The sequence below is a fragment of the Dermacentor variabilis genome, chromosome 2, assembly GCF_050947875.1.
Source record: "Dermacentor variabilis isolate Ectoservices chromosome 2, ASM5094787v1, whole genome shotgun sequence".
NCBI classification, from domain to species: domain Eukaryota; kingdom Metazoa; phylum Arthropoda; class Arachnida; order Ixodida; family Ixodidae; genus Dermacentor; species Dermacentor variabilis.
The window spans coordinates 220419195-220563373 of record NC_134569.1 but is presented as its reverse complement, the minus strand read 5'-3'; the positions used below and the strand labels follow the sequence as shown (position 1 = coordinate 220563373).

Genomic DNA, 144179 nt, shown 5'->3' with positions numbered 1-144179 from the left:
TGTTGCGCTTGTCGCATGGGGGTTCGTGGTCCGGACACCTAGGAGTTAAGAAAACTAAGGACCGTCTCTTGCAAGAGTACTATTGGCCAGGGTGTTTTCGGGACGCAGACCACTTTGTGAAGACATGCGACACCTGTCAGCGGGTGGGCAAACCAGGGGACAAATCGAGGGCACCGTTGAAATTGGTACCTATCATTACGGAGCCTTTTAGACGGCTCGTTACTGATACAGTGGGACCTCTGCCGGTAACAGCCACGGGGTACAGACACATTTTGACTGTGATCTGCCCAGCGACAAAGTTCCCTGAAGCAGTGCCGCTTAAAGAACTCAGCTCAGCTGAGATAGTCAATGCACTACTGTCCATATTTGCGCGAGTTGGTTTTCCTGCGGAAATCCAATCAGATCAGGGCACAGTGTTTACTAGCGCATTGACGACAACTTTTCTCGAAAGGTGTAGGGTAAAGCTGTTACACAGCTCAGTGTACCACCCACAGTCGAATTTCTTTGAGAAGCTCCACTCGGTCATGAAGCGCGTGTTGAGAGCATTGTGGTTTGAACAACCAACTGACTGGGAGCTGTGTCTGCCTGGAGTGATGTTTGCATTAAAGACCGCGCCGCATGCGGCTACGGGGTTTTCGCCGGTTGAGCTAGTGTACGGTCGCTCGCTGCGATCTCCGCCTCGCATGCTTCGAGACGGATCACTGCCCTCTCCAATGGCTGCAGACCATCTCTTTCACAAATGGCCGCCTCCTGCGCTGGAGCCTCGCTTTGCAACAATATGCCTTTAAGGTGCGTTACAAAAAGGGGAGTCTCAACGGTAACGCCGATGGCTTAAGTCGAAGCCCCTAACGTAGGAATCAGCCTCAGAGTTGTTTGTAACTGATGTTTTTCTTCCTGAGGCAGGATCTTTAACATATTGCTTTTGTTTAGTGTTTCAAAGTGATGATGTGCTTTCTAGTGCAATTTTCCAATTTGTGGACGCGTTCTGAGTGCTGCTAGACTACTGTAAGGAACTAGGCAGTGGTATAAAAGGGGAAAGAGCCTGGCAGGGCTTAGTGAGGGTTGTGCCGTGCTTGCTGACTGAGCGGTTGAGTTTCGGCGTAGTTCTAACGCTTGCCGGGAACGAGAACAAAAATGTCAACTCTCCCGAAGTCACTTTGCAGTGTCCTGTGTGAACTTGAACGAGAGAACGAGGCCTTCTCTGTGCGCTGCGCTCAAGAAACGCCGAAGGACGCCCGACTTCGGTTATGAGCATCATCGAGCGACATCCCTCCGGACAGCGGATGCAGTCCCCTGACCATCGGGATCTCCTTCCGCCGGCGGGGCGGTCTGTTACGTTTCGCCTACGACGCGCGGTATAGCCGGCGCGGATGCAGCGGACGCCGGGGCTTCGTTCAAAGCGGCGGACATTTTGGCCCGTTCAGCGCCGCCGATACGCCTCCCCGCCAAGCGCGTCCAGGCATGTTCCAATGCCACGTGTCTTCGTGTGCGCGCGTGTGTGTGTGTGCATGTTGGTGCCCACGCTTGTCAAAGCGCGGCAGCCGGGGAGAGGAGCTCCCCCAACTGTAAAGCGAGAAGGTCAGATCGGCGCCGACCCGGCGGATGCGTCACCTACTCGTCTCAACGTTTCCGAGCGGCGCAGTCACGTGCGCGTCTATAGAGGCGTTCCTTCTTGCCCTCAACTGCGAGAGTATAAAAGCAGCTGCCCCCGGACGCCGAGAGAGGCTCCGATTTCTTCTGTTGAGTAACGTGCTCTCCCGTCTCTCCACTTCGGTCGACCTGACCGCCCGCTCTTATGCGATGATAGAATAAACAAGTTGTTCTGTTAGCAGTCGACTCATGCTTTGCCAGGACCTTCGGATGCTTCCAGTTGTGCCCCAGGCCGCCAGGCCAACGCTACCCTTGGGGCTTGCGACCCAGCTGCAACAACGGGCGTCAGCGCTGAGATTCCAACACAGCTTAGGTTCCACTGAGCTGAAAAGCAAACATTTATTTGCTCCTCATTGATAACACTAAAAGGAACAGTCGCATGTGAAATCATGTTAAAGAAGGGTACCCTTCTGTCTTCCCTAGATATCTCAAGGGTTAGTGACAAGTGTTCCAGACACTGCTCTTACAGGTTTAGTACAATAAAAACAAGGTGCTCAGTGGCAACCTTATAATTCGTAATAATGATTAGCCATTCAACGTATCAAACAAATCTCAAAAATATCTGCGGCAGTAGCGCAGCAGGACCGCTTTCTAGGCCATACCAATAGGGCCAACCGTCCACACTTCCAAAGGCGCGCAAGGCTGTAAGGATATCTGGACCACGATCCTAGAAGAGCAAAGATAAAACGGTCATCACTAATTGTCGACGAAGTTATCTGCGTCAATCCGGAATGATGTTTTACTAACATAGTTTCTTGTAGCCGAGAGAAACACCTCAACGCAATTTTCTTGGTGCTTCAATGTAGGTGCGGAATGCAGAACACAGAGCGCCCTGTTTAATGAATAAACTTTGATATACGAAAATGAAAGAGAGGTATTACCAAAGTTGCTATGCGTACGCAGGTTGACAATTCGAATTGAACTATGATATCAGCACCTTCCTTTTCATAGAGTTGGTCCGGTTTCACAGAAGGTCCTTTTTTTACTTCCAATAAAGCAAGAGAAAAAAAACTTTCACAGCAGTTACACTAGATGAAGCGTCGGTGCAAAAGTTTTGGCTGAACACTAAGCCGGAGAGAAATATGCCTCTCATCATGCATACAGCATCTTCAGCGAAGTTCTCACTGCATAAAATATTGTAGCACTCTTCAATGAAGCACTCTAAACACACTGGTTTATTGTGGGCGAACTTGTGCCCGGAAACCCAATATTAAGCATTCACACACCTTTAAAAGAAGAGTTAACAGCAGCCTATTCCACAGTCAACCGCGCCTCTCCGCCGAACGCACTTTTCACGCGCCCCGAAGGCCAAGAGCCACGCCGTGGCTTCTCACTGGACGGCAGACTCGGGCGCTGCCGTGAGCGCGTGCACGGGAGACACGCGCTGTATCGCCATGCGCGAGGCGTTGCTGGCGCTCTTCTAACGGCGATGTGACGAGTAATAGGCTTTAGCGATGAGACGCTTGCAAAGGTGTCTCACGAGAGTGCTCGTACCTGGCATGTGGAGAGCTCTCTGCGGCAATATAAAAGCTCGTGTGGCAACCACGCTACGTGGCTTCCGCGTGTATAAGAGCGGCTGCTAGGAGGGTAACCTCCGAGGAAGTCTTAGTAGGAACAAGAAAAATAAGAAATTCACTCGGTAAGTAGCGAGAATGCCGTATACCTAATCTGCATGATAGCTGTGACTTCAATGTGAACGTCATAAGTAACACGAGCAAGGCACGTACGCATAGCCACATAGTTTGTTAGAATTACAAAAATAGCAGCCAACACAAATTAATACCTGCGGAAGAGTGTGAAATATGAACATGCTACACGTGATAGCTACTGATAATGGTCTACTAGGCTCGCAACATTGTTAATCATGTGGTTCAGACCTTGCCCCAATATTCGAATAACAATTTTACTTTATGCAACAGTGTTCAGAAAACCCTGCGCAAAAGTAATTTATACTAGTGAAATTTCTGCCCAATGTATTGTTCAGGTCTGCTTCTCCGGCCGAGGCTCAAACACCGCCGAGGCCCGCAGTTGCGTGGTGTCGGAACAGCGACAAGATTGGCGCAACCGCATAGAACAATTTAATTTGAAGAAACCACTGGGTCGAAATCGGTAACCCAACGACCATCGCCATCTGGCTCGATGGGAGGCGATATCGCGACTACGAAGCGATTCCTGGTCTCCGCGAGTGTGAGTGTGAGTGTTTACAGCGGTGGGTAAGCTGCAACGGAATTTGTCAGCGAGGGATTCCGCCTGGTATTTTCTATCTTTTGAGAAGACGCATAGCCGGCGCAGTAGAGTAGCCACTATTGGTCGTAGTTGTAGAAACTTGAGGTGCAGCGTTGGCGTAGAGGTAGAACACCCGCCTCGCGTGCGAGAGGTTCGTGGTTCGAATCCCGGTGCGCACTCAGCAATTGTGGTAGCAAAGTACCGGTCATCCGCACTACGCATATAACTGGCCAACACTACTTTTCTTTAGCTGTACAAGAATATGAGCTGAGTGCCTTCACGCCGTAAATTCATGCGGTTCCTTTTTTATCCTGCAAGTTCCGGTCGCCTATATTGGCAAAAGCAGGATAAGCGTAATATCTGCTTTTCTCTTGGGCGATATTGCTGAAATGTCGTTTTCATATGAACCATGACTCTATCCTTGAGGCGTTGAGTGATTGCCATTTTCAACAGCTTCTGCGGCACCAGTATCATCTTTTGATTGTCGCTAACTGTTCCTTGTAGTTTTCTGTTGTCATGTTATTAGGAAACAAAGTTTTTTTTATATTCTGTAATTGATGAACTCAGGACGCTTTCAGAGTGTTAGTCGGACTTCTTCGCTCAAGGAAATCACAAAGTTGGAAAGTGACAACGAAGGGTTTTCGACTTGGTGCTGTTGTTTCTAAGTGCGATTTATTTGTGGCGAAATGTTTTTCTTGAAAAATGTTTTTTCGAACGTGAAAGAAGCCCGCGAATTCATGCGAACTTGGCGCGCGACTAGCCGCTCGAGGCACTTTGCATCTATTCGCGGGCTCCTTTTATGCACGGAAAAACACTTTTATGTAGCACGTATTGGGCAACAGAAAGGTGTATCGGGAGTTTCTAACGTTGTTCTACCATTGTCTCATTGACACTTTTCAGGTAATTATAATAAAAAGAAGTTGAATATTAAATTACATACTTATAATTATCTTGCTTATAATAACCTTTATTTCTCTCTTTTAGCAGAATACAGAATGAGAGTGGACATAAGGGTGAAAGCCGCATGCAGCGGCTTGAAAACACCCCATTACGCCCCACATGACAGCATGACGAGGAAACAGCTTAGTCATGACAAACGCAGAGAAATACTGGAAAGATTGGAATACATTGCGAAATTTGAGAAAGTACAAGGGCAAAAATACAGTAGGGATCAGTAAGAAAATATAGGTACAAAATTGAGAAAAGCGTTAGTGCATTTGTTAACATTATGTGATGTAAGAAACAATAGCGCGACATAGAAAAAAATGAACGAGACACCATACATTAATGCAGGAGAGGCAGAACACTAATTAACTTATTTTTCGATATTTCTTCCAGTGACATGTTATTCCGTTCACGTGTGTTAAGGTAACAGGGAAGTTTATAGGCGCTTGATTGAAATCGGTACACAGTCTGACAAAACGATGTAGACCAAGCGGTGCAACGGCGTACATTGTACATGGGCACATGGTTTTGAAGGCTGAATAGTGTCAACACATCTGCCTTCTTCGTTCTAATAGCACTCCTGTACATAAGAAATAATCTGAAGGTATAAAGATTAAAAACATGAATGATGTTAAACTCGGAATAATAGCTTTCAGTGTGGGCATACCATGGTATGTTAACAAATAATCTTATCGCACGTTTCTGAGTAACAATAATCTTGGATAAATTATGCTTCGTACGTGTGCCCCAGACAGTGTGGCAATAGTTTGGTATTGGAACTAAGAAAGCGTTGTAGATTAATAGTTTAATTCTTGTTGATAGCACATACCGTTGACGACATAGCACCCCATTCTCTTTGTTCATTTTTAAATGTATGTTATTAATTTGGGCATCCCAATTAAGCGATTCCGAGTAGGTTACTCCCAGACATATGATAGTACGCACGGTTTCAATACAATTGTCCCCAAACCTAAGCATAATATCTTTTACAACTTTAATTTTCGCTCAAAATACCAAGGCGTTAGTTTTGTTTGTGTTCACCTTTATGTAATTTTCCTGCGACCACTGACACATGTATTGGAAAAACCCATTACCTATAGAGGATAAGTCATTTTCTCTACTACCCGTAATGAGCACCTTAAGGTCATTAGTGTAGGCAGTAAGGTTCACCGGTAGCTTAGTGTATAATATATAATTTAAGTAAACTAAAGACAACAAAAGGCCTAAGATGCTGCCTTGCGGCATGGCCGATTTTATGTATTGGCCATCAGACAGAGCATCCTTCTGTGCTACAATTTGTTTACGATGTTGAAGGTATGACCGTATCAAAGAATTAGGAATCCCTCTTATACCAGAGTTGTTTAGTTTATTTACTAACAAGTGATGATTGATTAAATCAAAGGCTTTGGAAAAGTCAATATAACTTTCGAAGACAAGGAGCTTGTCTTCAAATGCCTTTATGACGAGTTCCTTTTGCTTGGGCAGAGCCAACTCAGTGGATCTTATTGGTCTGAACCCGAACTGATCATTCGACAAAACGGAATGCTTATCTAAAGAATTAATTATTCTCATGTGAATAATTTCCTCTATGCCTTTAGAAATTACCGGTAGAATAGAAATTGGCCTATAATTTGACAATTCAGAGGTATCGCCTCCTTTGTATATCACGATAACTTTTGTAATCTGCATCTCCTTAAGATATACTCCACTGCTGAGACAAAGGTTGAATATGTAGGTTAAGATTGGGGTTAACATATTTAGAGGTTTTATTTGAAAACCGTTAATATCTAAAGCCTTACCGTTTTTAAGATTTCTGTATAAAGAAATTATTTCATTTTCGGTTGTAGGGGACACAAACATCGACATCGACACTCCTGGTGCTTGGTGAATTGACGTGCTTGTTGAATTAATAGGAGAGCATACTGTATTTGCGATATTTACAAAGAAATCGTTAAAGCATTTGAGAAATCCTGCCCTGTCAGCACAACAACATCGCACATAATGCAGTTTGGACCAAATTAGAACTAATTATCTATTTAGGCGGTATGCAAAAGACAATCTAAGCATCTCCATGCGACGGCCAATAATATTACCTTGAATCGGTTCAGGTACTTGACATTTGCATATGTCTCATCCTTGACTCAATTTACGTGGAACCCCCTGTATAAATATATATGAATTAACTTTTTCCCTTCTGGTGTCTTGAAGGAACCTGACTGGACTATGTTTAAGTTACGTATGAGAGAGGCTTGCCAGGGAGGCCTCACCTGCAGCCTGGACAATACCATAACATATGAAATGAAAGCTGGCAAGCGTAATTTATTATTGTAGTCCAGTAAAACCGTCTTTCATACTGAACTCGAAAGACTGCGTGTCATTCGGAGTCGCGATTAAAGACAGTACCGGTGCAGTAAGGCAATATTCGACCTGAGAGAAGCAGGACTCCTGCAGAATAACACTCAACGATGCAATAAACTGGAGCCTGAGTGGTAGAAGTTCCTGTCACTCACGGCTGTCACCTATCAAGAAGATAACCACTTTTTGAAGCTTTGGCCCTCCATCACGACCCGACAACACTTGATCAGGAGGAAAAAATTGTGCGAGAATAGCTAGCAAGCCTGTCGCAACTAGGAGTGACAATGCTCTTAACGCGGCGACATAGGTACCAGAAATGGACATATCCTTAACCATGGAAGACCTGGAACGTTTCTTACCTGGGTCTAAACGATAACCCTCTCCAGGCTCTGTTGGTATCACCTATGCTGCCTTTGGACATATAGGACAAAAGACGAGAAGAAAGCTGCTAACATGCTTGAATAACTCATGGTGTAGTGGCAATGTGTCCTGGCAGTGGAAGACAAGTCCGTTGATGCTACTCCCCGAGAATCCTTTATTGGACGTGACAGCATGCTGCCCTGTATAAAAGTTACGGAATATATACAGTATAGAAGTGATGAAAAGATGCTTCTCGCATGTCTGGAATGGTACCTCCAACTCCCCAACGCCTACACCGCCTTAATGGCAGGCTTCGGAGCCGTCCCTCTAACGACGGTGTTACTGACATCGAAATATTTGTTCAAGGGCAAGGTCGCTTGCTAATAGAATAATTACAAAGGAACAGAGAGCACCAGTGGCGCGCCCACTGCGACCGTTTGTAGACGGTCAGAGTGTGTCCGCCACTGGTGCTCTTCCTTCCCTTTTTCTCAATTTTCAGCCCGTTACCCCATACGCCAGTGCAAGATATGGGGTGTTTGCCTGTGCTTGCATGCTTCTCTCACTCTGGAATTTCATTTGCTAAAACCAATGCCACCTCATGAAAGTACAAAGAAAGGAATTACTAACTGTTCAAGGTGCCTCAACACAGGTTACATTAGCCATTTCAAGTAAAACCCGCCGCCATGACTTTGTATCTGTGGCGTTGTGCACTTAAACGCGTGAGTCGCGTTCAATTACCGACTTCGGCGGCTGCATTTCGATGAGAGGCGCAATGCTAAAAAAGAGAAACGTTCGTGTATCGTGCATTGGGTGCACGTTTCATAGCGCCAGGTGGTAAAAGTTATTCCGAAGTACCCACTGCAGCGAACTGCATAATAACATCGCTGTTTCTGCCCGTTAAACTACTATTTAAATAATCCATCACAACTATAGAAACAGATTTTGCGGCGAGGAAGGCATTTCTGCCGCAATCAATTATTTGAGGAGAAAGCGTGGAAAGATCCTTAGATCGCCTTCCCTGTGGGTGAATGCTGCTGCCAGAGTAAATGAGTTACCAGCAAAAGGAGTCGCTGAAGTCTCCTGCCTTTTTTTGGGTAGGAACCATTCCTTGCCTTTAACTGAAACCTTTGTGGAAGGATAGACAGTAAGCACTTATGCAGATTCCGGTTTTGCCTTGCTTAGAGCCTCCTCAATACAGAAATATACGTATCCCATTTTGGTATAAAAAACAGGCCATGCTCCACCCATTAGCACACAGACGTATGGACATTGTAAATTAACTAGAACACAAAAACTAATTGCATGTCCGGCACTGTATTCAATATACCAAAGGTCTCATTCATCTATCAAGGGTACCACTTTAAAGTTCGGTGCAGGCTATTTCACACACCTAGTATAGGGGCTGTACCTTTAACTCTGCACCCTTCACAGCGGGTGGTAAATCAGCAAAAATAAACGCAGGTTTGGGTGACACGATTCGGTTGGGGTGTTTTCGCAACAAGCTAGATTTCCTTTACCTAGGCAGCCTTTTGCAGGGTGCGCTAGAAACTCACCTTACAAAATGGGTGCTAATTTACAACTTTAGGGTGGCATATACGTTGTGATGTCGTATACACGTTAGGGTGACATATATGTAGAGTACATCACGGTGATGTGCAATATATATGTACATTCATACACATACAACCACCATATTTTTGTTCCTAAGGACGCAACCATGTCTTTTTGAGGATATAGCTGTTATTGTATTCGGCTTCACTCAAAGCATGGAAAAGAAACCCCTACTGCGCTTGCACAAAAATGCAAACTAACTAATTTGTTACGTATGTAAGGAAACATATTATTACTTGAAATCAAAATGTGAATAAACATTATTGTACTTCATACAAGGACAGTCATACAATGCAAACTTCATTTGCAATGTCTCACAGTGCTTAACAGTATGCAAATTGATCACAGTAACTCAAGGGACCACTGTATTTATTACTGTGGTTGATATACGCGGTGTTTGAGCGATCGCGCTCATGAAGGCTTAAGAATTGCCTGTTGCAAATAGCACAATTATACTCCATGAGGTGGGCTACTCAAAGAGGCAGATATTAACTGCATAAAAAATTTAAATGCGTAATCGTTCAATTACCCAAGCTTATTTAGCTTTTTAACTAATCATCTTACGGTACATACTGCAATTAACACATTTTAGCAGACGAGACTTCAAGGTAAATCCCCTTGAAATGAATTGTGTGGTTGTAACCATTTCGGGATCTGTGCCGGCACACTTACTGTGGTTCCACTTACTTTCTTAAGAGAAAGTAAGTGGAACGTTCTTTTATGCATTGAAGCACAATTTCAACTGGAATGTTCACTGCATGTCTTCACAAAGTTCGGTAAATAATATCCTAAATTGTGTCATGCCGAGAATTCACTCGAAGTGGACTGTACTGAACCAGATGCAGTGTTAGGCCCAGATGCAGTGTTCAACATTAGAAAAATGCACTCATGATTGCGACAATCCCTTTATCTGCCTTTTTCTTCATGAACAGCCTCTTTTACGATGCAGAGTTGAGGGAACTCTGCCTCTTCCAGGTTGTAGCCAGAATACACTGCACGTCGTGAGCGGAATCCTTGTATCCTGGAATTACATCAAACAAAGCTTACTCCTAATGGCGCGTATCCATGCGTTTCCGGCAATGCAATACAAAGGGGTCGCTATGCTTAAGCAAGCAAATATAATGTAGTCATGCAGGCTTAACTGCAAACATTTTGGACGGTAGACAAGCTCATCAGAACGCAGCATTATTCCACCAACACCTATAATTCAAGCATGGTCGCTTTCCCAGTATAGAAAAAAAATTCTCCCCACATTTAGTGTAAGAGCATTCAGTGTAGGAGAAATAACTGCTGAAACTCAGTAGGACCAAAGTTCACCCCCCCCCCCCCCCAAATATTTTTATTGAGTTTCAGACTTGTTTCTAAGACTGGCCATTTGAGGAATTCCAGCTTTGTTTGGAACAGATGCCGTTCAGAAAAATCTTAATAAACTTATGTCCTCATGCACTAATAGCGACGACACAGCTGTTTGGTGCTTCAAATGTACACAAATAATTTTAATAGTTGCAGCAGCAGGGACATCTGGCAAATTAGCAAATTTGTGCTAGATTGAATAGCGAGAGACAGGGAAAATAATTTCCACTAAATTTTGATATTCTTTCTGCCTGGCAAAAAGCCTCAGATACAGCCCCAACCAAAGAGTCATATCTTTACCATTTATTCAATTATGTTTTTACGATTGTTTTCCACCCCCTCCCCCCCTTCCCCAGAGCCAGCCCTACACACCTTTTGTGATACACTCAGTCTGACGCATTCAATTATTTAAGCACGCGAAAGCTATCGTAAAGCAAGCTGTAGAATTTTTTATTTGCTGGAGCAACTGTTTAGTTGTACATAGTTAAAGCTATTACAAAACATGTACACTATATCAAGTGTTCAGAAATGTTTTTTTTTTGTATATATCGACTGTCTATGACTTGAAATGAATGTTCCAAATTGCGTTCATGTGGAATGGAGTTTCGGGTTTGTAGGAATAAGCATTGTAAACCACATTCTGTAGCACCAGAAAGTGAAATGCCATGAAAAAATCGCGATAAGGATGCCAATCACAGCTTAGTAAAATACATTGTTAAGTTGGTAGTAGCATCTCGCAGGAGGAAATAAAACACTATTTCTAAGGAGCACCAAGAATTTCAAAGTAAAACTGGGACAAAGGCAGTTCAATTTGGACATCTTGCAATTTGTTAAAGAGACACTATAAAGGGAAACAATGAATACATTTAAAATGATAAAGCATCGTTGGGAAACTATTCTCGGTGATGTCCCTATGATAGATTGATTATTAGAAGAGAAAGTGAAAGTAAAAGTAGCCTTTTTTTAATTTTCATGGCGAGACCCGCACGTCGGTACGTGAGGGTGACGTTACAGATTTCCATGTAATCTGTCGAATTCTGACAGCGTTGGCGCAGTGACAATCCCGAAACTTTCTACATTCTGCCTTCGGCTACTTTAGAACACAACGCCGTCAATCTTTACTGATGAATAATTTCCTGAGTTCCAGCAGACGAAGTCAAAATCCTCTACGTCCTAGCGGGCTGGTGTGGAAACTTCAAGACGGTGGCGTCACCTGTCTTTCGTTTTTACCCCTTTTGTTGCCGACCAAGCGTTTTCTTGTGGAAAGGGATGTTTTTGACATTGTGGAAGGGTGATTTATCAGTATAGAAAAAATAATTTTTTTCTTTTGTGTCCCTTTAAGGGCATCTTCCTCCGTAGTCTCTTAGTTATATGACCTAAGTTACAGCACACCAAGTTCATTATAATGGCTTCATTAAGTCTTCTATTAGAGCAAGCTAAAAAAATATACCAAGCGCTACGAGCCACCTACTAATTATATAACCAATATCAACGTACTTCACCGGAAAAATTATATTGATGGTCCCCATATTGCAGCCTTTTGGTGAGCTCATGCCGTAATCGAAGCCCGAGTCCTTCCTCTTTCAACTGAATGCATCCAAAATAATCTGTAGCATTTCCCCTTCAAATTTCACATGCTGTCTCTATGCCGACGAAATAAGCCAGGCAATTGCAAGCCTAAGCTTCTCTAACTTCCACTGCTGTAAGCTCTCCCATAACACGACGGAGAAGCTTTTTGACCTGTAAAAGTGTCAAGGTACTCTGATAGTACTCATGAAAGGCTCATGCCCTTCAGTGTTGTACCAGAACGCCCGTGGGCGAGATGTAAAAGTGAGCACAATTTCGCACATCTCTAAATTCAGGGGTACTCAGCTCAGCTTAATCTGCGCAACACTTGTCAGCAAAATAAGGCGCACTTCTATGCAACGTTTTTCCAACTTTTTCAAATGCAACAACCTAATGATATTTATGTCCTCTTAACGATCATTCAATGTGCAGCACTTCAAATTTCTATATGTGAAAACCGACATGCAATCTCTCCGTGCAACTTCTCCTAGCACTACAACTGCTGCAAATGGAATAAAAGCCAAGAACAGGTAGGGTCAAAGTTCACAGAAACTACAGCCTCCAGCAAAACCACTTATGTTGAACATGCAATGCATCTTATCACCTTTGCAGATGACTCAGCTTCCAGTAGCTGTCTGTCTGCTCACAGCGCAGTTACTCTCGCTAAATTCGGTATATCGTCAGCAGGCGCGAGGTCAACGTGTTCGACGAAGTGGGGTTCTAGGATCTGCAACTGTTATATGAAATCATGATCCACTAAGCAGTTTCATTTGTACGTTTTTGTCTATACGCCCAGCTACTTATCTCCGATGAACATATTGGCATTAAGGTTATCCTGACCTATACAAGTGAAGAGCAGTTAGTGCAGAACACATTCAAGGCACTAGCCAGCGAATTACAACTGATGCTTCGTGTGCTGACCTGTAGAGCACAAGATGTTAAGGTCGCGTAATTTTGTCTAAAATGAATTGTTCATCGTGGATATGAAATATCTTCACACTTAACAGAAAACATTGTTTCTATCCTTCAAACAAGGATACTATGTTAAAAGGTGGACAATCTAGTGACATATTGTTACGGGGTTAAAAACGGTCACACGTATATTTACAGGATATTTACAATAATCGTAGCGTCTGACAAGATGGTAGAAAGCGCGCGAAGTCCAGAACGTCGTCTTCTTCCGACCAAGCTGACAACATCTTCTTCGTCAGCGTGTCACATGACCCCCGGCGGCGGCAGCACCGGCTCGGTGCTGGTTAGGAGGCGGGCGAGTGATACAACTTAAGACGCGCGACATTGGCCACGTTGGAGCGATGCTAAGCCACGGTTAACTCAAGAGGGGCGATTTCGTATGTGAGGTCAGTTACTTTACGCAAGACACGGTAAGTGCCAGAGTAGCGTGAAAGTAACTTCTCCGAGAGGCCAACGCGTCGTGACGTCGACCAAAGGAGAACCAGGGTGCCCGGTGCGTAATGGACGTTACGATGGCGGGCGTCATATAAGCGCCGCTGATTGTCCTGCGACTCCACAAGTCGACGTCGGGCAATATGGCGTGCTTTTTGAGCTTTGAGTATGGCTTCACGGGCGTACTAGGACGTGGAATTTAGGCTAGCAGGCAGAATGGTGTCGAAAGGTAGCGTAGGGCGGCGGCCAAACAAGAGGAAGAATGGAGAGAAGCCGGCGGTATCATGGCGAGAGGAATTATAGGCGACAGTAACGAACGGCAGCGCAACGTCCCAGTCGCGATGGTCAGCCGAGACATAAATGGACAGCATGTCAGTAAGAATGCGGTTAAGGCGCTCGGTTAGACCGTTCGTTTGTGGATGGTAACCTGTAGCAAGTTTGTGTTTAGTCGCGCACGAGTGCAGAATGTCGTTGACTTTAGAAAGAAAGTAGCGGCCGCGGTCGGTCAGGAGCTGTCGAGGGGCGCCATGATCAAGGATGACGTTTTCTAGGAGGGAGTCAGCGACATCGGTTGCACAGCTTGTCGGAAGAACACGTGTGATTGCATATCGGGTGGCGTAGTCTGGTGCTACAGCAATCCACTTGTTTCCCGAATGAGACGTAGGAAAAGGGCCTACAAGATCAACACCTGCACGGAAGAACTGTTCTGATGGTACGTCAAGTGGTTGAAGGCGACCAGCAGAGAGTGCGGTCGGCTTTTTGCGTCGTTGACAAAGGTCACACGCAGCGACATAACGGCGGACGTCATGGTATAGACTAGGCCAATAGAAGCGCCGATGAACGTGGTAATAGGTCCATGACACGCCAAGGTGACCGGCAGTCGGGACATCATGAAGCTCGGCGAGAGCAGTCTGACGCAGATGCTCAGGCACAACAAAGATTCGGGCCGGGCCGTCCGGACGCATGTTAGAGCGGTACAATATACCATCTTGGAGTTCAAACATGCGAAGAGAAGGATCGGGCGTCGTAGAAGTGAGACGTTGAATAAGGTCTTGTAAGGAGGCGTCCCGCCGTTGTTCGGCTCCAATATCGCGAAAAGCAGCCAGAGAGAGAACGATGACAGGCATGCCGGCCGCAGAAACGTCAGGAAGGTCGACAGGATGGCACGACAAGCAGACCGCATCTTGATGTAACCGGCCTGTCTTGTATACAACTGAATAGTTGTATTCTTGAAGGCGCAGAGCCCAGCGGCCAAGGCGCCCTGAAGGATCTTTGAGGGACGAAAGCCAACACGGAGCCTGGTGATCAGTGCTGACTGAATTGGCGGCCGTACAAATAGGGGCGGAATTTACCCACTGCCCAAACAAGAGCCAGACACTCGCGTTCGTTGATGGAATAATTGCGCTCAGCAGGGGAAAGAAGGCGGCTGGCGTAGGCAATGACACTTTCTCGCCCTTGTTGTTTCTGCGCCAAGATAGCACCAATACCCTGGCCACTGGCATCGGTACGGACTTCTCTTGGAGCTGACGCATCAAAGTGAGCGAGAATAGGTGGGGACGTAAGCAGCCCAATCAGCTCGGTGAAAGCACCAGTTTGCTCAGGGCCCCAAATGAATGCGGCGTCTTTCTTGAGGAGCTTAGTGAGAGGGCGCGCAACGTTCGCAAAATTTCGGACAAAGCGACGGAAGTAAGAGGAAACGCCCAAGAAGCTGCGAACTTCCTTGGCACATGTTGGCACGGGAAAGTTTTTCACTGCCCGTATTTTACCGGGATCAGGGCGTACACCAGAAGAATCGACGAGATGCCCGAGGACAGAGATTTCCCGACGACCGAAGTGGCACTTGGACGAATTTAATTGTAGCCCCGCCTGACGGAAAACAGATAGGATCGTCGATAGGCGTTCGAGGTGTGGCGCAAAAGTCGGAGAAAAAGCGATCACGTCGTCCAGGTAACAGAGGCAGATGGACCATTTGAAACCACGTAGGAGGGCGTCCATCATTCGTTAAAATGTGGCCGGGGCATTACATAAAACTAAAGGCATCACTTTGAACTGATACAGGCCATCGGGAATAATAAATGCTGTCTTCTCGCGGACCATGTCGTCGACGACAATTTGCCAGTAGCCGGAGCGAAGGTCGATGGACGAAAAATATTGTCCTCCATGCAGGCAATCCAGGGCATCGTGAATGCGTGGTAGCGGATAGACGTCCCTCTTGGTTACCTTGTTGTGGTGTCGATAATCCACGCAAAATCCCCACTGTTGTCCTTCTTTTTAACTAGTACAACAGGGGATGCCCATGGGCTGCAACGTTCGATGATGTCTCGAGAAAGAATCTTGTCAACTTCATGTTGGATGATTTGTCGCTAAGTAGGTGAGACGCGGTGGGGTCGCTGATGGATCGGGCTCGCATCACCGTTGTTTATTCGATGTTTTACGACAGACGTGTGTTCTAGAGGGCGCTTTCCAAGGCCGAATATACCCCAGTATGAGACAAGGAGGCAACGTAGTTCATTAGCACGCTGGGGCGGAATGTTGGGTGCAATAATTTTTGCTAGGGCATTCAAGTCTGAAGGGACAGGCGGGAAGCAAGAGCGGAACACGAGGAGTTGTTACAAGTTAAAGCCGAAATGTTGTAGTCTCTGGCCGGCGTTATTTGCGCCAGGAATATTCCGCGCGGGAATACTTGTGTACAAAGTCCAAAGTTCACAAGCGGAAGGCAGGACGCGTTGTCCGAAGTGGTAATGACGGTGTGAGCAAAAGCGACGTTATGCAAGAGCAGGACATCCGGATTAGTGGATTAGTCACAGTCTGGTATAGGTGGAACGGCAGAGACACCTATCTAGGTAATGGCACGGTTCGGGAGGCGAATATGCTCTGCGGAACGTAGCCGTATCGAAGCACTATCTGGAGGGTCAATAGCAGCAGGAAGAGTGAGTCGCACAACACCAGCAGAACAGTCTATCAAAGCGGAATGTGTAGACAGAAAGTCAAGGCCCAGAATGACGTCGTGAGGGCACTGCTCTAGAACATAAAAGAAAACAGAAGTATGATGTCCAGTGACACTCGCGCGAGCCGGACACATGCCAATAACGGCTGGTGTTCCGCCGTCGGCGACTTGGACTGCAGGCGACGGGGCAGGAGTAAGGACTTTCTTGAGACGTTTCCGAAGCTGAGCATTCATCCCAGATATGTGCGCGCCAGTGTCAACCAGAGCCGTAACAGGTACATGATTCACGTTCACTTTAATGAGGTTCCGATGTGTGGGCAAGGTCAGAAGAGGATTCTTGCGTCGGGTCGGTTTGGCAGCATCACCTCCAGGTGCTGCACCCGTTAGTTTCCTGGAAGGGTACACCGGGAGGATCTAGGGACCGGTGATCGGCGAGATGGGGGCGGCCGGGAGAAACGACGACGTGGCGAAGGAGAGCGGCTAGAGCGGGTAGGCAGAGAAGTGTCGGCAGAATGTACTGGCTGCGTTTGCGGAGAGAAGCGAGCTGCAGCATGAGGGCTGTGGGATGGTATTTAGGGCCAGGGGGTTGAAATCCACGAAGACCGGCAGTGACGTGAAATCTGGCCGATACGGCCACAAGTGAAGCACAAGTGGGCAAGGTGACAGCAACGCCGCAACCATGCTTAGGCGAATTCTGCTCTTTGGGCAGTTTCTCTTCGGGTTCCTTGCTACTGCGGGCCCCCCTCCGGCGGTCCAGGATGCGTCGTCGATTCCGGAACAATGGATACAGGATTCATCTCGCCCGTGCCTGGCCTGCCCTGTCTTCTTTGGTGATGATAGCCTTGGCCCGACCACCGCCGATTTCAACTTATCTCCGTTCGACTACGTAATCACGGACTGCCCAATCCTACTGGTAGGCAACGCTGTGACGTCAGCGCCTGCGACTATACGAGCAGCACCGCTGGTCACTTTCTTCAGTGGGCAAGGTGACAGCAACGCCGCAACCATGCTTAGACGAATTCTGCTCTTTGTGCAGGTATGTCACTTTAATAATGCTTACTGCATTCGATCTGACGACCCCTTTTTGTTGCTGCTGCCTTGCTCACGATGCTGCAATTCCTGTTTTGCGTACATTTCGAAAGAGCTTGTGCATCGTGTTAGTCGCCTTTTGTTAAGTGGTGATGTTGAGATGAACCCAGTGCCTCCTAGAGGGAACCCTCAAGCCAACACAGAGCTAAACTTGCAGTCTGGATGCGCCCCTGCCCTCGATAGGTTGACAGCAGCGGTTGCTGATACTCACAACGTTGGTGATATGTTTGCTCAGCTCCTCGCTGGCCAGAACCGAATTGCGCAAGATACTGGTAATCTTAAAACTTCCGTTGACTCCCGTTTCAAGGCCTTTGAAAGCCGTCTAGCTTCACTTGAATCTTCATTTTCGGTCTCTGGCTCTGTGTCTGATGACGTGCAAAATCAAATTCTGGCATTAACAGCCGCAGTGAACAGGCTTGTCACGCAGAATGATGAATTGGAAGCATGTCTCAGTCAAAACAACTTCAAGGCTCTTTCTTCACTTCTCGAAGACTTAGACAATCGCATGACCGAAGTGGAAAACGCCCCTGCGGTGAACGACCTGTGTACCAAACTACAAGCAGAGGTGACTTCGCTTTCGACAACTGTGACACGGCTACTTTCCAAGAATGATGAACTAGAAAACAGGTCCCGTCGCAACAATATAATTCTACACGGTCTTGGCGAATCGACTGGCGAAACTCACGAAACATTATTAGCTAATGTTTCACGGCTATTTTCTGAGACATTGATGATGCAATGTCCGTCCATTGAACGGTGTCACAGGATTGGTCGGCCTCGGGAAGGCCGCCAGCGCCCCGTAATAATGAAGATCTTGAATTTCCAGGAAAAGCTTCAGATCTTCAAAAATGCCACTAAACTCGTAAATTCCGGTCTGCGCTTCACCGATGACCTGTCTTCAAATGCGAGATCTGTTCGCAAAAAGCTCTGGGAGGCCTCCGGTTCATTTGGCGAAGCAGGTATTGTTGTAAAAATGCGCTATGATCATGTCTTCATTAACAAGATTCGCTATCACGGGGATCACTTGTCTAACTCAGTGGTAAAATCTTCCAGTAATTCCTTTCGCTCCTCACCTGTGGCTTTAGTTAACAACTGTGCCGATGCCAGCAGCCATACTGTGTCACCGTCATCGCATCTTTTACCAGCTCCCACATCGCTTGATTGCCTTCGTTTACTCAATCTTAATGCACGAAGTATCACCAATAAATTTTCTGCCTTGTTATCTCTAATTCACTCGTACTATCCTCACGTTGTTGCTCTCACGGAAACGTGGCTACACAATGGTATTTTTGACTCGGAATTCGCTCCACCGGACTATATCGCAATTCGCACGGACAGACAGAACAGCCGGGGTGGCGGCGTCGCCCTTTTGCTTCGGTCTGATCTTAGGTTTTCCGTTCTTCCAGCTCCTCTAGATACGGAGTCAACCTGGTGCAAACTTCACTTGGAAAAAACGTGTTTTGTAATCGGCACTTTCTATCGCCCCCCGGGAACAACGGTGACTCGCTTCAATCAATTGAAACGTTCATGCACATGCACAACCTAGGTCCTTCCAACTTTATTTGTCTGGGCGATTTCAATGCACCTGGCATTCATTGGCCCTCTCTATCGACATGCGGTCATGATGGCTCTTTCGAAAAAGAACTCTTGAGTTTTAGCCCGAATTTGGGGCTTACTCAGATCGTTTGCGAGCCTACCAGGCAGAATGCTCTTTTGGACTTGCTCTTTCTTAGCTCGAACCTCACCGCGAATGACTATACTTGCGAAGTGGTAGAAGACATTTCTGATCACAAGGCTGTTCTCGTTTCCCTTCCATGCATTGTTCCTAAGCCATCCTTCGTTCTTACTACATTTCGCGATTTCAATCACTCTGACGACACCTCTATTTTAGATACGTTGGCCGATGCCTCCGACACCTTTGAAACACTCAGCATATCAAGTGACGTGAATGTTCTCGTGACATATTTTGAAAATATTGTCATGTCATGTATCGAACACTTCATTCCCGTCAAAATAAAGAAGAAAAATACTAAAATCCCTTGGATGAACAGAGATATACTACATCTTTCACGTCGTGTTCGCAGGCTTAGACACTTGAAGGACTCCCATAACCCCGTACACACTGCTAGGTTAGCTAAGGCGAAGGAGGATCTTTGTACAAAACCCAAATCAGCCAAAAAAATTTTTTATAGCGGGCAGCTACCGCTTCTATTGAAAAGTAACCCGCATAAATTCTGGGGATCCATTTTTTCTCGTGACAGCTCTTGTACATCCTTGTGTGTGAAGAAAGAAATGACTAATGCTTCACTATTAATCTCCAACGCCTTCAACGCATACTTTAGGTCCGTTTTTACTTGGGATAATCATGTTGTTCCTCCTTTTCCAAACATTCATCCGACTTGCCCCATTAATGATATCTTAGTTAGCACAGAAGGTGTCTTAAACCTTATACTAAACCTTGACACAAAGAAAAGTGAAGGGCCTGATGGAATCCCGAATTTGTTTCTCGTTCGGTATGCCTTATGGAGTTCACGATACCTTACTCTTATCTTCAATAAATCACTAACTTCCGGCATAGTACCTTCATCATGGAAGGTGGCTAAGGTGTTTCCGTTACATAAGTCAGGTAGTAAGCAGCATCTTTCTTACTACCGGCCAATATTTTAAACACCATATTCATGCAAAATAGTAGAGCATATAATATACAACCACATTATGGAATTCCTTGAATCAAATAACATTCTCTATAATGCACAACATGGATTCAGGCGCGGTTTTAGCACCATAACACTTCTCGAGTTCACGCATGACATAGCTTCTAACCTGAATAAGGGATTTCAAATTGACGCTATATTCATAGATTTTTCCAAAGCTTTCGATACCGTACTTCACTCAAGACTACTCTCCGAACTAAATGCCATTTTTAACAACCCTCAATTAGTGAACTGGATAGAAAGTTTTTTGTCTCACCGCACTCAATTCGTAAGTTTTAACTCTATCAATTCTTCGGCGGTGGATGTGTCATCAGGTGTCCCACAAGGCTCGGTCCTCGGACCTCTACTTTTCTTAATATATATTAATGATTTTCCATGCGAGATATCTTCCCAAATTCGAATGTACGCAGATGACTGCGTATTGTATGACATCATTTCATCTCCCTCTGAGCATGTCTGCCTTAGTGAATCATTGGTCAGATTTTCTAAATGGTGTGAAACATGGCAAATGAATATTAACTTCCGTAAGACTGTCGTGATGTCCTTCTCTAATTAAGCTAACCCGTTCCTTTTCAGCTACGGATTTAATGATAATTTAATTCAACGCGTTTCTGAATATAGATATCTTGGTCTCACGTTTACCACTAACCTGACCTGGTCAAAGCACATTGATTCCATTACGACTAAAGCTCTACAAAAACTCGGTTATTTACGTCGTACTCTAATTCTCCGCGCGACACTAAATTACTGTTATATAAAACTATTGTTCGCCCTATAATTGAGTATGGTAGCATCGTTCGGAATCCCTACAAGCAGTACCAAATAGACAGAGTTGAGGCCATACAAAGGAAAGCCATTAGATTTGTCTACCGACGTTATGACCACCAGTTCTCACCATCGTCAGTCATGTCCTCACTCAACCTGACAGCTCTCGCCGAACAGCGACACGTTAATTCGTTAAAATTTTTTCACGGCCTTATTCACTCGTCTTGTCTCCTCTCCAGTAATGAATATATCAGGTTTGCAAAAATCTCTTCTAGTAGAAGACATCACGCGCTTAATATTACACCATTTCTTGCACGCACTAATACTTTTAAGTATAGCTTCTTCCCTAAAACAATTGAAACATGGAATTCGCTACCAGGAACCAACCGTTCTCTCCCGTTAAATGAATTCTTGTCTGTACTCCCTCAACACTGTGCCTAAACGTTCTTTGTTGCCTATTGTATTTCTTTTTTGTATCGTATTATCCACTCCTGCAATAGCTCCATCAGGGGCTGCAGTATGTGTAAATAAATAAATAAATAAATAAATATAGGCTTGTCGTCTGGAGTGCACTATTAGGCCGGATTGCGATACCGCGTTGGGACATTCAGACTGCGGGTGCGTATGACAGTACTGGACGGAGTGTAGTCAGGTCGATTAACTGAGCAGACGTTGGTCAAGACAATGTTGGCCAATTCCTGGCGCACGAAGAGTGTATCAGTTAGGAGGTCGCCTGACAAGTGTCGGGGCCATGGGTTGGGGTTGTGACAGGAGATGCGGCTTCTATTCCACGTCGGATGATATGTAGGACGTCATCAGAGCGATCGGGTGTGGGCGGACTGCGGAGATCTTCGCAGGTGGACGTAGCAACCGTGTTGGGAAGGCGGGAAATGACTGGGCAATGCGGCAACTCTTGGCTTTTTCAAACTGCCGGCATTCGGTAATTATGGCTTTCACAGTGGAAGAATTCTTGAAAACAAGGAGGTGGACGGCATCATCTGATATGCCCTTAATGACGTGTGCAGCTTTATCAGGTTCGGACATCTTCGGATCCACTTTGCGGCACAGAGTGAGCACGTCCTGTATGTACGTGAGGTAGTGCACGTCTCGTACACGCGAAGCGAGGTCTTTTTGAGCGGCGCGCTGACGTCCAACAGGCTTGCCAAACAAATCTTTGAGCTTCTGTTTACAAACGTCCCAGCTGGGAAGTTCCTCCTCGTGGGACTGAAACCAGACGCGTGCCGTGCCCGCGAGGTAAAATATCAAATTAGCGAGCATGATGGTCTGATCCCAGAGGTTGCTGGAGCTCACCCGCTCATATAGTTGAAGCCAGTCTCCAACATCAGTTTCGTCGGTGCGAGAAAAGTTTCCTGGCTTGCGGGGTTGTGCTAGAATGACGATGGGCGTGGGTGCCGACAGGCCCGAAGCCTCCTCGCCTGGTGCTGGCATTGTAGATGCAGCCATGGAGCACCCGCTGCGTAATTCCGTCTTGATAATGATCCCGCAACCTCCACCAAAAATATTACGGGGTTAAAAACAGTCACACGTATATTTACAGGATATTTACAGTAATCGTAGCGGCTGACAAAATGGTAGACAGCGCGCGAAGTCCAGAGCGTCGTCCTCTTCCGACCAAGCTGACATCTTCTTCGTCAGCCGTGTCACAATATCAATACTCAAGCTATTATAACGCTGGGACTAATTTCTTCTGACTAAAATACTGAAAATCCAACTCAAGTACTGTTGACACAACAGTGAACTGTTACATGAATTTACATGGCGAAGTCATAAGGCAGCAGCAAGTTGCACCACTGCTGACTCCCGCCAAAAGCTACACCTTACCGCCGCAAGGGAAAAAAGCATGATTTTGGGAGCTCAGCGCAGTGCAATGTATTGTCACGCCATGCGCAGTGGTGAGCGATTAAAATGCGATATCCGGAGCATGACGAATTGTTAAGAATTGAGGCTCAACATGGTCCCCAGGCAATCATCTAGCGATCTCCCATGGCTCAAAAAAGGGGGACGGCCGTTCGGTCCGGGTATCGCGTTTCAATTGTTGAGCACTGTACACAGCACGAACGATGTAACACTGTTAGAAATAAGCTGAAAACGCATCGAGCTTTAGTTCTGGCGTAACTACGACGCCACAAATTAGAATACACATGAAATGCAGAAAAGCTTATCTGCGATAACCACTGACCCATTTTAGTAAAATTGGTTGCATTTGAGAGAAAAAGTGGAATTCTGGTGATGGTTGGAACTGGAATGCACCTAGAACAGATATCGCCGCTCTGTAAACTGAATCCGGTAGATCATCCAAAGCGTACAAATATGGTACGTTAACGTTTACCTTACTTAAATTTGTTGGACTGCTTAAAAGGCGTTTGCAAAAGTCCCACTCACGTATTGATGGCACATTTCAAAGCCACGTATAATACATACATTTTGTCCACTTTAGATGTTCTGTTAGAAGCTATTGACAGAATTGTTAAATCCCTTTCCATTTCTCAATTACAGTTGTAAACTTCATAGTTTCCTTTCCTGATCATTTGCGATGTTCAATAAATTTTGCGAAAAAGATTGACGCATAAATCGAAAATTTGCTAGCAACAGTGACCAGATTTTCTTTTTTCTTTTGAATTCAACAAACGTTATGAATTTTAATGCAGTGGTTGCCGAGAAAAATGATTTCTCCTGTCCCGTGTATTTCCCTGATTCACCGCTATCGAAGCGGACAACCCGCGACGAATTCCCCATTTAAAGTTACGTTTTATTGCGGCATGTGACCAATATTTTAAGCAGAAATAAAACATAGCTTGAATTCGCATGGCGTAAGTTCACCTTGTCACCGATGGCGGGGTATGTAGAAATTGCTGATTTCAGTCTGTCAAGCTTACCCGCTTGTATAGTGTGCGGCCGTTTAAGCGTTACGACGATCACAGGCACTAAACGAAGCACCGAAGACATTACTAAGCTTGCGGAGGCGCAGTCCGGAGACAGAGACAGCATACAAAGCTCAACAAAGCGGTACGGTCTTTTAACCAAACGAACGTGGTACATTCGTTCCACCAATGTTCCACAGCCTTGTGACTACGGTTTGGCGCATTACGGACATAAATAAGACACCGGTACTGGTTTCTCAGTGCGTACACAGAATAAGCAGACTACGCCGACGCACTCGCAAACCACGTTTTAGTCCCTCCAGTCCTGAAGGGGCACTTCTGTCGTGCCCTCTGAAACTACAAATACGACAGTAACAAGTGACAATACTGCTTCGAACTGCAGATTTGAGTACACTCGTCATTCGTCTCTTAGCAGAAGGAACAAAGTGAACGTATCAGCAGTGTGGCCACAGTGGGCCACGGTGGTGCGGGGAGCGTCCTGTGGCCGACCGCCATGAGCGTGGTGGGTGATGCAGTACTTGCTGTTCTGCTTTGAAATTCACTTTACGCTGCGGCGGTTGCCGTTACAAAACTCACAGTTCCTCGTACTACTCTTCAGCGCGAGTACCGTTAGCCTATTTATACTTGTTTAAATAGGGACCTGTGTTTTTATCCTATAATAGTGAATAAACTTTTATTTGGTCCAGCAAAGCGCGATAAAACGCGCAAACGGCTAATCCCACGACGGGACTGACAGATCTAGTCTGCCGGCCCGATCGCGGGCGCGCTGGACGGCCAGGATTTGATCCTCAAAGACAGGACTTCGCAGGAGCGCGTCCCACTCTTCCTTGGTGAACTTCGGGCCCAGCGACCCGCACTCCCAGAGCATATGAGGCAACGTAGCTACCTCACCACAGGCCACGCAAGAACAATTTGGATAAATCTCTGGATATATGCTATTAAGGGACGCCGGATTTGGGTACGAGTTCGTTTGCAGAAGTCAGTGTGACCGCCTGCGGCCTGCTTAGCTTGGAGTGAGGCGGGGGGAAAACCCTTCTAAGTAAAAGAATTTCGTGATTTCGTTGTGTGTGAGAGGAGCGTCTCTGTGTCCGGGGAGAGAGTCGCCCGATCCGAGGGCAGCGCGGTCGGTAAAGCCACGCCTCGTGGGCAGCCTCGTGGGCAGACTCGTTGAGGTTCAGAGGAACCCCCTCAATCGCCCCGACGTGTGCAGGGAACCAAAGGATCGAGTGCATGGAGGTGTTACCCTGTTTGGCGCCTTTAGGAATTTGAACTACCTGCCGGGCTACCCGGCCTTTCTCGAATGCCCTGATGGCGGCTTTAGAATCGCTATACACCCTGTCTCTCCGACCGTCTCGCATGGCGAGTGCAATGGCCACTTGCTCGGCCACCTCTGGGTTCGTCGTCCGGACGGAAGCACAGTTGATGACTTTGCCCAGCGTGTCAATGACGGAAACCGCAAAAGACTTGCCGTCTCGGTATGCAGCTGCGTCCACGAAGCTTGCTGCGATTTTGTCTTTATTTGCTTTAGTATATTAAATGCTCTTGCCTTGCGACGACCTGCGTAGTGAACGGGTTGGACGTTGCGGGGCAAAGGGGCGACCACGATCTTCTCCCCTATTTCTCTGGGGATTTGGGTGTCTTCAGCCACTTTCTTGGTTGGTGCGAGTCCGATCTCCTCGAGGATACGCCTGCCGGCTGGCGTGGTGGACAGCCGAGTTAGCTGGGCCCGTTCCTGAGCCTCGGCTATCTCCTCCATGGTGTTGTGTATGCCGAGCCGAAGGAGGTCCTCTGTATGCGTTCTGACGGGCAGCCCGAGGGCTCTCTTGAAGAATTTTCTAATGAGGGCATTAAGCTTTTACCGCTCGGCTCTGAGCCAGTTGTGCATAATAAGTTGTGCCTATAATAGAGAGCCTTAGATTTCCAACTTATAGTCTAAACCTTAGAGAGCTTTAGAAAGATCGAATTTGATGTTCCGGATTGTTTAATGTAAAAGCAGGAACCGTTATTGCCTAGTTTTCAGGCAACAAAATTGCAGATAAAGCTGATACCAAGCCAGTGCTAGCATAAATCTGTTTCGCCTACCTGCTGCTGCGAAAGCAGCCCTTCCAGGAGGGTTGCCGCCCGTTTTCTACTTCTCTGCAGCGCAGCACAACACTCCCTGAACGACTGTTTTCTACAGAGGCCAACAGACGGCGAAAGATGTTTGTGCTAGCTTTGTTTCGGTAGGGGTTTGCTTTCCCCATAAAAAAGGCAAGTTTCGGGCTTTTTTCTTAGAAACAAAGTATTTAGCTGTGTAAATTGTGACATTAAATACGATGTAAAAGACCTTGTTGCTGAGGTAGTTGGTTGACCACTTAAAAACAAAAGCTGCGGCTCTAAACAGACGACGACGTAGTGAGAGACATGTCATTTGTGTCTCATTTCGTCTTCGTCTGCTTAGCAGCGTAACTTTTGTTTTTAAGACAATAAATGGTCCGGAATATGAAGCGTGATCTTGCTGCAGAATTTCAATAACAGGCGAAGAGCAGGAACGAAATCATTTTGATTCAATTTTGAGAGAATAAGTACCCAGAAACTCTTGATGAAGTTGTTACGCATGTCCCCAAACTTAAGTTGGGCCGCCAAGAAATTTCTAATTGGAACAACCTCTAAATTTTCAGTTGGACCACCACCAAATTTCAAGTTGTCCCACACCCGTATGCTGGTTGGCCGACCGCCAAATCTCAAATTGGTGCGCCCCCAAATCTGGACTACCTCTCATCTTTCAGCTGGCCCACTTCAAACTTAAAGTTGGCCCATTCCGAAATTTAAGTTGGCCCGCCCCCAAATATCAAGTTGGCCCACCCCCAAATGTTATGTTGGCCCACACCACAATTTCATTCGGCCCGCCACCACATTTATGTTGGCGCACCCGAAAATTTCATGTTGGCCGACTCCCAAATTTAAGCTTGGAATGGGTTAATCTAAGTTCGCCTACCACCAAATTTCAGTTGGCCCACCCTGAAATTGGAAGTTTGATTATTCAAGCTTGATTATTCAAACAGACGGACAATGCTAGCACGAGAAATCAAACGCATAATCGAATACTTAAACATATAATAAATATTTTGTCGATTACGGCACGTATTGCAATTTACGAATTGTAGACGGTGTCTTGCAAGGCGTTTCCACTTGAAATTAATTTCAAACATGACACCAGTTTTGAGATATTTCCAAATATGTATAACGAAATACGTGGCTGATCTAGTAACTTTTTTGTTGAATGCACAAAGGATCGAATTGTTAAAAAGGTAAGGGGAGCATTTTGTACTTAAAAGCGTTTCATTGCGCATATCTCCCTACTGCCATCGTTCATTACAAGTGGATACGCCCTGCAAACTCACCGGCTACAATTCGCGAATTGTAATATATCCATTAAAGTAATTAAAAGATAATTTTTCTTAACTAATTGAACATGTGCTTCTATTCGCCATGTAAGTAACGTCCGCCTCTCAGAATGATTCAGCTGAATGACTAGAATTACCTCAACTGCAACAGGCTATTTTTAAATGTTCCATGAAGCTTAAAAATGATCACCCTGTACTTGTGTGTACACTCTTAAAGAAATGTAAACCCTTTTTGTCGTATGTTACCACACAACGATAATCGTCATCTGTCTTGATTGGGTTTCCTTTATTGAAAGTGCTGCGCTCGTTACTTTCCTGTTGAGAATGCTCTGTCATGCTGATAAGGCGCATGCCGTTCGCGATTTGGAAGTACCAGCTTCGCAGCGTTAACGAAATGAAATGCGAGCAAGACAGACGACAATTATTTTTCTGTGGCAAGATACGACCCAAAGGCTGTATTTTTGCTTAAGAGCGTATGACACTTACACCCCTTTTAAGCATAAAGAAACACCCTTGCTCCCGATCGGAGGGTGGTAATAATGTAAGCAGCCTACTGAAAGGGTGTATAGTACTACAATATATTGGTAAAAGGGTGTAAGAAAGGCTTTAAAACGTGAATGCATCCTTTTTACACCCTTATCCTATAAAACATTTTACTGTGTAATGACAGCAAGAGCGCTGACTTACAAGGGAAGTTTATCATACCCAAAACTTCAAAAGGAGAGACTATTCTAACAAAACGCATGCGCGGACACATGCGCGGACGGAATGTTTAGAGGGCTGACTGTAGTGGATGTTCTCAAGAAGCTTACTGGGCTCAGGGGCTTGGCTTGGACTTCTCGCAAAGACAACTTGATCTAATATCTATATCTTCAGATTGTGTACGTGACACTCACGTATTGTTGATGTATTTGCTGTTGTAACCTGAAAGCTCTCATATTTCAGCTCTGGACAGTCCAAACTAGTAGAAACACAACAATGCTTTTTGGTGCGTCCAGTCGGCTTTGTAATAATGCTGTGATCCCACAATGCTGCGCAGACGTTCATCCTCAGGATGGAAAACTGCGGAGCATAGGCTGACCAAGGAGAAGACGGTAAAAAATATGCCGTTAGAGGTAATTCCCTATGTTAATGTGGCATTGCTACGTTGGAAAGATGTAGCTGGCCCACAAAGTGCGGATCTTTTTTTTTCTCAGCTCAGAATAAGGTTAGTGCTATCTGCATGGCCTTGCAAAATGTCTGAGCAGTAAACGGAAACGCCGACTCACTCAGTGCACTACTAAACATGCCTCGGCACTTTGTTCTCTGCAGATATCAGGCGGTCTCTGACATCCCTTTATCCTACGAACGGCATAATATCGGGCACACAGGTTGGTACATTACAATTCTGCTCAGAGCTCCACTGCTCGCTCAAAGGGATAGCGTTGTCACCTTGCGTTACACCGATGTTAATTCGGGTGTGAACCAGTTTTATTAGAGGCTATGGTAATTTTCAGGTGCAGTGATCAAGCAACACGAGAGACAATCAAAGCCTTCGTAATCCATAGAAATAGTGACACGTTAGTAAGCTGACCGTTGCCGACTCTAGCCAAGAGTGCAGCAAATCTGCTGACAACATGCAGTGTGTTACGCCCTGAAGCCTTCATCCACGCACGTGCACTCGCACTCTTTTTCGTGCTGTAGTTTTCAGTTTCCACTCCCGTGTGTAATATTCTTCGATGTGAAGTCGGTGCTCATCGTGTCCTGTTTTCACCTCGACTTCACGTTTTGCGCGCTGTGCAACGATATCTTCTAAGTTCGCCCAGGCTTCCAAAATTCGTATTCTTTGTATGGTAGCACGCATGTCGGCGATCCAAGCGACGTACTCAACGCGACGACAGGCAGTGGTATATAGTGTGGGAACCGCGCGGTCCCTCAGTCCCCGCCAGCAGGCCCCAGTCGTGGCCGGCCGCGCCCGAGAGCGCCCAGTCAAGCCTCGAACTACCGCTCGCGCTCACGAGTCACTTTGCCCTCCACTTCTTCGACTGATGGCTCCAATGTTGGAGTTCCCATAATATGTAAGTCAAGACTGCACTGATGTAACCCTCAAGCGTCATATGGTTTTTGTATATTGTTTTTTGTTCTATAACGTTATAGGCCTTCACACGCTTTAGTGGTATCTTGAAGCAAATATGCGCCCATCCCAAATGCAGTGTGGTCTAATAAAGCGTCTGAAAGCCCGAGATGTCAAGAAGGGACTGGCACGTGACGCACGCGCCAGACGTTTCAAGACGGACACGAGGGAACGATGCGTGTGATAGTGGCCTAATAGTTCAGAGTGGGGGTGAAATTGTTCTTTAGAGACACGAGTTGTAAAAATGTGAGTCTGATAAATGAAAGTGTGCGAACTCGCCCATGATGCGCACGCCGCTGTTCAGACACTAAAGAATTCCATTCTAAGTATGCCTGATAACACTTAAGAGCTACTGGTGCTAAGTTTAGTTTTATTTCTTGACTTGTCTAAATGATTTATCTGGCACTTCTCTGCTACGTCTTGCTAAGCAGCCTACTAGTAGTGTTTCTCTTTCGATGAGCAACGTCATATTACTGCTGATAAGTGCGTTGGTGTAGGGCTGAGGTCAAAAAGTGCGTTGCCTTTACGGACGTGCAAATTGTTTAAATTATGGGGTTTTACGTGCCAAAACCACTTTCTGATTATGAGGCACGCTGTAGGGGAGGACTCCGAAAATTTCGACCACCTGGGGTGCTTTAACGTGCGCCTAAATGTAAGTACACGGGTGTTTTCGCATTTCGCCTCCATCGATATGCGGCCGCCGTGGCCGGGATTCGATCCCACGGCATCGTGCTCACCAGCCTAACACCATAGCCACTGAGCAACCAGGGCGGGTCATGTAGGGTGTTTACAACAGATCAAAAATCAATTCAGCAATAGGCATGGCTTTATTCACGGAGAACGCATATCTGTCTGTTATAAACGGCTTAAACAACAGTACGGCTCGCACCAATTATCTAGGGCCCATTTTTTTATTCGCAACTGCGTTTTTTGTGCGCGTGCATTAAGATCTTACGTTTTGATCCCTCGGCCAAGAGCCGTGATTTCCTACTTTTGAAATGTTCGTTTGCATAAATCGACGAACGTTCACAATGATATATAGAAAATACTCCGGCGCCGGCAATTATCTTGGTAGTCTTCATTACCCAATATAAAATTTTTGGCTAGGCAAGCAGAATATCTAAGATTGATTTTTACTATTTATCACAACAGCAGAATAAGTAATACTAATTGTACCATAACTGTAATCTTGCATTCCTTAGGCCTCTAGTTCTTTGGATCCTAGTAGAACACGCACATAGAAGATAGAACGCGCGAACATGTAGACATTTATTACAGCATCCGAATCAAAACAGAAGAAAAGCGTTTTTCTTCATGCTAACTGGTGTATTAACGTAGAGAAAATAAGTCCCCGAAGGTACCAGAGAACACGAAGAGCTTACATATAGATTACGACATTACTTTTTGAGACAGTCCAAAGCCTTTTGAAAAATAGCGTCATTCTAGCAGAAATACGTAGCTCAAGGCTTCATTTATGTCTTGTACTCATAAAGTGAATATGATGTACATAGAAAGCAACAAATAGTGTCAACGACAGTCACAGGATGAATAAGTTTTGTAAACACTTTTGATTTCAATCCCCATTCTGACTACAATTCTACACCATGCCCAAATGGCCACACACATTACTTTCAAGGAAAAGCTATCTTCTGCTGCACAACTTGAATCTGCAAGAGGTTCGGATGTTTAAAGTAATTGCGTTGATAACTTACCTGAGAAAATAATGATTAAAAATTGCGATAATAAATTTCTGTAAGAAGGAGCTACAACGTCCTTGCCATTGCTGCTGTATTTGAGCAATTCCTATGGCAACGCGCATTATGAATAAGCATACAATAACCTTAAACAAATGACACAAAGATGACGGTAAAAACTGACCCATAAGAATAAACAAAACAAGCACAATAGTTCTCAATCCCCCCACGGAAAATGTATCAAGACAATCGTTCTTGCAGAGGAAATGAAGAGAGCCGAATTAAAGAAGGGACAAGGTGCTCTCCTGAAACCGCAGATGCCTCTTCACCATATGTTGCACTTGTAACGTGGATTCATTGGCGCACCGAGCGGGCACTTGAAGACGAACGAGAAGTCGACCAGGTTGCGCAGAGGAACGTTGCACCGATCCCTGGCAGCCTGCGAGGGAACACTTCATCACTTATGCGTTCACGCAGCAGGAGCTGTAGGTTAGTCGGCCTGCTGATGCTATTTTTTACTGCGAGGACGACCGAGATAGTACATACCGTGGTCGCTTAGTGGCTATGGTGCTGCGTTGCTGAGCACGGAGTCGCGGGATCGAATCCCGCCTACGGCGGCGGCATTTTATTGGGGTGGGGAGAATTCGAAAATACCCGTGTAATTAGATCTAGGTACACGCTCAAGAACCCCAGGTGGTCCGAACTATTCCGGAGATGCCTACTACGTCGTGCCTCAGAAGCAGATCGTTGTTTCAGGACGTCAAACCCCGTCAATATTTTTTTAACTTAACCGACATAGTAGGAGCGGAGTAGTATAGAAATCTGTACCGGAGGATGACGAAATGTGACACTATGCGAGCTATTACAATATAGAGCTGCGTTGCCATTCATGAGGGCAGCAAAACACTGGCAAAACCGGCAGCATACGTTCTCAGATGTTGTCGTCAATGAGTGAAAAAAAAAATAATTTACAACTCACCGATAAGAGACACACTGACAGCTTCACTTTTTAATATGAAACGCCAAAGATAGTCTGCTTATGAATTGGACGTTTCGCCTTTTCGCCGTTTTATTGCGAAAGCGTTATGTGCCCCATTACGCGAATGTCTGGCGTCGGCGGCGTCGCCACCGAGCAATCTTACCAAAAATGACCAACGGCGGAAAGTAAAAAAAAAGTACACACCGAAAACGCTATGACTAATGTCAAATCTATCGATGAATTTTCTCTACACAAGTTGAATCAGTAGCCTTGAATATAATATTTCGTAAATTTCGGTGTGGGTGAAGACGAGCCCGCTTCCCCAACGCCACGAAGGCTCCACGCTACTGGCTGATTGAAGATGTGCCTAATGCGTGCGTCATAGCGCAAGTCAGGTCGCGTTGAGACTCTTGGCGCGTTTTGACTCGGCCTTACCGTGGCACACGTAGGACGTAAGCGATGGCTTGTGTGGTCTAGGCACGCGTGGAAAAAAAAAACATTTCTCTAAAGGGACTCGAATGCTTTCGCATCCCTTGTAACATTTTATGTAACCGAAGATTTGACCGGCATAATCGGCTTCAACAAGAGATACGAGTCTCAAATAAACGAACATAAGCGGTGCACATATGCAGGACACCCTACGCTTGCCGATCCTCATCATTAGCCTCAGTGCTGCAGCATTTAAATATGATTTGTTACACTGAGGCAGCCTTTGGTGAACACGTTGACTTCAAGGGTTGGCTCATTTATTTTTTGAATTGGAAAAGGTGCAACATCCTTTGACGGATACGCACGCATAGAAAAAAAAGCTCACATTTTTTCATAAACGAGTGAATAACTCTAATCCTCCGATTGGAAAGACACATACAAGAAAGTGCGAAATTGTTTTCTAACGCTCGATACAGTTCATCCCCTGAAATCAGTACGGTGGATGCCTCGCATTGGTATCCTCTGGACGGTTGTGTTCTGGTACTCTATACCATCGTAGTAAAAGGCGGTGTGCCTAATGGTTGGAAATCGCTGGCGGATTTAATAACAATGTTGCCGTAGAAGCTGAAAAAAAAAACGTCCCATAACACGCATCTCTTCCGTATTATTTTTAGACGAAGACGTCTTTCTCGATGACTTTAGTCGTGTGTGTTCGCGTATTTGTGCACAATCTCTGGGGAATTTCTTACACGTAAAACCAAGTGTCATCATAATTTCCTTACTGCTTTTCTTTTACTGAAGAGGATATGAGCCTCACGGTTTCACGAATATTAAGATGACACTAAAGTAAAATACTTGATTCGTTTAGAATGACATGGCTTTAGCGCACAATTTCCATCTTCTTCGGGGAAAGGGTGAAGTCATCACCAGAATAGCTTGGTTTTCACCACCACAATAGTTTCTCTTCGATTCTAATATATCTACGACTACATAAACTCTTTCTTTCCCAAGATCGAATACACTTTGTCCCTTTGGGACACTAATCACGACAGCCTTGCACTACCATTCTGATGACTAAAAACCTCTCCGCGCGCTGCATGATTTTTATTTGCTACCGCCCAAGGCATTGCCATTCTTTTGAAAAAGAAATAACGTTAAACCTGTTAGATGGTTTCTATCCACGTCGCATCGATCTCACGTGCCCCTTTCCTAGTCTCCGTTACAGCGACGTCAATTTCCAACCAACCTAGGCCCATAGGTGTCCGAGCGCAAAGGTAACCATTTCATTGTTTATAGCACAGACTGCGTCTTACTCGCTCGAGCTTACGGCCGCAACTTCTCCACATTAGCTCTCAACGGGGGCACCAGCTGACGCGCGAGACTGAACGCGAAGGAAGTCGCGGCATGCAGTATTTAGTCGCAAGCACCGGCCAGAAAACCGGGGGCAGGAGAGTTGGTCCAGCTGATTGCAGAAGAAGTGGAGGTCGTGTTCGGCGGATTGCTTGCATATTTCCTAGAGACGAGTGCACGTGACCACAGCAGTAATGGGAAAAGCAGCCACACTTCGAAAAAATAGCGTCGGCCTTGCCACCATCATCGTTTGAGCGAGCTTTACCATTTTCTTGGCCGTCCTGCCAAGGCTCGTATACTGGCATGCAGTCAGCGCTGCACCAGACATGCTTGAATCTGTCTAAAGTTCACATTGTGGGCGGTAGGGGCCATATCTGCTGTTCACACAGGTCATCTTCTCCTACGCAATACTTAAGTCATAGAACTGAGGTCGCCGCTCTCAACTGCTAATTCATATTTATCAATGGTTCTTCAACAAGGAGCGAGAAATTGCACCTAATACTTAATTACAAGAACCAGAGCCCAATTTTTTTAATGGGAAAGAAAATATGAAATTGTGGTTAAGGAAAACGCATCTGAGAACGCGTGTTGCACATAACCAAACAGACTGGCACACGCCGTTGCAGGAATATGCACGGGCGTCATGCGCACGATCAGCGCGTAGCCCCATCTAAAGTGATCTATGCATGCATAGGAGCCGATATTACCAAATAACTGTGCAGCAAGCTTGAGTCGCTGCCCAACGAGTCCCTGAGAGTCATTACAAGACTACCGACGCAGGCAGAAGCAGAGCTTCTCGAACGCTACGCCAAGCTATTGGCCATGTAGAGGAGCGTATCGAGTCTAGCGGAGCCAATAAAGCGATTCGCGTACTACCTCACAAACTAGACCGACACACCGTTCTTGCTATGCTGAACGTCACCCGCAACTACATTATACTCTCTCTCTCTCGGTCATCATCATTATCATCAGCCTGGTTACACCCACTGCAGGAAAAAGGCCTCTCCCATACTTCTCCAACTCTCCCGGTCATGTAATAATTGTGGCCACGTCGTCCCTGCAAACTTCTTAATCTCATCCGCCCACCTAACTTTCTGCCGCCCCTGCTACGCTTCCATTCCCTTGGAATCCTGTCCGTAACCCTTAATGACCATCGGTTATCTTCCCTCCTCATTACTTGTCCTGCCCATGCCAATTTCTTTTTCTTGCTTTCAACTAAGATGTCATTAACTCGCGTTTGTTCCCTCACCCAATCTGCTCTTTTCTTATCCCTTAATGTTACACCTATCATTCTTCTTTCCACAGCGCGTTGCGTCGTCCTCAATTTAGGTAGAACCCTTTTCATAAGCCTCCAGGTTTCTGCCCTGTACGTGAGTACTGGTAAGACACAGCTATTCTACACTCTTCTCTCTATGTGTATATATATATATATATATATATATATATATATATATATATATATATATATATATATATATATATATATATATATATATATATATATATATTTCGCGTGCGATGCTCTACAAATTGAAATACCGCGGCGCTGTTATTATTACTATGTACCATTATTAAAAAATTGGTAGAGCATCGCATGCGAAATGCGAAGGTTGTGGGTTCGGTTCCCACCTGCGGCTAGTTGTTTCTTCATCCACTTTATTTTCCATTAATTTATCGTTTCTTCATTGCATTTATCAAGAACAAAGTAATTTCCCTGATGTTGTCCTTGGTGTAGGTGTTTGTTGGCTTCTCATGATATGACTAATAAAAATCGGGCCCCTCGGTTAAGCCCCTTTCTCCTCGTTTATATATATATATATATATATATATATATATATATATATATATATATATATATATATATATATATATATTGCAAGTAATGGTGGTCTGCTCCGCATCATACTCAGTTGTGTGTTGCTCATCTAAGAGGCAGGACATGTGCCGACTGAGTTCCCGAGCAACACCTTGCAATGTGTTGAATGCGGTTAAAATCATGAATACGGGACCTCAAAGGCCTGCAACATAATGCTGACGTATGTCTCCTGCATATACAGCTAAATCGTCAATGAATTTTTATTCGAATGTCTTCCTCCATTCAGGATCTCGAACTATAAAACAAGTTACAGTGTCTCCCTATGGGCACATCCATTCTACGATCATAATCTTTACAGTGTTCCCCATCTGCTTCGTTAACTGTAGAGGTGAAACTAATTCCATGATGTATTACATTGCTCTAGAGGACACAGACACTAAAATTGGTCTCCGTGCTGTCCGCTCCATAGTTCAAAATGCGTACATATATAAGAAAGTAATGATACTTCATAGCATGCATTTCATTATGCATCATAGACCGTCCAATCAAGAAAAAGTATAAGGGATTCCTGGACACGAAGGCTGCATCGGCAACGACTCATGGTGGCAGTTCAGCTTGCTCCAATAACTGTCCATCTTCTTTCTAGGCATATTGCACCCATATGGCAGCACCTTGAGTATTTCAAGCTCGAGCTAAGAGAACAAAAGGCTAAAAGTAGAGAAATAGGCACACACCCGTAAACGAGCCTCTTCCCCCTCCCCTTTTCTTTTTTCCAAACGGCCTCAGAAGAGGAGTGCTGATTTGCAAGCGAGCCGGAGCCGCACTCACCTAAGACATGGCAATCGAACGGGCGTTTATAAAACTAAGAAAGAGCCGACCAATACGGATGACGCTCCGTCACAGAGTCGTCTGCTCGAGATGAGGAGGTGGCACAGAAGACATCGGACACATTTTCTGGCTTTGCGCAGCCGCATACCCGATCAAGTGAAAGCCCAAAGGCACATATTTGGGCCACATGAAAATTTGGACCTGAAATTTTGACCACATAGCGTTCTTCAACGTGCAGCTAAATCTAAGTACACGGGTGTTCTCATTTCGCCCCATAGAAATGCGGCCGCCGTGGCCGGAATTTAATCCCGCGACCTCGTGCTTAGAAGACCATCATATCCGCTAAATAACCATGGCAGGTGCTGAAAAAAAGTGGAGGAGCGCCGACGGACAGCATACACTGTGGTGCAGAAAGAGTTGAAGGGGTGCAAGGACGGAATAGTCAGCCCATTAACGCCCCTCACTGACTGCCGTAAGTATCTCGCTGAAGTGCTTGTTTCGATGCGCGGTATAGCAAATAGCAAAGTACCGGTGTCCAGTTAATAAGATTGCGATAGAACAGGGCTGCGTTTTCTTGGTTGTACAGTACAGTACGGAACGGTCACGGCTACAGCCAGAAGACGGTGTTCACCGTATTTGTAGCAGATGGCGCTGCCTATCCGTCGCAGTGGAACCGACATATCTTTATAGAACGGACCGCACATGAAACCCAGTTCGCGTTCTTATATTGGACGGAACTTGCAAGTAATGCATAAAAGTGTGCCAAGCAGCTAAACTTCATGCAAAATAATTCCTTTATACGAAATTTAAATGGAAATCAGCACGCCGCTCTGCAGAAGAATCATATTGGACTCGTTATTTACACATCTGTGGAGAATAAGTTTGTTGTCAGACCTAATATGTGGTAATTCGTATGATGGAGGAAGCTTCGTGAAAGGGATATAATTCCCGTCCACATAAGGCGCTGCCGAAAGCTACCATAAAAAAAATAAAATCCATCAGGTCTCGCACTGTTCAGCTAATTTTGTACTTTATTTTTTTCATTATATGTAGTAGGTATGCCACTAGAGCATGTTCAGACGGGAACATAACTGCAGGCGACCAAAATTAGGAAATCGCTGTGGCGCTTTAGCGGTTATGGCACTGCGCTGCCGGGCGGCGCAAGGTTGCGGGATCGAATCCCGGATTTCTGTGAGGGAGAAATCCAAGAACGCCCATCTACCGTGCAGTTGGTGTGTCTTAAAGGATCCAGGGAGGTAAAAATTATACCGGAGCACCCTACTACAGCGGGCCTCTCAACCAGATCGCGGTCTTAGAACACAAAACACCAATATCTTTTTTTACTTACGATTGGTTTCGAACAACTGCTCACAATAGTTCATTGCCTGTAATCAAGTTACAGCGAATCTTCTAACGAATTTCTCCTTCGCGTTTCCTCTTCTCCTCCAACTCTTATCATTTCGCTCTCGCGTGGGACGGCATTGCCAAAATTCAAGTTTTGCGTCCGGGACATTTTTGATAATTTTACCTGGATAAGCTGGCTTTCTCTCAACATAAGTAGGTCGACTACAAATGAAGAACACTGTCGTCCGGCACTATCGAACATTACCTTTGTCTTCTGCCTATTCCTAAACCTGCACCTTGCAAGTTCACGTTCATTATAATTGTTGCCGCTTAGCTGCGACTTGGTAAAGCGTGCAATCTAATCTGCTAAGCAGATTGCTAATGCATCCTTGCATCTACTGCCACACACTGGATTCATATTTATTGTTTACGGGTGACGAAATCTACACTCTCCGCGTAAGTTCCTCCAATCCCGGCGCAATTAATTAGGCTGGCGACTTCCATTGTAGTAGTGGATAAGAGCGCTTCTTGCAGTCGCTATTTGATGGTCTAATCGTACCGAAGCCCCACAAAAATGAATTGCACAAAGGAACAGTTCCTTTAATTGTGCATTTTCTTGACTTATTCTGCTTGCCTTGCGCCATCCTGTATTGACTGCCCATAGACTTTGATGTTGCGGAGCTGCCGGTATAATGTATCGCAGTTGAGGTACTAGGAATATTTAGCCAATAGATACTTTTAGTGTGTACGCTGTTCCGGTAAACGGGGTTGGTATGGGCGGATTACCGGATGGCCGTGGCGTAAAGGTGAGCGGTGCAGCCGCCTGGTGGCGTAGAGCTTAACCACACAAACACAGAGCTAAAATTGCCGTAACCTACCGTATTCTACTTTGCTGCTGCTGCAAATTTTCGCAGCGGCGTAAATGTGAATACCATTACCTGCTGTCGAAAATTTACACCAGCAGCAAAGCAGAGTATAGTAATTGGCTCTGTGTTTGTGTGGCTGAGCTTTGCACCACCAGCTGGCGCCACGAATCTTGCCGCTCACGTTTACGCCCCCGCTAATCCTCCAAACTGTCCGCGCTTGTCGTAATACCGGACGCACTAAAATTCTCTATTATCAGAGTTTACCGCTAGGCCTGTCCATAGCGGGATATAGTTGGTGCCCTTGTTTTATTTTGGGAGCCCCACGTAATCGAGTTTTGCTTAGAGAGAAGCTACTTTTCTAGTAAAGAGAAAACATAAATTGCTCTGGATATCTACTTTATATTTTATCACGCTTTATTGAATCTAACTTAACCAATTTCGTTACAGAAGATGAAATAGTGAGGCCGTCTTGGCTTTTGTGGATCACTTGACCCTCATTTGGAGTGCAGGCGAAAGAATATTGGGTCGTTTTCCGACGGGCTATTTCCCCTAGGAATTCCTGTTGAAGTCGCGATTATACAAAGCTATTTCTGCATCTGTCCATAAGGCCATCAATAAAGAAATCATGTGGCTCTTATTATTGGCATTTCCGTAAATAAAGCGCCTTATTTAACATTCGTCAGTGCAATGTTTGCTTGACAACCGTGGTACATGAATATGTGTATGGAAAAAAGGTAATGCCGCACCTGGTCCTTGGGATCATTGACGCAGTGGGCGTGACAGAATGCGATGAAAAACGTTTGCTGCGGGTCGAATTCCCGCAGACTGTTCAGCTGCCGCCCCTTCGTTTGCGAGGGCCGGAACGCTCGGTACAGCGAGCGTATAGGCGCCGTGTCGCCGAACTGGCGTCTCCGCATATGCGCCAACCAGCTCCTGCCGTACGTCGAGTTCAGGCAGCTGTGCACGTGCGCGTACGCCTTCCGAGACTGATCGGACCACTTGTCCAGTGCCCCTTCCGGCCCGTATGGGTCGAAGATCTGCGGTTTGCAGTGATAACCATGATGAGATTACCTTTAATTAGCAAAGTGAAAACAAAAAAAAACGGACGACACCTAAGCACTTCTCATGACTTCTCAATGTGAAACCGTTACTGTCCAACGCCGCTGAGCGGTCTTTCGAGTTCTGCGCTGCGAGTAATGTTTGCGTTAATGCTCCTTCCGCCCGCCGTGTATTGGGGGAGTTGACGATAGTAAGATTTCGTTGCCTGTCTCTTCGCTCGTTAAGCTGCGTTCCTCGGCTCCCTACTTCGCCTGCGGTGCACTGACATGGACGGCCACGCTTCGCTACTGCCCGGGTTGCGGCCGTCGACGATGCGTCACACCCCATCGCGGCACGAGCGCTACGGTACGAGGGCTCGTACGAGAGCTCCGTAGCGGTACGAACGGTACATAGCAGCACGAGCGCACTTCGCGAGCTCGTGGCGCTGGCGTCGCAGCCAATGGGAAGTTAGCGATCGTTCGTTCGCTGTTACAGACACCGCTGGCTTCTTCGTTCGATGGGCTATTTGATGCTTTTCCATCCTCAACAACAACAAAAACACCGGCGGACAACTGTGGATTCAAGGAATCGGGACATGAACAGCTGCAGTATCCACGTATAGTAATGTATTTTTCACTAGAACTTCTGGCGATCCATCAACGACTATGTTGTCATGCATGAACCTTGACAATTCATAGCAATTATGCACCTACAAATTAGCATTAGGTGACTGGGTTTGAATGCGGACAGTGCTTGCTGCGCATAGCTAAGATTTGTGATGACACGCTAAGGGATCAAAACAAAAAAGTGCACTACATGAGGAACAGTTTGTAAGCCCTACACTGACACTCACCTAATACAAAGTCAAATGAAATATTTTTTCGACTCTTCTGGAAGAAATATTTGTTTTACGGCTCGTTAACAGAGGTTTGAAAATTACGGTGTGCGATCGTTGCTAAACTATAGGAATCAGTGATTGCTTCTCCAAAATGAATTCAGTAATGATTCAAATAGTACAAATGAAAAGCCTGCTCTGTCTGAATTTAGAGCGAAACTCTCGATGACGATCTTCCGGAAAATTCGTGGCGGCGAACAGAAAACGTCTTGCGGAAGCCAACGTTCTCGCCAATGCTCTGTAGCTCTCAATGTACTGTAGCTATCTCGGAAAAAATGATGCTGAAATTTGCCGCTAAGGCGAATCTATTATTATGCGGTTTAATTTGCTTTTCGCAATTATCTGACAGCGAAGTAGTAAATGTTACAAAATTGCAGTCTGCTGCCAAATACATTGCCATCTACAGAGGGAGTATTGTCACAGAAAACGGCTGTAACTCTTCTTTTATCCAGACTATCCCGAAACAAATTCTCTCAATTAGCCGCTAAGACTACTCTAACACTACGCTGAGTTTGATTTACTTTTCCTAATTACGTAGCTCAAAGTGAAGTTGTAAATATTTCGGAATTCTCGCCTGCCGTCAATACATTGGCTTCTGCGGGAGGGAAACTGACAGCCGCATGTTTGTCTGCTAGAATAATACTCTAGCGCTTCCATGGTTTATTCAGGTAATTAACTAGGAAGTATGCTCAATCGCTAATTGCAAACAAGCGTGTTTTCTTTCGTGCACGCCTTTGGAGTGCGCCCCCGTTCAGCAGTAATAATAATATTTGGGGTTTTACGTGCCAAAACCACTTTCTGATTATGAGGCACGCCGTAGTGGAGGACTCCGGAAATTTTGACCACCTGGGGTTCTTCAACGTGCACCTAAATCTAAGCACACGGGTGTTTTCGCATTTCGCCCCCATCGAAATGCGGCCGCCGTGGCCGGGATTCGATCCCGCGACCTCGTGCTCAGCAGCCCAACACCATAGCCACTGAGCAACCACGGCGGGTCCGTTCAGCAGTAAAACACGTTGTGGGGCTAGTTGGTGCATAGCTTTCAATAGATGAAGCGCAAAAGTGACGGCACACAGGAAGATTCTCCGGTCTTATTGTCTTGTCCTGTCTGTATTTCTTCCTGTGTGCAGTCACTTTTGGCGCTTCATCTATAGAAACCCCCGTTCAGCGCATATCGTCCCTAGCGTCGAGGGTTGGTTCAACGGCCACCTGCGTATAAACGGCGCTCCGTCGCAGTGGCGTCGACAACACCTGCGTCTTTAGGGCGTCGTCATAAATGTCGTTCGGCAGTAGCCCTGTGTAAGTATGACGAAGTGTGTGAAGTAGTGCGCGCCTGATATTTTTTATGTATTCGCTTAAATGACATATACATAACTGCATGTATAATTACACAGCAAGAAAACTCTATACGAACAAAATTTATAATACCACCATACCAGCTTCGCTGGTCCCCCCCCCCCTCCACAGGGTGGAACAGCTCCTGAATTTTTCGGGATGTCTCAATGTATCTGCGGCTTGGTTAGATACTGTCGTTAAACTTTCAGTCAGATCATCCAAGCTCCACTGTGTGAAGCTCGTGGCCGAGCTAGTTTTGCGTATGGTTTTGTAGAGCTGTAGCTACACTTAATGTTACATATATAATAATAATAATAATATAATATAATAATAATAAAATGTATGATAATTACTACATCGACTTACAATAATCTACTTTCTTGCACCTGTATCCGCAGTTTAACAAATATTTCCTGGCTGAAGAAATTACTTCCTTTCATAATACTGCGGGCTGCAGTATTGTATAGTGCTTAAAGAGGTACTCAAACGTGATGAACTGAGTCGAAGCCCATCTGTTAGAAAGGACAAGCGACCAATAAACCTTTTATAAGAGCGCCGATCCAGTGCGCTTTGTAAACGACATCGATTCTTTTTTCAAGGTGTGTTTCAGTACTGGCATAAATACTGACATATCAGGGTACGTTCAGTCCCTCCACGGGATGAGAATCGACGCTATTGGAATGGGAGATGTGAGAGCCAATGCTATTCTTACTCAGGTCAGATGCGGAATCGTGGCCAAGATAATGTAACGACGCCGTTCTAATGCGGTGCCTTTTCGCGCTTGAGTATTTGTACGAGTGGCCTCCACCCGCGTTATCACCAAGACCGGTAGGCCCGCAATGGTTGATTAGCAAAAAAAAAAAATTGAAGGAAGCGAAAGGAATCGTTACATTGTTTCAGCGAGCACGGGAAGAACGAAGAGGGGCTTCGCGGGATAAAATTTACGGCAGAACAAGCAGGCGCAACACGTGACAATAGCCGCGTTGGGCGCACGTTCTTGCGAAAACACAAGGGGTGCGACAGCGTCGTGCGCCTGCAGCATGACGCACGTTCTTGCGCAGGCGATAAATGTATCGAAAAGTTGCAATGAACGTCCGAATTTAAGCGATCGTATCGGGTGAAAATGTGCACACGGCGTTTGGAAAACCACTCGAACAAGTGCCTGTCTAGCAATACCTGCCAGAAAAGAAGCACCGTCATGTGAGTCTACGGAGCTCAAGGCCGCATGTTGGGCTCACTAGGCAGCCCAGAGATTTATGAAAACCGTAGGGATGCCATCGCGTAGAGCTGGCTAGCGAAGGCTGGTTACGTGGCTTTGAAGTCCCCCCTGATTAATTTGACTCCTCCGCACATTAATATATGACCAAGTGCAATGCCTCACGCAGACTATGAGAGTTCCAAACATTCTAACCAGTACACTTGAGAACACACCGAATATTGGAGGACGTTTAAGTTTCGCCTTTGAGGGCGTAACGCCATAGCATTCAATTGTTCCCGACTGGTTATCACGTATCACGGCAACTACAGCTTATGTAACCGTAATGTTTACCAGGGAACGCTGGCGGCGAAAGCTATGCACGAAGGTGAGCTCCCTGGTAGAAACGCGGCCTCTTGCGTGGGCCGCGATTCGGCGGAGTCGAGCGGCAGGTGTTGCAACAAACCGGATCTGCTGCTGTATGGCCTTCGAGATTTGCGCGCGCCGGTATGTGCACATCTCGGAGGCCATAGCCGCTTTATGAAAGCTAGAAACGCTAGAAAAGGCATTTGTGTTTTGATTTTCCGCGTAACAGAATTATGTTTTCTCGTATATTCAAATTAAAATCGAACGCTATCATGTCTGACTGTTGTGCCCAAGTTCTACTTTATAATTTTTCGGCGTATTTTACCTTGAGAAATTCAATTATTTTATGAACTTGCTTGCGCTACATGGAGGGCCTGCGTGGTTTGGTATGCGTGGTTTGAAATGATCTTTGCCGAGACGACAGCCGACGCTGGACGCAGGATGCCGAAGCCATATACGCTGCGACACGGGGCCCTTAAGGCTGTCGTGTTAACATTAGGCCGTTGATCTAGCGTTGCGACAGTGGCTAGTGCAAACGCAATCTCGACTGACCATCTTTCGTCGAACTTACGAGAGATTGCAGAGGAAACATTGCTTCGGTGTCTGTAAATTTTCCATGGCCGCGTGACTTTATATGCGCATGTGTTAAAGAAAGAAAAGCTCCAACCCTATCCCCGTCGCTACTATCGGTTAACTTAACAGACGCCGATTGCCTTCTGCTGTACGATCCGAACTCGGATACCTGCAGCGGCCCTCAAACGGTGGAATACGTTTGCGCTCCGCTTCCTTTTCTCAACAACCGCCGACACGTTACGCGGTGCCATTAAGATCGAAACTTCTATCCAGTCCCTTCTGACTTGAGTCATTACGTCGAACGGCCGCGTGGGTCTGGACCTGTTCCTGTGTACTGCAGCTGCGGTATTACGGGCCACATCGCACAATTTCGCAACCGCCACCCTTCGTTTCGGTATAAATCACTGGCCACGTCCTTCCCGCTTTTTAACCGACCGCTCTATATATTCATCTTGGGTACTAGGCGCGAAAACACACACGCCACAAGGAAGGAGACGGGACAGAGCGCCACTTACAACTGCTTTTATTCGGAGGCACCCCACACACTTATATACCCGTCTTAGACGCAAGGACCACAATCACATCAAGATTGATATGGAAGCGAACTGGTTAAATATTTCTTTTCAGCCATATATAAAGATATTGACGGGTCGCTGACGCACATGCTTCCTTTCTTTTCGATAAAGAAAGCTTCAATCACTTCCCGAGCTATTTGATCTTTACTTTCTGCCAGAATACGCGCCCCTGCAAAACATGGCTCACAAGAGCGTGACTGGCAGGACTTAATGTAATAATAATAATAATATTTGGGGTTTTACGTGCCAAAACCACTTTCTGATTATGAGGCACGCCGTAGTGGAGGACTCCGGAAATTTTGACCACCTGGGGTTCTTTAACGTGCACCTAAATCTAAGCACACGGGTGTTTTCGCATTTCGCCCCCATCGAAATGCGGCCGCCGTGGCCGGGATTGGATCCCGCGACCTCGTGCACAGCAGCCCACCACCATAGCCACTGAGCAACCACGGCGGGTTAGGACTTAATGTGCTTGGGAATGTTTGGCGCTTCTTTATCTTGCTCTACATTTCTTTCATGTTCCCTAATTCGGTCGTTAACGCAGCGCCCAGTTTGCCCTACGTAGGAGCGGCCGCATGAGAGGGAGATTTCGTACACGACGTTTTCGGTGCACTTCATAAACGGTCGCGCATGCTTGGTGCGCATCCATTTTTATCGTCTCGTAGTTTTTCGATACAAGAACAAAGGCTTCCTAGCTTTTGGGGGGCTGAAAACACAAGCGGCACCCCATGCCTGCTAGCAACCTTCTTTAAATTGTGGGCCATCTTGTGTACATAGGGCACCACCACAGGCCTCACCACCTCATCTCGACGGGGATCTTCCCCAGCTCTCACAGCCGCACTCTTCATTTTTTGTAGCAGGCTTTTAGCGACTGCCATCACAATCAAGTCAGGAAATCCAGCTGAAGACAGCCTGGTCAATTGTGTCTGGAAGCTAAGGTGCACCTTGTGAGTGCACGGTTTTCCGAGGGCGGATTTCAGGCAGAGTGAAGCTATCCCCCGTTTTATTAATTTCGAATGGGCGGAGTCGTATGGCAGAAGCCCTTTCTTTGCACGAGGTGCATATGCCCAACAAACGCGATCCGCACAAAACTCAATATTTATATCTAGAAACTGTAAGTCGTTCTCCTCAGGCACTTCAATGGCGAAATGCAAGCCATTTCCATGTTGTCGGAATATGGATAAAATATCATGCACATTCCCTTCGAAGTTCAAAATTACGTCCTTAGTAAAACATATCGAAAAATCATCCACGCATCTAAAAACTTTAAAAACGTGCCTAGCCGGTAAAACCTGATGTAAAACTTGATCCATTTGTGGCTGAAAAATATTACACAATACTGGCGCCACACAGGATCCTATACAAATGCCGGCTTTCTGCAGAAAAAACTGCTGGTCAAATGTTATAAAAGTCGATTGCAAGTAAAACTCTATAAGGGTTAAAAAATCGTAAATGGAGATTCCCGCATTGTTCTGAAAGGAAATGCGTTCGTTTTTTCTATACACTCTCGGACGGCAGTAAACAGGGCCTTGTGAGGGATAGAGTAGAATAAATCCACCACATCGACGGAAATGTTTTCCTGAAACAGTGCTATCACGTTCCGTAGGAGTGGTGACACGCTGTGTCCTCTTAGCGTTTGCACCTTTTTTGTTTCGTAGAGTGTTTGCCACATAATTTGCGGTTATTGCGAAACTTAAAAACGATGTTATTTTGGGGATTCACCTGTTCCGGCAGTGTGGTGAAACAGTTGAATGCGGAAGTGGGAAGCTTTCGATCCACGGCAGTTTTCTGACTGAGCTCTTTCAGAATTCTTGCAGCAAATACGTCTTTGTTGTCTCCGAGGACAAAGTTATCCCCGCATTTTCTGCAGTATGCGCTCAGCTTATTCTCCCAGCAACGGCTTTGCCTTGTTTGACGCCAGGATTAAGCCGATTAATTTGAGGCGTACGAAAAAGAAGCGTTTGCTTCCTCGTTGCGTCGTGTCGGTAGATGAAGGACGCAGTGCGTATGCATGGTCGACGAAGTCTGCTACTTTTGAGGTTGTCTGCAGTCCTAGTGGGAAACCTCCGCGATGATGTGTGTACGTGTTGTGGCTGCACGCGAGAAAGCCGAGCTCCACTTTGACGACTGTCAACTTATTGAAAAGATCAGCAAGTTGCCTAGCACAAACGGACGTCACACATTTCTGGATATCCTCTCGAAGCACTAGGAAGTGTACGAAAAAATAGGCATAGGCTTAGCTTGGCTAAGCCTAGTGGATTGCGAAAGCAATCTTCTGTTCAGGTTGTAGAGTTCCAGACTGCTCATCTAACGTGTTGATGCAGTCTCGTCGCCATTTAAAGCATCCATAAGGCTTGCTGTCGAACGATCAGGTGTTGCCATAGTCGCGCCAGCATTGAGAGCATGCATGATACTTGTAGATGCACCCAGATCAAGAGATGCTGAACGCATTCGCCTGGCTGCATAATATGCACGCCGTTTAGCTAAACGTTGTTCCCACTCTTCATCCGTTTCTTCCGCACGCCGACGCTTTTTAGCTGCAGCACATCGTTGCAGCTTCACCCTATACACACCATCCGTCATACCGTGGAGGATTCGCTGGGACGATCGCGACGAGCCGAGTTGGGGGGCCGCTTTTCCACAGCTGGCATGACGTCACGTACAGCGAGCGCCCATCGCGGCAGCGGCGCGCAGCTGCAGCATGGAGGATTCGCTGGGGCGAACGCGACGAGCCGAGTTGGGGGGCCGCTTTTCCAGAGCTGGTATGACGCCACACATAGGTCACGCTATAGGTCAATGGTGGATTCTCCGGGAAGACGGCCAAGAGCGGAAACCTCGAGCAGTATTGCTTTCCAAATTAAGCAGCAGAACGTTTTCGATTCGGGCATCTCGAATGCGTCATAGAATCAACACTACGTAAGCGCATAAAATGCGGCAGGAACCTTACAGAGTTTCACAGTGCGAGCAGAAACTTATCGACGAGCAATTGCGGCATATACTGGCAAACGGATTACTTGAAGATTCCGAGAGTCCCTGGATCACTCCGGTCATCCTTCTGAAGAACAACGATGGCACGTGGAGATTCTGCGTTGCTAATCACTGATTAAATTCTGTTATCAAAAATACTGCTATACAATGCCGCAATTTGATGATGCCTAGACTGTATTCATTCAGCTTCCTATTCTGTTTACTTGAGATCCGGCTATTGACCAGTATCTGCGCATGCATTCTTTACACCTGATGACTACGAATTGAACGTGATGCCATTGTGATTATACACTGCGCGCTGGATATTCTAAACATTGATTCGCACTGTTTTGCGAGGTGTGAAATCGGAGATTTATATGGGCTCCTTCATGACGTCGTAATCCATGGACGTATATTTCATGAACATGGCACACGTCTGGATTTGTGCTCAATTGAAAAAAGAACGCTGGTCTAGTCATAAATTCCATAAAGTGTCCTTTTGGCGAGCACGGTACGTTGTTGGAATCTTATCCGTAAGCCTAGCATTAGACCTTATCCACAAAAGACGGTGGCCGTTGACTCATTCGAACGGCGTCAGTCTGTAAAAGAGCTTCGCAGCTTCTCGGGCTCTGCTCATAATTTCGGCGGTTCGTTCGCGGGCTTGCGGATGCTTACGTGCATATTACAGAAACGTATATATATATATATATATATATATATATATATATATATATATATATATATATATATATATATATATATATATATATATATATATATATATATATATATAGCAGCTTTCTAAGGACCATCTTGCGTTAGCCATGACGTGTTCATTGGTCGGAAAGTGTTGAAGACAGGCATCGACGCCGACGTTCCATACGCCTGAGTGAATCTCTGTCGGAGAAGAGGTATCGATGTGCCCAAATATTAGCTGCGTAATTACGAGAAAATTCACCTCTCGAATGGCGGGTACAAACCCTGTAATGTACTGTAACGAGATACGTTTGTGTAATATGCACGTAAGCATCCGCAAGCCCGCGAACGAACCGCCGAAATGCTCAGACCGAACAGGAATGCCTAGCAGTAGTCTTCGCCGTGGTTTCGCCAGTGGTCACCCGTTGACCATCGTCACAAATAACCGTTCTCTGGGCTGGTTGGTCGCCTTCGTGACCCATATGGTGACCTTCCACGATGGGTCGTTCCTCTACTAGACTATACATTTACAGTTTCCTGCAAGAGTGGCTGCCGACACTTGCTGACGTACGTAGATTGCCTTCCTAGAACGCCGGCCACTACGCAAGACGGGTTGTGGAGCTGCCAACTATGACCTCATACCTTCCCTGCCACCTGACTTTACTGGTGGCTTGAGTTTTGCCACGGAGCACCGCAAATACCCAAGTTTGAAAGCTCTTTTAAAGATAACGCAGGAGCCTACAGCTGAAGGCAATTTTTGCGTCCGAAATGGTTTCCTTTAAAAAAGGAACCTTCCCAAAACGGGCACCCAGTTTCTTCTCTTGGTTCTCAAGCCTATATTCAAACATCTATTTGGCGTAATACCATATTTATTGAAATACAGATTAATATTTTTTTTCAAGAAGGTTACGAAGAATGTAGTATTGATCTATATTCGTAATCAAGGAATGTCGACCTACCTTCGCGAAAAAAAACTAGCAAGAGTAATAAACAAATAGGATTCCCACGTCGCGTCCACCATAAAGCCAGTCCGTAGAATACCCAGACTGGCTTTAAAAAGTTATGCTTATCCAATGGCACGACGGCACCGAGGACGTCATAATTGGGGTGCAAAGGACACCTGCGAAGTATCTTACGAGAACCACTTCTCCGGCCCGCGCGACAGAGACGCAGCTTGTGGCAGTGGCGACCCAGATTTAAGCCGAATTTACGGTAAGTAAAGTGTAGCATGCTGAAAGTTTTTCGTTTCTTTAAACAGATATGGCTCGAGCTGTACTCGATATATATATATATATATATATATATATATATATATATATATATATATATATATATATATATATATATATATATATATATATATATATATATATATATATATATAACTTGTTCCACTATATATAGACTTGTTCCACTTGAGTACAGGTGGCACGCACAACAACGCTGCCTCGTTTTGCCTGATAACCACGCAAACACTTCATCACACCAAAGAACGATATTACTGGCTTCGCATACGCAAAGCGACTGATTTATGTGACCAATTGTATTCAGCGCCAGAGGCACGAGCGAGCCACCTGAGCTCCAGTCGGTCACCCACAGCGAGTGAAGCCTTCCATTAACCCTGTTAAAGAAGTTGGCGTAGACATCGTTGAGCAATTCTCACGTCCTTCAGAAGACAACCGATAGATAATCGTGCGCGCTGACTACCTGACCCATTCGTGCGAGATGGCAGCACTCACGCCCACCACCACCCACAAGCTTTCTCACTTTATGCCCTAGACCGTGCTCGCCATTTCATAGCCAATGCTGCAAAAGAACTACTCAGTTTGTATGCCACAAACTTGACGCGCTGAGCAGCTTATCACGCTGAAACCAAAGGTTTGACAAAAACTGATCAACATGCTGTTCATGTACGTCGCTTCGCATCACACAAGCTTCGCCGAGGTATTGCTGTTCTTAACCTATGATTCCAACAACGCGAAACAAAGAACCACTGGCTACAGCTCTATCCGCCTCTCGTGCTCACCGGCGCCGTTATAAGCTGGACAATCGGATTTCTTTTACAATTCATGATGACTGTACTCTATCGCGGAAACTGCGTCGAGCAGAAGAGGCCCGCCGGCTTGTTTGTGTACGCTAGTCTCACGAGACGACTCAAAGCAAGCTATCACATTCAACACAGACACGTTAGTTATTTACCCGGCGACGCATGCTATTGTGGGCTCCAGCACGCAAACATGGTTTGTTGCAAAAGCTGCTAAAAACTATACCGGACCGTTTCTTGTCCTTGATGGTCCCAGTGAGGTGAACTACAGAATAGTGTCACTTCAAGTGGCCGATGCTCATCGAAGACGAAGTGTCCCATGTTGCCCGGTTGAAGCCCTTTGCCAGAAGGCAACCGGAATGACACGCTCGAGGTGCTTTGTCTGAGAGAGCAGAAATGTTAAAGCTCGTCGAACTCGATGAAAATAGAGGAAGCGCTTGGAAAGAAGGAAAATCAGGTAGTTTTTGTGCTGGCCGTGGTATTGTACTTCAATTTTAGCTGCCTCACCAAAATGCCTGCAGAGCTCTCTAAAGCAAGCAGCAATATCATTACACTACATACTATTCTTTCCTACAATAGAAATCTGGTTTTACCTTTACCTGGTACTGGGAATGGGTTTTCCTGTGTTGTTGTTTACCGCAGCTTCTTCAGAATGCAGTACCATGTCGTGAATACACAGTTATACATTTTCCATACCTAGAATATAGAGCACCAAACGATTACAAGACCAAGACAAATGTTACCTGTTCTTGAAGTTTATTACAAATTACAGAAGTTACTGACTAATACTGATTGCTAATGCCCCCTTATGCTCACATTTATGGTACGCTGCATCTGGTTCCGAAAATCTCAGTGTGAAAGAAGGGAAGATCAATTATGGTGTACAAACCGCAGAGAAACTAGGGTGCTCTGCATACCACGAGAAAGATATGTAATGTGTTCTACACACATGCGTATTTGTTTCTTATTTGAAGGAACAAAGTTGCCAAAGCTTCCACGCAGCTGAAGGTATGTATACGCTAATGGTAGGTTGGGCATGTGCCTATGGTGCTCCCACTCGGATTGTGGACTACACTCTAGATTGGAGCATCACTCAGCGTGCCCGAGGTTAACTGCCAGCCGCGCTCATGACCAGTCGCACTCCAGAAGCGAAGTCCGTCAGCTCTTCTTCTGTTGTATAGAAATGTGGCTCATAAACATAGTGTGCACCTGCCGCCTCTCCAAGCGCAGCTGCCTCGTGGCCCATACTTGGCCTTGTCAGGGTAGTGCTCCAACGCTGACGATGATTGCGCATCAGAGCGCTTCCAGCTGGAGCGCGGCGCTCTAAAAAAACGACAGACTCCTTTCGGAGCGCTGGATTTCTATGAAGCGATTATAAAGCAGGCTGTCAGAATACTCTAGAGTGCTTGAAAACTACTGTATGAACGTACCAGAAATGCATGAGCGCGTTAGGAAACTGCACCTGTAGGCATGAATTTTACTTGCCCCTTTTCGCACCTGCATTAAACCTCGGGCGATGAGTGCTCCCAGGCCGGCGTAGTTGATGGCCCTAGGCGCCGAGTGGTGGAAGTACGGCATAAACATGTCGTGCACGGATATGAGCAGCGTGTCCGTGTCGGCGCTGAAGCGTACACCGTGCCAGAGCGGGTTGAGGCAATATACGTCCGCGTAGCCATCGGGGAGAATCAGGTGCGGCCGCATAGCTTCCAGAGTTTTCCTCCACGAGGTGAGGAAGTCCTGCGCGCACATAAAGTTGCATTTCGAAGTCGTGTCAGCTAACACCATTATAGTGATATAGAAAGTGCGTAGCCAAAAAGACGAACGTCAACGATAGCCAGACGCAAAAGAACAGCCCAATCAGTATCACGCGTTGGACGCCCGTGATACATTAAACATTTTTGCTCATTAGTCAGTTATAAAAAATGTTTTGTCATTTCTTATCAAATGTAACATTTTGAAACTTCTATGGCGCATTTGTTGTCTCGCGATATATAAAATATTTAAGTTATGGGGTTTTACATGCCCAAGACAACGATGTCGTTATAAGTCACGCCGAAGTGGAGGACTCCTGAAATTTTGTCTACCTGGGATTCTTTAAAGGGGCCCTGAACCGCTTTTTCTCGAAGTGGAGAAATGCATCTGAAGTGAAGATAGGCTATTTCCGAACCACGTTGCCGCAAAAAGTACTTCAATGCGTTCAGCAGAAGCTGAGTTATCGGCAACCAAAGACGGTCTCAGCTGTACTCCCCTTCCTCCTCCAATGCCTTCCACTGCGAAGGCTACGGCGGAAACGTCACCGTGGCGTGCAGTTCAAATTTCCGATTTGGTGCCTATGCCGCGCTAAACGTAAGCCAAATGCGGCTGTCCTCAGAGAGCCACAGTGCGCATAGCCACTGGACTCGTGGCGGCACCTCATGGCGGCCGCAGTGTAGCCGAGCGCGGCGACCAAAGTGTGCTTTATGAGGAAATAAAGCACGCAGAAAAGAGCGAGGAGCATGGGGTTTCTGAACCGAGAGCGCTGGAGAAAAAGGTGACTTTGCGTTCCGCTTGCGAGCTCCACGGACCGCGTACGACAGCAGAATTTGGCTGAGATGTTCACAACAGCGTGTGCTATCCGCGGACTATGTTATTTCACCAAGCCCGATGGGTGGTTTAGGGCCCCTTTAAGGTGCACCTAAATTTAAGCACACGGGTGTTCTCGCCCCCATCGAAATGCGACCGCCATGGCCGGCATTCCATCCCGCGACCTCTTGCTTACCAGCCTAACAGCATAGCCACTAAGCTACCACAGCGGGTCGCGATATATAAATGGTTGGTTAGACCTCTGCTTTCCTAATTTATTTCAGTTTCTCTGTATTCTGAACGTGCTGCTGTTGTATTTGTTTTATTTTGCTTTTTTATATCTACTCGAAAGGCCAGGCCATGCCCGCACAAGGTTGTTCTTTTCTATGCAATTTTCCTACCAGTGAAATAAACATAAATTAATTACAGAACAGAGACATCACTGATTTTATTGGAGAAATTTTCTAGTTACTGTTTACAACGGCAGGAGATGCGGTTGAAAACGTGCCTTCGAAAATTTGCCTGCCTCCGAGGCTCACAGCTAAAGCTTCCGTTGTTGTGTGTGTGTACGCGCGTCTATATATATATATATATATATATATATATATATATATATATATATATATATATATATATCTCAAGGGAAAGTTCTGTAGGTCCGGTATATATATATATTATATATATATATATATATATATATATATATATATATATATATATATATATATATATATATATATATATATATATATGCGTGTGTGTGTGTGTGTGTGTGTGTGTGTGTGTGTGTCAGCGGAACCAAAGCGAAGCAGAAGCAAGCATATTGTCGCAAACGTAAGTCACAAAGCCAAGATGTACATCCGCATTGTAATTGTTCTTTCGCAATTTCTTTATAGTCGTCACGCACATTTTTAGAAGCGAGGACGCTTGTTTCGCAATCCTGCCCCCCTTTGGTCAATCTATGTGGCGCAGATACAATGACCACGTTAACGTATTAGCGAAATGAACCCCCCGCGCCTACTGCATCGTAAGCGAGTACCTATCCTCAGCCTCGCGCCAATAGTTGTGAAGGGACGCGGAATGAGTGCTAAATGACGAAGTTTCTCCCGAATGCGGAGCATCGATCGCGATGGCAGATTAGTGGACAGCTATATAAACTAAGAATAGGAATTTTACCGGCCATATAAACATGACAGACATAGGCGCACAAACTAAATTAGCAAGCATAGTGTCATGGGCGCACACGCAAACATGAACACATCTCCTTCGATGTCCGCGGCAACTTGCTGTTAAAACGCTGGGGTGAGGAAGCGGCACAGCACCAGAGAGCCAGTTGACTTTCAGTCTGCCTCTCGTATCAATGCTAACTAAGCCGCTGAAACACAGCACACGGCGGACTGCGTTACCGTCGCGGGTGGCTTTCAAAATACGGAGGCCCGGGCGAGCGCGCGCGGCCAACCTGACCTCTCGAACTAGAACGCGAACCCCCTCTCTAAACCGCCCCCCCCTGCCTCCCCTCTCCCCGGGGGAGAAGGGGCTGGCGCGGCGGAAGACGGCGCTGTTCCTCGCCACTTTCCTCCCTCGCGCACGCGAGTTTGAGCCTCGATCGCCGCCTCACCCTTGCAGGCTTTCACTCACGCATACAGCATACGGTGCACGGGGACGATTTTACGGCGTTTGGACTCTACATAGAAACTCACGGCGACGCCCACGGCAGAAATGAGCCCGGAATGTCTTTATGATTGCTATCGTAATAACAGAACTCGACAGCACTTCCGCTGTCGTGGTCTCACTCTATCGAAGCGCGTGAGCCCCTTGCACTTGGAAGGCTATATGTTCTCCAACGACGCAGAATTCGTTTGGCTGCAAAAGCGAAGAAGCAAAACGGTGGCACCATCATGCTCCGCTCAATTGACTGCAACGTCAGTTGAATAAAATATCTCGAATTTAAAATTATGTTCCGTGGTCTAAGTACTGAGACTGTAAGGCATGCCGTAGCGGAGCATTACGGAAAAACTTCTATCACTTCGGATTCTTACCATGCACCCACAGCATTGTACACACGTGTTGTCGCATCGAATTCCGGCCGCCGCGTCATAGATTTGATCCCGCGCCCTCGAGCTGAGCAGCGCAAGCTTAAAGCGCGTGTATGAATGTTCGCCAATAACAGACATTTATTGCAGTTGAGGGATTCTGTCGGAGTCTTATAGTCATCAGAAGGCAATGGTCGCCTGCGGGTAGCCGAGCGGGATAGCACCGGACATTTTGTAAAAGGGATCAGCGATGCTTTAGTGTGGCTTAACAATCCAGCAGATCTAAATTGTGGCTCATCTATGGCAGTGCAGCAAGACCGTAGTGGAAATTGAGGAGAGAGTTGTGCCATTCATTGATACGGGGAAATGGGAAGAGAGGTGCAGCTAATCTTTCAACTCATCCACGCGCATATTGGAATGCTCATGTGCTTTTTAAAAGTGAATAGCTTTCATTCGTTCTTCCGGCCATTTTTATAGTTGGGTTATCTGTGGTGGTCGATGATCGCACTCGGTAAAGAAAACGCTCGTTCCTTCGTTCGTCCGCTCTGTCGCTAGCTCGATCCCTATGTTGCTGGGTTTCTCTTTCTATCGTCCTTTGGTTTGTTCATTCGTTCGTTCGTGAGATCTATTCGCTCACATTAAGCATCATCGCTGATGGCTTGGATGCATATTTTTTTTCTGGGAACGGCGTCAGTTCAATTCAATCGTCCGAAAACGTGACGAGACAAGCAGTCCACTTTAGCGCTTGGTATTAGTAAATTTTATTACACATATCTTAAGCCAGATTTCAACAAAACTACTGGCATATCTGTACCTGTAGAGCAAAGGACATAAGAAGGGAGCAGGCAACACCACAACTCATAGCCATAATGAAATTATTTTGCAGGGGAGTTAGCTCTCTTATAACTAAAAGTGTCAACCAAGAAACATTAGGCAGTAAATGTGGAATATTGTGCATATGGATACAATAATGCTGCATAGATGATAGGCAAATGGAAGTAAAACAGTAGCTAAGAACAAGTATGGAAAAGAGAGCGTAACTGAAAAAGAATGATGACTAAAGGACTGAGCAAAGTGGTGTTTTGCGCGAGCTGTGACACCGCTGTATATTGTGCATTGAAGCTGAGTGGTGAAGGTTGTCGATACTCGGCCAGTATATTTTATACCTAGGACGCATAACTGGTGCAGCACGCATGCATGAACACTCGAACTCGAAGGATTGTCGCAATACTTTGCGAGGGATGTGTTACAATGAAATGGTTATTCAACACTAGCGGGAGCGATGCCTTACTGCGCACACGTACAGACGTAACGGCGGGGACGTCGGCGTAGAGCATGGTAAGAATCCTCTCGGTTTCCGCCTCCCGGGCCATTCCCAGCACCACCTTGATCTTGGTTAGCTGGTTGAGGGCCACTTCTTTGCTCCATGCGTCCATCCACTCGCTGTCACTGATGCTATGCTGGATCGCCGTGGAAACGCTATACAACAGCGAGTCAGCCATGTCGCGTGTCTGCTGTACGATCCGATTGTGGATCTCCGGCCAGAAGGGCACGACGCCCATCACATCTATAAGCACCTCCATGCAGCGCCCCGTTTGCACAGTCACCAGCGTGCCTGTGATAAATAAACACGAAACTGATTTTTTGAGTATCCAGAGGACAGGTTGTATACGGTCCCAACGGACCAGCATAGAAAGGATAGTCATTGTAGAAGTAGCTTATTCCTTTAAGACAAAGTAAAGTACGCAGTAAGGTGCGCCCTTAGAGCAAGGGTCATTACAAATCCAGAGAACGTATGTGTTAAAATTCCGTGCGCGAAAATTGAATGGCCGCTTCGTAGCTTGTTGTCTGGGACACAGAGGGGGTGGGGAGCACGCATCCGCATCAGACAGACGCACGCGTGCTCCAGTCCGGCAGTGCCTGCGGTAAGGGCCAACATATGTTCAGAAATTGCGAATAATGGTCATGCCTCTAAGTTATCGCACTTGGATATTCAAAAGAAAAAGTATGCTTAGTTGAATTCAGAGATATAGCTATCCGCAGTCAGAAAACTGATTTTCAACTGATACAGCAAGTATTCCTATATTCACAGGTTCTGCTACGTGCCAACACACCTTATTATTAGCATATATTTTGGGAAAAACATTCGAGCACTAACATGTTAGTGATAACACTCTTAGATTTAATATTACACAAACTTATACACATAACGCAACCCATCCGAGAACATGGGTAGGATGGCTGGTGTAGTAGAGCCTAATTGATGTAAGCGCAAGATGCGGGTTCCGTTCCATCGTGCAGCGTTAAGTTCTCGCTCACTTTCATTTCCATTTGCCCAATATTTCCTTGTTTCCAATCAATATAGCACGTAACTTGCCCAATGCTATATCTGTCTTCACTGTCTTTTAGTTCATGTGCTTGTGCCTAACGAAAAATCGAGCCGATCAGATTTCTTTGTTCTTCCTACAAAGGTCTTACGCTATTCGTAAGTGTTAATGCTTTGCATGAAGTAGGGACTTTAAAGAACGCCACTTCTTTGCTTTCTAGACCTACGAAAAGTCTCAGCAGTGGGAAATATTAACTATACACCATTTCAATAGAGACTAGATGCGCTTTCCAATATTTACGCTCTCCGGCTCGGATCGTCTCCATGGTGATTCAAGCGCATTGAAAGGAGTGCCAAGGTACGGCACAACCTATAGCAACTCACTTATGTGCAGCATTGCGCATATTAATTCCGGCTTATAATGGAAACTCATTTTAGACATTTAGCTGGCTGCTAAACTTACACTTTAAGTAAGGGAAAATGAGATCCAACAAATCGCAGCAATTGCTACAAAGGAAACCCAACTCGCTCCTCGAAAGAAAAGCTTCCCTGTTGAAAAAATTCGCCCTGGTCCGGGACTCGAACCCGGGACCACGGCCTTTCCGGGGAAGCCGCTCAAACATCTCAGCTAACCAGGCGGCTAGCAGATGGCAAGGGGAAGTCATGCCTTCTCGAAGCAACTCGAAAGTTATTTCATTACTGCTCTCTACCTTGCGGGTTTCCGCAGAAATATTATGTCGAACGACTGCACCTTGTTGAATCGTGGTACGTCCGAGACGCAGACACGCATCTTGCTGACGCCACCTTTCGACTTGAAATAAAGCGCATCCAAAGATTGTTGTAAATAACCTGTTTTACATATCGCCTGCTGAAAGGTGTAAGTAAAAAGGACCATTAGATTTCGCTGACCTTTTCTTTTTGCTTCTGCGAAAATAATCGCGTAATTTTTTTTTCAGTTGTGGTTGGGAGGAAAGCGTCACAAGATGTTGATACCACCCCTCGCTCTAACGTGCGAGCACAAGAGGTGATTGTAACCACAATAACAACATCCGTCGATGAGCTCGCGTTCCGGCCTGTCCTGGAAACACCACAATGCGACGACAGCTTCGCATATGTGAGCGTAAGTCATGGTCTGACTGGAACCAACTTAAGTCCTGAGTGGGTGATGAGAAATGTGATTTGCCTCATGTATACAAGTCTCGTGTTCCATAGTCAACTTTCTGTTATTTTTTTCATTGTCCTCTGGACCCTACAATGGGCCCCGTGTGGTCAAAATCACGTTGCGCCGCCATTTTATGGAAGACATCGAGCTGTAGGACTGATTCCGAAAATTTCGGCCAACGGGGTAAATAAAAGAAAGTGGAACCGAAGTGCATTCTTTCTGATGGATGCAGAGACTGAGTAGCTGTCGAGCTGGCTCAGGCCCTCTGCCGCACCCGTGGAACATCTAAGCGGCTGCTGAGATGCATCTGGTCTACTAACCACCGTTGCGTGGAGAGAATGTGTCTGTTGATGGCTTTCTAACGTATGCGCGTTGTTCGCATGTTATACGTTACGCTTCTATAATAGTGCCAGTACGGTCGGCCCTGCACTCACTATTACACAATATGAACTGCAAGGTGACCAAGTCCACCGATTAATTCACAGCAACCATTGGCTCTGCAACCCCACGTGTTAACTCGTGAAATATTTTAAGTTCCTAAGCGCACTCATTTCGAGGAATTACTATTTCTCTTTCTGCTATAGAACACGGTCGCGTGTAGGGAACATTATATGCAGTCTATTTTATGACGGCACGCTTCTGAGCTGTGTGCTTTGCTGGTGAGGGCTAATTAGCCCTTCCAGTTCGGGCACCTGCGTTAGTATGATCAGTTTTTCACACATTGGTAAGCATATCAGCAGGCGGTGGCAAAGTTCGAATTGCCCCACTGCGCAAATCGCTTACCGGTATCGTTCTCAAATGCAGGCACCAGAAGCTCCCGGAAGTATGGGCTGACGGAGGGCGCAAGTTTCTGTAGAACGTACCAGCCAATCAGCAGGTTGGACTCGACCCACGTGAAGTTAGACAGTAACAAGGCGGTGCTTTCCAGTGCGACCGGATCGATGACGTACACTATTGTTTCTGGCGTGACATTGAAGGTCCTGCACGAGATATGCGCGGCGATATAGGATAGACATCGGTTTGCCATTATTGGAAGGACGCCAAATACTGAAAAGAGAAATATGCAATAACATTGGAAATAATCAGCTCTTCTATTATTTTATCGGTTTTCCAGTCAGTCTTTGAAGGGTTGCCGATTATATCGTTGGCCTATCTGATAATCTGAAATATGCACCAAGGTCGATCCAAATAGGTCGCGAAGCTTCGGGCGAAAGGCGGTTCAGTGCAAATTGTCACCGACATCAGCAAGGGGGGTTATGGGAGCAGCGATTGAAGCGCGACTATGTTTGGAGGGAACAAAGTTTGGGAAAGAAAAAAGCGTTTTTTTAATTCAAGCGAGGCACAGTTAGATTCATTCAACAAAAATAAAATTCCTGGTCAATTTTATATATTCGTGACGAGTGAAGAAAATACAAGTTTATTTATTTATTATTATTAAAATATATTCTTTTTCAGCGCCCATCGTTACAGAGGGCTTTGACGCCACTATCACTCGCAATGCAGTGCACCTCTTGAAATGTGCAGAAAGCCGCGCTCGTAAACTTCACCTGTTGAAATACGCCCCCCTCACACGTTGTGTTTTTTTGCTATACGAAGTTTGTCTGAATTCGGTGAGGCACGTAACTTCATCGCTTCTTAACCTATTCAGTCAAAAGTAGTGAGTTGCGACTACCAGATAATTCTGTGGTTGTTTTCGTGCGACTGCGCCGGCCGACGAACTTGGCATCCGACGATAGGATCAGCACTCTGCACCTAAAGCTTTCGTCGGCCTCCAAAGAAAGCATGTTCTGTGCAGGCGTGCCATTTCGACAACCGTACGGCTGGCATTTTCCTGCATCGCTTTCCGCGCTGAAAGCTCGAAACGCGCTTCAAGTCGAATAGTGGCGCATTTGAATATATAGTTCCAAAGGCAGGCCAACAAAAGAAATTTCGCGCCTTCGAAAACAAAATGACGTCACTTTTCCTTTTAACAGATATGACGTCATATTATTTTTTTGTTCCGCCGGAAGTGTTCCCACCGCATACAGATGGCGTTAAGCCCCATGAACCGCCAATGAACCGCCATGTTTTGAACGCATGCGCTCCCATGGAAGCTTCGCTACCAGGTATATTTACCTTGTATGCACTGTTTTCGCAACACACCGACAATAACGTCAGAGTTCTGGATGTATTTCTGAAGATCGTCGGACGGGCTTGCTTGTTGGCTCGTGATCCGACAAAGGACTCGTGGGGGCGGAAAATTTATATGGGGATGGATTACCAGCGAAGCTGTTTAGGCTACATAAATGGGCTGAATACATAGGGTGCATGCATTAAGAAATCGTACATTTTTATTCTTATATTGCAGCACTACGCCCACACAAGCGTCGCCGTGGTCACTGCGCATACATGTTTTCCGTACGGCACCACACGGACGGACGGACGGACGGACGGACGGACGGATGGATGGATGGATGGATGGATGGATGGATGGATGGATGGATGGACGGACGGACGGACGGACGGACGGACGGACGGACGGACGGACGGACGGAGGGACGGACGGACGGATGGAGGGACGGACGGACGGACGGACGGACGGACGGACGGGTGGATGGATGGATGGATGGATGGATGGATGGATGGACGGACGGACGGACGGATGGACGGACGGACGGACGGACGGACTGACGGACGGACGGACGGATGGACGCTATGAGCATCCGCTTTTGAACGGAACGGTGGGTTGCGCCACCATGCTATTATGCTGCCTGATATCCTATCTATCTCGAAAAAAAAAGGAGAAGAATTCCTACCACCATGCTTTCTGAACCCCTACTGGAAACTTTGTTTTTTTGCCACCGTTGTATGTCTTTTCCCTACTTCCGCCTATCTTTCAATCATCTGCTATTAATCCTCATTGAGAACGTGTTTGCTTTCCCTCTGTTCTCGCTGAACCCAAAAGCTTCAAAGAGGCCGGCGGTGCCTAAGTCGACCGCTGGGCAGATATGTTCATATTCTAATAAAACATGCTCCATCGTTTCCCTAGCTTTACCGCAGCACGCACACGCTTCTTCTGCCTTGTTGTATCTCGCTTTGTAAGTGTGTGTTCTTAGGCGACCTGATCTTGCTAATAAAAGTAAGGAGCTTCCTTTTGAGTTATTATAAATTGTTCCTTTCATGACGTCGTTTTTTTTTCCTCTTAAGTAGTTACACAAGCAGGTTTCTTTTCAAGTGCCCCCACCCATGAGATTGTCTCAGTCTCCGACTTCCCGCTTGATGTTTTGTTTTCATGTTTCCTCCCCTGTGAATGAACGTTCTTCCTCTACAAATACCCGAACCTTTCCTTCCCATTTACTTACTTAGTTATAATCTCAGTCGTTCTTCATAATCAATTTTACTCTCACCTTCCCTCACTTCAAAACTAGTCCAGCCCCTATCACCCTGCATAGCTTAATTTTTTGTCTTCCCGCATGCGTCCAATGTGAGGTGTCCCATTCACCTATGGTTGTCGTCGAGTCCGGATTGTACCCTTGATTTCAAGCAAGCAACTTCATTTGCGAATGCAAGTCCTGGGACTATTGCACCTTTCCACATATCCCGAAGCACCTCGTATCTATTGTATCCCCATAGCGCCCTGTGTTTCATTTTGGCCGCATTTCTCTTCCCGTTTGCTGTTATTGTTTTTACCTGTGTTTCCATGTGCGTCTTTCCATGTATCTGTCTACCGCCCGTGTCGTTGTTGTGTTCTCTTCTACTGTCCCCGTCTTTATTTGCGGTCACTATGATATACAGCGAACATCAACTAGGCCAAACTGAAGTTCTTATATTGCCTTCGTTCATCCATATACCAACATATCTATCTATATTGTTTTACCCGAGGTATTTCCTGACCCTGTAGTGAGACTCTCTGTTCGCTGTCTTAAAGACAATGTGTGCATTGTCTTAAGTAAATCAATCAATGAAGAAAGAAAGAAAGAAAGAAAGAACGAAAGAAAGAAGGAATACCATAACACCTGATTGTTTAAAGCTAAATTGTCACGCGCATACTCGCTTCTTGAGATCGCAGCAGGAAGAAGTGCCGTGTCAAAGGGCAATGTCGGTTCGCGACCGTACAATAGATAAAATGGAGACAATCCGGAGAAATTATATGCAGATGTGACGTAAGGAAGAACAATGTCCCAGTCGTGGTGGTCCTTGGAAACTTACTTGAACTGCATATCGGTAAGAGTACGGTTTAACCGCTGTGTCAGGCCATTGGTTTGAGGATGGTATGAGGTAGTCCGCTTGTGTTGAATGGAGCAGGAAAGCACAATGTAGGCGATAAGTTTCGAGAGAAAGTTCCGACCACGGTCAGTAAGCAGCTGTCGCGGGGCGCCATGAAGTAATATAATGTCACGCAAGAGAAAGTCCGCGACGTCAGTGGCGCAACTGCTAGGGAGAGCCCGCGTTATTGCGTATCGGGTGGCGTAATCAGTTGCGACGGCTACCCATTTGTTCCCAGAGGATGACGTGGGAAAGTGAACGAGGAGGTCTAATCCAACACGAAGTAACGATTCCACAGGGACGGCGATCGGCTGGAGATGACCGGCAGGTAGCACCTGAGGTGTTTTTCAACGCTGGCAGGGATCACAGGCAGCAACATAGCGTCGGACGGAGCAAGCGCGACCAGGCCAATAGAAGCGGCGGCGGACGTGATGGTACGTGCGGCCTACCCCAAGATGTCCTGCAGTAGGTGTGCCATGCATGTCAAAGCGAATAGTCTGTCGTAGATGTTTTGGCACGTAAAGAAGATGATCAGAGCCGTCAGGGAGGAAGTTCCTTCGGTACAGAATGCCACCCTGGAGGACAAATCGGCGAACGGATGCGTCGGTACGTGTAGTAGAGCGCAGACGCTCGATGAGTACTCGCAGTGATAGGTCTCAGTACTGCTCATGGTCGTTGTGAGCGAAGGCAGGCACAGAGAAAATGCCGTTGGCGGTAATACTGTCGGCGTCGTCAGGCTCGTCTACCGGGTAGCGAGACAGGCAGTCAGCGTCCTTGTGTAGTCGGCCAGATTTGTAGGTGACAGTACACGAATATTCTTGGAGGCGTGAGGCCCAGCGACCAAGTCTTCCTGCAGGATCTTTCACTGAGGATAACCAGCAAATCACGTGATGGTCTGTCTCAACAGAAATGGGTCGGCCATATAAGTATGGGCGGAACTTCGCCACCGCCCAAACTAGGGCCAGACACTCACACTCGGTGATGGAATAGTTGCGCTCCGTGGGCGAGAGGAGCCTGCTGGCGTAAGCGATAACACGGTCGTGGCCGCGCTGGCGTTGCGCCAGTACTGCGCCAATTCGATGACCGCTGGCATCAGTACGGACTTCGGTAGACGCAGAAGGATCGAAATGGGCTAGAACGGGAGGCGTTGTAAGAAGGTATATTAGAAGCGAGAATGCAGAGGCGTCGTTATCGCCCTACTGGAATGGGGCGCCTTTGTTGAAAAGCTCGGTTAGTGGCCATGCTATGGCCGCGAAATTTTTCACGAAATGGCGGAAGTACGAGCAAAGGCCGATAAAGCTGCGCAGATCCTTGACACACTTTGGAACAGGGAAGTACGTAACAGCATGGATCTTGCCTGGGTCCGGTTGCGCTCCGTTCGCGTCAACGAGATGTCCAAGGACGGTAATCCAGCGACGGCCGAACTGGCACTTCGATGCGTTGAGTTGCAGACCCTGCTCGCCGAAAAAACGTCCAGGACTGCTGAGAGGCGCTCGAGGTGGGCAGCGAACGTTGGGCAGGATACTATATCGTGGTCCAAGTAGCACAGGCACGTGCACCATTTGAAAGCGTGAAGATGGGAGCCCATCATGCGTTCACAAGTGGCAGGAGCGTTACATAGACCGAACGGCATCACTTTGAATCGATGAAGACCGTCAGGTGTTACAATGGCAGTCTTCTCGCGGTTAAGATCGTCCACGGAAATCTGCCAGTAGCCGGAGCGGAGGTCAGTACAGGAGAAATAGCGAGCACCGTGGAGGCAGTAAAGTGCGTCATCAATCCGAGGTAGGGGATACACGTCCCTTTTGCTAACCCTGTTAAGGTGGCGATAATCCAGGCAAAAGCGCCATGAGCCATCTTTCCTTTTCAGCAGTACAACAAGTGACGCCCATGGGCTACATGACGGTTCAATAATGTTCTTGGCAAGCATTTTGCGAACTTCGGCGTGAATAACTTGACGCTCAGCCAGTGATACTCGAAAGGGGCGGCGATGAATAGGAGGAGCATCGCCGGTATTAATGCGATGTTAAACAGCTGTAGTTTGGGCCAACGGACGATCGTTAAGGTAAAAAATATCGTGGTAGGAAAACAGAACGCCGTAGAGCTCACGCGCGTGCTCGGACGGCATGTCGGGCGCAATAATTTTCTGTAAGTCGGCGACGGTACAAGTTGTCGTCTGCGATGGTAGAGGAAGATCAGCAGAATTGTCGTATACTGCAATAGATGCTACTGAGTGATCCTCGAATGAGCATAGCTGGGCCAGAGACATCCCGCGTGGCAGCACTTGTGTCGTCAAGCCAAAATTGACCACTAGGAGGTAGACGCTATTCGCTGTAATAGATAAAACTGTGTGAGGTACGGTGATCCCATGCGTAAGGAGGACGTGTTGCATCGGAGCCGCGAAGGAGTGACCGTCGGGAACTGGTGGCGACGACACGAAGTCAACGTAAGTCAGTGCCGAAGGTGGCAAGCGAACGAAGTCGACGGAACTGAGGCGACGGGGGTGTGGTTCAGCGGCATCCAGAACCGTCAGCTCAAGGCGGAGAGTACTGGCGAAACAATCGATGAGAGCAGAATGTGCGGAGACCAAGTCTAAGCCGAGGATGATGTCGTGGGGACAGTGGGCGATGACAGTGAATAGCACGATAGTGGAGCGATCGGCGAAGGAGACGCGGACGGCACACATACCAATTACAGGGGCTGTTCCACCATCGGCGACATGGACAACAGGCGTCGTAGTGGGCGAGATTATTTTCCTCAGCCGGTTACGAAGGACAGGGCTTATTACGGACAAATGCGCCCCAGTGTCTATGAGAGCTGATACAGAAACACCGTCGACTTGCACGTCAACAAGGTTCAGATGAATGGGCAACGTCAGTAGAGGATTTGGTGGCGTAGGGAGCAGTGCAGCGTCACCTCGAGGCGCTGCATCGTCTAGTTTTCCGGCTGGTAGCTGCGTCCGAAGGGAGTCGATGAATAGGAGCGACGGGGCGGGGGGAGCGAGATTGTCGTCGTTGGGGCGAGGGCGAGCGAGAATAGGGGTGGATCGGCGCAGCAGAATCTGTGGGGGCATTATGGGAGTGGGCAGCATAGGGACGAGAAGGGCCACCTGATCAGCGACAGTAGGCAGTATAAATAGACCGGTTCGGGGAACTCCAGCGACTGCCACAGTGCCGTGAAATGTGCCCGATTCGATGGCAGTAAAAACAAATGGGCTTGTAGTCTGCAGTGCGCCATTCAGACGGGTTGCGGAAACGTGGTGGATAAGAAGATGTGGGACGGGGCGGAATCGAAGAAGCCGGGTGGGTATCACGGCGATGGGCCGAGCAGATGGTGTGAAGACTCACGTTTGCGAACTCCTGGCGGACAACTGCCTAGATCAGGGAAACCGTGACTGCAGGTGCATTGGAGGGGCTATGGTCGAAGGCAGCCGGATAGGCGGCCTCGACCTCACGCTGGACCATTCTGGTAACATTGCCATTGTTGTTGGGACGAGGAGCGTCGGCACAGAAAGATGTCGCTGGGGTGTTGGGCAGACGGGCAAACTTCTGGTCAATACGTCGGCTTTTGGCGAGTTCTAGGCGGCGGCACTCTTTTATAACAGCATCCACCGTCGCTACATTGTTGCAAACGAGCAAGTTGAAGGCGTCATCGGCAATGTCTTTGGGGATGTGGGAGACCTTGTCGGACTCAGTCATGTGTGCGTCAACTTTGCGGCGCAGAGCCAGGAGGTCCTGAATGTACGTGACGTAGGGCTCTGTTGACGTCTGCACACAGCCGGAAAGCGCCTTCTGCGCGGCAAGTTGGTGACCGTAGGGGTTGCCGAACAAGTCTCTGAGCTTTTGCTTAAGCGAATCCCAACTGGTGAGCTCATCTTCGTGCGTCCGAAACCAAACTCGAGGTGTGCCACCAAGGTAAAAGACTACGCTGGCGAGCATGATAGTAGGGTCCCACAGGTTATTGCGGCTGACGTGTTCGAACAGGCTCATTCAGTGCTCGACGTCTGCCCGATCTTTGCCCGAGAATACGCCAGGATCACGAGGAGCGGGGAGAGTGATGTAGGTCGTCGAAGTGGCAGCAGGTGTCGGAGCCGGGGGAGTCGAGTTGTCGTCGCCGGGAGCAATGAAGGAAGGCTCGACGTACCGTCCACTGCGAAGCTCCGTGACGAGGTACAGGGAACGTCCATCACCAACAGATATGTTACGTAGGAAGAAGCCTACGAAAAGCTGTATACAAATATATTTACAAGGAAATCGCCGCACTTGGCCAAGGGACAACTGCCCGCGCTAGCCTCCAATCGTCGTCGTCGTCGTCTTCACCCCTGCTCGTCTCTTTGTCATCGCAAATACTGTTCCGTAGCAATATGACACACTATGTTGCGGTTTACTTTGTTATACCCTTGGTTGATGTCTAAAAAGCCACATATAGTGGACTCCTTTCTGCTCTGGGTATTTCAATAAACTGAGTAAGGACAAACAAGTTACCCAGACGTCTACCGATTCCGAATCCATACCGAAGTTCTTTCAATATGCCAGTATTCTCTGTCGATGCTGGAAGGTTTAATTTAATCGCCTACATTGCTAACCTGCATAGCACACCACACTACACCCAAACAACCACCGCCGCGGTCACCGGAACCCTCACGCATCTGCCGCAACCACTGCTGCAGCCTCGCCAACACCTCAGACCGCGTGACGTTATAACCACAGAAGCACAGGTCACGTGCGCCGGCGCTGTCGCCAAACTATTTCACATTGTCCCCTATCTGTTTCAACTGCTGCACAGGCGTCGCCACAATTTTTCACCCTCTCCCCTACCGGTCCCCATAGCTGCAGCACCATCGCTACACTTTCCTCCCTCCCCCCTACATGACTCCGTTCCTGTCCACGGGCTGTGTTCACGATACAAACGTAAGTCGCCCATGGTACCTCCTCCCTCCCCCTGGGGACGCATGCGGGGGATGCATACGGGGGTTAGAATTACAAAGCTTTGCTTCCGAACGGGAAGAAAAAAGACAGAGCACACAGAAACGTTAGGCCCTTGTGTCCTCAAGCACTTGCGCGCTAAGCGTGGGTGTCTCTAACCACTTTTTCTCGGACTTGCGTCAATGGAAAATACATGAACTAAAAGGTTAACCAGAGGAAATGAAGTTAACCAATGTGCCCGATTTTATTAAGCATATCATAAGAAGCCAACATACATTGACACCAAGGATAACATAGGAGAAATTCTTTATAGGTAATAAATGAATCAAAGAAATCTCAAATTAATGGAAATGAAAGTGGATGAAAAGACAAGTTGCCACAGGTGGGGAACGATCCCACGTCTTCGTATTAGGCGAATATCTGTTGTAGAGCCTCGCACGCGTAATGATGACGTGGGATCGTTCCACACCTGCGGCAAGTTGTTTTTTCATCCACTTTCATTTCCATGCCATCGAGCCCCACTTCGCCCCACTTTGAACGTGCCGCGCGAAACAGAGAATACGTGCCCGTCAATATGTCGCGAAAGAAGTACACGTATAGGACTGCGCTCAAATTTCGCATTTGGTAGTATTGTAATGGTTGGTGAATTTTTTTTTCGATTAACAATGAATCAGCTGTCATTTTATCCTTTATTCAACTAATCGTTTTCGATGCGCGGCTTTTAAATGATCAATGGAAATTTTCGTCAGGCAGTTTTAAGAAGGTTTAAACAGCTATCTCTTTGGACGGGGAAACTGCGCGGGAGACGAGTACTAAGGAAGATCGACAACAGATGCGTTGACTAAACCTTAAAGGGTAGTCATCATTGCGTCGTCGATCATTGTTTGTGCTTGACCTATGTGCTATTTTAACGCGACAGCGTTTAGGAGCTCGTGTCGCAGAAAAGCCGGTGTTGTCGGCGTCGGCGGCATTCGCCGTGAGCGAAAAATCTAGGAAGGCAATTCATAAATAACAACAACTTGCAAGATGGGCTAGGTGCGAATCAAACCAGGGTCTCCGGAGTGCGCGTCGGAGACGCTAACACTCAGCCACGAGTTCCATAGTTCAAGGCGGGGCAGAAGTGCCTCTAGTAAATGAGGTGTTGCCTTAGAAACGTGCCGTAGAAAGTTATACTGCGGTGTATATCGGTAATTATGAGCATGTAAATTACAGAACTCGCAGTTAAACGAGTAGCGAAGTACGTTTGCGCTACCTTTCTTGTGCGCTCGGCGCACACGCAGAGCCATCTTGCGGAAAACACTGAAGGCCCCCTCCTCAAAATGTACGGCTCTGCCCCGACACGTGGCGCGCCACTTGACCCATGATCGCGTCCGCCTTCATGGCGCGTCGCGGTTCAGCTCTCCGTGCCGATCACAACGTTTGGCTCGCGTAGATCGTTTTGAGTGGGCGGTGCGAATGGGGTGCGATAACGCTATCGCGTTCCACTCTTGAAGGCGAAGCTTGAACGTCCTCCAATTTTCTCTTCAACATGGACGCCAACTAGCCCAACGTCGATCCCTTATGCAGTTATCTACTTTTGTAAGACCCATTTTATTGTTTAAGAGGTGAAAAGAAGTTTGAAAGACACGAGCATAAACGCTTGATAAAGAAAAATCTTAAGCTTGTTAAAGACTGAATATAGCCGGCACTAGTGGCGTTTGAAAGCATAAAAATATGCTAGTGCAGTAAATGTAGTCGCATGAGTGGAAGTAGATGAAATGTGAGCAGAGTGCCCTGTCTTAGGCCTGCCTTGAAGCCTGTTAAGTAATCCCCACCAACAAAAACCCGTTTCTTTCTAACGTAGCAGTTTTCGTGGAGGTGCGGGACAATTTAAGTAACAACAGAGCCGGAACCACTTATTCTTCGCTAGAGTATTCGCCTCGCCTGACCTTCGCCTGCCGACATGTCCTGCGATGGACACGCTTAGGGTCCAATGCCTGCCGCTCCGAGATCAATGTATGTTGGCACGTGGCGCTGTGCCGAGAACCTCGGGTCTTCGCCGGAAAAGCAGTTGAAGATGTGGACGACTGGCTGAGACATTACCAACGAGTAAGCAAGTACAACGACTGGGACGCTATCGGCCAGGTAACCAACGTTGTGTTCGCACTCGTTGACACTGCGCTGATGTCGTTTCAAAATCCTAATCTCATGGGTCCCTTCACCCGCTCATCGAAAGCAAATCGTTGGATCATCGTAGCTGCCGACCGTCTGACCCGGCACTGCGAGACGGCTGCTTTACCGCCGCCACCCGTTTCCCTTTTTCTTCTACACTCGATCATTCTCCGCCACGGCGCTCATCAAGTCATCGTCAACGACTGCGGCCGCCAGTTTACTGCGCACGTCGTAAAATAGCTTCTTCGGTTGTGCGCTTCCAGCTTTTGCCACTCGTCACCGTATTAGCCGGAAACGAATGGGCTGACTGTAAGTACCAACTGCACACTGGACGACATGTTGTCCATGTACGTCACATCAGACCATAATGACGACTTTTTGCTCTTGATTCAATACACCATAGACACTCCAAAGCGCGGAACTACTGGCTACAGATCGTTTTTCCTCCGCTAGGTTTGTCCGACGCGTCACACATTGGACAGCATATTTTCTTTTCTCTACCCGCGAGGATCTCTCACTCTCCGAGGCTATATGTCTCGCTGAAGAATCTCGACGCTTTGCCTTCATGCGTTCTCTGTCTTCACAACACCGGTAAGCACGAAACGACCGGCACCATCGAGATGTAACCTATTCTCCAGGAAATCTAGTCTTGGTATGGTGTCCGTTGAGCAAACGTGACCTGTGTCCGCGAAACAACTCGCCAACTATACTGGCCCGTTCGTTGTTGACCAGCTCCGTAAACCATCAACTGGAGCGCCTCATAGCAACTGGACGACGCTCTGCCAAGACTTAGGTTTTACTCGTCGCTCGTCTGAAGGCTTTTACTCCGAGATCTTTAGAGACACGACCGGCGGGCTTTGTTCAGGAGGCGAGAATTATTACGGTAAACGTAGTCGCATGAGTGGAAGAACAAGTGTGAGCGGAGGGAACGAGAAAGAGAAGAAGCGCGTTTTTGCCCCGTCTGAAGCTCGCCTTGAAGCATGTTAATAAACCCAGCTTCTTTCGTGAGTTAGCGCTTCTTTATAAAATGGCACTTAGTGTAGAATGAAATAAGATACGAAGCACTAGTGAATCCCTGTACAGCAAACTTAAACAGGAAAGAAGAAAAAATGGCTAAAGTGAAACGTGTTGTCCAATTTAAATCTGCGAGAAATTGTAATATGCATCGGGGAGAAGAAAATTAGTGGTTTAGCAATCTAAGGCACAAGCTTTTTTCTACAGCGTGAAGAAATACTAATCGGATGCGGTGTTTGGGTGAAACTGACACCCAGATTGAATGGTCGCACAACCAGCAGGCGAGAATAGATGCTCGGACGCTATACATTTCCTGGAATGGTCATGAACTCCATCGCTATGTCAAATACATGCTCCAAACCGGCGGCCATGCTGTACAGCGTCTTTAGTGGACTGCGAGTGGCCCGATGATCAGCGACTCGGCTGCTATAGTATGTTGGAATTGCGAGGGCATTTAAAGCACGCGGCTTCGAGCGGCGTGCTTCTCTCGGCATCACTCGCGACTCGGAAAAAAAGTGGACAGTCGCACTACCACGGCCGTACACTCAGTGCTCGAGCACCACCATTCCAGTACGATTTCAAAATTCTCGCACCACACCTGTCAAGCCTGTCAATCGCACCTGTCACCTGTCGCACCACACCTGTCAATCGAAAACGATTAATCGAACAGGTCTAATCGAATATGTCGATTAAATTAAAGGTCGACATCGATAAAGAATAATAGTTTTACGAAATAGAGTTAATTGATAATTAAAGTCATAGCCGTCTGGGTGGTGGGCAAAGTTCGCAAGCCTACCGGTAAGAAAGCTTAAAGCGACGATAAAGAGAAAAAAAGTTGCTGACCTGAGGTGGTAAAGTACCCTGCCAAATCAACAAACAAAAAAGCCACTCTGTCCGCGAGAAGACGCCCGTAAAACCAGAGAACACGCATTTTAAGAGAAAGACTGGTGGTGATGCCACGTCGTAATTCCGGCACCAGATAGCCGCGGTGTCATAGCTTTGACGGCATTTGCTCTTTCCAAGCTACATTTTTGTTACTAAAGGTGGTCTACACTGACATGTAAGCGGGCCATAGACGTGCCTCATGGCATCCTCGACCGATCGCAGCTGCGCGCATCTTGTGCTCCGTTTCATTTAATCACCGTCGCCCCAGTGCGCACCACTGGGACTTGCCGAGGATACCTTTAGCAGTGCTCGAGAAGGTTAACTGGGGCACAGCCTCTCAACAGAAAAAAAGGTATCGTCAAATCCGTGAAGTTACAATGCCGTACAAGTGCTGAGGTTTCGGGGCCAAATTAAACTAAATTCTACTTTCGCCTTCACTTTTTATCTCATTATTTGAGCTATTGCCACAAAATTCACCAATATAGAGATTTCTAAAATACATTTTATCAGTACTAAATTTATGCTGTGTCCTTTTATATGTGACTGAATTTTCAGAAATCTCAGTTGTGCATTAAACAACCCAAAATGGTCAAAATTATCCCAGAATTCTCCACTGCAGTATGCCTCAAGGTTCTATCGCAATTTGGCGCGCAAAACGTAAAAACAAACATACTTTAGTGTCTCTCCAAATATTACCTCAGCAATGTGAAGAATCCGCTGGATCGCGCCATCTCCTCGCATAGTATGTAATATTTCGTGCGCGATTGTGAATCGGTGTGTATTGGTGAGACTGGTAGTTGCTGCAGGCGTCTCAAGCAGCCCAAGAATGATGCCACCAAAGGCTCCATGCTGACGAACACCATCGCAGTGTAAGCTCGGAAGACGGTAGGAGATAAAGTAGGACAACGCGCCCATCAGAGCCACAGAGATGATGCCGGCAAGTGCGCATAACCTTGAATTCTTCGTCATTCTAGCCACCACTTAACTAACAGGCTAAACCACCCATCTACTTCCGAAGTATAAGTTGTGCGTCAAAACAGCTTAACAACTTCGGCGCAACTAGCTTGCCATTATGAACAGCAGACCAGCACATATCTTGAAAAATCACTTTATTCGACTATTGTTCGTGGCTTGTTTCCGTCCTTATAACATAAGTGCAAGAAACTTTGACACATTTGCTACGGGTCGTTCCTGTTCCGATACTTAATGAGACATTACTTCTCTTGTTTATTGCTTACATGATTTCATATTGATTTTTCAGAGTTTTATTATTCATCATATCTGAGTTTGTTAATGTATTGCGTGCGATACCAAGTGTAATGCTATGCCTTGCTATACTTGTAAGATAGTTTGCCGATGTTCCCCCGTCGCTTCCCGAATACTCACTAGGCATCCGTTTACTTATGTTGGCATTGTGTTAGTGTTTGCGTGAGTACTTTAGCTTAGAGCCTGAGCTTTCATACCGGCTCAAAACCGAGGGATTCATTTTCAAGAAGTATTGTGGTGTGTACAGCGACAGTGCTCCGCTGCTAGAGAAAACATTATTTCTTAACTTCCAAAATCCCTGACACGTGGGCGAGCTGGAATGAATGCAGTGCCGTAAATTTCTTTCTTTATATTGTTTGAGAGCCAGGCTCCTGTAGACCCATAGCTGAAAAGAATGTTAGCAAAATATATTAGTGAGAAACTACAGGCTATGCGTTGCATTCCGACATGGAAATATCAGTATGTTTCAGTACCCGATGCCAACACTTCAGAAAAAAAAACAATGCTGTGGTTTGAAGTCGCACATCCTTGATAGGATTATGATAAATGCCGTAGTTGGTGTCTCAAGAATAATTGAAAATCTGTGGCTCTGTAACCTAAATCAAGCACTTGCGAAAATTTGCGTAGTAGCCACGCTTACCATTGCGTGTTAATCGCGTTCACCCATCGGTCCACGCTGAGACCGGGCATGTATCGGCGCTGGAGATCCTGTAGCTCATACTTGTCCACGATACCATCACGGTAAGTGTGCCATGCCCCCTTGTGCTCCATCAGAAACAGCTCGCAACGTGTCAGTGCGTCAACCACAATGTTCAGTGCCTGCAGTGAAATATTTAATGGCAACAATGATAACTTCGCTCACCAGAGGACGCATAAACAAAATACGGGAATATTGTTGTTTCTGTTGTGGAGATTGGATGTACGACCCACCGGCTAAGACTTTGCGAAACTATAGTCAAAATTTTAATTCTCAAGTATGTCAAGAGCGTATCTGTTGTGAGGGCACGAAACAGGAAAAAAATCTCAGCCATCTGAACGGTTACATGCAATTAGGGGTCACTAAAGAAACAATGCGAATATTAGGCACTCTGCTCTGCAACATTGGATAACGGTTGATTTATGAGAATGCTATTATCTGTTTCGGTAAAATCTAACCTGCCTTAATATCGTAGTGTAAAGTTATGCATATAGGTAATAATTGAGGTGATGACTACGAAGTTAATAAATGCAAACTCTACCTTGGACATACTTATGCCCATAACTGAAAAAGGAAGAATGCGAGTCTGCTGTACCAGCGTGCACACTAAGTCGTCGGTGCTTCAAAGCGCAAGACACCATGAAACCTCGCCAACTCCCTGCCCTCCGCCCCCCCTACCACTTCCTTCCTGTTGCACGGCGTCCCCGTCCGCTCTGGATCAATCCGCCGTCAAGTTTGTAAAAAAGAGAATTGCTTGAGCGCACCCATTCCATCTTACAAAGCCAGAACCATGTGGTAAAAAAGTTGACGCAGCAACAATGGTGACGTAATGTTACAAATACCACGGGTGCATTTCGATGCAAGCTGTAGAAATCAAACCAGCTAACTCTGATGGTGCCATAAAAGGGCAAAGACAACAACACAGGAGCTATACCTTATCACGTGCATTTCTTGGAATACGCATATATGTGATTAATTGAACAACATCTTTTACGCACGCCTGATCAACACATGCGACGTTTGCTTCTCATATACTTAGCCGTGAATGATTCTGCATCAGACTAAACGGACAGATGTTTCTGTCTTGTTTAGGCAGCGTGATACGCAACGTATGGGCACCCAAGAACGTTAGTTCACGCATTAACGATATCTTTCTTGTTGTTATTCGTGGTAGTTAACTTATTGTCTGCCGGCTTCCACTACGCTTGACACTGTATTGTTTATTTTTTTTTTTATTTGAATGTACTGCAGGCCCTTCACGGCCCGTGCAGGAGTGGTACAGAGACGCAATCAAAAAAAAAATCACGATGACAAGTCAATACACTGAATGCAGTTAATAAAAGAGTCGATGTTATTGCAACACACAATATCGTTAGTTAACTTGTTCCACTGGGAAATGGCTGACGGAAAGAGGGAATGCGTGTGAACATTAACGCGACTTCGGGGAAGATAGATCGTTTTGGAGTGATTAAGTCTGGTTGAACGTTTTGGAGGATCTTGGAGGTAATGAGAACGTGCTATTTGGAAATGACCATGGTATAATTGATAGATGAATTTTAGTCGCGAAATTGCTCTTCTCTGCGAGAGGGGTTTTAGGTTAGCCCTTGCTAGCAGACCCGAGACACTGGACTGCCTTTTGTAGTCCGAATATACAAACCTAATTGCTAATTTTTGTATGCGTTCTATTTTATTGATGATATGTAGTGTTTATTGGCGCAAGGGCCAAATGTGGCCAAAGAGCGCCAAGGCAGTGGTAACGAGTACTGAATGAACTAATGGCTGATGTGATGTGGCAGTAGAGAGGCCTAAAACTAAGAGCTATAAGTTGCATAAAATAGTCAAGCAATAAAAGTATGAGAATGGCTGAAGTAGGGTATGCTATAAGTATGGGATGTACAAGAATGGTGTAATAGTATTACATGAATAAAAATGGAAAGGTGATTGTTGTTGACGAATAGCACAACAGCCTCAGTTGATCCCTTGAGTACAAGGGCCTGGAGGCATGTGCTAGAGCAAAGGTTCACTTCGCAACAGTGGCTTCTCGCAAGAGGCCGTGTTACGAATTTCTTGTACAGAAAACGTGCAGCGTATCAACGTCGTTTAAATAGGCTAAGGTAGATTGCATGTGAAATAGCGGTTCTCTGCCTAGAAACAGTGCCAGGTGAAGTGGTATACACTGACTGTATGCTAAAGGGAAGTGTTTTTTCCTCTCGACTAGTGTTTCGCGGTATTCTAGGAAGACATGCTGAACACTGAGTGTCTCCCCACATCTACTACATATTGGACGTTCACCGCCACTCAACAGAAACTTATGTGTACCGCAAGTGTGCCCTATTCTGAGACGACAGAATAGGACATCACTTCGTCTGGACTTGGTCAGTGATGGCCAGTATCCTAAATGTGGCTTAACTGTGTGGAGTTTATTATTTGTTTCAGAGTCCCATTTATGCTGCCAGTAGGTTCTGAGTTTTTTCCGTAAGTATGGCTTTAGGTCTGAGACCGGAACGGCTGCGGACATGTTGGAAGCTTTTGTGTCTAAGGAGGTAGCAATTCGGTCTGCCAAGACGTTACCTTCAATACCTCTGTGTCCAGGCACCCAGCATATCGTTACATGTTGGCCAGAGGCATAAATGGTACAGAGGAGAGAGAAAAGATCTGCAATTACTGGATTTGTGTGGTTGAAGCATGACATCAATGTTTTCACAACGCTTAATGAGTCTGTGTATATGACCGCCTTATGTAATTTTAACTGTTTAATGTGTTTCGCAGCCGACCACAGTGCATACGCCTCTGCTGTAAAGATGCTTGTTTGAGGGTGCAGAACATCGGACTCGGAAAAGGATGGGCCGACGGCTGCGTATGACACGCCAGCATGTGATTTAGACGCATCTGTGTAATACTCTGGACAAGGGTATTTAAATTGTAATTCCAGAAAATGCATATGAATGTGCGCCTCTGGAGCGTGCTTCGTTACCTCCACAAATGACGTGTCACAGTCAATGATTCGCCACAACCACGGTGGAAACGGCTTGGCCGAAGCCATTAGACTATTTTCACGGATAGGAACATCCATCTCCTCGCTCAGCTTTGTCACACGGATCGAGAATGGCTCTCTGGCTGTAGGTTTGTTATGAAAGAGTGTTGCAGAGGTCATATCGTTTATGGTGGGATAACAAGGATGGTTTTTGTTAGCATGTACTTTCAGAAAATAATTAAATGTAGAATATGACCGCTGCAGATCGAGCGACCATTCATTCGATTCGACATAGAGGCTTTGAATCGGACTCGTCCTAAAGGCGCCGGTGGCGAGGCGGATACCAAGATGATGCACAGGGTCCAGCATCTTCAGAGCACTGGGTGTAGCTGAGTGATACACAACGGCACCGTAGTCTAAGCGCGATCGTACAAGGCTCCTGTAGAGGTTCATGAGGCATTTCCTGTCGCTTCCCCATGTTGTATGTGACAGTATTTTCAGGATGTTCATTGTTTTGAGGCACTTAGCTTTCAAATACTTGATATGAGGAATGAAGGTTAGTTTTGAGTCGAGTATTATGCCTAAAAATTTATGTTCAATGTTGAGTGGTATGTGTTGTCCATGCAGCATAATATCAGGATCTTGTATCAAGCCTCTCTTTCTAGAAAAAAGTACACAGGAGCTTTTGAGGGGGTTTAGCTTGAAGCCATTTTCGTTTGCCCACGTTGAGACCTTGTTCAGTCCTAGTTGGACTTGGCGCTCGCAGACAGCAAGGTTACAAGACTTAAATCCTAATTGCACATCATCAACATATATTGAATAAAACATTGAGGATGGAATGACTTTGTGGAGGGAATTCATTTTCACAATGAAGAGGGTGCAGCTAAGCACGCCTCCTTGTGGCACACCAGTCTCTTGAGTGTATAGCCTGGACAGGGCATTGCCCACTCTAACACGGAACGTGCGGTTAGTCAAATAGTTTTCTATCATATTTAGCATGTTGCCACGTACGCCCATCGCAGATAGGTCTCGCAGGATTCCGAATCGCCATGTTGTGTCATAGGCCTTCTCCAACTCCAGAAATACAGAGAGAAAAAATTGTTTGTGTATGTAAGCCTCTCTAATATCTGCCTCAATGCGAACAAGGTGGTCTATTGTTGACCTACCCTACCTGAAGCCACATTGAAGGGGATCAAGTAGACGGTTGCTTTCGAGGAAATAGATTAGACGCCGATTAACCATTTTTTCATATAATTTACACATGTAGCTCGTTAGTGCTATTGGCCTATAACTACTGGCTAATGCGGGGTCTTTGCCTTGCTTATGAATTGGGATGACAATCGCTTCTTTCCATGAGGATGGAATATGCCCAGATACCCACATGGTGTTCTATAGAGACAGAAGTGTGTTCAATGTTTCTGGATGCATATTCCTGATCATTGCATACATTATGCGGTCACCACCTGGTGCTGAGTTGCCACAGGAACTGAGAGCAGCCTTCAGTTCAGCGAGACTAAACGGACAGTTATAAGGTTCATCTGCTGCGCATTTTCGTTCAAGGCGCTCTCGCTCTATGCGTTCCTTAAATTTTAGGAAAGTTGGCGCATAGTGTGATGCACTAGAAATATTTTGAAAATGCTTGCCCAGCGAGTCTGCCTGATCTCTCATGGTGTCGCCTTGAGCGTTTACTAAAGGAAGCGGTTGTGTTTCCCTGCCCTTTATACTGTTTACCCTGTTCCATACCTTACCCTCATCCTTGTACGAATTTATCCTACATATGTACCTTTCCCAGCTTTCTCGCTTAGCATGTCGTCGTGTTCTCCTGCCCTGTGATTTTGCCTTCTTGAATTCAATTAGATTCTCCGCATTTGGTGATCGACGAAGCCTGCCCCATGCCCTATTCTGCCTCTTTCGCGCTTCTTTGCAATCTTCGTTCCACCACGGGACACGTCTTTTGGATGAAAGACCATTTGTTTGTGGTATACACTTTTGCGCTGCGTCGATAATAAAATGAGTAAAATATGATACGGCATCATCTATAGTATAGTATTCTAAAAAGTCCCGCGGTAAATAAGTACATTCTTGAAAACTTTTCCAATCGGCTGAGGCTAATTTCCATCGAGGGACATGCGGCGGAGAATCATACTGTGTTGTTAAGTTTAGAGTGACTGGGAAGTGATCACTTCCAAAAGGATTCTTGATGACATCCCATTTCAGGTGAGACAGAAGACTAGCAGTACCAATTGCTAAGTCTATAGATGAGTATGTGTTGTGATGCACACTGTAATAAGTCGGCTCCTTATTAAATAGGGATGCACCGGATGTCAAAAGAAAATCTTCTATCAGCCGACCTCTCGCGTCACAACGGGAATCTCCCCAAAGGGTGTTGTGGGCATTAAAATCACCTACGAGTACGTAGGGTTCCGGAAGCTGATTTATGAGGTTGTAGAAGTCTGTTTTGTGAAGGTGATAGTTTGGGGGTATGTAAATGGAGCAAACAGTAACCAACTTATTAAAAAGAACTCCTCGCACTGATACTGCTTCGAGGGGTGTCTGTAGGGCTACATGATGACAAGCTATAGACTTGTCTACGACAATTGCTACGCCACCGCACGACGCGTTAGCCTCGTCACAGTCTTTTCTGAAGATGGAGTAGTTACGAAGAAAGTTTGTTTGTGTGCTTTTCAGATGAGTCTCTTGAACACACAGCACCTTTGGATTATGTTTATGTAGGAGTTCCTTGACATCATCTAGATTGTGAAGAAGACCCCTGACATTCCAATATAATATTTGTGTATCCATAGTGAAAGTGTATGGTGATGTGTGTTCAAGAGAGGAAAACTATGTTATCCCACAGGAACCTTGCCAGGCCCTGTGATGCGAGATTTGCTTTTTTTGGGCAGCTCCTGAGAGCTTCGCCGATCCTTCAGCGTCCGAGACGCCGATACACTTGATGTATCCATCGCCTCCATAGAGGCGCTGGATGCCCGCTCGCGGTGTACGTTCGCGGGTGTTTCGGGCTTCTCTGTGCGAACAGAGGCCCTAGAAGTCGTGGAGCCCGCAGGTCCGGTGGACTGCTGGCTCTTGCTGGGTTGCGGAACAGCACTAGCTGATCCCGCAGTGGCGGCGAATGGCGCGACCGTCGGTCCACTTTGCGTGGTCCTAACGGCCGCCGAGAACCGTTGTGGCACTGCCCCCTGCCGTGCCACGTCGGAGAAAGAAGGCCCCACAAACGAGAGGCGTTTTCTAGCTTCTTTGAAGGAAATATTTTCTTTTACTTTGAGCGTGATAATTTCTTTTTCTTTTTTCCATAAGGGACAAGAGCGAGAGTATGCCGGGTGTTCACCGTCACAATTTGCACAGTGGGGTGGATGATTGCAATTATCTGCAGGGTGCTCATGTGATGCGCACTTTGCACAGGTGGTACGGCCCCTGCAGCTCTGAGAGCCGTGACCGAATCTTTGGCACTTAAAACAGCGTCGGGGGTTTGGAATGTATGGTCTTACATTTATTTTCATGTAGCCGGTTTCGATTTGTTCAGGGAGTGTGCTCGTACAAAAGGTAAGTATCAGGTGTTTTGTCGGAATTTCTTTGTCGTCACGTCGGATCTTAATTCGCTGTACATTCGTAACGTGTTGCTCTTTCCAGCCTTCTAGGAGCTCTGTCTCAGTCAGTTCCAGCAGGTCCTGATCTGATACTACCCCTCGTGTACTATTCAATCAACGATGAGGACTTACAGAGATTTGGGTGTCGCCAAGCGAGATGAGCTTTTGCAGATTTTCATGCTGAGCTTTATCACGGACTTCAAGGAGAATGTCACCACTGGCCATTTTCGTGACTTTGTATCCTGCACCTAGGGTCTCAGTTAGGCATTTCGCGACAACGAAAGGTGATACAGTTCTTACTGTCTTGTCGGGGATTTCGCTGTGAATCACGTGGAAACGTGGAAAAATTTCAATGGGCTTATTAAAGAAGTTGAAACATTCTTCGGTGCGCCCTCTTTTTGTGAGAGGGCGATCAGGAAGCCTGGGGAAAGAAGAAGCCATAAAAATTGGAGTAATTTCGGCAGTGGTGTCAGCCACCCACCATGGAGCCCAACAAGGGGACGTGACAGGCCTTGTAAATAAACGAGGCCTGCCATCGCCAGCTGTACACAACCACTATAACCAAATATGATATAACCGAGCTTGGTTATTTCACACAAGGTTAACCCTAGCTGCCAGAAGGATCAGAAATTCAGAAATGAGAAGAAGACCGGAAAGCTGGAAAGTGAGAGAAAGACGAAGGGTCGAAGGAGAGAGAGACAGGAAAAGGCAACTACCGATTTCCCCCGGGTGGGTCAGTCCGGGGGTGCCGTCTACGTGAAGCAGAGGCCAAAGAGGTGTGTTGCCTCCGCGGGGGGGCCTTAAAGGTCCGAACACCCGGCATCGGCTCAACCCCCAGGATCCCCCTTTCCCCGGACACGGCTAAGCCGCGCACGGCTACACGCGGGAGGGTCCAACCCTCGTGTGCTCGGGTACGTGGTGTCGCAACACACCAAACGTCTGCTCACGCAGACGCCCCTGCGGGGGCTATTTTATTTATAAGGCATTTTTGATGAGGGCTCCAGATTAGATCAGCGTATTCTAGGCATGGTCTTATTAGTGTTTTGTACGCGTTTAGTTTGAGGTGTGGTGGTGCTGCACGCAGTCTCCTTTTTAAAAAGGTAAGTTTGCCTATGGCTTTTTGACACATGGTCGAAATATGAGGTTCCCAGTTAAGGTTAGGCGAATATTAGGCGAATAGATCGTGTCATCCTTTGACGATCTTGTTGGTACGGGCAAAATAATGCAATGGCAATTGCTGCTGGTGGTCATTTGGATTGATAAGAATGACACATACGGGTTTTGAATTGCATTTATACAGTTATACTGGAAATAATGAAACCGTGGAACACTGTTTGCATGCCCCTGAATGTCATGAGTGAGAGAAGGGGCATATTAAGTCTATTCACTGTTCACCTTTCCATGTCCCAGGCATTCAATTTATCGGCAAGCCTGACGTGAGGACGAACCTTAATATTCCAGTTAGTGCTTCTAGTAATTATTTTGATTAATGGGAGGGCGTACGTCTGTATCATTGCAGAATATACGAAAAAATATAATGTGTAATGGAGTGTTTGAACGGTTCAGTTGGTAGCGTCTGTTCGTAATCGAGAAGGAAGGTCACGCAGCGCAGGAATAGCTGGTAGCCCGAACGGCTCACGCTCGTGCTAAACACTGGCGATCCGGCTGGCCCACTGGTTCCACTGCAGGCACGGAACAGACGATCTGGCTGGCCTTGTGCTTGTGCTCTTCTTCCTCATTAGAATTACCCCCGGTGCAAAAGCGCAGCCATTCTGGCGACTTACGAGGTGGAGACGAACGGGTCATAGAATTGTTTCAGGCGGTGAACGTGAACAACATCCCGTCCACGGCGGCGCTTGTCGGATGTCGGTGTAAGCGGCTCTATGATATAGTTGACCGGAGAGGTGCGTTCGACGTTGCGGTATGGTCCATCATACTGCGAGAGAAGTTTTGTCGAAAGTCCAGGCGTAATAGCAGGTACAGACAACAAGACAAGTGTGCCGGTAGCGAACTTCGGATTCGTAACGTCGCCATCACGATTGGCTTTTTGTCGTTGTTGGTCGGTTCGGGCTAATTGAGGGCATTCTTCGGCGTATCAGGTGACGGCTGAAACGGGAGCACACTCTGATGCGTCTGGTGTATACGGCAAAACCGTATCGATGGTATGGGAAGGATAGCGACCGTAGAGAAGAAAGTATGGAGAAAATCCTGTAGTACTCTGTGTAGCCGTAATATATGCGTACGTGACAAATGGGAGGAAGATGTCCCAGTTTGTATGCTCCGATGAAACGTATATGGCGAGCATATCACCTAGGGTGCGATTGAAACGCTCCGTAAGCCCGTTGGTTTGAGGATGGTACGCCGTGGTGGTCCGGTGAACTATGCGGCATTGAGCAAGAAGTGCTTCAACCACGTGCGACAGAACACACGGCCTCTATGCCATGTGTTTTTGCTCCCGAGGTGGACGCTGACGAAGAATGAAACGATGGAGCAGAAAGGCTGCAACGTCACTGGCGGTTGCTGCAGGTAGAGCAGCGGTTTCAGCATAGCGTGTAAGGTGATCAACTGCGACAATAATCCATCGTTTGCCACCGGGTGTTAGTGGTAGCTGCCCGTACAGGTCAATTCCCACACGGTCGAAAGCACGAGCAGGGCACGGAAGCGGCTGTAATAAACCGTGGGCTGGATGAGGCGGAGATTTCCGGCGTTGGCATTGCGGGCACGAGCGGACAAACTTTTGGATAAAAGTAAACATTCCTCGCCAGTAGTAACGTTGCCGCATGCGGTCATACGTCGTCAAAATGCCTGCGTGTGCACATTGTGGGTTAGTATGGAAAGACGCGCACATGTCGGAACGCAAAGTCTTAGGGATAATCAGGAGCCACTTCCGACCATCGGGCTGGTAGTTGCGTCGATACAAGAGGTTATCCAGGACAGCAAAGTGGGCAGCCTGGCGACGCAGGGAGCGGGAGCTGGGAGATGCAGGCGAGCCAGAAAGGAGATCAAGAAGAGAGGCCACCCAACGATCTTTGCGCTGTTCCGATGCGCAGGCGGCGATGTCGACCGAGGATACCGCCTCAATGGTGGAGAGGGAGGCCGTGTCAGCGGAGAGGGGCCCAGAGCGTCAGCATCAGTGTGCTTGCGACCTGAGCGGTAGATGACGTGCACATCATATTCTTGAATGCGCAGAGCCCAGCGGGCAAGGCGTCCAGACGGGTCTTTTAAAGAGGATAACCTACAAAGGGCGTGATGGTCAGTAACGACATGGAAAGGCCTGCCATATAAATGAGGGCTAAACTTGCCGAGTGCCCAAACGATGGCCAAGCATTCATTTTCTGTGACGCTAAAATTGCGTTCCGCTTTGGTCAGCGCACGACTGGCGTAAGCAACGACGTACTCGGAGTAGCCAGGCTTGCGCTGCGCAAGGACAGCGCCAAGGCCAATACCACTGGCATCGGTATGCACTTCATTTGGGGCGGTGGGGTCGTAGTGTCGCAGTATAGGCGGAGACGTCAGGAGACTGCGTAAGGTCACGAACGCAGTGTCGCAAGCAGGAAACCAGGAGGCTAGGTCGTTGGCGCCACTTACGAGTTGTGTCAAAGGTGATATTGTCACATGGTGGTAACGTTGAAGAACACAGTAGCAATACTGTGAAAGACAAAACTAACTTTTATTGGGCGAACCTGTGCCCACAAAAACAGGCTACACTTATAGCACAACGATAGCGGCGAGCATGGTCGGCGATCGTCAAAAATTTGATCAGCTGGTAAACGCGTCGGCTTTTATAGAGCAGTCGTCGAATGTTCCAGACTAATCGTTCGGACCCGCGTGCCTTCCACAAAGTTCTAGACCATTCGCGTCAGGTGATGAAATCAACATAAGGTTCAGTGACAACAGACAGCGGATAGAAGCATCGATAACTTTCCAGAAACTTCGGATACAAGCAGGCGCGTCCCACGCTGTGCGATTACATTTGTTAGGCGGCGAAACGTGGTTGCCCGATGAAGATAAGTACACGTGTCAATACACCCCTCTTAAAAAGCATCGTCCCGATGCTACAAATATAAGAGAGCGAAACACAAAAGGACACTTATTAAACATAAGTAACAAAACAACGAAAAGAAACAGTCCAAAGGTCAGTTACGCGAAGCCCCAAAGTTCATTAACGCTAGTAGTACGGCTTGAGTCGCACAACGTGGACTATTTCAGGTCGTGAGCGGCGCCGCTGTGATGGCGACATGCCGTCTGGCACGACCTCATAGTCCAGTGCGCCAGTACGTCGGATGATCTTGTACGGCCCGAAATAGCGACGCAAAAGCTTCTGGCTCAGTCCTCGTCAGCGTATAGGGGTCCAAACTCAAACACGGTCACCAGGCTGGTACTCCACCAAGCGTCGTCGGAGGTTGTAGTGTCGGCTGTCGGTCCTCTGCTGGTTCTTCATTTGCAGGCGGGCGAGCTGTCGGGCTTCTTCGGCGCGCTGAAGATAGGTAGTGACGTCAAGATTTTTCTCGTCAGTGACGTGCGGCAGCATGGCGTTGAGCGTCGTCGTCGCTTTCCTGCCGTAAACCAGCTTAAATGGCGTGATCTGTGTTGTTTCTGGCACCGCCGTGTTGTAAGCGAATGTTACGTACGGCAGGACCGCATCCCAGGTCTTGTGTTCAACGTCGATGTACATTGCTAGCATGTCGGCGAGGGTCTTGTTCAGGCGCTCCGTGAGACCATTCGCCTGCGGATGGTAGGCAGTTGTCTTCCTGTTACTTATCTGGCTGTATTGCAGAATGGCTTGCGTGAGCTCTGCTGTAAAAGCCGCTCCTCTGTCGGTGATGACGACTTCTGGAGCACCATGTCGCAGCAGGATGTTCTCGACGAAAAATTTCGCCACTTCGGCTGCGCTGCCTTTCGGTAGAGCTTTAGTCTCAGCGAAGCGAGTGAGATAGTCCGTCGCCACGACGATCCACTTATTTCCGGAAGTTAATGTCGGAAACGGTCCTAAAAGTCCATCCCGATCTGCTGAAAAGGTCGATAACGAGGCTTGATCGGCTGTAGCAATCCCGCTGACCTTGTCGGTGGTGTCTTGCGTCGCTGACAGTCTCGGCATGTCTTGACGTAACGGGCGACATCTGCGGTTAGGCGCGGCCAGTAATACCTTTCTTGTATCCTCGATAGCGTCCGGGAGACACCGAGGTGCCCAGCGGTCAGATCGTCATGTAGGGCGCGCAGTACTTCTGGACGCAGCGCCGACGGAACAAGAAGGTAGTTGCCGCGGACTGGTGAGAAGTTCCTCTTCACGAGTAGGTGGTTTTGAAGCGTCAACGAAGATAATCCACGCTTAAATGCCTTAGAGACAACGTCGGTTTGCCCTTCCAAATACTCGACTAAGGCTTTTAGCTCCGAGTCCCCTCGTTGTTGTTCGACGAATTCTTCCGCGCTTATTATGCCATGGAAGGCGTCGTCAACCTCGTCATCTTGCGGCGGCGGGTCAATGGGCGCGCGTGATAGGCAATCGGCATCTGAGTGTTTTCGCCCGGACTTGTATGTTACGGTGATGTCGTATTCTTACAGTCCGAGGCTCCACCGTGCCAGGCGTCCTGAAGGGTCCTTTAAGTTAGCTAGCCAACACAACGCGTGATGGTCGCTGACCACTTTGAATGGCCTGCCATAGAGGTAAGGGCGAAATTTCGCTGTAGCCCAAACGATGGCGAGGCATTCCTTTTTGGTTGTAGAATAATTGCCTTCCGCTTTTGACAACGACCGGCTAGCGTAAGCAATCACGTGTTCATGTCCATCTTTTCTCTGGACTAGGACGGCACCGAGGCCTAGGCTACTGGCGTCAGTGTGTATTTCGGTATCGGCGTGCTCGTCGAAGCGCGCAAGTACGGGCGGCGACTGCATGCGTCGTTTGAGTTCTTGAAATGCGTCGGCCTGCGGCGTTTCCCACTTGAACTCGACGTCACATTTAGTTAGCTTTGTCAGCGGCTCAGCGATGCGTGAAAAGTCCTTGACAAATCGCCTGTAGTAGGCACACATGCCAAGAAATCTGCGCACTGCCTTCTGCGGGTCGGGGCGGATTCCAGACTTGCTGATGACGTGGCCTAAGAACAGAAGCTCATCGTAAGCGAAACGGCACTTTTCTGGCTTCAGAGTAAGCCCTGATGACTTGATGGCCTCTAGTACTGTTGAAAGCCGCCTAAGGTGATCGTCGAAATTTCCGGCGAAGACAACGACGTCATCCAAGTAAACGAGACAGGTCTGTCAGTTCAATCCGGCTAAAGCCGTGTCCATCACACGTTGGAACGTTGCAGGCGCCGAGCACAGTCCAAATGGCATAACCTTGAACTCGTAGAGGCCGTCTGGGGTGATGAAAGCGGTCTTTTCGCGATCTCTTTCGTCTACTTCTATTTGCCATGAGCCAGACTTCAGGTCCATCGACGAGAAGTCTTTAGCGTTGCAGAGCCGATCCAATGCGTCGTCTATCCGTGGGAGGGGATATACGTCCTTCTTCGTGATCTTGTTCACACGACGATAATCGACGCAGAAACGTAGGCTTCCGTCCTTTTCCTTCACCAGGGCAACAGGGGATGCCCACGGGCTTTTCGACGGCTGGATGATGTCGTCGCGCAGCATTTCGTCGACTTGCTCTCTTATAGCTTTACGTTCTCGCTGCGAAACTCGGTAAGGACTCTGGCGGAGTTTTCGAGCGCACTCCTCGGGGATTATGCGATGCTTGGCGACTGGTGTTTGTCCAATCCTCGATGACGTCGAAAGGCAGCCTTTGTATCGTCGGAGCAGATTTCTGAGCTGCTGTTGCTTCATCACGGGGAGACTTGGATTAATGTCGTAGTCTGGTTCGGGAACCACTGTCGTCGGGGTAGATGCGGCGGAATCCGAGAGGACAAACGCGTCACTGGTTTCCAGAATTTCCTCGATGTACGCGATCGTCGTGCCCTTGTTGATGTGGTTGAACTCCCGGCTGAAGTTTGTCAGCAACTCTTCGGTTTTCCCTCCATGCAATCCAGCGATCGCTCTTGCGACGCGAATTTCACGGTCTAGCAGTAGACGTTGGTCGCCTTCAATGACGCCTTCTAAGTCAGCGGGTGTTTCGGTGCCCACCGAAATAACAATGCTGGAGCGAGGCGGGCTGCTCACTTGATCTCCGAGCACACTCAAGGCGCGGTGACTACGAGGGCTCTCCGGCGGCATCGCTTTATCTTCCGACAGCGTTATTGACTTCGACTTCAGGTTGATGATTGCGCCGTGTTGGTCCAGGAAGTCCATACCGATAATGACGTCTCGTGAACACTGTTGGAGGATAACGAAGGTGGCAGGGTAAGTCCGTTCATGAATGGTTATTTTTGACGTGCAGATTCCAGTCGGCGTGATGAGGTGTCCTCCAGCGGTCCGAATTTGAGGGCCTTCCCATGCAGTTTTAACTTTCTTCAACTGCGCGGCGATGGGTCCACTCATCATCATCATCATCATCATCAGCCTGGTTACGCCCACTGCAGGGCAAAGGCCTCTCCCATACTTCTCCAACAACCCCGGTCATGTACTAATTGTGGCCATGCCGTCCCTGCAAACTTCTTAATCTCATCCGCCCACCTAACTTTCTGCCGCCCCCTGCTACGCTTCCCTTCCCTTGGGATCCAGTCCGTAACCCTTAATGACCATCGGTTATCTTCCCTCCTCATTACATGTCCTGCCCAAGCCCATTTCTTTTTCTTGATTTCAACTAAGATGTCATTAACTCGCGTTTGTTCCCTCACCCAATCTGCTCTTTTCTTATCCCTTAACGTTACACCTATCATTCTTCTTTCCATAGCTCGTTGTGTCGTCCTCAATTTGAGTAGAACCCTTTTTGTAAGCCTCCAGGTTTCTGCCCCGTAGGTGAGTACTGGTAAGACACAGCTATTATATACTTTTCTCTTGAGGGATAACGGCAACCTGCTGTTCATGATTTGGGAATGCCTGCCAAACGCACTCCAGCCCATTCTTATTCTTCTGATTATTTCCGTCTCATGATCCGGATCCGCCGTCACTACCTGCCCTAAGTAGATGTATTCCCTTACGACTTCCAGTGCCTCGCTGCCTATTGTAAATTGCTGTTCTCTCCCGAGACTGTTAAGCATTACTTTAGTTTTCTGCATATTAATTTTTAGACCCACTCTTCTGCTTTGCCTCTCCAGGTCAGTGAGCATGCATTGCAATTGGTCCCCTGAGTTACTAAGCAAGGCAATATCATCAGCGAATCGCAAGTTACTAAGGTATTCTCCATTAACTTTTATCCCCAATTCTTCCCATTCCAGGTCTTTGAATACCTCCTGTAAACACGCTGTGAATAGCATTGGAGATATCGTATCTCCCTGCCTGACGCCTTTCTTTATTGAGATTTTGTTGCTTGCTTTATGGAGGACTACGGTGGCTGTGGAGCCGCTATAGATATCTTCTAGTATTTTTACATATGGCTCATCTACACCCTGATTCCGTAACGCCTCCATGACTGCTGAGGTTTCGACTGAATCAAACGCTTTCTCGTAATCAATGAAAGCTATATACAAGGGTTGGTTATATTCTGCACATTTCTCTATCACTTGATTGATAGTGTGAATATGGTCTATTGTTGAGTAGCCTTTACGGAATCCTGCCTGGTCCTTTGGTTGACAGAAGTCTAAGGTGTTCCTGATTCTATTTGCAATTACCTTAGTAAATACTTTGTAGGCAACGGACAGTAAGCTGATCGGTCTATAATTTTTCAAGTCTTTGGCGTCCCCTTTCTTATGGATTAGGATTATGTTAGCGTTCTTCCAAGATTCCGGTACTCTCGAGGTCATGAGGCATTGCGTATACAGGGTGGCCAGTTTCTCTAGAACAACATGTCCACCATCCTTCAACTCATGACGGAGTAACTCATGACGGGTCCACTCATGACGGAGTAACCGGCTCCTGTGTCCACTAAAGCGGTGACTGCGTGGCCGTCGAGAAGCACGTCGAGGTCGGTGGTTCTTTGTCTGGCATTGCAATTAGGTCTTGGCGTCGGATCACGGCTGCGTCGTGTTGAACTGAAGCTGGAACGTCGCGTGGTCAAGTCGTCGTTCGTCGGTGTAGTCTTGGCTTCCTGACTTCGTCGGGACGGCGGCGTGTCGTTATGTCGTCGAGATGGTCTCTTTGTCGTCTTCGTCGGCGGCGGAGGATCTTCCTCAGTTCGACGAACAGCAACCGCACCTCCATCAGTTGCTGCTTTTAGTTTTCCCGATATGGGCTCGCCGACCGGCCCCGGGCTGGGCCAGTGTATGGTCGGCGCTGCGGCGACAGGTACCGGCCTGGTGATGGCGAACGGGACGGTCGTGGAGGGCTCCACTGAGTAACGGTGAGGTAGTCTAAGATGTCACGAGGGCGTTCACCTTCCCGAGGGCGCGGTGCATCGATGGCGAACCCTCGGAATCCCAGGTCGCGGTATGGGCATCGGCGGACACATGACCGGCTTCGCCGCAGTGGTAGCAGAGCGGGCGGTGGTCGGGGGCTTGCCAAATGTCCGTCTTCCTTGCGTAGCTGCGCTGGGCGACGGGTGGGCGTGCTGGCGGCGGCGGCGGCGGTGGACGACGGAGTTGCGGCGTTAAAGGGCCATGGCGCTGTCGCGGAGGGGGGCCTTGGCGGCGGGCGACGGTGGTGCAGGTCATCGCTTCCGGCTGAAGTTGCGGTGATCGTGGTTGCACCTCAGGGACTCCAAGCGATCGCTGAACCTCTTCTTTGACGATTTCAGCGATTGGATCCACTTGGGACTGCGTCCTTGGGTGGAACTTCTGCAGCTCCTCCCGTACGACCGCTCTGATAGTCTCGCGTAGATCGTCGGTAGCCAGTGATTGAACCCCGGCGTAGTTTGTAGAGTTCGTGCGGCGATCGAATTGCCGGTTTCGGATCTCGAGTGTCTTCTCAATGTTCGTTGCCTCACGAAGAAACTCTTCCACGGTCTTCGGTGGGCTTCTTACCATTCCGGCGAAAAGTTCCTGCTTTATACCACGCATCAGTAGGCGGACTTTCTTCTCCTCGGCCATATGCGGGTCGGCGTGGCGGAACAAACGGCTCATTTCTTCTGTAAAAATCGCGGTGGTCTCATTAGGCAGCTTCACTATGGTTTCTAGTAGTGCTTGGGCTCGTTCTCGGCGTACGACGCTTGTGAATGTCTGCAGGAAGCCGCTTCGGAAAACGTCCCAGGTCGTTAAGGTGGCTTCTCTGTTCTCGAACCACGTCCTGGCAGCGTCTTCCAATGCGAAGAAGACATGTCGCAGTTTGTCGTCGCTGTTCCAGCTGTTAAATGCAGCGACCCTCTCATACATCTCAAGCCAGGTTTCCGGGTCCTCGAATGTGGAACCGCGGAACGTCGGGGGCTCCCTGGGCTGCTGCAGCACGACGGGGGACGCTGGGGATGCCATTGTAGTGGAATAAGTGGTGGAAATCTTCCCGCTCGTCTCAGGTAGAAGTCCGTGCTCCGGGGGCAGTCCTTGCAGTCGGCGGCTAGCACGCTGGTCTTGGGCGATGTTGGTTTTATCCTCGGGCTTCGGGCTTGGATCGCGGCTTTGCGGAGGCTTTCGCTACATGAACGCACAAGCACTTCCACCAGATGTCACGTGGTGGTAATGTTAAAGAACACAGTAGTAATACTGTGAAAGACAAAACTAACTTTTATTGGGCGAACCTGTGCCCACAGAAACAGGCTACACTTATAGCACAACGATAGCGGCGAACACGGTCGGTTATGGTCGAAAATTTGATCAGCGGGTCAAGCGCGTCGGCTTTTATAGAGCAGTCGTCGAATGTTCCAGACTAATCGTTCGGACCCGCGTGCCTTCCACAAAGTTCTACACCATTCGCGTCAGGTGATGAAATCAGATAACATAAGATTCGGCGACAACAGACAGCGGATAGAAGCATCGATAACTTTCTAGAAACTTCGGATACATGCAGGCGCGTCCCACGCTGTGCGATTACATTTGTTAGGCGGCGAAACGTGGTTGCCCGATAAAGATAAGTACAGGTGTCAATATAATTGAGGCAAAATTGCGAACAAAGCGTGTGAAGTAAGAACAGAGGCCGATGAAGGCGCAGAGTTCTTTGAGTGTCTTAGGTTTCGGAAACTCTGTCGCAGCGCGAAGTTTTGATGGGTCGGGGCAAATGCCGTCTTGTGATACGACATAATCTAGAATCATGAGCTTGCGCAAGGCGAACTGGCACTTTTTCAGGTTCATTTGCAGGCCTGCGTTGGTCAAGCACGTCAACACTTGCCTAAGGCGAAGAAGATGCGTGTTGAAATCAGGGGCGAACACAACGATGTCGTCGAGGTAGCACATACACGTGCTCCATTTTAGACCGCGCAAGATATTGTCCATCATTCGTTCAAACGTAGCAGGCGCATTGCATAGGTCAAATGGCATCACATTAAATTAGTATAAACCATCCGGAGTAATAAATGCAGTTTTAGGGCGATCAACTGCTGACATCGGGACCTGCCAGTAGCCCGAACGTAAATCCAACGAAGAAAAAAATTCAGCTCCTTGCAAGCTGTCCAGAGCGTCGTCAATGCGGGGTAGAGGGTAGACGTCTTTTCGCGTTATCTTATTAAGACGGCGATAATCGACGCAGAACCGAATAGAACCATCTTTTTTTGTGACGAGAACCACCGGTGATGCCCACGGGCATCATATTCGAAAGTCTAAGCATATTCTAGGGTCGAATGACGCCGCGCTGAATCATGTCGTCCACGTGCTCACTTATCACCTGACGTTCCTTGGCGGACACGCGGTACGGGCGCTGCCACAATGGCGCGTTGGAGCCAGTGTCGATGTGGTGGCTGACGGTTGATGTGCGACCCAGAGTAGGCTGACCGATATCAAAAGAAGAACGGAACTGTGCAAGCAGGTGAAGAATTCGACTTCAGCATGTGCACAACTGATGACGGCGTTATTTCGCGAAAGAACGTCCCACCCAACTATCGCGTCGTGAGAGCAGGACTAAGAAACCACAAGCTCCACAATATAGAGAACGCCCTGAATAACAACTCTAGCTGTGCATGCTGCTGAAGGCTGAAGTGGCTGGGCGCTTGCTGTGCGACGAGAAAACCCAGAAAGTGGCGTCGTAACTTTTCGTAAGGCGTGAGAGAGGCGTTCGTTAAGGACAGACACGGCTGCTCCAGTATCAATTAGCGCAACGGTAGGGACGCCGTCAACAGTAAGGTCGACAACGCTCGAAGGCCACTATGAAGGACTTGTACAGATCGATGGCGTCGCAGTTCTTGCCTCCTCAACTTCGGTGCTTAGTTTTCCTCTTGCATGGGTGAAGGGCGCCGACGCAAGGGGGATAACGAGCGGCGACGCGGAGAAGGCGAACGACGTGTAAGGACCGAGCTCTCGGCTGGTGGCCTGTTCGACTGCCTACTAAAATAAGTTTCTTGAAAAGGTTGCACGTCCGCGTAGGGAGGCGACTGCACCAACCCATCAGAGTGCAGCATGCGGCGGCGGCAGAGTCGTGCAACATGGCCGGGAATACCGCAGGCATATCATATGGGCCTGTTGTCTTGTGTACGCCAAGGATTAGCAAACGCGGGAGCAGGTCGATGAACGGGATGACGAACGGGTGGTAGCGGCAGTGGATGTAGCGTAACGAGTGGTTGACGAGGAGGCTGCGCTGCGACCGATGCGTAAGTAGGTGGCGCGGCGCTGATGCTGCATAGCTTCAGCAACTTGCTCTTCAATAACCCGCCGGAGCGTAGGGGCGAGCTGTGTAGGAGGTTGTGACGGCAGCGGCTGCTGTTGGGGTAGCTCAGCGAAGGGCAGTAGAGAAAGCTGACGTGCAATTCGCTCCCGCACGACAGCTTGGATTTGTGTGAGCAGGGGGGAGCGATCAGGGAAGACGGTCATGGAAGAGAGGGCCTTGTCAGCCACTGAGGTGTGCCTGGTCAAATCGCGCTGCCTCCTCAACGCGTCGTAGCTTTGGTACAAGTTTATGAGCTCTGCTACGGTGCGCGGACTCTTGGCGATCAACATTTGAAAAATGTCATCGGCGGTGCCCTTCAAAATGTGCTTCAATTTCTCATTTTCGGGCATAGAAGCATTCCCACGTTTGCACAGGTCGAGAACCTCCTCGATATAATAGGTGAATGTTTCACCGGGTTGTTGCGATCGCTCTCATAACCGCTGCTCGGCGCGCAACTTGTGGACGGCGGGGTGGCCGAAACACCATACTGCCACACCAACCTGACACTACAGAGTATACTCCGCGTTCCGAAGTCGTCAAATATGCTGAAGATTGCCGTCAGCTGGCACGTGCTCTGACTATTGAGACTCACGAACGTCAAAACGCAAGACATGACCGTACTCATTAACCACCGCATGACTTTGCTCCTGGTTCGCTGATGCGGCTTTGGATACCAGCTCACACTCCTGGCCTTTCTTCTAAACTCCTGGCGCGTTATGAAGGTCCATACCGTATCATCGAGGCCACTTCACCGGTCAACTACGTCGTCGAGCCGCTGACAGTGTCACCAGACCTGCGCCGTCGTGGGCGAGAGAAAGTACATGTCAACCTCCTGAAACCTTATTATTACCCGCTCATCTTCTCCGCGTTCTTAGTCGCCATGATGGCTACGCTTAGCTCCCGGGGCATTGTAAAGAACCAGATGCGCCCCTTTGTATGTGCCGACTGAAGAGGAAGACGGAAGACCGTGCCGTGATCGCGAGCGAGCCCCGTGCTACGGACAGCCCTTGCAGTGCCTTGGGATACCTAGCGTTAATTCCACAATGTTGTGAACGACAATAAACTTTGTCGCAGAAGAAATTCTTCGTATCCGTTTTCAGGCGTACATTGTTCGTAAACTGGACTCCAATCTACAGATGCAATGCCACCCCTAAATGTTTCAAGTGGTCTATTGGAAATTATCTGGCACCTTGATTTAAAAAAAAAAGCATCAGGAAATAGTTTTTTTACCTTTTAAAAATACACGTAGGTGACACTTTACATCCACGGCTATACAACCAGAATGGGGAGTTGTAGCATGATTTGTTACCATTAAGCCCAGAGTTCATGTTGTGGCTGTTACACGCGTTGGGTGATTTATGACATTATTAAAATTAGCCCTTTGAATTGTGACAAAGTCAAAGTGTTATGACGAAGTCAAATTCGACATCACAATTTAAAAATATGCTCTGTGTAAGCCATAAAAAATGCAAATAGAGTGTAGGTGCGCGACTATCACTTCCAGAGCCGGTGAAGATGACGGCTCACATGACCGAAGCGCGGGAATGGAATACGCTGGCGCGGTCGACCTTAGTGGACGCAGTATCAGCCGCTCCATTTATCCAGCGGCACCATGGCTGGCTGGCCTAAATAAACTGTGGCTACAGCGGCTACCTCTTCGCGCCGCCTCCCGCAAATTGGTGACACCGAACGACCGATCCCAGCCATGCCAGCGTCACCCAAGGCCATGACGTTTGGACCAAGGCGAGAGTGAAGTGGTCTCACGTAGTCCGGCAGAAATCCCGCGGTTATAGAATGTCCGGGAATTCTATATCGACATACAGCAGATCTGGTTGGTCCAGCTGGACTGCCACTTCGATATTAACAAGGTTCCAGGCTCCGGCTGCGTTCCAGGCTGTGTCTGCCAAGCCCTGGCCGCGACTTCTGCAAAGACATGCGGGCAGCCGTCCTTGTTGTCTACGTCAGCTCAAGTGCTCAGTCTCCCCCGAGCGGTCCTCCGTCACAACAGCTCTTGTCATTTGAACCGTCGCATCGTTCCGCATCTTGTCCCACATCGCCTGTGTGCGCCGTAACGATCGTCAGCACGCGCTGGCTGCAGCATCATACCTCTACTCCGTCCGTGAGCCTCCTCCCCATCTCAAAGGCAGCAGCGCGACAACTCTTTCCAGGGAACTCTATTGGACGAAATGCAAGTGCTCTCAGCTTTTGTACGGCCCACCGGTCTGGTTTCTTGCACGTTCCCGGAAGCTGTCCGCTTTCCATTCGGGGCCACCTCAATAATTATTGATTCAGCGGCCCTCCTGCCAGCTTCACTAGGGGCCAACTTCACTCTTGCAGGCACGCTGACGACACAAGCACAACATTCGAGAGACCTTCTGCAACCACCGCAAGTCTGATGTTATCAGCATTCGAGATCTCGCCACACGCAGCAGCAGGCGAGCCTTCCGATGTTCTGTGCTCGCACAATCCGAGGATGCGTGGCCTACCGAAATTCTTGAGGAGCAGCTCTGTCATCTGGTTTCTGCAGCTCGAGAATCACTTCTCCAAGGAGTGAGCTGCCAGACAGACTTATTTCAGAGCTCCGACTTCTACCAGGCCCGGGCATCTACGAGAACCTACGCCAGTTCGCGATTTCGCACTGCGGCATGAGTGTTACTCCGCTTTCCTCCCAAACTGCGCTAACAATACTGCCTGGTGCATCTCTCTCAGATTGTGTGAACCAGACACTACAAACGACGACAGCATCTCCTTTCCGCGCCAAGCTGACGAAAGGTCAGGCAAATTATGCGCCAAACTAGCAGCAGCTGGTCTGACCACGCCATCTGGTGATCAAGGTCTTGCTGGAAGTCACAATACGCCGCTCTGCACAAGCGTACCCACACCTGAAATGGCGACGGCACTGGACGCGCAGACGACAACAACGTAAGACGACGTCCTTAACGTAAAAGACACTAGACAGTTTGAGAATAGCGTCTGTCGCCTTACGCACGTTAAACGTAAACACCTTTTCGGGACGTTATGGTGCGTGTCCTTTCAAGTCTTTTAGTTTACCTTACGGAAACACGAACGTAAGGAAAACGTTATAAAACAGGGGGCCGTCTGGTGCCTCGTGCCAAACCTATCCAAGCCCAGACGGTCCATTAGCGACCATTCCGCTGTTGCCACGTGGTCGCGTCTCGTAAGGTGTATGGGCTCCAGAATCGCCGAAGTATCTCAGAAAATGGGCGCGCTATGCGCTCATAACTAATCTTTCATGTGAGTTTAGGGAAAGCGAAAGCTCTTTACAATAGTCACTGGCGATCAACGCGAGTTAGAGCGTATCCACCACGAGAATTTACGCGATGGATGCCACTATATTCGACAACGCTATTTCTTAGCCTCCGTAAACATTACGGACGTTAAACTCGCCAAATAGCGTACGTTATCATAGCGCGCGTAAACCGCAGAAATCGAATAACTTTCCGAGCATGCGCAGTGAGGATGACGTTATTTATTTATGCACGTGCTGCTTTTACGTTCGGCTGCAAACGCTAAACTAACACTGTCTAATGTGCCCTGTATCTAGACACCCTTCGCCGGCACAATCAGAGAGGTATACCTGCCCTTCGCTGCAACACCGACTTTACCTGGGCGTTTTAACAGACGCTATGGATGGCCACTCATGCATATAGTCTTGCAGTCTCTCTTCTTTCTATGCGCCTGGCTTTTGCGCATATATCAATTCCACTCCGCATTAGTAAGGAGGCCCTATAGGGGTGCGACAATCGCCTAAATATCCGGTGAAAAAGACGGTTCACGTGCGTGTAGCGCGAGAATAGAATCCTTTTGCGCGCTCGATCGGAGCGGCTGCGGCACCATAGCTGGCCGGCCTAAATAAACCACGTACTACTTGAAGTCAGTACAAGTTATTTACCCTGTGTGGTCCTTGGTGTCTTCCTTTCTTGGCTTCTTAGAATACAATTTAAAAAATTGGGCTCTTTGGTTAACCCCATTTTATCTTGTTCATTACATAGCGAGGCTCTCGAATCCGGAAACATTGATGCCTTCAGGTAGCACATGTGGGTTTAATGAGCAGTTGCCTTCACCGAAAAAGATCACGTACTCGTGACGCCTGCGGCAGAAAGGATGTTCTACATCCGCCGCCAAGGTTTGTGAGTGGTGGCACTCGCTAAGCCTCCCCGGGCTAGTTCTGTAGTAACACATAAATACCCGAGAAAGTCGATCGGAAGACGGCGCCGCGGCAGCTCAATTGGTAGAGCATCGCACGCGTAATGCGAAGACGTGGGATTGCTCCCCACCTGCGGCAAGTTGTTTTTTCGTCTACTTTCAACTGGATTAGTTTATAATTTATTTGCTTAAATTAGTAAATACAAGTATTTTCGCCGGTGTTGTCCTTGGTGTCTTTGTTTGGTGGCCTCTTATAACTATATATATATATATATATATATATATATATATATATATATATATATATATATATATATATATATATATATATATATATATATATATATATATACATATAAACGAGGCGTGTTGTGAACGCACCCACACCACAGAAACGCATCGCCTGCTTTCTCTTCCCCCCTTTCCTTCCAAGTCTAACATCGAGAGGATGTCTGCATCTCTATGTTCCCAGCAGAATTGTTTTTGTGGCTCAGCAGTAGCACTTGTTGGGATACCTATAATACACCAGCCTTGAGTTTCACTTCATCGAGGAGGTCAAAGACAATTTTGCCCATGGCCGAACTATTCCCACTTATGTCAAATGAAAAAAAAAAACATGTTACTTCATGCGCGTGCACTATAAGGCACATTGGTGATGCTGTTTATTACCGGCAACAGATCTCAACTAAAACTCCTTGACAAAAGGCAAGTGCACGTGTAGGCCTGACATAAAATCCGAATAAAAATATGCAGTTTAATTTCCCAAGGAAATAATTGGTTAATCCGGGAGGCTGACCGCAAAAAATTTGTGGGCAATTGAGTTTTATCGAGCACGTTAATCTATGTAGAGGGAAGGGTTTGCGTTTTGCTGCAATATACATGTGACCGACACGACCTGGGATAGAAGCTTGGACCTCATGTTTAGCCGCAGGAGGCCATAGCTATTGAGCTACCGCGGTCGGTACATACACATGTAACAACTAACATGCGCGCTAAAGTGATACTGTTCAGGTGTGCACATCAGTGCTACAAGGAAACGAAGACTCAGGAATGAGGGAGAAGTAAGAAACATACCGGGTGCTGAACTGAAACTGCTTTTTCCTGAGAGCAGTGTCAAAAAAGTAACAAATGCGCATGCGTGCGATGGTCACGTCGAAGATTCACAACCACGCGTCAGACAGCTGCATATGATTCCAACAAGGACAAACATAATTATTGAGACTGCAACTCCTGGCTTTCTTTACTTGATATGAAATGGCTCCGACAACTCCCGTACCAACGTTCCAGCACCGCTGCCAAGTATCTTGATTTCACAAAGCTGTGGCTCACATTTGCAGTTAATACAATGCGCAGGTAAGCGCGCATCGCCTTTGATCTTTAAATATAGTTCATGCTCAGTCACTGAGACAGTGTCCAGTTTGCGCGACTGAGTTTTACTGACATTATATTGGCATTTCATGTACGCTTGTCGAGCATTTGACATCAGGCCTGGCATGCTTCTTCTGGCATTCGAGGTTCTTTTCAAAGCGGCTGATGCGCGTATACAGTCCAGCCAGTTTTTGTGGCACCGAGACTACAGGCAAACCAGATCTGTTTGCGACTCTTTTTAAGGTGATGGGTAAGATTGGTAAGCTTATGGCGTTGCAGCAGAGTAGCGTCGTTATTGGACAGAGGTGCTCATTTCCCACTTCAGGCCCTCCATCTTTTGGTGGAGCGTTTTACAGAGCTGTCCGAGACCGCTATTTTTTGGAGTAATTAGCTGGAGCTCTTTCAAATATTGCTAGCAATTTTAGACGCAACCATTTTACACATGTGCATTTGTTGTAATTTTTTACGTCGCTCTCAGAATAATGAATTTGAAGTTTACTGCCATGTTTTTTGTACTCCCTCCTTCCTTTGTCTTCCTTTCTTTGTGCCGCGAATAGCTATGTCGTAGTGAACAACCAACTCCCTCAGCAACAAGTGTAAGTGATATTATTCAATTTAGAAAGTAATATGTATACACGCGGAGCAATCATCAAAGAGGCAGTCAGGTGCAGAAACGCCAAACTTAGAAACCTGACCAATAAACACAATTCTAGAACTTGACCTGCATGGTTAAGTGTAGTTTGATACGGTGCTTTTCTACCGAGGAAACAGGTTGTGATGTGTTTTACCTAGGTTAACTCCCAAGAGCCCAGTATATATGGGACCGACACAGCGTTCATAAGTGCACATTGTCTGATAATTCGCCGTTATACAAAATACATCGTGCGGTAAGAACAAAGGGCACGTCGAGACAGGGGAAGCGCCGACTTTCAACTAAGATTTTATTGAGACTCCTCAGCATATATATACCCGCGCCATTTTAATCTTCAAACGAGAAAAGCCGCTAGAGACGAAGCAGGATCGTGTCACCCTGCCCGTGCGTAGACGGCACGTGGTAGTTTTCCTTCCTCTACGTCCTTTCTTTCGATTCGCAGTTTCAGATAGGTGCTTATATATGCTCAGGATTCGCAATAAAACAGATGAAAGTCGGCGCTGGTCCTGTCTCGAACCGTCCTTTGTTGTTACCGCGCTATTTCGTATAACGACGAATCACCAACGTCCAAGCTTATTCCGTTCTGATTATTTAACTGTTCCCAAGCGCTGATTGTCAAGATATGGCTAGAGCGTTGCCTATCCATTGCGCAAACTTGCTCAAAGCGACCAGCTCTTGCTCTTCAGCCAAAGGTACTGGTACTCTTATTTCCGCTGTAGTCTTCGATGTGTTCACCGCAAGAGACCAGAAGGTTGAAAGGTATCAGTTTGTAGAAGTTAAATAGGAATAGGCCGATGGGAATCACTTATCAAAGCTTTTAAACGACACCAGAGCACTCAACATGATAAAAAAAATTATTGAAAACTACACCTATCTTTGCCTAAATATTAGATAGTACTTAGCCATCTGCAGTGGCAATGGAGATAACAGTAAGAGCCACGCGTAAGGCCAATAACTCTGTGCAGTTCTTAACTCACCGTCTCGTTTCTATCATCGGAAAGAGCCTCGTAGAAGGAGCGGACATAGTCCGCGTACCCTCCCCGCTCTTGGAGGCGCCGAAACACCGGTTGCCACCAGTCCATGGTGACAGTGTCGAAGACGGGGCTGCGCTTCTGCGACAGCTGCACGTAATCATCGGCGCGCACGTCGAGCAACGTGGGCACCTGCCACTGGATGCCCAGCTCAACCAAATGCCGCAAGGGGTCGATGTCACCCTTGGCGTTCGGCCAGTGGATGTGCATCTCCGGCAGCAACTCGTAACGAAGCTTCGCTATCTGGTCATCGCCTTGAAGGCAACCCTGCAGAGGGCGCCATTGGAAGCACAATCTCCTTGTGTCAAATCGTTGACGCAATCGGGAGTCGGCATCCTGCATACCGCCCTATGCCGGTCTCTCCTAAGAGGGAATATGCACTCTTTCCTTATTTCGCAATTTCTCATTTCAGGTAAATAACGCCGTATTGGGAGCGTTCCCGATAGGGCCTGCATAAAAAATCCTTAACCGCATGGTCCAATTACCACATACCAATAAGACAGATTTCGTACAGCAACCATATGTTGGTAAGCAGGAATACTCAAAGAATACAGTTCCAGCCGCTCGCCGCCAATGTCTAGCCAGAGGTAGGTTGAATCACTAAGCACACTTCCAAGCCGAAGTTGTAGGCAACTTGGGTAGCTAAGAATTGGGATGCGGAGAAGGAATACCAAACGCTGCGAACTAGGAGCACCGTTATGAAACGGTATGGCAGGATATATTCATTCATTTACTTAGTTGTCTATTCAGAATTCCTTACTGGCCCGTCTCGATATTCAGGGAGCAGAAATGCGCGCGTATGTGAATGCAATAAAACAAGGCAAAAGTGTTGGTTAAAGAATAAACACTGCTTGAGCTAGAGCGCAGGTCAATAAGATCGTCATATTCTGCAATATTCTGCGCAGAAAAATTATGGGTATGTTTCAAATTCATTTACAGACGGCTTTGAAAGTATATACCACCTACTTTGACGGCACGCTTTTATGTTTTACGAAGCCCCACAATTTTCACAAGTCCACATTCTTAGACCCACCACCAACTATGAACCAGTAATTATCTTATTATCTTTCCACGATAAAAGTTTCTTTCACATCCGTAAAGAATCCAAATTTTTATTCCTTTTGTCAACCTCCGTTGCTCCATGTGGCAACTAAACTTGCTTTACGTTGTCGTTCACGCTGGACCAGTTGAAATACACGAAGCAGCTGGAAGCCTGATTACCCACTGTCATTCCCAGGATAGGCGTGACGTACGGTATTGCCGCTTGCAGAGAACAGAGAGTCCTGAATGCAAGGGCAAAAGCGCAGCACGTTAAATATTCACAAGGCTGTCCGGTTAGCAAGAGCGAGCCAAGCTAGCTATCATACTCTAATATAGTTTCAAGTTTTGTTGTTATATTTTTTAAAGGGGTTTTCCCTTTTGTAATGCTGCGACGGGGGCTTGTTGGCGAAACGATTTACCGCTTGTCACTTTACCCATCTTCATGTCGCTCCTGACAGTTTCCGTGTTACGCCTTTACGCAGTGCGTCTAATCTTCATCCTTCTGTGATGGCTATAACGATGCACAAGTTCACTGAAATTATCGGTTTCCGTCCTAGGCTAACTCCTGGTGATAACTATGGTGCCTCAGTGTCCCGTAGGCGAAAGGTTCTGCGTCAGTCATGCGAATGCAGCGTGCATACGTGTTACGTTTATTCGGTAGCGAATAATACGGCATGATTCTTACCATATACAAGTTGCTAGCCTTGGCGATGGCAGTCTGATTTTCGACGTCCAGCATGGGTTGTAGCACGAGTTGCCTGCCGGCTTCTTCGATGAGTACCACCGTGATGCGGGACGCCTCGGATGCATGTCCCGGGTTGGCCTTTGGCCAGTTCCCGCAAGTGAACTCGTAGAAGTCGCGGCACGGATTCGCCGACAGGTTGAGTGATGACGACACCTAAGAGGGTGGTATCAACAGCGATGACATGAGTCTAGAGAAACAACAAACGTTTGGAGTATTGCGGGGCAAAAAGCCGGGAATACATTCACAGAACCGGTGCCGTTAGAGGCGAGTGTGACTGTACAATAAAAATAAAGGAGACGCCAATTAATATCATCGAAAAACCACACCACTTGGCGAGTACATTTAAAGCGTTGGCTCTAGTCTTGATGCAGAATTCAAGACAGGCATTCAGCGCAGAATAGACGGATAACCCGCAAACGTAGAAATATTAAAAATATCGCTATTTTGCAACTAATACTTATCTGTAAACATGCCCACAGTGTATTGGGATATTGATATGAATCAGTGTAGTACTTACCAAACATAATACGCATGTGAGATGCCGAAGATATGATGAAGTGTAACGTCATTAAGATAACTGTTCGGGTTTTACATGCTGCGACGACGGTGTGCTTGTACGCAAGTTAAGAAATTGTAGTTACAATCACAGACACCGATATCAAACGTAAATGGCACACATCTGTGTACTTAGTAAATCAGTTTAGACGATCTTTCATTACCATACACAACTATTTTCTAGCACGCGTAAGTGGAATTATGATCACGATACCCTCAGCGAATGGCTACACTAAGCCCGTTTTACATTTACTCTATGAAAATTAAAGCGAGGTGATTGTGCGCAAGCCACAGAAGCGGACGTTCAAATACGCCTAGAAATGCGTGATCTAATAATTTTACTAAACATTAGATTTACATTGGGCGATATTACTCTGTACACCACCAAGCGTCATACATGCAGATCGCCCATGTCAAAAAAAAAGAAAAGAAAATAACTAGCGATGTTTATAACATAGAGGGTGTACACAATAGGCGGAAAAAGATTTCACGTATTACCAGAAGCTTTCGGATTCCACCTGCCTTGGCGAGTTTTTGACGAATGAGGCGGCAGCTCGAGACAAGGCCATAGCTTTATACGCAAGTACTTTGCACTTGTTTCTTTTCTCTCTCCTGCATTTTGCGCTTCTTCTGCCACCGTGGTGCGCACCTGCTCGGCGAAAACCTTGCACTCCTCGGTGACGCACAGGGAGAGGGTGTCCATGCCTCGTTCGCTCTGGTACACGACGAGCAGCACGGCAGCCACCAGCACGCTCAGCACGACCCCCACGGAGGCCACGTAAGCGAGCAGCTCGCGATGATGCGGCACACGCTCGGGCTTCGTGGTCAGCGTTTGGCGCAGCGACGTCTCCGTGCTGAGCTGGAAGCGATGGTACGCGTCGAGAGTACTCGTGAGACCTCAAGGAAAATACGGTCGCGAACACGCAGCGAATCGCACTGTCCTTCGTGTAAGAGTGACATATCTTAGTAAGTGGGGGGCCTGAAGCCGAAATGTCTTTTATTTGAAAATACTTTGTCTTGTCGGCGACGTATGTTTATTTCTTTTATTGTCAATGACCTTGATTAACGAGGCGGGCTTAAAAACGCTTGCGGTCGTGAAATAACTGCTGTAATAATAATTAAGACTGCGTGCCGGAGCGGAAACTTAATATATCTTAATATATTTTACATTGGTCAACCCCGCATGTATTATTGAAAATGACAAAACAAAGATTGCAAGCTGAAAATATTTAGTGAAAGTGAAAGAGAACACATGTTCTTGCGAAGAGAAAACGTGGAAAATGAATTTGCAAGGTCAAGCCGTATTTATACCTGTGTCAAAATCTTACTATTTGTTTCCTTTCTTTTTCGAGGGCCAGAGAAGGAAGCGACTTCTGCGAATAAAGTTAATGGTCTATGTGATTTCAGGGATAGTGAGCAATGATAATGATAAATCATAGATCTTATTGGTGCAAGGACCAGATATGGCTATGTGTGATTAGTGGCGTCGATTATAACACCAGGAAAAGTGTGTCGGTGACGCGTCGTGTTGCCTATCACAAGCGGGTATACTTGATGTTTCGTTGAGACAGTCAGGTCCCAGTAATCGTGTTGCAGTATATTAGCAATAACTGAAATCTCTACATCCGTACACCTGCGCGCCCTTACCCTACGTTCCTTTGGTGTTTTGCAATTTTACTCGTTTACATATGTGCGTTAGAATCAAGGTTGCTTGAAATATTCCTTTGGTTCGATGTGCCAAGGCTGATCTTTAGACAATGTTTAATCCCAAGCGGGAACTCATGTGCCGAGTTTGTGAGGACTGCAGTCTTCACCACTATTACACAGAAGGCGTGATCAGTTCTCCCATGCCTTATGACAGCGTACATGCGAGAATGCCCTACAACGGGGTAAAACCTTTATTTAGCTAACTCTGCTCAGTAGCCCAATATTTGAGTTTCCTTGATGACATCTTCGTGCATCAACCAGTACTTGCGGAATGTGCTGAAGAACGCCAGCCAACATTCAGCCGTTTTATTGTTGATACCCATCGCAAACACCTGTCTGATGCTGCTTACCACGCGTTGTTACAAGAGTCTGTCGCAGAATAAGTACTTCGATCGGCGGGAAGAACAGTGCGTAAGCCGCAAGTTCGGCGTAAGCTCGAGTCAAACTTATTTAACGTCCCTGAATTGTCGTGCATAGGATTTCTTGTGGATAACATTACGATAAACAAACCGGGCGCTGTCTCAATGACAGGTTACGTGACTATAAGGACGTGAAGAAACGTCGTGCAAATCCAACGCACATTTTGGAATGTATGTGAGGCGACGCTTTCGTTAAGAGCAAAATCAAATGCGTTAAATAAGGCCATTTCATTCCTGCGTTTCTTTTTATCTGTGCATAAAAATAATTAGCGCGTGCGCACGCAGTTTCCCGCACCCGTACTGCGCGATCTGACACAAGGGCCGATCATCGCCTGTTGGTGTTGGCACAGTGGAGGTTTACGTGCCATTATAGTATATTGGTTAAAACGCATCAGGCCACTGTGCTGGGGGACCAAGATCAGTCCCGATACCGGGCACGTAGCGCAATTTTGTTTTAATGAGCAATTTGCAGATACATCTGTCGATCCAGCAGCAATAGTCAAGAATGTCTGCGAACGTTTGCAAAGAAATCGTGGCGTTAATAAAATTTAACTTGGTGGTTGTTTGGCGTTGCATTTCAAGATTTATTTTGTGCCCGTAACTTGAATAGGCCTGGTAATACCGAGTGCGCTTTCAATCAGTCACAGCCGCCTAAAATTTTCAATGCCTGCACAGTCGCTATGAAAGGCATGGGAGCCATTGTCCCACTTTGGCGGCACCACATTCCCAGTCATTTGATGATCTTGTTGTTGCCGGAGCTCGGGCCACTTTAGCCTGGCGCTGCTGTCAGTCCCTGCCTGATTGGCCAGAGCCTTGCCTTCTGTATTACGTGAGATCACGTGCCAGGAAAGATGTCTGAGGGAATAGCCTAACCATTGCACGCATTCTATTAAGGCTTGAATTGCCGAAATGCATCGGCCTTTGACATGCTGTACACAACCGGTAAGTGGCTGCCCGTGATGATTATATACTGATGAAAGAGGAATTCCACCATTTACATTGACATTGGCGAGCCTATATTTTATTGCTGAATAGCTGTTCATAACTCAGCACACTATTTCTGTCTTAATTACAGAACATTAACACGCAGCTGGATCGCGTTTGCGCTCGAATTATCTCCTGGATGTTCGATAATGTGTCAGATAAATTGCTATTTGTCGTCTTTACAATCCTCGCGTAATACGTGTAAAAGGGTCCACGCGTAATACTAATTAAACAGTTCATGAAGCGTAACAAGATATTGCGTAGCTAGCCATCAGATAGCCTCCGAAATAGCAAGCGCGACGCGTTGTTCCTGACTTACGAGCTCAGATACACATGCATGCTTGTTCATCATTCACGCATCTTAAGCAACTCGCTCGCCTTCGTAAAGGTGAAAACTTAAAATAGAGTTAGAGGGTATCTTTTTATCGCTGATGCCTCGTTCGCCTAATGTTCTAGTGGATCTCCAATACAAGGTATGACTGGGCGATACAGACCTACACAACGGGAAGATGCGGTCACGCTGTAGTCGGAAGCGATTTTTGCATGGCAGGCATCCCACTTCCGAGCCGGCGCACCTACTCGAGCAGCCGCTGGGTTTCGCGAATGCGTGTACGGTTCTAAATGTGCGGTGCTTAATCGAAGCTTTTACAACGAAGGCAACGCAGTGTGCCGGCGAGCTGCGTTGCCCCAGAAGACGGAAGCTGCTCAAGTTCTGACAGATTTCTTGTTGATCAAAACCATCGCAAGCAATGAACCCCCGCGGTAAAAGGCGAAATTTAGATTCTGAGAAAAGCTCGTCGCTTATGCGCCCAACATTTCGTAAGGGTTAAACTTCTGTGTTAGTTTGCGTGACGTAAATTAGCCAACAAGGCGGCGTAGGATCGTCAGTGGCGCGTCATTACAATTTCGTAGCGCGCTGTGAGAACTAGATTAGGGTTAGCCTTGAATGTAGGTTGAGCGAGTAGATGCATCTGAAAGCACGTCACATTAGCATTTCAGATAGCTTAGCACACGTACGCATACGCAGGCAGCATGGTCACATGTGCGTCAATTGCAGCGCGAATGTTATAAACGCGCTTAAGCGAGTAAATAAATTTCCGCGCGTACAATTATATGTACGGAGTTTGTCATTCACGCAAACGCTAATGAGAGCGCAAATTCGGTGATGCTTTACACCTAAGAGCAGGAGACACGTTATGGTCCGGCGTCCAACTAGTCCGCTCTAACAACCACCCAAACAATTTCCGAAAAAGTTCTGGAAAAATGCTGCCTCGAATCGGACGCCGTCCGAATGACTAATTTCTCGGATATCGTTATAGTATGACCGGGGCCAGCAGCGCAGATTGTGCTGGCCTACGCACCCTACGTCACCGTAGGGCCGGTACCTCGCCGGTACCATCACACAGCAGAAGCGATCGCTTGTATCGCCGCTCACGGTGACATGAAAATTGGTTACAGGTTGTTTTTTATGCAAAATAGTACATGATGGAACAATATTACGTGGAACGTGCGCGCCTAGCATTTCCGTAAAGCAGCGCCCAGGGGTGTTATGCAGGATGCGCCGAGTTTCTCGTTCACCCGAGTTTTACCCGAGTTTGCTCGACGGCAGTCAGTGAACGGAGATAGCGTGAAACGCGCCGAAGCTGCAGGCAAGAAAATATGTAGACAAAAAGCCGCGTATGACAACATGAGCGCACCCTGCGCGGCACGCTGCTTCCACGTGTCAAGCGCAGAAGGCTGCACAACGAAACGCGCCAGCGCCGCGTATTGTTATCAACGGATTATTGCAACTTAGCGATACTGTGACTGTCCCGCTGTCTGTCTGCACACTTGCCGTGAGCCGCTTGCCACGCCTTTCCCGGGGGCGTCAAGGGCGTGCCTCCTCTTTCGAGCACTATCTCTCTTTCCTCCATCGAATGCAAACAGGGTACATGCGGCGCATTCTTGCATCTACACTTTCACTCAAACGAATACGTTAAAATACAACAAATAAAACACTGGACATTTTTATTTCTTTTAGTATCTGTTTTTCGTTTTCAGCACTAAGAAGCTGTGATGCCAAACGGAGATCGAGCAAATTATTAAATTTTGCACTTCTTGCCGCGAGTGGCGACAGTGAGGCAAAAGCTTAGAAACAGTACATTGAAACGGGTTGCACGCACGAGGGCGTTCATACGGTGATAAGTCTACTAGGGGCGCTGCAGTGCTATTCTCAATAAAGTCGGTCGTGATCCATGGAGGGTCATGGCCACTCTTTCTCTATTAAGGGAATAGAAATGCAGCGCCGCGGTACAGCTGTTCATCGCAGGCGCTTCACTAGGCTATTAAGGCCCCCGCTTTACCAACTAAAAACGACACGACTGTCGTTGCAAAATGGCGGTAAGTTATTTTAGTGTGCGTAGTGACGCAGTCCAGTGAAAATGTACCAGTTTATCTTTGTGCGCGAAGCCTCTGCGATACATTGCGAAAAGTGCGTGCTTCCCAGCGACAAAATTCATCGCTTGTCATCGCTTGCCCAGTGAAGGTGCCTCTGAGCGCATGTACGCAGTATATGAGTGTGTTGTGCAGTCGAAGGTGCTTGCGGATTACCTCTGCTGGAGCCAGCAGCGATCGCAGATGGATATCGTAACGACACCGCAGCACTCGCATTTTGGCAGGTGAGGGCTCTTGTGTGCAGTTATGAAATCAGACTTCGAACGGAGAGAGGTGTCGGACGCTGATCGTGTTTACGACGCTGTGGCTCCGTTTGATCACCGATGACAGAGCAGCCATCTCAAACGACTGCTGCAATACGCACTCCTCAGCATCGTCGTCCCCCTCGGCGCATCGACGCCTTGCGAGCAGCTGCAGTGACGTGCCGATAATTATTTACTGTGCGCTACGCGCCACGATGCAGGCACTGAAACCGTGTTGTGGGGCTATCTCAGCCCGAGAAGATGTATGCATAAGCCAGCGGCAGTCAACGCTTTGTTTTTATAGTGGTGCTCAGTACATCACCAATGCCAGTGCGTTGTGCGTGTTTTATGTCGGCGGTCAAGATTGTTGATGCCTCTCAGTTGACACCGCGTCGCTGTTGCCGGAAAATAAATAGGGCGTGGCCCAACTGTAGTGGGTGCGCGCACAAGAGTTACATGCCTCGCGCGGGGCGTGACCTCTGGTTTTGATTGACAGGCGAACTCGTGCTAAACTCGTACATCGCGAAACCCCCTCCGAGTTCAACTCGGGAACATGGCGGCGGCAGCAGCAGCCTGTTTCATTGCATCCAGCAACAGCAAACGTCAGTATGACCGTCCGGACCCGTTCACCTACATGACCGACGGGGAGTTTCAGCGTCATTTTCGCCTGTCGAAGACTTCAGTGCGCTGGCTGTGTGACGAGCTAGGCGAAGACTCTCGTCTGCGGAGACAGCGTGGCGGGCTTCATTCGCTCACCGTCGTAGAGCAAGTCATCTGTGCCCTCCGTTTCTGCGGGACTGGGAGTTTTCAGGGAAGCGTCGGCGCCGAGCGTTACATTGGACGCCATCAAACTACTGTTAGCCACTGTGTCAGATATGTGGCTGACGTGCTTATCGATGTGGCAGTGCGTAAGCGGTGGCTAGCTTTCCAGAATACTGCGGCTGAGCGGGCGTATATAAAAGAATGCTTCCTACTTCGTGGGAACATTACGAACGTAGTCGGGTGTGTCGATGGAACATACTTAGAAATTAAGGCGCCTTCAATGTCAGCGTTACTGTGATTAACAGTGAAGCAATGTTTAGACACGCCATATTGCCAAATTTGTCACTTCTGTGTAGCCGACTTAAATTTTGTGTTAGCGACATCTCACATGCGGCTGCTTATGATACTTTTTCGCTGGTTGACGACTTTTTGCCGATTGTTCTAATTGTCTGTCAGGGTGCCTTCCAATGGGCTCACTTTCTTGGGAAAGAGGTTAATTAAGTATAAATAGATAAATGGATATCACGAATTGTGTGAAGTAACCTATGAATCCTAATCTCATAAAGAACTTGGGGTTCTTCATTGGTGAAGTTACTTAGTATGCACAATGCTGAATTTTGGTCATGCGTAATCTATCGGCCACACTATGAAACAGCGAGGCATTGCACAATTTGTTGCAGTGCGAGATGTGGATGTTGCGCCAAGCCGGTTGTGCCTATACATTTGTGGCGAAATGAAAATGCATTGAGAATCTTAGTGTGTTGGCTTGCATGAAGAAAATACTTCAGATTGTTTGCTCTGTTCACTGTCGATGCATGTGCCAGAGGTTCAGTGTATCTCCTTTTCTTGGGGGGGTGGCGTTATTCTGGATGGATAAATTGTATATTTTCCTCTCATAATGGGGCTCTAATTCTTAAGCAGTAGAACAATGCACATCCAATGCTCTGCAGAACTCTCTGTACATGAAGATGTCATGAACTACCAAGGCAAAATTACATATAGGGAGGAATGTGGTGCAGATGCCAATGAAAAGTGGGTCTTTAACCCACCATGATAAAAATAAAAATTGCAGAGAAAATAGACCATTTGTGCAGCTTTAGAGCAATGATTACACAAAACGTGGTATGCTCAAGCAAGTAAACGCTTGCCACAATGCCAAAGTAGGATGAACGACATGCAGCATATATTGGCATTGAACATGTCTCGTGACCGTTATTTTTATTGTAAGCCCTCGCTGTCACACCTTCCCCTCCGGCACTCCCTTTACTGAAACGTGGCACTGTCTTTCCATTGGTGGCATGATGATAATGCTAACGGCAGCAGCAAGGCTGGTTAATGCTTGCCCCTTTGATTCCTGTGAGTTTAGTGGTAAAGAATATGGCACGTGCATACATACACCTGTGCTGCAAAATTTAACACATGATTTTTTGGAGAGCTAATTTGTGTTGGGAAATTTCAAAGATGTGCACCATTGTGGCCTAATAACTAGAGCATTGGTGAAGTTGAAGACTGGGTGTATTGGTATAGAAGCTTAAAGTTTTATTGCACAACCATTCGACGGGACACAACGAAAAGAAATACACAGCAGAATGCTCTGCTGTGTGTGTTACTCTTCTTTGTGTGCCATTGAATTGTTGTGAGATCCAACTTAAAATAGAGCATTGGACTTCTTTGGTGCAGGACCGAGGAAGTGTGAGCTATTCGACAACATGCCAGTGCCTTGCCACACAATTATGGAAGTCGGAAGGTTTGCAAACAAAGCTTTGCTTTCAAATCCACCTGCTCATGTAATACAAGCACTGATTGAAAGAACCATCATACAAAAATAATGGTGATATCAATGGCCTGTGAAAAGTGTAATTTGTATATTGACACTGTTGACATAATAGGTGCCATACCGGCCTCAAAATTGTACTGGACAGAGCAGTTTGTTTCCTATGTGAAGCACAACCTCCCATTACATGCTTTGCAGATAACCAAGCTCAGTTTGTTTTGACGGGCTACACAACATTCACTGTAATCTGTTTTTGATTCTAAAGAAGTCCCAAACACCACCTCTTTTTCAAGGACGTCATGGGAATATTTGGCGAGACCTTTTTACAGCCCCTCATAATGGAAGTGTGGCCAGCCAGCTTTGCTTGGATGCCTTTATAGATTTCTGCTCCTGATCATTGTGTGCTATCAAGTTGCAGAAGTCTATGCAACTGGTGCATGGCATTACGTGTTTCTATAGTCGGATACAACTTTAGGAGGCTGCAGAATCTGCACTTTAAGGCAGGTGAACACAAGCCTGCACCAATGGGCATGCACTCTAGACTGACATCGTGCCGCCGGACGGACTAATACCTGCTCGTTGGAGAGGGACTATTTTTTTAGACGTGGAGGCAATCGGCTGCTGCGCTTTGGTCATCTGGCTGGGCCTCTCCTGTCTTCTGAAGTTTTATCCAACTGTAAAGGATGCTGCTTTTCATACAACACAATAGGACAAAGTGTACAATTATTTGGCCTATGAAATGGATACATCAGAAGTGTGCTATGCAAGGGCTTAAGATGTGTGAAATATAGTACATGCAATTATAAGACAATGTTAAAGAATATGTGGTATCGAACATACATGTAATGACACATTTGAATCGGGGAGTGCTGCAGTCATATGCACAGTCTATAGGTGATAGCATTATTAAGCTCCTGCTGTTTCCTGTATTCATTGTGAGTTACACACACCGTTCATCTTGTGGCTAATCAACACGCACTGTCTTTTTGCACATAGAAAGAACAAACAGCACAATGACGTGTATGCTGCATTAGTGTATTTTTTATTTACACGGTCCAAGAGTGGCACAGGTTGTCTTACGTTTTTGCCTATTTTGAAGCGACACCAAGTGCATGTTACAAGTCTCGTAATATGCACAGCACAATGTTTACTGCAATAATTTTATTCATGTTCTTGAATAATAAACAAAATATTAAACTGAAAGCTCCTTTATAAGGTGCCTTCTGTGGGTCGACAGGAGAGCAGTGAGGGCACCAATACTACTGTTGCAGAGCAGCCCTCTGGACCTCTGCCACACTCTCAAGAGCACGTGCCTGGCGCTCGCCTACTGCCACCAGGCGGTTGAGTGCCTCCAGCAGCAGAATGTTTTGCTGCAAAAAAAGTGTATTGGAATGAATCAGCCGCATACAAACCATTATATACAAAGAAAAATGCTCGTTGCACTATTAGTACTAAGTGCCCTTAACTGTGGAAGCCTTTAGTGTAGTATGCATAATAAAACAATGTGTCGGGACAACGTTGCTTTATTTTTCATAACTGGGGTTTTCTTTTTCAGAGCCAATTGTCATGTTGATTAGTGCGCCAGCAGCTGAGGTGGCCCCGCACCTTCACGAGTCTCTACTGTCAGCACCACAAACCTATATTTGTTCGCTGCAAAACAAATGCCTCACCTACAATCCCGTCTTATACGAGCTGATTGCATCCTATGCCTACAAACATCATATTTTTGTCCCATTACGCAATTTTCTACCATCCTCGCCTGTAGTGCATACAGTCGTAGTGCATACAGTGCATATAGTCCATACGTGCATGGCCTGCCTGCCTATCTCTTTTCTTTTTTCTTAATCTCAACTAGCATATCAGTTGCCACGGTTTACTACGCCACTGTCTTGCTGCCTTAATACTATCTGCAACAATTTTTGTTACTTCGCTTTCTGCCCAGTCCTTTGTTTCTTTGTCAACCTCCAGGATTATGTCCCATTTGCATAACCGGTAGAATGCAATGATTCTAAACTTTTTTTCAATGATATCGGTAACGTGGCGATCACGATTTGGTAATGCATTCCATGTGCTGTTCAACCCATGAAATATTCGTATACGTTTCCTGCTTTTATCAGTACCTGCTATTGATATTTCACCTGGATAAAGATACTCTTACATAAATTTTGCGGGCTTAATGTCACTCATGAATTTCTGTTATCTCACCAAGTTAGTGAAGGTTACCTTCATCTTTTCCATATTTTCGCGGGCCCACTTGCATGTAAAAGCACGAACACTCATTGGTTCTCACTGCCTTCTTTAAACTGCTGGACATTCAGTTCGTTACTGCGAAAGTGACTTAATCCGTGCACTCTTATTATGCTAAATATGAAACAGTAGAAATATACTTATCTGCAGTTTGTCGATGTCTCCTTCACTGTGTTGGTAGCGAGATCCATCATCGGTACCACTTCCTCGTCGCGTCGTAGCTATATAGGATGTCTGCCTTTTGCACAAACTATGTAATGTTCGTGACGCTCGCAGTCACGCAGAGTGGAGGAACTCAGCGCACTCGCAGAAGCAGCACCGGATAAGTTGTTTGTTCAGGACTGTGCCGTGAACAGTAGGTGCACGTTGCGATCTGTAAAATCGCCGAAGCTATTGGCAGTCTTACGGGGTGCACGGAAAGATTGCTGATGGAGGAACAGAACTATCCAAGAAATAGTGGTCATCGTCGAGCCTGATCACTACGTCGCGCACTGCAAGCTCGTTGTACGAGTTTGTTTACACTGCGCCTCCTCGATGTTTAGCAGCCATGCTCGCCCGGTGAATGGATGTGATGACGCCACCACAGCGATCCCTCGTGGTATAATGCGAAGCGTACTAAATTACAAATTAGTCTAATGCACATTCAGTGTACATGTTGTAAGCTTTAAAATGCTTCTAAACCACGTTAAACTAACTAATAATATTGTACTAAATGCGTTTGTTTTATAACTCGCTTGCGCGTGTAATGCACTCGGTGGAACGACAAACAAGTGAAAGAGGGCACGACCATGCACTGACAGTATGGTCACGTGAGCCCCGGTTTGTCGACCGCCCAGAAGGCAACGCCCAAGAAATGATAGCCACCCAGAGTGAATCTAGATAAACCAATGAAACTGGAGGCTTGTCGAAAGATAAACTGTGTCTCGGTACTATTCGTGCTTTCATCTTAGGGTGTCGCCAGAGCTCGTGAAGATCCCGAGTTTCGCCAAACTAGGCGCATCCTGCATAGCACCCCAGTACTGAACCACTGGCGTGATCGCGTGCAGCTATCCGACGGCATTTCGTTTCGCAGACGGAACGCAAACGCTGACCGTCCCAGCGAGACGCCCGGCTGGCTTGCAAGTAGTACGTTTTGTGTGCTATTCGAACCGACGACCTCGAGGAAAACAATTTATGCCTAGGTTAATCGTGCTGGCAAAAAATAAGCCTACTACGACAATCTGCGGAACAATCGAAAGTGTCGTCGGCCGTGATCGCAGTAGTCAGCAAGCGTCTGTACAGTAAGCGTCCAACGTCTGTACATTAAAAAACCTCAAAGGGCCAAATAAATGCGGAGTCCCCAACTAGTGCGTTACATATTCTAATGGAAGTTCGGGCACTCCCCCCCCCCCTCACGCCCTTATCCCACCCGCAAGGGAAAGAAAGTGCAGTGCTTGCGTGCGAGCGGAAGCGAGGAATGCGGGCAGAGCCAACGTGACGGCGCGTGTCGGTGTTTGCAACAAACATGGTGTAGGTCTATAGCACTGTTCCTGCTGACAGGCAGATTACAAATCAGGGAAGTAGATGCCATACATCACGTGCGCCTTGAAAAAGAAAACGGTTAAATTGGAAAATAAACAAATGGCCTCTGAGGCGTGTGGTTAGCTGAAGTCCACCCTTCATTAAATCAAAATATAGCGGTTCAAACCCACAAGAGATTGCAAGCATACGGAATGCGCGAAGTGCAACTCAAAGCAGCCGACTGGGCACGTGCTTGCTTTCGGATAGTTCTGTCAGTTGAAAATTCGCTTTTGATAGTTCAGGAAGCCACGCACTGAAGTACGACCGAGTTGCGCCGCTTACCCGATATACGATTGCTAAATTGAATTGTAAAGCGCACGGCGTGAAAAAAGCATGGCGCAGGGAGGGCAGAGTATACTCACCCGTCCGAAGACGTCCACAGAAGGCACTGGCAACATTTTAGAAGACTTTTTTTTTACAATAGCAGGGCGGACGAACCAACGCCTATCGGGCTTTCTTCTTCTGCTTCTTCTCTGGAACGCGGCCCGCGCGCGAAGGAACGATCTTTGTTTTTTTCGTTTGGGTTGCCCGAGCGATTTGCCACAAAGCAGCAATGTAAGAAATGTCACACATGGGTTGCAAATAAATATTTTGTAGGAATATTTTATTGACAGTCATGCACATAACTTCCGCTGTGACAATTTACTGGTCGTACGAGTGCTAAATACTAGATGTTTCAGAGAACACTTCAATTTTTTTTTAATTGCCCGTCACTCACCGCGAAAGCATGATAGGGGTATGAACAGACTAGCACAACTTGAGCGCGAAAACGAGATGATGAAGAACACAGTAGCTCGACTGATGACAGAAATTGCCGAGATTAAGAAGGGCAGTCAACCCGTCATGCCTGACAACCAGCCAGCCACTCCCCAGCCAATGGAAGTCCCCATGGTTGAGAAGAGCGATACGGATAAGTAACCGGCCGCTCCCCAGCAAATGGAAGTCCCCATGGTTGAGAAGATCGATACAGAGAGGCCCGTTAAAAAGAGGGCAATCGCTAACGAGCGAGAAAGAGCACCAGGCAGGGCCAAATCGGCGATTCGCGAGTTGCTCTCCGCTCTCAGTGACAGCAGTAAGCAGATAAATGAAAAGTTCTCGCTCTTCCACAGCAACATGGCTTCCATGGAGGAGCGCACTGATCAGCAGATCAGCAAAATTGAATCCTTCTTAGAAAACGTTGTAGCACATGTGCTGGTACCTAAAGCTTCTACACTCCCAGAAAAAGCATCGACTAGCTACAGCTCGGGGCTGATCGGCCCTCCAAAGGTTAGCACAGCACCTTAAGAGCAATATGATGGCCACTCAAACTAGCTGATTCAAGATGTGGCAGTGGAAGTGCAGGGGTTTCCTTCGAAAGGGTGCTCCCCTGCAACAATATATTCGCTCACACGCAGAGAAGCCAAATGTTATCATTTTACAAGAAACATTCACATCTAACGTCAAGCTGTCTGGCTACATGCCCGTAGCAAAGCATGAAGAAGGACGGGGGATCGCCGTACTGGTTAGCAACAAGCTGACCCACATCACTCACGACCTTAAGATGACCCCAAATAAAGTCGAATACATGATGATAGAGATCATCCCTAGCGCAACTAACCGCGAAAGTATATTCATCCTGAATGTCTACAGTAGTCGCAAAGCTCCAAGACAACGCTTGAAAGCCCTAATCACCAAGGCCACGCAACTAGCGTGCGACTCCCCTTTTATCATAGCTGGTGACTTCAACGCGCCGTACCACACCTCGGGCTACCCATATAACACGAACAAGGGGGAGGATCTCTGGCGTGAGGCTATAAACCTAAACTTGATGCTAGTCACAGACCCAGCGTTCCCCACCAGATGCGGAACATCGTCGAGCCGTGACACGACAGCGGATCTCACCTTTGTCAAGAGCAATGCAGCGGTCAAGTGGACGAACCTCGGGGTAGACTTTGGTAGCGACCATTATATTTTGGCCACGCATCTCCACGTCGAAGCAGAAGAGACAGCGCATGTTCCAGTACACAGACTGGGACAAATTTCGCAAAATTAGGGAAGAGCGAACGGAGAGTGAGGACAAGCCTAGCCTCGAACAATGGGTTGTACAGGTTAGACAAGACATCAAAGCTACCACCAAAGAGGTTTGTACCGACCTCCCAGTGGAAAAGATGGACAGCTGTCTGGCTCACGTGACGGAGGCCAAGCAGTCCCTCCTCGCTAGGTGGAAAGGACAACGGCTCAACCGCAGGCTAAGAAAAAAGATATCGGAAACCAACAGAGCTATAGAGGAACACTGCAGAGCCCTCTCTAAACAACAATGGGATGAGGTGTGTAACAAGATCGACGGGCAGATGAGCAACGGGGGCACCTGGAACCTCCTAAAGCATCTCCTCGCGAAGACGCACACTAAACCCAACCAACGCTTCACACTGGCGCGCACTCTACACACAACTAAGCGAGAATATTCGAGCAAGGAAATTTTATCCAAACTAGTGAAGAAGTACCTATCAGTCGCATCGGGCCCTACATCACCTTCCCCTGACTGCGAAGGCTCCGAGGACCCTGAACTCGACGCAGAATTCGGAATTGAGGAGATCGGGCAGGCGCTCCATGCCCTCAACGGCAGATCGGCTCCGCGTCCGGACATGATCACAAACAAAGCTCTACGGAACCTGGACTAGAAGTCCAACGAATACCGAACGGACATCATTAACCAAGGATGGAGCAGCGGTAAAGTCACGGAAATGTGGAAATCGGCCAGTACCATTCTCATCCCCAAGCCAGGCAAGCCGCCCAGCCTCTATAACCTCCGCCCAATTTCGCTCACATCGTGCGTGGGGACGGTTGCTGAGCACGCAATCCTAAACAGGTTTTCACGCTACCTGGAGGACCACGACATTTACCAACACAACTTGATCGGCTTCATGGTCGGAGTCTCGACGCAGGACGCGATGAAGCTCAGCAAGCATCACATTATTGACAGTAATACGCAGGACACGAGAGCCATACTAGGTCTACTAGGTCTAGATCTGCAAAAGGCCTTCGACAGCGTTCTTCACTCGTTCGTTAGAAACACAATCTCGAGCCTTAACCTGGGGAAGCACTTTCATTCCTACATGAAATCTTTCCTGTCAGATACAGAAGCCGCCCTTGAGGTCGGGGACCTGACTTCAGACATAATCAAGCTGGGGTCTAAAGGGACGCCACAAGGGGCAGTCATATCCCCAACACTCTTTAACCTCGTCATGATTGGTCTATCCAGGACACTCTCTGCTATCGACGGTATCAGTCATACCATATACGCAGATGACGTTACCATCTGGTGTACGGGAGGTAGTGACGGACAGGTAGAGACGGCCCTGCAAGAGGCGATTGATGTTACGGAGAGATACCTTAAGTGCACGGGCCTTCGGTGCTCACCGCACAAGTCAGAACTGCTATATTATCGACCCAAGCGCAGATGCCCGAAACGAAAGGGATGGAAACCACTCGCCGAGGGCGACATAAGAGTGCGCACCAAGACGGAGGCTATATTTCGAGGGTGGATGCTATCCGCATTCTCGGCATGATGGTAGAGTCGAGTGGTTTAAACAACGAGACAGTCGCGGCTATGCACAACTGGCAAACATCGGAGCGGGGTAAGCTCAACGCATTAATGAGGAAGGCAATCGAGAGAGCTCTGGGCCTCCCCATATACACTCACACGGAACGCTTACTTCAACTTGGCATGCATAACACGCTAGAGGAAATAGCGGAAGCCCAGGAGAGGGCCCAGTTCGTCAGGCTATCTACCACACAAGCTGGAAGACGCATCTTACAAAAGCTGGGCGTTACCCGCACAGTAATCAAAACAAAGTTCTGTCGCATCCCTCGAGAGCAGCGGGATCGCATCATTGTCGCCCCGATCCCACGAAACGTCCATCCAGAACACAACGTGGGAACACTTCGGGCGCGCGCGAAGGCTCTCCTGGAAAAGGCTCGTGAACTGGCTTCGGGGAACTATTTCGTAGACACAGCGCGCTACGCCGACGGACAGGCCTTCGCTGTAGTTAGCATAGATCATGAAAGTGAATGACGAATGCATTCTCGATTCGAACGACGTCCTCTGAGATCGCAGACCAGGCTGCAATAGCAATGTCCTTATTGGACGACAAGAGGACATCAATCTACAGTGACTTGATATCAGCTGTTAGGGCATTTGCCAAAGGAACCAAATCCGAGCTGGCCCTAGGGATACTAGGAAGCAAGTAGATCAAGCCACACACATTGATCTGGTTTCCAGCCCACATGCGACAGATGGAGGGTGCCCCGCCCAACCTCAACTAGTCGGCACACGGAGCTGCGCGAGGGATCATCAACCACGTAGCTACCGGGCAGCGTGACGCTGGGGGTACTGACAATCGGGACTCTCCTTCCCCGTACACCGAAAATACTAAGCACTTTTACTTGGCTCGGAGGATCTACCCCCTCCCACACTGCAAACTCAATAGACCTCAGGTTTTGACACTAAGGCTTCTACAGACGGGGGCATACCCAACCCCATACTTCTTCACAAGATGTACCCCGAAACTCAGACAACAAATGCATGTGCGCTATGCAGTGACTTAGCGAATTTACCTCACATGCTCTGGCGATGACCCGCGTTACGCGGCGATGAAAGCAGCACTTCTTCACGTTGGGAGGCGGTCCTACACAGTGTCAACCTTGAAGAACAGTTATGGGCTGTCCAACGGGCCCGCGACGCGGCGGAGAGGCTTGGCATCTCTGTCCCGACGTGGGAGCGGCCAGCTGCGCGCTAGTGCGTGCCCTAAAAGACCCTAATAAAGTTTTTCATCCATCCATCCATAAATTACCCGTGGCAGATAGCACAACTGTAGTCCATGAGCTGGGCTACTCGAAGGGGCAGACATTATTTGCGCAAAAATATTATTGCATAATCAACTAAGTTTCAAAAATTCCCTAATTAAGTTTTTCACAAATTGCCTTATGGCACATATTGCAATTTACAAGTTCTAGCCAGGGAGTTCGTGAGACGGATCAACTGAGAACAGATTCTCAGCATGACGCCAGTTTCGAGAAATTAATTCACAAACTTTGCGGAGAAATTCATTGGCTATCCATTTACTTTCTTGCTTCAATGCATGAAACGACGTTTTGTTAAGAAAGTATGTGGAACAACACTGCATTTTTGCAGCAAGTGTGACGGCGAATGTCTCATAAATGGTGTCATCCGCACAATTCTTTCTGTCATCCGCACCGTCTACTAACTGTAATAAAATAATGAAAAATGAAATGTCCAGCATAGCCACACCTAAAATAACGTTATGACTGTTGAGCGAGTTGTTTCCCAGTCAACATTTGGCAAATTAAAATCTTCTGACAGGATAATATGGTCAGCGGGTTTCACATGTTCGTTCATGCACTCTTGTAAATAATCTGAAGCAATAACCTGGGAACTAGGAAGTCTGTTCAGAGCAGCCCAAATATATCTAACGTTTTCATGGTAGGCTATGCAATAAATGCATTGAACGTCGATTACATCCGGAATTTTTGCTGCATTTTCATGTTATCCTTTAAAAAATGACTGCACCACCACCTCTGATACCCATATCTTTCTGAATGCGCTATAGCCAAATGTAATTAACTTACTACCATATATTTATTTCCTCACGTAGCCATATCTTGATGAACACTACAATATCTAGATTTTATTAGGTAAAGAATTCATGAGACTTTCCACTCTTTGAAGGGGGCTGACCAGCGAAGCTGATGCGATCGACTTTGGGCTTCGGAATATGCGCCGCTACATGCAGGTACACGTAACCATTCACTATTGAGAACCGTGGAACCGCATACTTTAGCAGATCCTCTTTATACGCGTTGTATTGAACTGATGCACGCTATCCTTTATCAGCGCCTCTTTACTCCGGCTGCAGACTCGAAACTCCCCAACGTTCTCGGCGGGAAAGCATCGCGTCAGCACATCCACCGCCTACTGCCGTCGCTGTTCCGACGGTTTGCCGTTGATTTCGTAGAGGTCGGTCATAGGCGATCACATACTCGGCGGCTTAATCCGAACTTGCAATCGAGCGAATCTCTTTTGAAACTTGCATAGGCGCAGTCGAATCCCGGTACCGCGCCCCTTCCTTGCGGCTTTCTCGGCGTAGCGATATGCGTCGTCGGCTTTCGCTCGTCGCCTACATATCACACTACGTCACAGATTCATAGAGACACAGCTGCCACGGAGCACCGTTTTACACACAGGTGGCCGTAAAACCGAGCTCCAACGCAAGCTGCGATTCGCATTTGCTTTTGTTGTCGGCTTTTTCACTCAAAAAAATAAATTATGGAGTTTTACGTGGCGATACCACGATCTGATTGTGAGGCACGCCGTAGTGGGGTACTCCGGAAGTTTTCACCATCTGGGGTTCTTTAACGTGCACCTAAATCTATGTACACAAGTGTTCTCGCATTTCGACCCCATGTAAATGCGATCGGCGTGGCCGGGAGGCGAGAGTTTTTTCACATGAACGCCACAAAATCCTCGATTCTAGCAATAGACAGCTTCGCTGTAAAAGGACTGCTCAGCATCTTGCCGGAATCGCTGCTGCCATATACACTGGTGAAGCAGAGCTCATCAGGGGTCATTATAGCTGTCCCAAAAGGCATGTGTCGCCGAGCAGGCCGTTATCCCCTCGAACCCACATCGCAGGTCCGAGATCTATAGCGATTCCAAAATGGCACTTAGGGTTTTTCAGAAGGGCTGCATCGCCGAGCAACCTGTTCGTCTTCTTAGCGTCTTGAGTCCGTATGCTCTCACACATCATTCGATTCACTGGTTTCCCGCTCACGTAGAGACGGTCGAGGGTGCTCCCCTAAACCTCAATGAGTGTGGTCACGAGGCCGCGCACGACCTTACCGACCGCGCCCCCTTCTTGAGGAGCGCAGACTCTTTTTCCCCCACAGCCCCCCTTCACCCTACTCCCTTTCCCGAATCCCTTCCCCCATACGAGGTTACGAATTTTTTCTACATGTATAGAAGTGCATTTCCATCCCCTCACAACAAGTTGAATAGGGCGCAAGCCGTTTCTCTTACACCGGCATATATACTCTTACAGAGCGGCATATATCCGTGTCTGGCCGTTCTACGCGAAGTTTACCCCGACATATATCGCGAGGACGCCTGCCCATCTTGCGGGCAGACCTCCACGCTAGCACACATTCTATGGGAGTGCGGGTCGAGGTACCACAAGTTCAGTAAGGAGGAGTGGGACTCGCTTCTGCGTAGCCCTGCTCTAGACAAGCAAATCCTGGCTGTCTGACGCGCCCGCGACGGGTCAGGTGGGTTATATCTGCTGGTCCTGATGTGGGAGTTGGCCGTACTCGTCCGACCTCCAATGAAGTTCTTTCACTCAAGACACGTAACTTCAAGTCACTGAGGTGGAGGCGATGTCTGGACCCTTGATGCGCGGAAGGGTCGGTCGGTCCCGACCCTGCATTAAGCAGGTGCCGATGAATGCTCGCCATGTTCGTAGCTCAGGTCCGCCATAGTTGTCCAAGTAACGCAGGCGCTGGTGAAAGCTTGGTTTCAGAGAAGCGCCGCTGCCCGCAGCATGATAGAAAAGTACTGCTAAGCATGTTGCCCGAATCAATGCCGCCACGCCCAGCGCTTGCGTCGAGGTTACTAGAGGATTTTGTGTCCCACAAGCGTTACCAATAACCTCTCAGTTTTCGTGTATAGATGGTTTCAGACACAGTGTCAGAACAGGTGCTCCGACGCCCGCAGCGTAGCAATGATCACGCGCCCCGTGACTGATCGAATTTCACGTTAACATCGCAGCACCTAAGCACTCGTCAATAGATAGAAAAACAGGATACTTAAACGGTACAGACACATCTGGGAGTCCTTTGAATGCTCATGCGAAATAAATACGAGTAAGGGCTTGTGTTTACTGCTATGCGAATCTTCTAATCTACTTATATATGAAAAAAATCCTGTTTGGATCTTAATTGCAGTCTACAAACTGGGCAGGCCATCTCTTTCTCAGCTGTGTGGTTGATAGCACACGGAAGGACGCGGTCTGCTACATATTTCTTTCTTGTTTCCAACAATTTGTAGCCACATCTTCTTGTTCCCGGGAGAAAAAGTTTTTCTTCAATCTTTCCTAGCGCATTTTCAGCCACGCATATGGTCCCGTGCACCAATCATGAGCCATTCCATTCTGTGAAGGTGGATACGTAGTGAAGCTGTTTAGCCCACTACACAGGGATGACACAGAAGTTTGAACAAAGTAACAGATTTATTGTCTTAATCGGTGGTCATCGTGACGATAGGTGCACATTCGCATTCTCGTATCCCCCGTGTTATTAACGCGATAGCGTTAAGGAGCCAGCGTCGCAGAAAACAAGAGTAGCGGTGCGCGCGTCCCGCGTTCGCCGTCCGACGTCGTATCGGCAACAAGATTTTCGGAGCATACATACTCAGGCCGTTCCTGTAACGCAATGAATTCAGTGAACTAATTGAATTTCTCAAGCTAAAATACGTGGAAAAATCGTAATCTACGACTTACACACAACCTACACACATGATAGGTCTCGGATTGTAATTTGAATATGCGAGAAAAAATAATTCTATAACGCAAAAGCTCAAACAAACCCCTATTGCAGTGTTTCTACCATGTACGAACCGGAGACGGTGTCTGCAATTTGAGCACGCCGGCGCGTACATATCTCAGAGTCCACGGATAAGAACGCCCACGCGCATCCTTGAAATGCTTCGAGTTGGCACTCGCCTCCGCCGCATCGCGACCACTGAAAAAGGCCGTTTCGACCAAAAAGCCCGCCTTCGTGCATGCCGTCCACCGCGACCGTTTCTTGGTAAACATTGCGGTTACATGCGCCGCAGTTGCGGGCAGGCGTTGGAAGCAGTGCGGGATCTCTGAAGGCTATCGCGTTCCACTCAAACAAAAAAAGGCGAAGCCTAAGCGTCCTCCACATTTTTATTATATTAATTCCATCATGGTTCCCGTGTATTCCGGACTCTCGAGGAGCAGCGCGCCTAAGAAGAGTGACAGCAGGAACAGAGACGAGCATGCAATCGTCGCCAACGGCTGGCAAACACCACCGCAGAAGATCGTGCGCAAAACATCAAGCGCATGCGGAACGTCGCTTTTCGTAGGTTCCTTCCTCCTCGGGAGTCCGGAATATGCGCGGCCTCCCTATTACAACCATAGAAGAGAAGTGAAACTCAAAATAGAAAATGAGAACTTATCTTTCTTGGCTTTACAGGGAAGCTGTATATGGGGGAGGGGGGGGGGGCTAGGGTTTGATGAAGTATGTGCCCGTGGGCAAGAGCAGCGCAGAAGGGAAGAAAACATATATGTAGTCGTCCAACTGCTTCCGCGAGATGTTAGTCACCACGATCACTCTGAATCCTATCTTATCGACCATGTTATGGCCCATGACCTTCATGGCCATATATAGAACCTCGGATGTCTGCGCTTCTACGCTCCTATTGAAGGGTCTAAAAATATAATAAAGCGCAATAGTGCCCCCACCAATTGCCGACTTTGACGTCGACCTAGCGCACTCCGACGGCAAGTGAATTGTTTCCTTCCTGTTGGACCGGTTTGGAATTGAGTGCTGCCCGGACGTTAATGTGCCGACCACGCGTCACCGAACTTTGACAAGAACTTATCTAGCGTAGCAGTACAACCGATCGCGGTGTACCACAACGACCCCAAAGCTTCGGTCCCTCTTGTAACGAATGAGACAAAATGAACACGATAACAACCACGAAGTTACGCCTATGTGTCTTTATTCAATCAATACAGCAATAATCATAGAAATCTGTATAGTTTTGAATATAGTCATCCAAATGCAGCTTCGCTGGTTATCCTTCTTCACAGTGTAACGGTACTAAATTCTTTTGGATACATTCGCGTGAACGACCGAACATCCGCCTCGAGGAGTCGGAGGAAAATAGACACGCGCGACGTTTCGGACACAATAGCCATGTACATAGCAAGTCCGTACAAATACCGCCATGTACACCACACGCCACAAGATCTTGGCTAGGCTTCGCACTAATATCTGGTATCATTTCACCGTCGTCTACGAGAATCGGCTGGTTGGGTACACTAATCTCCGACCAGACCTCATCATACCACGCGGAGAGGAGGCAGTTCTTATTGATGCGTGTTGTCCCTTCGATAACCGGACAGAAACCTCCACCGAATCCCGCGGCGCCAAGGTCACCAATACGAGCCAGCGCGACAACATATGGCACGGCGGTACGGGTGCGTGACTGTTGATGCTATCATCTGTGCTGACATGGGCTCTTGGGACTCGAATAACTGACCTTGTAGTGCGAAAGATCTTCTCACGGTCCTATCAAAAGCTTTAAGATATCGGCTATGAGCGATGTCGTCTCTGTCTCACGCGACATTTAAAATTAGCACGTAGCTAGCACGTAGCTCAGCGCTAACGAGCCCTAACTCATGTACGCTGAAAGAAGTGTTGAGTTCCTTCTGATTGCTCTTCTAATATTTTTTTCTTTATTTTGTTCTGTGTAACCCTCTTTTCTATTTTGGATGAAACTGAAAAAAACACAGCTGTTATTCCTGTGCTTAGGACCTCTTTGGGTCCCAGGTCTGACAAGGGTAGTTGAAGAGCGCGTTACATGGTGCCGAGCCCAGCACCGGAGCCTACAGTGATATGAGCTATTGCGTTTGGACCTTTTCTGCACAATAATCAGGATCGGCACACATTTTTGTTGACGCAGAGCCAAAATGCACGTAGCCCTAGCCGTGAACAGCTTCCCTGTAGAAGAAACCTTGAGCATGAAGTGAACACAGGGAACAACTTCATTTGCTTGACGCGCTCGCAGACGCCACACTCTGACGAAGTAGCAGCACAGATTTAGCCGTTGCGCCATGTAGCAAACAAAAGAGACGACACCTCGCAGATATGGGCAAGGAGGGCTTTCTACCTGAATGCATCAGCGGCTATGCTACCTGCAAAATTAAGTATTCAGTGCTCAGTCTGCCGAATAGCAGTGCCCGATTGCAAGCTTGGTAGAATGCCATAGCTGGAAACCTTCGCACCCTGCAGCCGCACGCCTACGTCTGCGAAAAGTAGATTGATCCTGATTTTCTGAGCAAGAATAGGAGGGGCTGTGCACGAAGGCACTGTGCTTGCCAGCACCTTTGAACACGCGGTTCTATCTAAGCATTCAGTGTCAAGTTTATGTCTGGGCTCCTCACCCTGTGTACCGGGCCATTCATCCGCATCCGCTCAAGAGAAACCTACAGCAGCACAGTAGCTTCTAAGCCAAATAAAAGAGAAGATAGGGACAGAGGAAAACCACGAGAAGGAAAGCAGTGCAATCTTATCCGCCGCATTTCTCGAAATACCCGGGGTGCATAATCCTGAAAGGCCAGCGTTTTGGTGTGGTCAATCCTCCAGCCTTGGCTTTTCTATAAAGCTGAGTTTCAACGCCTCACACTCGTCTCGTGGGCCCAAGACGTCGTCCCCATCTGGGAGCCACACTAGGCCTACTTGCCCTAACTTCCTACCCTGCAGTGGCAAATAAAGTTGTTTCTCTCTCTCTCAACACCTCACATTGAGAGATTGGGACCTGCTTAAGACCGCGAACCGGGGGAGTCCATACGGATCATCACGAGCATTCCTCGGCTCACCCCTGTCCCGACCCTCCAGGCGAAAGTGCAGCTAAACACGATCGATGAAATTGTGCCCCATCGTCGAAGGACTCACCACCTATAGAGTCAAGCTGTACCTGCTTCGGCATTTTTAGCCCACTACTACAATCCAACATTGCCACAGCCTGTCGCACCTTTGCCAGAAATTCCGCCATGGCTTAAGACACAGGCCAGCGACAACCGACTGCTGACTCGCCTGCGACAGTACAACCATCAGGTAGCACAGAATCCCGCCCTAACAGCCACCGGCGACTCACTAGAAGTGTACATAGACGCAGCTATCGATGGCTGCGTTTTGCACACAATCCTCGTATGTCCCATGCTACCCGACGAGCAACAAACATGCTCCTATATTTCAGAGGCACCGTTTCCATTCGTATTGGCGGAGCTCGCAGCTATGCAGGATGGTTTAACAGCCATGATACCTAAGCTACATTACTTGTCGCGGAATAGATTGCTTATATACACAGACTGCACTCAGGCTGTTGTAGAGCTATGCAAAGTCAGCAACTCTCTTGACGCAGCCTCACACATAGACTTATCGACTCCTGCGCCTGTCCTGTGCGGGTAGCGTTCACCCGTCGGTCTGCACCTGTCCAACTGGTCGCAGATACCGCCTGCCATCCAGTGGAAGTCCAAATCCAGCTGCTCCTACTTCGTCTGTTACCAAAGGACAAATTTCTCCTGCACAAAGAATCACTCCGGTACTCCACGCGTTCACTCATCTCTCCGCGTGGATCGGACCTTCCCGGTGGCTTGACTCGCCGATAGGAAGTTGCGTTCAGGAGGATCCGCCTGGGCGCTGCCTTGTTTCCTGCCATGCGGGCAACTGGACGTCCGGTACACAGCCTCCCCCACTGCTCTGCCCTTCCTGCGCTGCCCCTGCCACAGAGGCAACGCAGGATCACCTACTGGGGACCTGTACGGGCCTTCACGAGGCACGCACCCACCAGCCGTCTTGGCTGCCACCCAGGTCGGCCACCTGAACTAACGCGCTTGACACACGGACCTCTGCACCGGTCGCTCCTGGACTTCATGCAGGAAACAGAACTATACTTGCTTATTTACCTTATGCCATAGGGCGTGTTGATGCAAATAAAGAAAGGAATGCAAATGCAGGCAGTGGGAGCTCTGTAACGAGAGCGAATAAGGGCGGAGAAATTAGTCGAAAAAATTACAACATAACTTATCAACAATGTCTGTCGATGGTAATGCTATTAGTATTGTAGCAATGTAGCTACGCCCCTTATTTATGAAGTCACGTTTATTAAACATGTAATGGTCATGCTGAGATTTGCGTTTCTTGGGATATATGCGACATACTGTGATATCGCCCGACGTTACTATGGGACTCACTCGCCAAAGTCGGCCATGAGCATGACGGCATGACAATGACTCTATGACACCTATGCAGTATGAATTATTGACTTTGATGAAAGGAAAAGGTGATATGGCAAAGACGGTACAACGGCAATTAAATGGCGATTCCTCAATGATGACGATGGTGTAACGAAGGCAGCGTGATGATGACGACGACGAGTGTAACGACGATGGCGTTAGGAACTAGGTGATGGCGATTGCTCGACCATGACCACATAACGACGGTTATATGACAATGACTTAATGATAGCGACTATCTGGTGACGACGCAATGACAACAATTTGAAACCGACAGCGGCGTAATTACTACGATTGGACAACGATGACGACGAAGGATTGGCGAAGGCGGAATGACTACAATAGAACACTGTTACTGAAGTGACGACACTGTTAAGAGGACAGCGCGGACAATAATGAAATGACAATGGTATAACGATGACCGTATGGCCACGATGGCATGACGACCATGGCATCATGATGGCTGCATGACGACACCATGGCGTCTGTCGGATGAGGAATTAGGCTTCATGACGATGGCACGACCAAGAGAGTACGACGTTAATGGTATAACAGTTGCATGATATCAACTATATGATGGTGCGAAGACGAAAGTAGAACGACAATGGTGGCATAACCGCGATTTAATGGCGACAGGTTAATTATAATAAAATTGAGAAGAAGGATTCGCGTCGATGCAAGGACGAAGATGGTATCATGACGACTGTATAACGACAATGCGATCGCCTGACTGCAGTGGCGACGATGGTAACACGGTAGCGTAAGAAGGACGGCTGTGATGTGTGGTGCGCGACATGGTGCGGTGATCGGGACGGTCAGGAGCAGACGACACTGAGTGCACGCGTGCCGAGGTGGAAGAAGGAAAACAACGACGCCGAAGAGCGTCCGGCACGAATGAAAAACAACAAAAAGAAGAAAAGCAACCAATTAGAAAAGACCACGGGGCGTCAGGCAGCCAATCCGAGAATGCCAAATCGGCCAGACAAGAAGAAAAAGCATGGTGCGCTGGCAGAATGAGAGGACACGCAGGGAGACGCCGGGGAGACGCCAGGAGAGTCCCAGGAAGCGACGGCAGGAGGAGGTCAACCACCGGAGCGGGCGTTGAAGACGGGCCGTCGGGTTCCCGACCCGAGCCCACCAGGACTTCACCCGACCGGGGCCTCCTGCTAACCTGTTCCTGTGCGTCGCCCGTCTACCTGAGCGGGCCGCCAGCTGCTCAAGGCCGGTGGGCTTCTGCGCCAGTGGGCAGGACGATAACAGCCGGGCTTCGGGCCCGAGTTCTAACCCAGCTGCCCGGCCAGAACGCCACCCCCGTCTGTCGTGCCGCCTGCTGCCCGAGGCCGGCGTTCGAGCTTCTGTGCCCGTGGGCAGGGCAAGAGCAGTCGGGCTACGGGCCCGAGCTCTACACCCAGCTGCCCGGCTGGAACGCCGCCGCCGTCTACTCCTGCCACCAAGCCGCCCGCTTTACCTCGCCTAGCCAGAGCTGGCGCGCTCCGCTCGCCCGGTCGGTCAGCTTACACCGCGACCTATGGTGAGACCGGCGCCACTCCTTTCGCCAGCCTGTCGCCGCGTCGCCGCGTCAAGACTGTTACGCGTCCCTGCCCTCGTGGCAAGCCCGGACTCGCGCACTCGTTAGCCGCACGCAAGCCCTATGTGTGTTCCTTGCCGCAATGTCTGCTTGAGTGTTCATTTTTAGGCATGCTTTCTATTTACTTTATGCCTCTTTTTAGTTGGATTAAAAGTATTTGTGTGTGTGTTCAAACCAACGGCTTTGTCGTCAATTGGGTTCTCGGAGGCTCCGCCTAAGCGAACCGTCATAACCTTTTGAGTGCACGATCCTTTATCCCATATTAGGGTCATCACAAATTGGCGTCCGCGATAGGACAAAGCCGTTCGTTTGGATATTTTTTATTCTAGCGGCTAGGAACTATGGCTAGCGCACGAGACTTGTTAGCCTTAGCCGAGCGCATGGGGCTAGAAGGTGCGGAGTTGAGGGCATGGTTGAACGAGCAGGAAGCGCGGGCGCGAGAAGAGCGGGCAGTGGAGCGCGAAGCCAAGAAGCAGGAGCTTGTATTAAAGGAAAAGAATCTACAGTTACGGCTTAAAGTCGCAGAGGCTGAGGGCGCATATGTGGGCAAGAAACAGGTAGAAATTAGCTTGTTTGACTTAGCCACCGTGGCGCAGCGATTGGGTTTGCATGGGGCAGACTTGAACAGGTGGGTTCAAGACAGATGGGTAATAATATGCGAGAAATCTCAGAGAGAGCGCGAAAGCCGAGTGGCAGAACAGGCGGCTGAGAGGGCACGCCTGGAGGAGGAGCTTCGCGGGGTACGCCTCAGCATCATATGCCTAGATTCATCACTCACGGATGCTTGCCCCGAAGGGATAAGATCCGCGGTTGAGGATACAGCACAGCAGTTCAGGGGCGACCCGAGGGTTCCCTCCGACATCACGTCAGGCCTTGGCGAGAAAAAAGGGTCTCAAGGAGAGACACCTTGTAATGATGCCATTGTAGGCAAAGATACTGAGGTATGGTCACAAGACAAAGAGCATACTGCTTCCATACCTCAACTAGTGCCGCGTGAGCACAGCGCAGGCGATGACTGGTTCGTGCAGGGTTCAGAGCTGCCGTGCATGGGCCTGGTCGAGGAAGTTAGAACCGAGCACCTCCTACAGGCTAAAGATAGAACGTCGGAGGGTTCACACCATGGTCAAGATGAACCTGAACATATCAGCGCTCCTGAGGAACTGTGTTTGGTTTCAGTAAAAAGTATTGAGTTGTCCTTACTGCGTCCTTTGAATTCAACAAAGGCAACTGCTTGTGACCCTATGTGCACTTGAGAGGGCTCAGGCATGTGTACCCCACCAGCCTATGGCTTTAAGGAGTCAGAACATCCTTTCTGTTCTCATGTACTCCCGCGTGGTCCGACCATTGGCACAGATGCTGCAACCACACATTACAATTATCACTACCTTAGAGCGCAGACAGTGACGTGGTCGACACCACGCAGAGACATTATTGCCTGGAGCGCTATTATCGCGGACTGGCCAGGGTTCTCTGACCAAGATGATAAATGTCTAGTCCGGTTGATATGGGAAAGGGTCACCTGAAGGAGCCGATGCTTCGCTCATGGCTCTTCACGGACTTTTGACCTCGGACTTGGTGACTTCAACTTGATGGTTTATAGAGTGTGTTGTGATAGCCTTTGATGCTACAGTTTTATTCTTTAGGGTTGTTATGGTCGTCTTGAATTAACGTCTTCCGGTAATGTCATTGATCTGTATGCTCAGCGAACTGTGCAACTGTGTGAATTGTGCATGAAACCTTACAGCGCAATCTCGTGGACAGACCATGACTGTAGTGTTGTGAACTATGTCGCGCACTGAGCGGCAGTTTTTCTTCAGAAAAACTTGTTAAAAAAGGGGCTTGTGTGATGTGTGGTGCGCGACAGGGTGCAGTGATCGGGACGGTCAGGAGCAGACGACACTGAGTGCACGCGCGCCGAGGTGGAAGAAGGAAAACAACGACGCCGAAGAGCGTCCGGCATGAGAACGCGCGGCGCATGAAAAACAACAAAAAGAAGAAAAGCAACCAATTAGAAAACACCACGGGGCGTCAGGTAGCCAATCCGAGAATGCAAAATCAGCCAGACAAGAAGAAAAAGCGTGGAGCGCTGGCAGAATGAGAGGACACGCAGGGAGACGCCGGGGAGACGCCAGGAGAGTCCCAGGAAGCGACGGCAGGAGCAGGTCAACCACCGGAGCGGGCTTTGAAGACGGGCCGTCGGGTTCCCGACCCGAGCCCACCAGGACTTCACCCGACCGGAGCTTCCTGCCAACCTGTTCCTGTGCGTCGCCCGTCTACCTGAGCGGGCCGCCAGCTGCTCAAGGCCGGTGAGCTTCTGCGCCAGTGGGCAGGACGAGAACAGTCGGGCTGCAGGCCCGAGTTCTAAGCCAGCTGGCCGGCCAGAACGCCACCCCCGTCTGTCGTGCCGCCTGCTGCCCGAGGCCGGCGTTCGAGCTTCTGTGCCCGTGGGCAGGGAAAGAGCAGTAGGGCTACGGGCCCGAGCTCTACAACCAGCTGCCCGGCCAGAACGCCGCCGTCGTCTACTCCTGCCACCAAGCCGCCCGCTTTACCTCGCCTAGCCATAGCTGGCGCGCTCCGGTCGCCCGGTCAGTCAGCTTACACAGCGACCTATGGTGAGACCGGCGCCACTCCTTTCGCCAGCCTGTCGCCGCGTCGCCGCGTCAAGACTGTTACGCGTCCTTCCCTCGTGGCAAGCCCGGACTCGCGCACTCGTTAACCGCACGCAAGCCCTATGCGTGTTCCTTGCCGCAATGTCTGCTTGAGTGTTCATTTTTAGGCATGCTTTCTATTTCCTTCTATTTACTTTATGCCTCTTTTTAGTTGGATTAAAAGTCTTTGTGTGTGTGTTGAAACCAACGGTTTTGTCCTCAATTGGGTTCTCGGAGGCTCCGCCTAAGAGAACCGTCATAACCTTTTGAGTGCACGAACCTTTATACCATATTAGGGTCATCACAACGACATGACGACAATGTTGTGGCAGGGATGGCGGAACGACGATAATAAAAGTGTAAAAGTGTATATATTGTAACGATGTTAATAAAACAACAATATTTTTTACGGGCGAACTTGTGCCCACAAGTAAAAGTCACTATGGCCGTGAAGAAATCTCCGGCAGTCGCGTTCTCAAACTGGCCTCGAACTGTCGTCCTATTTCTTCTCGCGTGACACCTAGTGCGGGTGGCGCATGCGAACCGTGTCCAACCGGCTACCCGTGCCACGAAAGTTGCTGCCTGTTGCTTAACAACAACACGGTACGGCGTGCAGTGTCCAATACGAAGGGAGCGCAACGTGAATATAACCAAGTTGTCGCGGCATTATCCCCTCCTTACCGCATCGGCCCCATGCGTCAGAGGAAGTAGGGGTTGCTGTGGGCTCTCCCTTTTTTTGTTCATTACCTTTCCTGGTAGGCTTTCATGCGGACAACATGCACAACTTTCGTGGAGTTGCGCCGTCTTGGGCTCTCGTGTCCAGCGGGTTTCACTTCGTAAGTGACGTCGCTTATACGACGAAGTATTTCGTAAGGGCCGAAGAATCGGCAAAGAAGCTTTTCAGACACTCCACGGTGTCGCACTGGGGTCCATATCCACACCTTGTCACCAGGCTGATAATCAGATTTCCTATGGCGCTTGTTGTACCGGCTGGAGTCAATGGGTTATTGGTGGTGTATTCGGTACCTTGCCATCTGTCGTGCGTCCTCGGCTCTTTGCAACAAATCATCAAGGTCAGATGAGTTGCTGTTTTCTTAATCTAACGGCAACATAGCATCCAAAGTTGTGGTTAGTGCTCGGCCGAATAGAAGTTCAAACGGAGTGACTCGTATCGTTTCTTGAACGACTGTATTATGAGAAGGTGATGTACGGCAAAATTTCATCCCACTGCCTATGTTCAACATCGACATACATCTAAAGTATGTCAGTCAGTATTCTGTTGAGGCGTTCAGTTAAACCGTTCTGCTGAGGGTGGTACGCCGTAGTTCTCCTATGATCAGTATGTGTCATTTTCAGCAAGCATTTCATTAGGTCCGTAGTAAAGGCTGTTCCACGATCGGTAATAACAACTGTGGGAGCGCCCTGCCTGAGCACGATATTGTTGACAAAGGATTTTGCAACTTCGACAGCCGTTGCACTGTACAGGGAATCAGTGTCTGCGTAACGGGTCAGATAGCGCGTAGCCACAACTATCCAGTTTTTGCCTAAAGATGATGTTAGGTAGGGTCCAAGGAGGTCCATACCGACTTGTAGGAATGGAGCTTTTGGTGGCTCTATTGGCTGGAGGAGGCCTGCCGGTTTTACAGATGGAGTCTTGCGCCTTTGACACTCGCGACAAGTCTTGACATAGTGCTGCCCTGATGCTGATAACTTAGGCCAGCATTATTTCAGATGAATCCTGGCGAATGTGCGGCTCACGCCCATGTGTCCCGATGTCGGTTCATCGTGACATGCATACAAAATTTCTTCTCGCATAGTTGTTGGTACGACGAGTAAAACTTTGTTTCGCAGTTCTCGAAGTTTCTCTTGTAGAAGACACTTCCTTGCAGACAGAACGCGGATAGCCTTCAGACATCTTCAGGTCGAGCACGGGCGCATGATGGATAGCATTGCCGCAAAACGCAGCCAGCATTGTTTAGATACTGCTATTTCAATAAGTATTTCAACAGTGGTTCTATGAATAAACACAATATACTTTCACATGTTTTAATGTAGCAGTGTTCTTGGCCCTTATATCGCGTCTACTTGTATCCGCTGATATACGCATGAATTTTCGAGGGCATGGGCATATGAGCTCAGGTAGGCTGCACAAGACAGCTAGGATTATGTTAAATGTTTTCTTCCAACCTTGTTGAGTGTTTGCCTATTGCACTTGTTTCTTGCGCTGATGAAATAATGTTGCGCAAGACTAGTGCATAAGCACACCTTCAGCAAAGCCGCTTAAAAGAGACGTAGTGGTTAAGCGATATAAATAAATAAGCATTAGTAGTGCTCGTCGTCTTATATTCGGTATGCGGATAGTGTGTCACGAAGTAATTTGAAGAAAGTTTCGTAATTACTAGCAAGTTACGTGCTTTTGCCTGTGCGTTGCTTTTATGTGATCGATTGTGCCCAGAAATGGTCAACTACGCAGTAATTTGAGGAGCAATTCTTACCGCCTTGTAGATCAACAGTCCAAACATGTATTAGGAGTATGTACATCACCGCGATATTAAAAAATGCACACATCGATCCACTTTAATAAGATTGGGAAGCTTTCCAAGCATATTAGTGCCTATGCAAATAACGTAACGACAACAGTTGCAATGTTCCAATAGAGATTTTCATCAAGCAAACAAAAGAATAGAAAAAAAAGCAAAGGTCGCAGGTGGCGTCCATTTATTTCTTCTACATTTGCGCTTGTATTCGTTTTGGCGTGCTTCGATTTGTACTCCTGTGGTTGACGAGCATGTATTCACAGTTGTGAAAGGCCGTCGGTACGCCTGCGAAAGTGTTCTTTCAGAACTACCGGGCGAGAAGCGTTTAGAAATCGTTGTATATTAATTACCCATTGCGTTTCTTTTTCCTGTGCTGCCCTCTGCCGCAAACAGCGGGAAACATTTTCGAAGGGCGTCGGGGCTTTCGCCGGTTGATTTGTGTACCTGCGCCCACGGTGAGTGCGCTTCATGTGTGCGTTTCGCGGATCGATAATCATTAATAATGTTTTCTCCGGGCAGAATGTCGTTCGTGGAAGCCACGAAGCAGTCAATGACTACTGGGTGAGGGGGCCTGTGTGCGCTGTTGTGAAAACGGTGCGACCGATAAAGGCACGTGAAGTTCCGTTTGCCGACAAGGCTGCCTTGGAGTTTGAGGTCGCTCATTTTAGACTTGAATATCGCATTTGGTATTTTTGTTAAACATTATTATCACATTTCGCATATTCAAAAGGTATTCGAGCGCAGCCTTCTAAGCCGGATTTATCGAAGCGGTAAACTTGTTTGCATAGACATCTACAGGCGCAGATGGTTGAGCGTCAGATATTCTGTAAAAGGTGCATCGCTGATATGAAATAATCTCTGAACGTAGCAAAACATACATAGCTGTGCATATGTGCCGAGTTGTACCACCCGGAGACGCGACAATATGAGCTGCCGAGCCACTTCAACAATGGCAACTGTGATCCAGATAACAAATTACGGGCTGTTAATTTATTTCTGATTATCGCTTTTTTGAACTCCATCATACTCAGGAGTTTGCGCGTACCAGGAAACGTTTTTGAGAAAACTGTGCTTGCATAAATTAAGTGCTCATTTACAGACCGTGTCGTTCTCTCGCGTAAAGTTGGATGCCATCGCTGACACAGGTTGTACAACTGAGATAGGCAGTTGTTTCTTCTGGTGTATACCAAATGCACCGGCTCTTGTTTCTCGCTTGACGCAGAGGCAAACAATGCATCTCTGGAATTGACAAATGTGTCGGCTTAGCTGCAAATATTGCCCCAATGATCTACGTAGAGAATGCGAACGGACACATAAGGCAACGGTGGCGTACAGATTTTGGCACAACGCTGTGTCACCGCTTGCCGCTTATAGTGTATACGCTCCTTGCGAAGTGGAGTGTAGTCATTTCTAATTGCGAACGACAGCACTGAGCTATACCAGCTCTTTCATTCGTTCTAACTGCTTCCCTTTCAGCTCAAGTCCACCAAAATTGTGTGCACGAGCACGACGGCATTAGGCTTAGCATTCGCTCAACAGCATCAGCATTGACTGAAACTTCATGTGCACGGATGGCGTGGGAGGGTTGAATCTTGTGCATTTCAACTTTTAGGCATGTTTTACCACACTTTGACGGCGATTAATTAGATACACAAGCGAAGGCGCTGTCGCCATTTCGCGTCGTCAGTTTGATAGCCGATCGCTTAGGCTTCGTTGGCCGGCGCAGTGATTTTCGCGGTGCTGTTGGCAAGAAAGCCCGTCGCAGTGCGGCAACTCGCGCTCGTCGGCTGCGTCGTGTTCGGCCTGATATGATAGTGTGCTTTCAGTGACGCATTGTACTGAACAGTTGGTCACTCGTTGACGTGAGCGTCTTGTCGGTTTCGTATCGACCCAGTCTTACCGCGCCTTGAATGAGTACGTGAAGCCACGCGCGCGCTGCCACCACCAGCATGTGAGGGCCGACATTGCAACAAGACTTCGTCCTCAACGTGATATTTTAAAGCGTTGCCCAAGTGTAACACAACGGCTTTTGCTTAATGAATTGGCCAGCCATCAATGAAGGGCGGCAACAACGTAGCCTCACGGCGCAGTCCATACGACAACCTAGTCGCTTTCTGTTTAAAAGTTGACTTGCAGTCTTAAGCTACACATGTTTTCGGCACCGCGCTGACGCTGACGAGCTACCAGTGGAGTTTCAAGGCAATACATGACACGAGCGTTTGTAGCGGCGTGCGTTCGAGCGCTTACTTTTTTTCTTTTATTTTACAGGGGACTTCCGGCACGCGGGTTTGCGCACGACCCTTCCAAGATGTTTCGCGACTAACCCGCTAGGCCTGGGCGCATGCGCCGTCGCACCATGAAAAGGGCAGATTTGCCTCAGGCGAGAAGGGAACAAAAGGATTCCGGAGTAGGTAAGGGGGAGAAAGCGTTCCCGCACACAAAACACGATGTTAACATTCGAAATGTCACCGAAGTCGTGGCGCAGTGGTTAGGGCGCCGGCCTCGGCTTCGGGAGGTGGCGGGTTCGAATCCCACCGCCGGCGGAGACCCACCGCATAAAGGGTAGAAGTGTCTCCCCTGCCCGGAGCATGGCTCCAATTCGTGGGATGTGCACTTGGGGGGCGCTGCTAACTCCGCTGCGTCATTCTTCAAACCAGCTTAAAGTGGCTAGAAGCATGACGCTCTGTGGTTGCTGACATAACCCATTCGGTCGTAGACCTGAGTGGTATGTCTGGCAATTCACGCCTAAATTAATCCCCACCAAAAAATACCGGCGTTGCCGTAACAGTAGCGGAGGTTGCGGCAAAAAATCGCCACCGGTGCCTCTTCTCTTTTTCTTTTTACCCCCAAAACATGTCCTTCTTTTAACCGTGAAGCTACGCTTGATGTCCACGATAACGAGAACAAGGAACGATATTTTATATAGCTTAAGGGTCTATATATTGCGAACAAATATCGGTGTATATAAACATGGGGACTATGGGTGCCGTGAAGAAAACCTTTCGTTGAAATCTTTGTGTACTTCAGACGCTTAGAAAAAAAAAATCGACTGCTAGCCGGTGTAGGAACATTGTAAGTTGATTAATGCCACCCTATGTATCAGTGAAAAAAAATTCTATACAAAATGACTATACAGTTTAGGCGGGCCATACCGCAATCCATTCACTGTTTTCTTTCGCGCCTGATGTCAGTTTTGACTGGCTAAGACCAAAGTCAAACTCTGAAACGATAGCTCGGTGTACATTCGCTGATGAAATGTAGCCTTTATTTACCAATTTCGCCTAGTTTCAATGATCGTCAGCCTACCGGTCACAATTTCAAACTGGAGGCGATTCAACTTTGACCATTGGGTATCTGCTGGTTGTGGTATCGACGAGAATAGCGCAAGAGACTCTTGGTATGTGCCAAAATTGTCAATTTTCTGCCTTTTGCAATATGGACACGTAGACGACTTGAGGAACTGGGAACGTGTTCGAACTACAACATACTCGTTCAGTATGCGATATAGGAATGGTCCAATTCATGACCAGTCGTCGATAAATAATGTGCCACGTTTACGCCAGGTATACAAACTCCTAACAAGCTGCTGGAGCCAACTTTAACGCGATAGTGTTAAGGGCCCGGTGTCCCCCAAAATCTGGTGTCTGAAGCCGTCGTCGGACGTCGTTGTCGACAAAATGATTTTCAAACCAGCCATACCAAGGTCCTCCATTTGGCGCAAGAAGGCGACTTAATTGAATGCCTCAATCTGAAATACGCCGAAAAATCGTAACGTATGACATACACACAAACCGACAGACATGATAGTGGCGGATTGTAATTTTACAATACGAGATAATATAACTCTGTTACGCGAAAACTCAAAGAAACGCCTTTCCCAGCGCTTCACCATTGATGGACCGCCAACGGAGTCCGCCATTTGCAGGCGCCGTCTCGTGAGTATCTCGGGGGCGACGGAGTGGTGCGCCCAGTTCCTTGCAATGCCTCCAGATGGCGCTCGCCTACGCCGCATCGGGCCGCACGCTGCAAGCACCATTTCTTCCAGAAAGCCCCCTGTTACGTTTCGCCTACGACGCGCAGTATAGCCGGCGCGGATGCAACGGACGCCGGGGCTTCGTTCAAAGCGGCGGACATTTTGGCCCGTTCGGCGCCGCCGATACGCCTCCCCGCCAAGCGCGTCCAGGCATGTTTCAATGCCACGTGTCTTCAAGTGTGCGTGTGTGTGCATGTTGGTGCCCACGCTTGTCAAAGCGCGGCAGCCGGGGAGAGGAGCTCCCCCAACTGTGACGCGAGGAGGTCTGAGCGGCGCCGGCCCGGCGGATGCGTCACCTTCTAGTCCCAACGTGCCCGAGCGGCGCCGTCACGTGCGCCCCTTCCAGAGACGTTCCTTCTTGCCCTCGACTCCGAGAGTATAAGAGCAGCTGCTCCCGGACGCCGAGAGAGGCTCCGATTTCTTCTGTTGAGTAACGTGCTCTCCCGTCTCTCCACTTCGGTCGACCTGACCGCCCGCTCTTTTGCGATGCTAGAATAAACAAGTTGTTCAGTTACCAGTCGACTCATGCTTTGCCGGGACCTTCGGATGCTTCCAGTTGTGCCCCAGGCCGCCAGGCCAACGCTACCCTTGGGGCTTGCGACCCATATGCAACAACGGGCGTCAGCGCTGAGATTCCAACACCCCATTCGTGGCTAGCGTTCGCAGCCGACGTTTCCCGGTAAACATCACAGGTACAAATGCTGCAGTTGCCGGGAAGTGTGAGAAGCAGTCAGGGATCTTTGAATGCTGTCACGTGCCACTCTTAAACGCGAAGCATAAGCGTGCTCCATTTTTTAACAGATGTATTTGATATATTGCTGAATAAAATGCAGAGGTAGAATAAACAACACAGGTCATAAGGGGAGAAGGGGGAAAGCGAGCTGCCTGATCAGATGATGCATGAACGCAGGATGACGTCATGCTTTAGTGGAGGAGGGCTGAAAGTGCACGAGAGCCAGTTATCGGGGGCCGATCCACCAAGTACATCTTCAGGTCGAGCACGGGCGCATGATGGATAGCATTGCCGCAAAACGCAGCCAGCATTGTTTAGATACTGCTATTTCAATAAGTATTTCAACAGTAGTTATATGAATAAACACAATATACTTTCACGTGTTTTAATGTAGAAGTGTTCTTGGCCCTTATATCGCGTCTACTTGTATCCGCTGATATACGCATGAATTTTCGAGGGCATGGGCATATGAGCAAAGGTAGGCTGCACAAGACAGCTAGGATTATGTTAAATGCTTTCTTCCAACCTTGTTGAGTGTTTGCCTATTGCACTTGTTTCTTGCGCTGATGAAATAATGTTGCGCAAGACTAGTGCATAAAGACGCCTTCAGCAAAGCCGCATAAAAGAGACGTAGCGGTTAAGAGATATACATAAATAAGCATTAGTAGTGCTCGTCGTCTTATATTCGGTAATGGGATAGTGTGTCACGAAGTAAATTGAAGAAAGTTTCGTAATTACTAGCAAGTTACGTGCTTCTGCCTGTGCGTTGCTTTTATGTGATCGATTGTGCCCAGAAATGGTCAACTACGCATTAATTTGAGGAGCAATTCTTACCGCCTTGTAGATCAACAGTTCAAACATGTATTAAGAGTATGTACATCACCGCGATAATAAAAAATGCACACATCGATCCACTTTAATAAGATTGGGAAGCTTTCCAAGCATATTAGTGCCTATGCAAATAACGTAACGACAACAGTTGCAATGTTCCAATACAGATTTTCATCAAGCAAACAAAAGAATAGAAAAAAAAGAAAAGGTCGCAGGTGGCGTCCATTTATTTCTTCGACATTAGCGCTTATATTCGTTTTGGCGTGCTTCGATTTGTACTCCTGTGGTTGACGAGCATGTATTCACAGTTGTGAAAGGCCGTCGGTACGCCTGCGAACGTGTTCCTTCAGAACTACCGGGCCAGAAGCGTTTAGAAATCGTTGTATATTAATTACCCATTGCGTTTCATTTTCCTGTGCTGCCCTCTGCCGCAAACAGCTGGAAACATTTTCGAAGGGCGTCGGGGCTTTCGCCGGTTCATTTGTGTACCTGAGCCCACGGTGAGTGCGCTTCATGTGTGCGTTTCGCGGATCGATAATCATTAATAATGTTTTCTCCGGGCAGAATGTCGTTCGTGGAAGCCACGAAGCAGTCAATGACTACTGGGTGAGGGGGCCTGTGTGCGCTGTTGTGCAAACGGTGCGACCGATAAAGGCACGTGAAGTTTCGTTTGCCGACAAGGCTCCCTTGGAGTTTGAGGTCGCTCATTTTAGACTTGAATCTCGCATTTGGTATTTTTGTTAAACATTATTATCACGTTTCGCATATTCAAAAGGTATTCGAGCGCAGCCTTCTACGCCGGATTTATCGAAGCGGTAAACTTGTTTGCATAGACATCTACAGGCGCAGATCGTTGAGCGTCAGATATTCTGTAAAAGGTGCATCGCTGATATGAAATAATCTCTGAACGTAGCAAAACATACATAGCTGCGCATATGTGCCGAGTTGTACCACCCGGAGACGCGACAATATGAGCTGCCGAGCCACTTCAACAATGACAACTGTGATCCAGATAACATATTACGGGCTGTTAATTTATTTCTGATTATCGCTTTTTTGAACTCCATCATACTCAGGAGTTTGCGCGTACCAGGAAACGTTTTTGAGAAAACTGTGCTTGCATAAATTAAGTGCTCATTTACAGACCGTGTCGTTCTCTCGCGTAAAGTTGGACGCCATCGCTGACACAGGTAGTACAACTGAGAGAGGCAGTTGTTTCTTCTGGTGTAAACCAAATGCACCGGCTCTTGTTTCTCGCTTGACGCAGAGGCAAACAATGCATCTCTGGAATTGACTAATGTGTCGGCTTAGCTGCAAATATTGCCCCAACGATCTACGTAGCGAATGCGAACGGACACATACGGGAACGGTGGCGTACAGATTTTGGCACAACGCTGTGTCACCACTTGCCGCTTATAGTGTATACGCGCCTTGCGAAGTGGAGTGTAGTCATTTCTAATCGCGAACGACAGCACTGAGCTATAAAAGCTCTCTCATTCGTTCTAACTGCTTCCCTTTCAACTCAAGTCCACCAAAAGTGTGTGCACGAGCACGACGGCATTAGGCTTAACATTCGTTGAACAGCATCAGCACTGACTCAAACTTCATGTGCACGGATGGCGTGGGAGGGTTGAATCTTGTGCATTTCAACTTTTAGGCATGTTTTTCCACACTTTGACGGCGATTAATTAGATACACAAGCGAAGGCGCTGTCGCCATTTCGCGTCGTCAGTTTGATAGCCGATCGCTGAGGCTTCGTTGGCCGGCGCAGTGATTTTCGCGGTGCTGTTGGCAAGAAAGCCCGTCGCAGTGCGGCAACTCGCGCTCGTCGGCTGCGTCGTGTTCGGCCTGATATGATAGTGTGCTTTCAGTGACGCATTGTAGTGAACAGTTGGTCACTCGTTGACGTGAGCGTCTTGTCGGTTTCGTATCGACCCAGTCTTACCGCGCCTTGAATGAGTACGTGAAGCCACGCGCGCGCTGCCACCACCAGCATGTGAGGGCCGACCTTGCAACAAGACTTCGTCCTCAACGTGATATTTTAAAGCGTTGCCCAAGTGTAACACAAGGGCTTTTGCTTAATGAATTGGCCAGCCATCAATGAAGGGCGGCAACAACGTAGCCTCACGGCGCAGTCCATACGACAACCTAGTCGCTTTCTGTTTTAAAGTTGACTTGCAGTCTTAAGCTACACATGTTTTCGGCACCGCGCTGACGCTGACGAGCTACCAGTGGAGTTTCAAAGCAATACATGACACGAGCGTTTGTAGCGGCGTGCGTTCGAGCGCTTACTTTTTTTCTTTTATTTTACAGGGGACTTCCCGGCACGCGGGTTTGCGCACGACCCTTCCAAGATGTTTCGCGACTAACCCGCTAGGCCTGGGCGCATGCGCCGTCGCACCATGAAAAGGGCAGATTTGCCTCAGGCGAGAAGGGAACAAAAGGATTCCGGAGTAGGTAAGGGGGAGAAAGCGTTCCCGCACACAAAACACGATGTTAACATTCGAAATGTCACCGAAGTCGTGGCGCAGTGGTTAGGGCGCCGGCCTCGGCTTCGGCAGGTGGCGGGTTCGGATCCCACCGCCGGCGAAGACCCACCGCATAAAGGGTACAAGTGTCTCCCCTGCCCGGAGCATGGCTCCAATTCGTGGGATGTGCACTTGGGGGGCGCTGCTAACTCCGCTGCGTCATTCTTCAAACCAGCTTAAAGTGGCTAGAAGCATGACGCTCTGTGGTTGCTGACATAACCCATTCGGTCGTAGACCTGAGTGGTATGTCTGGCAATCCACGCCTAAATTAATCCCCACCAAAAAATACCGGCGTTGCCGTAACAGTAGCGGAGGTTGCGGCAAAAAATCGCCACCGGTGCCTCTTCTTTTTTTCTTTTTGCACCCAAAACATGTCCTTCTTTTAACCGTGAAGCTACGCTTGATGTCCACGATAACGAGAACAAGGAACGATATTTTATATAGCTTAAAGATCTATATATTGCGAACAAATATCGGTGTATATAAACATGGGGACTATGGGTGCCGTGAAGAAAACCTTTCGTTGAAATCTTTGTGTACTTCAGACGCTTAGAAAAAAAAAAGTCGACTGCTAGCCGGTGTAGGAACATTGTAAGTTGATTAATGCCACCCTACGTATCAGTGAAAAAAAAATTCTATACAAAATGACTATACAGTTTAGGCGGGCCATACCGCAATCCATTCACTGTTTTCTTTCGCGCCTGATGTCAGTTTTGACTGGCTAAGACCAAAGTCAAACTCTGAAACGATAGCTCGGTGTACATTCGCTGATGAAATGTAGCCTTTATTTACCAATTTCGCCTAGTTTCAATGATCGTCAGCCTACCGGTCACAATTTCAAACTGGAGGCGATTCAACTTTGACCATTGGGTATCTGCTGGTTGTGGTATCGACGAGAATAGCGCAAGAGACTCTTGGTATGTGCCAAAATTGTCAATTTTCTGCCTGTTGCAATATGGACACGTAGACGACTTGAGGAACTGGGAACGTGTTCGAACTACAACATACTCGTTCAGTATGCGATATAGGAATGGTCCAATTCATGACCAGTCGTCGATAAATAATGTGCTACGTTTACGCCAGGTATACGTACTCCTAACAAGCTGCTGGAGCCACTTTAACGCGATAGCGTTAAGGGCCCGGTGTCCCCCAAAATCTGGTGTCTGAAGCCGGCGTCGGACGTCGTTGTCGACAAAATGATTTTCAAACCAGCCATACCAAGGTCCTCCATTTGGCGCAAGAAGGCGACTTAATTGAATGCCTCAATCTGAAATACGCCGAAAAATCGTAACGTATGGCATACACACAAACCGACAGACATGATAGTGGCGGATTGTAATTTTACAATACGAGATAATATAACTATGTTACGCGAAAACTCAAAGAAACGCCTTTCCCAGCGCTTCACCATTGATGGACCGCCAACGGAGTCCGCCATTTGCAGGCGCCGTCTCGTGAGTATCTCGGGGGCGACGGAGTGGTGCGCCCAGTTCCTTGCAATGCCTCCAGATGGCGCTCGCCTACGCCGTAT

The 144179-nt window shown here is 47.7% G+C and overlaps 2 protein-coding genes across 2 annotated transcripts; both read right to left on the bottom strand.

Annotated features, from left to right (window-relative positions):
* Nucleotides 1-30596: 30596 nt before the first annotated feature.
* Nucleotides 30597-51961, bottom strand: LOC142570698 (endothelin-converting enzyme 1-like). Its single transcript, XM_075679046.1, has 3 exons — nucleotides 51875-51961; nucleotides 39440-39730; nucleotides 30597-31520 (listed from the first exon to the last, which is right to left on the bottom strand). Exons 1-3 carry the CDS (start codon nucleotides 51959-51961, stop codon nucleotides 31407-31409), a joined length of 492 nt encoding a protein of 163 aa, XP_075535161.1. The 3' UTR covers nucleotides 30597-31406.
* A 4466-nt stretch (nucleotides 51962-56427) lies between these two features.
* LOC142570697 (neprilysin-2-like) lies at nucleotides 56428-115092 on the bottom strand. The gene is made up of 8 exons (XM_075679045.1): nucleotides 115016-115092; nucleotides 103175-103384; nucleotides 101911-102123; nucleotides 100131-100451; nucleotides 73587-73765; nucleotides 59244-59440; nucleotides 56493-56587; nucleotides 56428-56451 (listed from the first exon to the last, which is right to left on the bottom strand). The coding sequence occupies exons 1-8, from the start codon at nucleotides 115049-115051 to the stop codon at nucleotides 56428-56430; spliced, it is 1275 nt and encodes a 424-aa protein (XP_075535160.1). The 5' UTR covers nucleotides 115052-115092.
* Between the last annotated feature and the right edge of the window lie 29087 nt (nucleotides 115093-144179).

Bases quoted from the DNA above. Each gene is read 5' to 3' on its own strand.
- LOC142570697 (XM_075679045.1), bottom strand. From the start codon at position 115,051: ATGTTGCCAGTGCCTTCTGTGGACGTCTTCGGACGG. The intron at 102,124-103,174 runs GTGCGCACCACG...CCACCCTCTTAG, and splicing joins GCAAGGTTTTCGCCGAGCAG to GTGTCGTCATCACTCAACCT. The intron at 56,588-59,243 runs GTAAGCGATTTG...TATTTATCACAG, and splicing joins TGCATTTGAGAACGATACCG to GCACGCTGGTGACTGTGCAA.
- LOC142570698 (XM_075679046.1), bottom strand. From the start codon at position 51,961: ATGTTTATGCCGTACTTCCACCACTCGGCGCCTAGGGCCATCAACTAC. The intron at 39,731-51,874 runs GTGCGAAAAGGG...TGCAAACCGCAG, and splicing joins TCGCCCGAGGTTTAATGCAG to ATCTTCGACCCATACGGGCC. The intron at 31,521-39,439 runs GTGCGGCATTAC...GTTCCCTCGCAG, and splicing joins TCAATGATCCCAAGGACCAG to GCTGCCAGGGATCGGTGCAA.